The sequence below is a fragment of the Alosa sapidissima genome, chromosome 21 (genome assembly GCF_018492685.1).
Source record: "Alosa sapidissima isolate fAloSap1 chromosome 21, fAloSap1.pri, whole genome shotgun sequence".
Lineage (NCBI taxonomy): Eukaryota > Metazoa > Chordata > Actinopteri > Clupeiformes > Clupeidae > Alosa > Alosa sapidissima.
In genome coordinates this window covers 29,348,201-29,456,664 of record NC_055977.1, presented here as the reverse complement: position 1 = coordinate 29,456,664, position 108,464 = coordinate 29,348,201, and the positions used below count along the sequence as shown (strand labels likewise).

General features: G+C 42.6%; 10 protein-coding genes, 1 long non-coding RNA gene and 1 other non-coding gene across 22 annotated transcripts in view; 7 read left to right on the top strand and 5 right to left on the bottom strand.

The window, feature by feature from the left end:
* The first annotated feature begins 16,325 nt into the window (after positions 1 to 16,325).
* ywhaz (tyrosine 3-monooxygenase/tryptophan 5-monooxygenase activation protein, zeta polypeptide) lies at positions 16,326 to 47,806 on the top strand. 2 transcript variants are annotated; one of them, XR_006026192.1, is made up of 7 exons: positions 16,326 to 16,451; positions 18,323 to 18,625; positions 21,309 to 21,432; positions 25,164 to 25,327; positions 25,509 to 25,604; positions 25,765 to 26,007; positions 47,792 to 47,806. XR_006026192.1 is itself a non-coding variant. In XM_042077067.1 (6 exons), exons 2-6 carry the CDS (start codon positions 18,335 to 18,337, stop codon positions 25,822 to 25,824), a joined length of 735 nt encoding a protein of 244 aa, XP_041933001.1. In that variant the 5' UTR covers positions 16,326 to 16,451; positions 18,323 to 18,334; the 3' UTR covers positions 25,825 to 26,886. The 2 variants fall into 2 exon arrangements, 1 of the variants encoding a protein (XP_041933001.1); XM_042077067.1 differs by lacking the exon at positions 47,792 to 47,806 and having other exon boundaries at positions 25,765 to 26,886.
* pabpc1b (poly A binding protein, cytoplasmic 1 b) lies at positions 28,533 to 34,962 on the top strand. Its single transcript, XM_042077063.1, has 15 exons — positions 28,533 to 29,324; positions 30,221 to 30,414; positions 30,558 to 30,673; positions 30,924 to 31,063; positions 31,682 to 31,776; positions 31,959 to 32,096; positions 32,461 to 32,556; positions 32,672 to 32,944; positions 33,087 to 33,177; positions 33,324 to 33,434; positions 33,556 to 33,698; positions 33,904 to 33,988; positions 34,089 to 34,219; positions 34,355 to 34,453; positions 34,553 to 34,962. The coding sequence occupies exons 1-14, from the start codon at positions 29,132 to 29,134 to the stop codon at positions 34,445 to 34,447; spliced, it is 1,899 nt and encodes a 632-aa protein (XP_041932997.1). The 5' UTR covers positions 28,533 to 29,131; the 3' UTR covers positions 34,448 to 34,453; positions 34,553 to 34,962.
* LOC121696363 lies at positions 32,228 to 32,361 on the top strand. The gene has a single exon (XR_006026306.1). It is a non-coding gene; the product is annotated as a small nucleolar RNA SNORA5 (small nucleolar RNA).
* LOC121695888 lies at positions 40,774 to 43,592 on the bottom strand. Its single transcript, XR_006026193.1, has 3 exons — positions 43,291 to 43,592; positions 41,320 to 41,377; positions 40,774 to 40,957 (listed from the first exon to the last, which is right to left on the bottom strand). It is a non-coding gene; the product is annotated as an uncharacterized LOC121695888 (long non-coding RNA).
* On the top strand, positions 41,559 to 64,883 carry rnf19a (ring finger protein 19A, RBR E3 ubiquitin protein ligase). Of its 7 annotated transcripts, none has more exons than XM_042077062.1 (10): positions 41,559 to 41,731; positions 51,171 to 52,158; positions 55,679 to 55,887; positions 56,424 to 56,565; positions 56,930 to 57,092; positions 58,311 to 58,425; positions 58,625 to 58,786; positions 60,368 to 60,581; positions 61,627 to 61,770; positions 61,965 to 64,883. In XM_042077062.1, exons 1-10 carry the CDS (start codon positions 41,701 to 41,703, stop codon positions 62,800 to 62,802), a joined length of 3,006 nt encoding a protein of 1,001 aa, XP_041932996.1. In that variant the 5' UTR covers positions 41,559 to 41,700; the 3' UTR covers positions 62,803 to 64,883. The 7 variants fall into 7 exon arrangements, with proteins under 7 accessions (XP_041932996.1, XP_041932992.1, XP_041932991.1 ...); XM_042077058.1 differs by having other exon boundaries at positions 61,962 to 64,883; XM_042077057.1 differs by having other exon boundaries at positions 56,421 to 56,565.
* Positions 64,884 to 65,694: 811 nt separating this feature from the next.
* On the bottom strand, positions 65,695 to 71,836 carry spag1a (sperm associated antigen 1a). The gene is made up of 8 exons (XM_042077066.1): positions 71,402 to 71,836; positions 70,323 to 70,422; positions 69,355 to 69,507; positions 68,772 to 68,929; positions 67,703 to 67,844; positions 67,214 to 67,340; positions 66,813 to 66,942; positions 65,695 to 66,609 (listed from the first exon to the last, which is right to left on the bottom strand). Exons 1-8 carry the CDS (start codon positions 71,760 to 71,762, stop codon positions 66,605 to 66,607), a joined length of 1,176 nt encoding a protein of 391 aa, XP_041933000.1. The 5' UTR covers positions 71,763 to 71,836; the 3' UTR covers positions 65,695 to 66,604.
* A 978-nt stretch (positions 71,837 to 72,814) lies between these two features.
* Positions 72,815 to 74,594, bottom strand: polr2k (RNA polymerase II, I and III subunit K). Of its 2 annotated transcripts, none has more exons than XM_042077068.1 (4): positions 74,459 to 74,594; positions 73,947 to 74,031; positions 73,759 to 73,851; positions 72,815 to 73,162 (listed from the first exon to the last, which is right to left on the bottom strand). In XM_042077068.1, the coding sequence occupies exons 2-4, from the start codon at positions 74,005 to 74,007 to the stop codon at positions 73,140 to 73,142; spliced, it is 177 nt and encodes a 58-aa protein (XP_041933002.1). In that variant the 5' UTR covers positions 74,008 to 74,031; positions 74,459 to 74,594; the 3' UTR covers positions 72,815 to 73,139. The 2 variants fall into 2 exon arrangements, with proteins under 2 accessions (XP_041933002.1, XP_041933003.1); XM_042077069.1 differs by lacking the exon at positions 74,459 to 74,594 and adding an exon at positions 74,276 to 74,450.
* Positions 74,595 to 74,666: 72 nt separating this feature from the next.
* On the top strand, positions 74,667 to 80,633 carry stk3 (serine/threonine kinase 3 (STE20 homolog, yeast)). Its single transcript, XM_042077064.1, has 11 exons — positions 74,667 to 74,860; positions 75,269 to 75,349; positions 75,491 to 75,619; positions 75,709 to 75,823; positions 75,954 to 76,118; positions 76,782 to 76,949; positions 77,319 to 77,456; positions 77,673 to 77,798; positions 77,954 to 78,155; positions 78,344 to 78,516; positions 78,735 to 80,633. The coding sequence occupies exons 1-11, from the start codon at positions 74,838 to 74,840 to the stop codon at positions 78,891 to 78,893; spliced, it is 1,479 nt and encodes a 492-aa protein (XP_041932998.1). The 5' UTR covers positions 74,667 to 74,837; the 3' UTR covers positions 78,894 to 80,633.
* A 335-nt stretch (positions 80,634 to 80,968) lies between these two features.
* Positions 80,969 to 84,851, top strand: rida (reactive intermediate imine deaminase A homolog). Of its 2 annotated transcripts, none has more exons than XM_042077632.1 (6): positions 80,969 to 81,125; positions 82,239 to 82,344; positions 82,551 to 82,605; positions 82,688 to 82,756; positions 84,450 to 84,505; positions 84,627 to 84,851. In XM_042077632.1, the coding sequence occupies exons 1-6, from the start codon at positions 81,064 to 81,066 to the stop codon at positions 84,684 to 84,686; spliced, it is 408 nt and encodes a 135-aa protein (XP_041933566.1). In that variant the 5' UTR covers positions 80,969 to 81,063; the 3' UTR covers positions 84,687 to 84,851. The 2 variants fall into 2 exon arrangements, with proteins under 2 accessions (XP_041933566.1, XP_041933565.1); XM_042077631.1 differs by lacking the exon at positions 80,969 to 81,125 and adding an exon at positions 81,373 to 81,551.
* A 2,351-nt stretch (positions 84,852 to 87,202) lies between these two features.
* Positions 87,203 to 91,841, bottom strand: LOC121696005 (skin secretory protein xP2-like). The gene is made up of 4 exons (XM_042077281.1): positions 91,489 to 91,841; positions 89,287 to 89,649; positions 87,993 to 88,055; positions 87,203 to 87,898 (listed from the first exon to the last, which is right to left on the bottom strand). Exons 1-4 carry the CDS (start codon positions 91,763 to 91,765, stop codon positions 87,879 to 87,881), a joined length of 723 nt encoding a protein of 240 aa, XP_041933215.1. The 5' UTR covers positions 91,766 to 91,841; the 3' UTR covers positions 87,203 to 87,878.
* A 1,214-nt stretch (positions 91,842 to 93,055) lies between these two features.
* rpl30 (ribosomal protein L30) lies at positions 93,056 to 96,084 on the top strand. Of its 2 annotated transcripts, none has more exons than XM_042077282.1 (5): positions 93,056 to 93,164; positions 93,281 to 93,329; positions 93,867 to 94,012; positions 94,439 to 94,569; positions 95,981 to 96,084. In XM_042077282.1, exons 2-5 carry the CDS (start codon positions 93,309 to 93,311, stop codon positions 96,034 to 96,036), a joined length of 354 nt encoding a protein of 117 aa, XP_041933216.1. In that variant the 5' UTR covers positions 93,056 to 93,164; positions 93,281 to 93,308; the 3' UTR covers positions 96,037 to 96,084. The 2 variants fall into 2 exon arrangements, with proteins under 2 accessions (XP_041933216.1, XP_041933217.1); XM_042077283.1 differs by having other exon boundaries at positions 93,129 to 93,164; positions 93,281 to 93,333.
* Positions 96,085 to 105,654: 9,570 nt separating this feature from the next.
* The window catches only part of LOC121695749 (lysosomal-associated transmembrane protein 4B-like), a 7,225-nt gene continuing 4,415 nt past the window's right edge, over positions 105,655 to 108,464 (bottom strand). The window contains exon 7 of the mRNA XM_042076854.1: positions 105,655 to 107,314. Within this exon, the coding sequence (XP_041932788.1) occupies positions 107,240 to 107,314 (75 nt within the window). The 3' untranslated portion in view covers positions 105,655 to 107,239. The remainder of the gene's footprint in view (positions 107,315 to 108,464) is intronic.

The following is a 108,464-nucleotide window of genomic DNA, read 5'->3' as shown; positions in this document are numbered from 1 at the left end:
AATTATATTTAAATAAATATAAGATGAAATTACTCTTGTCAAAGGGCATGAAAAACTGTCTTTTCATGTTGATAATACACTACTGGCTTAAAGGAAAATTCTGGTATTTAGCACTTTGAGTCCCTTTTCTGGTTTGTTTGGGATGAACTAGAGTGGTGGACAATGAAATTTTGACGATTGGTCCTGTCTCGACTTTTCTGACTCGTTTTGAATCGCCTTTCAAAACTGTGCAACTCACCGAGTGGTTAGTGGTGTTTGTTGATGTTCCAAAACGAGTAGCTTAGCGAAATACAGTTTCTGACGTGTTTTATTTGGCATTTTGTAAAATCCCATTGATTTCTGTTGGAAGACTCATTGCATGTTGATATTACTACGCCACCGTCTATGCTTCAGGCTCAAATATTGAGCGGAAGTTTATACGCGGTTGTGAGGTGTCTGAAAAAATAGTTCCACAATAGCAAATAAGAAGGCTGGAAATCATACATTGCGCCGATATATTTTATTTTAATAATCAACGAACACCACTAACCACTCGGTGAGTTGCACGGTTTTGAAAATGAACGTTAATGGTTGTTTTAGGACATGTTTGAGCATGCCTGTGGGCAGCCACTAGTCACTAGTCAAAAGCTATTCAAAACGAGTCAGAAAAGTCGAGATGGGACCAATCGTCAAAATTTCAGTGTCCACCACTCTAGTTCATCCAAAACAAACCAGAAAAGGGACTCAAAGTGCTAAATACCGGAATTTTCCTTTAATGATTTAATAATACCAGTTGCTATTTATTCCTAATGTCACAAAGCCATGTACAAAACTAAAAAAATAAATAAAAACAGATTTGGAATCTACAGAGAATATCTACATAAAACTAGCATGCCACATTTCAGAATTCTGGTCATACCAAAGCTCCAAAGATCAGGAAAATATCCATGATTGAAAAATGGTTACTGTAATGGCAGATTCTATGAAAACTAACAAATTTGAAACAAAAGTTATGAGAGTAGGATGCGAATGTTGGGATGCACCATGTCAGAGTGTCTTTCAAGGAAATAAATGGCTAAATCCCACTTCTCCCCTAAGCCAGAGACTTTCTAATGAGGAGACACAGCACTCAAAAAATCCTCCATAGAAATGCATGGGGTTAGTTTGTAACGCCAAAAGGGCAGTTGTCTACACATATCCCACCCCTTCCGCGGCAAAACGTCGACATGTGAATACATTAAGCCAATCATGTGTGTTGAGTTATACTCCAGTAGTCAATGGGGAAATTGTATTGGATTCTTACTTTCAGAATCGGTAGTGGGCTGGACTGTTGAGCTTTATAGGCACTGTTGTTCATCTTTCCATCATTGTATAATGCCCACCCAGATATTTGATTGGTCGGCTGATTCTCATATGGCCATAGAAGCTGGTCAATGGTCAGGCTGGCTTCCAGGCTAATGGCTTGGTGAAATGATTACCAATTTGTTTGAAGACCAAGACCAGATGAAACCAAGACTGAACAATTGGCCACCTTGATTCTACACAGCAAGAGAGGAAACCAGGCACTGCTTATCACCTGCCTAATAACGTTCCAGCAGTTTAGCATGGTGCTGGCAGCATCATGTTTTGGGAGGGGTTTTCAGTGGCAGGGACTGGGCAACTACGGTGAAAGGAAAGCTGAATGGAGAAATCTACAGCAACGACCCTAAGTACACAGCCAAGACCACCCAGCAGTGGATTAGGCACAACTCTGAATGTGGCTTGGCCACATCCTCAACTTGAACCAAATCGGACATCTCTAGAGACCTGAAAATGGTTGTCCTGACTGTCCACTGGTTCTCATTCAGCTTGACAGCACTTGAGAGCATCTGAGTGTAACCCCTTCTTAGTGGGTGTGCACAGGCACTAGTTACAATCAGTATGTAAAACAATGGCGCAAACAGGATCCTGAATTCTCAGCGGTGGAATGGTGAGCTGGCTGACTTTAATTGGAGGTGCACACTGAGCGGAACGTGTTTTGCGTGACGGAGCTCTAGACCGTTCCTTTACTGAGCTCCGGCAAAGTTTTCCTGCTGCCGTGTCCTTTTAAGTAGTTTCTGATTCACCAACCTAAGGTTCTCAGAACTTGTACACTCTCGCTTGGTGTAGCCATCAACCCCACACTTATAGCAAAAGATGCCAGGCAAGGGAGAAAATGCAGCAGACTTTGGCTGGCTCAAGGAAACAGCCGTGAAAGTACTCTGGCTCAAAGCATTCTGCGTGACTGGCGTAGTGCTAGGAGTGACTGGGGAAGCGGTTAAAAGTCGAGTCACTAGAGACGTCAACTCCTTAACCTCTTTCCTCAAGCTATCCACCTCAGATGTCACCGGAGTCAAAGACACTTGGGGGACAGCAACAGCAGCAGTCACAGGGACCCGGGGAACAACAGCAGTGGCAGTCACAGGAACCTTTGCACTCTCTCTCACACCTACCCAGTGCTCCTCCTCTCTCACTGCTCGCATCAGCTGAGAAAAGGAAGGTGGATCTCTCAAACTGTACGTCACTCGCATGCGCAGAGCCACTATGTCATTGGTGAGTGCACCTTTGAATAGCTGCTCAATGCGTGCATGATTCAAGTCCGCAGCATCAATGCCTCCCCTTGAAAGAGCACGATGGAGAAGCTTGTCCAAGCGATACAAGAACGCAGAAAGTTTCTCCCCATCTTTCTGAAAAGTATGGCGAAACGAGGCTATGAGATCTACCCCACTCTCTGTGGACCCATAAGCAGTGTCAAGAGCGGCTAAATACTCAGTAGCTGTGGCAAAAGGATTACTGACCTTCAAGAACCGTATAATGTCTGCAGCAGGCCCACGCAAACTCTCAACAATGCGTTGCCTCTTTGCGGTATCACCGCACTGCCATTCAGTAATCATCTGCGTAGCTTGCTCCATCCAGATATCATACTCTTCCTCGCCAGGGGGTACAGGTCTAAATCCAGCCTCAATTTCCTATAGCCAGGCGCATCAGCAGAGGTATGGTTACAGCGGTCAACTAGCTTGCCTATGGCGTTCACCAAATCAAGACTGACATCAGGTTTAGAAGGCTGAGGGCCCATAAGAACAGCCTTCACATCACCCATTGACTTACCCTCCTGCTGTAACAACGCCAACAGTTTGGCCTCAAAATTATCCCCTTCAGGCACAGGGTTAGCATGCAGTATGCTACTCATCGCATGAACAGCCCACGGCCCTGCCTCACCTAGAATTCCTATCTCAGGCGGTACAGAACGCGAATCTACCTCAGCACAAGTCTCTACTAAAATGTACATGTGCCTACCAGTCTCGTCGCCACGGCGACCACGTATCCGTGTGGGACCCAGGACCTTGACTGTATCAAGCACATGACTCACAAGATCATCGGTGACATCCAATGGCACTCTGCTAAGTAAAATAGCATGAGATAACTCCACATTCTGCTCACAGCTCCACTCAACAGCATGGCTAAGGTCCATATTGAGTGCCTCAGGTAGGATAACAATAGCTAAAACAAATAACGACTAATAATTTACAAACAACCTACTTGTCTTGGTAAACAGAAAAATCCCAGCGGTGCCTCCAAAATGCAACCCCTTCTTAACGGGTGTGTGCATAGGCACTAGTTACAATAAATAACACAATAAAACAGTGGCGCCACAGGATCCTGAGGTCTGAATGGCGAGTTGGCGGAGTATAAAATAAAATTAAAATAAAAGCAAACAAACAAAGACATTTGATTGGTTGAAATGTACAGTATTCCATCCCAACATAACCATGACAAACCCAAAGCATTGTGGTCATTGTAGGTCATTGACAAAAATTAAACAGTGCAGTAATAAACACTAAACAGATTTTACAGGTGCTTACATGAGGAAAATCAAAAAGCATGGAGAAATAAAGAACTGAGTGATCACAAGTTGTACTCAGAGGCCTAGGATCATGCTAGTTTGGACTTGTTCCATTGAGAAGTAACTATGCCCAAACTAGAGCTGTTTAAACCGATCAAATTGTTTGGGCGGGTTTTGTACAACGATGGACAGATGAGCAACAGTGCCTCGTCTATCACATCACCTGAGCTCTGATTGGTTACGTCTATCCAATTGAGTGCAGAGGCATTTTCCGCCCTGTATCAGTTGAAACACGCCCCATAATCATGTCCCAATGGAGCAGTATCAGACTCAAATTCTGACTAGAATTGAGTATGATGACGTCAGGCTAGAAAATTGCTAATAACAGAAGCAATGATGTCTGTGGATGGCAGCAATATATTAATAATAAATTTGTGCTAATAAGTCTATATCCTGGAAAAAAATGTAAAAGGTGTACCATTATTTTAAGAAAACCCAAGTGATCAGGCAAAATATATTATTTTTATTTATAGTATTAGTATATATACTTATTTGATCCCGTGAGGGAAATTTGGTCTCTGCATTTAACCCAATCGGTGAATTAGTGAAACACAAACAGCACACAGTGAACACACAGTGAGGTGAAGCACACACTAATCCCGGCGCAGTGAGCTGCCTGCTTCAACGGCGGCACTCAGGGAGCAGTGAGGGGTTAGGTGCCTTGCTCGAGGGCACTTCAGCCGCGGCCCACTGGTCGGGGCTCGAACCGGCAACCCTCCGGTTACAAGTCCAGAGTGCTAACCAGTGGGCCACGGCTACCCTCAAAGTTAATGGGTGACAGCGGCGGACAAGGCTGCTTGCCGGATTCGAACCGGCGATGCTACTGGCACACTCATTCAAGAAGCCACGTCTTTTCAACAGAGAGCTAATTTATTGTATATATCTATGTAAAAAAATATATAAGTATATATTTTTGACCTTCTAATGACAGGACAGTGAAGAATGACAGGAGGCGAGTTGGAGAGGGATCCGGAAAGGACCATGGGGCGGGAATCGAACCCGGGTCGCCGGCGTATGGTGCAGGTGCCCCAGCCAGTCGTGCCACAGCCGGGGCCTTTTATTTTAATGGAATTAAAAAACAAGACATCACAGAATAAGGCATTCGACAAAACATAGCAATAAAGAAAACTAGATGTACCGCATAGCTGTACAAAATATGACCACCGCTCAGTCCTGTTCTTCCTCTCCCGCTTGTCATGCTTTACAATTTGACTCCATCTCCTACTCCACCCCCTACTCTTCCAACTTTTGCGTATGCTTGTAATCAAGGTGGGGCATTATGTATTTGAATAGGCCTCTAGATTCCTAACGAAAGGCTCTTCAAATACAGTAATGTGTTTAAGAAATAAAAGATTGTATAAAATAGAACCACATTGACCACATTGCCATAAACTACATTGTGAGCAGTTTATACTTGCAGTGCCTGTTCAAACATGGTATTCCTGTAGAAAACCCATAGCTGGAATATGGAAAAGCATCATTCCAGCTAAGCATTCAATAATGAACATTGAATATTATATTATAATACATTAGCCTTAAATAAATGTGCAGTGAGCAGAATTTAGGCATGGCTGCATGTGACATTTTTCACAGATCTGATAAGCCTAACAGCAAGTTTGAGTTAAGGCTATATGTTTATTGATAAGCCTATTGAATAACTAAATGATAGAGAAGACAAACCATTTTGTGGAATGGTGCATCATCATATGAAATTTGCAACGATATGACCTAAAAACAGTCTCTAGTAGGCAGCATAAGTGACATCTCATTCTGCCTGCCAATCGTTGTCTGCAGCTGTGTGGCATTCTGAAACTTCCTTAAATTCAATACCATTAGCATATCGCTTGTTTTAATTTTCGACCTTTCAGTCGGAATTGCCGTTTGTTTACTCAAAGTCTCAAGTCCAAAATAGCCTGAGCTATTCCAGTTGTCAGTTTATTGCACATAATTTTTTTTTTTTTCGTTTTAAATATACACTGCATACACATGTTTGGCGTGTTGTTGCAAAATAATTTTATGCAAGCAAACTGCATACAGGGAGCCTTAATTGTTGATGTTGGACATGATAATCATCCAAACATCTTGCATTTTGAACATGATGATTGATTCAGTGCTGCCAAAACTCCGCTACACCCTCAGTCTCTGGTCCCACCCTGGACTTGCGCTGCTCTGATATATTTAATGATACATGCATTAGGCCTACTAATCCAGACAACATCAAACTTGGCACTGCACATAGTCTAGTGAGTGTTTGGGAATTAAAGCTCAGTTGCTCACATTTATTTCGTGTAGACTTTTTGTGGTCTTAATGCAACATTTTACAAAGCAGCTGACAGCAAGCACCAAGGATGTTCTGTATGGTCAGAAGACAATGGGATGACAAAAAGACAATTACAGTGCTGTTATCAATTTGCTCAGTATAACCGCGCTTATGTTTCACAACTACACCAACAAAGTAGCCTCCATCACTCGACTTATGCAAATGTAACATTATTTTACCTATGGATATAACATCAAGTTGGTGAAAGATTAGTAGCCTATCTGCAGTAAAAACCAAGCATGTCCGATAAACATTCTCAGGTTTATTTCGACGTCAAGAAGAAATAGGAATCACATTCCTACCATGAATACACAGGCCACAATGCTGTGAAACCGTAAGCTATCCATGGTTTTCGGAAGTGAAGTGGAGTGACGAATGTGTCCTACAGCAGCCATAATACGGCTCTGTCTTGCTGCGCCATCTGGTAGACGAACTACATAACGCCAATACTAGAAATCAGAATGTGAGTGTATGTGCATGTGTGAGTGTGTATGCGTGTGTGTGTTTGGGAGAGACAGTGTTTGTAAGACAGTCCTGCACTTGACTTGACTTGATGGTAGCCCCTCCCATTATCCTCCACCAGCAACCCTTCCCTTAACACCACCATCTACAGGCCGATGAGTGTACAGTCACTAAATGTACACATAAATTAATTTATTTTATACCCCCCCATGGATGAAATTCTACGAAACTTGGCATACCCCCAGAGGATGTCAGGTTAATCATACACAGGAAATTTGGCGCAGTTCTGAACATCTCAACTGAGGATAGGGGCGATTAAAGCAGAATACATTTTCATTTTTAACCCGGGGGTGCAAATCACAAATGAGTGGTTATGGGCTAGGTTGATGTGGGCCCTTGAGACCAACATAGGCCTACCATGAAAATGTCTTCATCCTCGGTGCCACGGTTTTTAAATTTCATGTGCCCCGGTGTTTCGACGTCCAGGGTATCGTTGACCAAAAATTCAGGAAGTAGATGATGGGGGGGGGGGGGGGAACTACGCTAGCAGCGGTCATAATAATGAGATGATCCCCATTTAAAAGTTTACATACCCTTAGATTTGAACACTGCATTGCCTCCTTTAGCATCAGAGATGTCCATTCTTGACGAAAAGCCTCCCACTAATTTATTATTTTCTGCTATAGCCACGAAATACCCTGGAAATCCAGAGTTCTCGCGAGAGCTCAATGGAATTGTCTCTGCGAGACACTCTGGCAATGAGCAATGATGCACGTTACTTTTACCCCAACATTCCGGGGAACCAGTTAAACTGATAAAGACAGCGCTGCAACGTTGGAGGACAGTACACATTGGTCGTAGTGTGTGTTGATTGCGTCAAAGTCCAAAATCATTCAGAGTAAACATGGTCTAGTGTTATCCAATTGCATGCAGTGAGATTTTTAAATGCATGCTTGTTGCCGCCCCTCGAGTTGGGCCATTACATTGTTCTTGGCCAGACCCTTAATCTTTCTAGATTATCAGGGTCTGGATTTTCCAGGCTAGCCACGAAAGGGTTGTGCATCAGATCTTTGATAGCCTGGAAATATCCATTACATTTTTGGCAAATTCTTATTTGATCTGCAGGTCTGTATAGCCTAGAGGCCATTGACCCATTTCCAATGTTCCTAAAACCCAATTACAATCGCTAATCTGGCATGTGGCGGGCTTTATGTGATGAGAGATTTTCACTGCTAGTTATGCCCCTGGAAGTCGTTAATCAATTAACCCTTTCCAGACCCAGACACAGAGTTTACTAGTCAAGTCAAGTCAAGTCAAGTCAAGTTTATTTATATAGCACATTTCATACACAGAGGTCATTCAATGTGCTTTACATAAACAAAACAAAACAATAATAACAAATAAAAGCATAGAAGGGCAATATAGTCAAAGAATAGTTAAAAGGTAAAGATCATAATGAAAAGAAAACATAAAACACAAGGTAAAATCATTTAAAAAATAAAGAATAATTAGTAAGCAAAAACAAAGGCAAAAGTAGTAAAAAAAAGTAATAACAGACAAAGTAGAATAATTATCAAGGCAGATTCAGAATTTGTAACTCGGCACAGTTAGCAGAAAGCATCTGAGAACAGTTTGGTCTTAAGTCTAGATTTAAAACTGGCTACAGTTGGGGCCTTTTTAATGTCATCTGAAAGTTGGTTCCACAGCTGAGCCGCATAGCAGCTAAAAGCTGCTTCACCATGTTTAGTTCTAACTGTAGGTTTTACTAGCAGGTTTTTCAACTGGGACCTGAGAGGACGAGAAGGTGTGTACTGCTGAAGCATGTCTGACAAGTATTTAGGTCCTGCTCCATTTACTGATTTATAAACAAGCAATAGTGCTTTAAAGTCAATTCTGTGACTTACTGGAAGCCAGTGCAAGGACTTAAGAATTGGAGTAATGTGGTCAGTTCTTTTAGTTTTTGTTAGAGTCCTAGCTGCTGCATTTTGTATCACCTGAAGCTGTTTAATAGTCTTTTTAGGAAGGCCTGTGAACAGTCCATTGCAGTAATCAACCCTGCTGGAGATAAATGCATGAATGAGTTTTTCTAAGTCATGTTTTGACATCAGCCCTCTGAGTTTGGCAATATTTTTGAGGTGGTAAAAAGCTGATTTAGTTATCGCTTTCATGTGGCTGTTGAAATTTAGATCACTGTCAATTAATACACCAAGATTTTTAACAGTATCCTTTGCCTTCAACCCTTTTGTGTCAAGGAGAGTGGCAACCCTAAGTCTTTCCTCATTTTTACCAAATATAATTACTTCAGTTTTTTCTTTGTTCAGCTGAAGAAAATTTTGAGACATCCAGGTGTTGATTTGTTCTATACACTGACACATAGATTCAAGAGGACCATAGTCATTTGGTGATAGAGCTAAGTAAATTTGTGTGTCATCTGCATAGCTATGATATGAAATCAAATTATTTTGAATGATTTGTCCAAGTGGGAGCATATAGAGGTTAAATAATAGTGGCCCCAAGATCGACCCCTGGGGAACACCACAGGTCAAGGACGTTGGTGTTGAGGTACAGTTTCCGATGGCAACAAAGAAGCTCCTTTCTTGTAGATATGATTTTAGCCAGCTGATAACTATGCCTGTAAATCCAACCCAGTGTTCTAGTCTGTGTAGTAAAATATTGTGATCAACAGTGTCAAATGCTGCACTAAGGTCCAGTAGCACTAGGACTGATGTTTTACCTGAATCTGTGTTGAGGCGTATGTCATTGGAAACTTTAATGAGAGCTGTTTCAGTGCTGTGATTTGCCCGAAAACCAGACTGAAAGTAATCAAAATACCCATTTGATGTTAGGAAGGTGGTTAATTGATTAAAGACTATTTTTTCAATAATTTTGCCAATAAAAGGTAGATTGGATATGGGCCTGTAATTGTTTAGCATGGAGGCATCCAGGTTATTCTTCTTGAGAAGTGGCTTTACAACAGCTGTTTTCAGTGACTTAGGAAAAGTGCCAGACAGCAGTGATACATTTACAATTTGAAGGACATCCGCCGCTATGAGGTGAAAAACAGTTTTGAAGAAATTGGTAGGCAGAGTGTCTAAGACACATGTGGAAGAGCTGAGATTCTGTACCGTTTTTTCAAGTGTTTCGTAGTCTATCAAGCTGAACTCTGACATCAAGTTTAGTTTCCCTCTGTTTGTTGCTGGAAGTTCAGGTTGTTGAATTTATAATTGAGCAGATATGTTGAGTCTGATTTTGTCAATTTTACCTTTAAAAAAAGATGAAAACTCATTGCATTTATTAGTTGAGAGAAGTTCAGGCGCTAATTGTGAGGGGGGATTTGTTAACTTATCAACAGTTGAAAATAGAATACGAGTGTTATTTGAACTTCTATTGATAATGTTAGAAAAGAAAGACTGTCTTGCTTTGCATATTTCAGAGTTATATGTGCGGAGCATCTCTTTATGGATTTCATAGTGGATCTGAAGTTTGTACTTGTAAAAAGAAAGGTGATGGTGGCGAGCAGAGAAACCAACTGCTAAAGTCAGTTATTCAAAACCTTTCTTTCTAGTACTTTCAAGCAAAGTTTCATGTTATGTCGAGCCTTCTTAGTGTTTTAAAAATAGTGATTTTGATGTGATCATAGTATGATCGCATCAAAATAGTAGTGCCCCTAGCACTCCCATTCAAAAGGCCATTTGACCCGAAAACAACAATACAGTCAATCTTAAAAGTGGCACTTCCGTCCTATGCTTTTAAACGAAAGTTTGAGTCGGGTAAATTCACAAAAAGATCCTAGGTTGCATTTTGGCGAAAGATACGCTTTAATCAAGAACTAAAAATAATTTCCCCCATAGTTTTAACATGGGCCATTGTGACAACATAATAGAATAATCAAGCACCTGTAGAGTAATCAAGCACCTGTGTTCTTACCCTAGATTCATAAGCTTGCGTTGCGTTACTGCATGCCAGTGGGTTTTTCCCGACATTTGTAGGTGTGTATATGGTGTATTTTGAAGCACAACCGTAATTTGATTGGCTGGTGCCTTGCGTTGCTGAAAAAGTTGAACATTTCTCAATTTTTTCACGGAGGCGACGGAAGCAAAGCAATGCAACAGAACCACAGTTCACTTGGACAACAGATGACGTAAGCCCACAAACGAGATGTGTCTCCAGCACTGCATTCACCGCAAGCATGTGTAGTCACCGTTACTCACTGTGCAGCAATTTAAAAGGAACTTTTTCCTCTGTGTCTCTCTCTCTCTCTATTCAACAGGATCTCTCACCAACTGGATCCCACTTTTCTCATTCCCACTTTCTCTCACTTCTTTGATTGACATTTCACGTTTTTATGTTTTGCCTTTCTTCGCATACACTGGGAATTCATTGGGATTACTCTCTAGTTATTATTTAAAAAGGGCACGCACAATTTTATGACAATAAATGGCTTCACCTGACTTCACTATCCCTAATTAAAAGAACAGTTTTCTGTATGATCAATCATATTTTCCAACTATTGGAATATTTCACAAATTCTACCAAGGTATGTAAACTTATGAGTACTGTTCTCATGCAACAATATGCATGAGAAGTTCGAATGTCACTACTCCATTCATTGCACTAGATGGCAGCACTTAACATAAGTCAAGTGTGTGAGTTTAAGGAACAACATACTAAACACTAAGCCATGCATATTGTGACATTTTGTTGAAGCATTCAGTCCTACTAAGAAGGCTTTGCTTTAAGGTTTCGATATAAGAAGTATTGATTTGTTTGGCAAAGATGGTGATGAAAGTCTGGCAGAAATGCACATAGTTCCTCTATAGTTTCGGGGGGGGGGGGGGGGGGATTAGGAGGAGTTCAACTTAAATCTTTGGGGAGTGCAACCCTGATTGAAGGATAGCTTTTAAATACAAATGTTCCGGTTGTTTTCTTAACTCGCAGTACATGGTGTGCCTTGCGTTATGGTCAGTGTCTGGCATTTCCCTGTTGTCACTGTCAGACAGCCAGCCTGGTCCTCTAGTTCCTGGTGAGGTGCAGAGTTCTGTCAGTGTTTCCCTGTGGTGGACATTATGTCTGCATGAAATTCCTCTTCTCTCACCTGACACATGTTCTTCCTTCCTCCTCATTTGACTATACTCACAAATGTCATGTCATCAATTGGGGATCACATACAAATGTCAAGTTTGTAACCGCAATGCCTTTTGGGTCCATCATTGTAAATGTGAAATTCTCTCAGAGTCCCAAGATTCCATTGATGCTTAGTAGATCAGCAAGAACACGTTTCAGGCTGAGGTGGGGTCAACACTTTACGGCTCAGTGGGGGAGGTGGCAAACTCACACAAGAGCTTAAGAAGCAGTCAGACAGGTTTGACAAAGACGAGGATCAAGAAAGAGAGTGAGACACCAGACAGGGACATGGGGCAAATGAATGAAAAAGAAAGCTCTGACTCATATCTTGCCCAGGCTCTTTTGACTCAACGGAACTTTACCAAGGGAACCAGGAGCATTTTATGAATTCCTTTAGGTTTTCACAATGTCATGTCAGAGTGACAATTAATCCAAAAATTTAGATATGAAGTCATTATCAAATAGTAATAAACCATATTCTCATCAGTAAATGCTCACAGATGATTGCATTTGTTTCAAATCCATCTCAATGTGTAGTAGTGTGGACAGAGGGAAGTCATATTGTGTGAGTTTATCCAAAGAAATGTTATTTTTCAGTGTTACATATGGGTATCTCACTATTATGCTGCCTGTGGTGTGTCAAATGCATAGTAGGTTTTTCAGATGTTTATTTTCCCTGTTTAGATCTCAAATGAATACTTTAACCCATAAAGGAGTACCGTCACGCCGGAAACGAACGTTCTAAAGAATATCTGGGTTCATTGAATTCAACATAGAATTTTAGAACCTTCAATTGTTGCGGAACTTAGAATGTTCAAAAACCTACACCTTTAAGGGTACATACACATTTATTTGGGGAGTAGAGAGCAGCTGAGGAGCCGCATCACTTATTTGACTATTCATTTGGCTATGTCACAAACTTTGCTTCATTATCTTTGCTGTCTTTAGGGCAGAAAACGACTCTCTTAAGATCCACAACTCGCAGGACAATCCAGTTCAACCTCTTGACAGTTGAGATTCAGCACAGATAAGCTGCTTTCCAAATGACATAATAGAGCCTCTTTCCCACCCATCTCCATTTTTTTTTACAAAATCTTTGGTTCCCACCATAGGTTTCTCATAGTCAAAACCTTTCCAGGTGTGGCAGGGGAGGTGGAGTGGGGGAACCCAGTTTGGCCGGACCGTTTAGCTCAGAGAAGCATTCCATACAGGCCTCTCTCAGTCTTATACTGTATGGATGACTGCTATAAATGCTCCAACTGTGACACATTTCTTTCTGTACGTTATATGCATTGGAATCTAGCCTACTGTATAAATGACATATCTGGAATAAGCTGTGTAAAATGGTTTGCTTTAGCCTCTAACACTGAGGTCCAATGAGAGCACACGTGACCAAGTGTTAAAAAATGGAACACTTTTTCCCCATGGTAACAGGCTGAAAGATAATAGAATAGTGCTTTTATTAGACATCCTCTGTCCTGTGCTCTAGTTTGAGAGCTTTGCCTGAGGAACACTCCACCACTGTTGATAACACTTCCTTGCACTTTTTTACATATATATTAGGAATTTTTTTTTTTATCTCTCGTCTTCAGCATTAATCATCTGACTATTGGTTCACGTAGATGGTACAAAAAAGCTTTCACTATAATTTGCAAGCTCATTGCAGACTTGTGCAAGGACATCTGACTCCATATCATGACTCAGACAGACTATTATTTGATGCATTTTTATTTCACCTCATTCAGTATTCTTCACAATTTGGCATTCCTTTACATATCTGAAGCATAGTCGAGTGTGGACAAGCCTTTAAGTGTCTAGTGTAGTTAAGCCTCTACACTCATGAAAAAATGAAGCTGTCAAAGAAAAGAGCATATCTACTGTGAAACATGGAGGATGCTTGGTTATGTTTTGGGGCTGCTTTGCTGTGTCTAGCACAGGGTGCCTTGAACCTGTACAAGGAAAAATGAAATCTTAAGACCAGAGGGCATCCTGGAGTGAAACATACTGCCTAGTGTCAGAAAGCCCAGTCTCAGTCCTAGGTCATGGGCCCTCAAACAGGATAATAACAGAAAACATACAGCTAAAAGTACCAAAGAATGGCTAAGAAAAAAACATTGAGCCACTGAGGGCAGTGAATGCTGAAAATTGCAGTCTGCAGGAGGCACTCTTCAAAGTTGAGATAGCTAGACACGTTTGTTCAGGAAGAGTGGGCCAAACCTTGATCAATTTAGGCTCAGAATTATAGAATTTGAAAGTATATGCAGATAGATATAAATACTATATTCATCCCGAGGGAAATCTTAGAAATTTCTGCTCAAAATTTAACTGGTATGGTCCAAGCTACACTTCCAGCCATTTTTATGATAATCGAGCCAGTAGTTTTTGCATAATCCTGCTAACATTAAACAAACAGCTAACCAACAAACTGACAGGGGTGAAAACATAATCTCCTTGGCGAATGTAATAAGCAATTATATTGACTGAAATGGGTATTGCAATATCGGTGAATCCCCACCCTCACCCAGTAACCTGGATAAAGTATCTTACTCCATTTACTGATAAGTGTGATTTATTGATAGAGTCTCAGAGTTACAGAGTTAAGGGCCAGTGAGGGGAGAAAATAGATGTTGTTCCTGTGCTCCTCTCACCCGCTGTGCTCCTTGCACCCTCCTTATGGGTAGTTTCTCCCCAAGCAAAACTGTTTGACATTTTTATTGGTTGCAATTTTTTCAAGTGTAATCATGTTGTAATTGTAACCTACATTGACAGGCAGGCCCTATGTTCCCTAGCCCTAACCCACCCACCCACACCTCAGACCCTAACCCTAACCTTAGAAATGTGGGAACATAGGGCTGGTGGAACATAGACCCCCATAGAACATAATGGTTGAGATAGTTGAAGCGATGTGAATCTGATTCTGCAAAAGATTGTCTAGATGTTGCTCTGATAAAATGGACCTGTATCTTTGTTAAGGAATGTGTAAATTGAGTTATGTTGTCGACTGCACGGCCCAGCCCTGTACCTTGCTCAGGCGAACCTGCAAACTAGGAGCATCTCGGATTGAAAGTCCGGTGTGCTAGCAAGGGGGCTAAAACCCATAAGTGCTAGCATCACTAGCATGTCTCTACAGTAGGTGTCAGGAGGAGGTTGACGTACTTAAAGCACAGCTAAAAGCTGGTTACTGGTACAAGTCATGTACTATGTGGAATGACAAGTCTACAGAAGCCCAGAGGACACACCATATGTTTTCTTTATTTCTGTTATTTCGAAATAACAAGCAATCTTTTGCCTCACATGTGGTATGAGAGAGAGAAAGATACTGCTGAGCCTGGCTTAAATGTGTGCCTTACAGCTTAGGACAGGTGTGTAAGCTAGTGACATCAGCCTATCAACCTAGTCAGTCTTATGCTTTTGAGACAACTCATAACATGAAATGTCTCAGTTCCAGCAGGCCTACAGTTTTTGTCAAAATCAGCCAATTTGGTTGTCTTGCTGTAGTATGCTCAGTAGGCTACAGCACTGGTGTAGCCTACACATTCCTGACTCTGTAACTGGGAAGCAAAAAAAGAGGCTTAGACTGATGCACGTTTTAGCAAAACATTTCAGGACCACAGAAGGTACTGGTGTAAACTGATCGACTGTTGATCAACCAAATTGAGCTAGCCAAAATTAGGTGCTGTGGGGAGTTCTAGGCATCAAATTGTCTTGAGCACAGCCACGCGGCACTCTTCCACTGACTTGCATTGACTTGCATTGACTTGCACTCTTCCACTGACTTGCATTGACACAGACCATAGGCATTTTTAAAATGTTTGTCAAAATGGTTGATTCTTCGCATTTTGTTGATATTTCTTGGTCATTTTTAAATGTTTTAAACTAAACAAAAAAAAAACCTACATCCCTGTAAAATCGTACCACTTTTGGTCTGCTGTTGGACCACCATCACCTTTAATTTAACTTGTTGTGAATATTAAGGGAAAACACATAATGTTGTTAAATTGAAGGAAGAAGTAACTAAATACATTTTTTCATACAAGTGTGATACAAAAAAGTGTGTTGGACCACAGTTGGCCAGTTGTCGGCAACCCGCCGGTCGACCTATCAACAAAATGCCAGCGGACCACCAGATATGTCCCCAGAGGGCCAGTAGTGTCCAGCCTCTTGCTATCTAGGTAGAAACCTTACAATCAATCAAAATCCATCGATTTTAAAACATCACATTCATGAACATGGAGAGAATAGGCTACTCATTGTTGGCCATGGAATTATAGTTTTAGCCTACTATGGGGCATTAGAGATCCTAAAAAGACCAAGCCTTTTACCCTAGTTGACCTGATTGACTGCAAATATATAGACAGTTTAATGGCAACAAACTAATCATATTTAATCCAGATTATGCATAAGGTTGTAGCTGACACAGAAAAAAAAACAATGCACGCTGTAGGTCATTTTTTCGAGCAATGAGGGCACGTCACACCTCACGTCGATCAACGGTTGCCTTGGTAGCATTTGACGTCATTGCTCCCAGCCCAGTCCCTGCTCTTGGAGCCTGTGATTGGAGGGAAACCCCGTGGATTTGAGCGAGACAGGCAGCTAGAAAGAATCAGCTGTGTAGCCGGACCAAGAATACCGTCCCAAACTCAGGTCAGTGCGGTCAAAATCATGTAATTTATATAATTCCAAATGCATAATATTTAACTGTACACGGTGATGGGTTTCCCCCCTCTTTTAAAAGCGCGAAATGGTTCCTTTAAATAATAGTTCAATGGATGCTAGATGTAGGGCGTAGTGTGGACAGCCTGTGATGCTTTCAAGCTTTTGTGTAAGGAGCGCTAGGAGTATCGTGGGCACGCAGCAAACAGTTCGATATTAACCCAGTCTGCATCAATAAGGTATATGGCTCACCGACTCGCCTCTCAGAGATTTATGCATAAAACCTACATTTTCTTTGGTTGGGGGCCTAATAGGTTTTATTTTAAATGTAGTCTCCGAATTCAGTTTGCCATTGTGGCACAGACAACGGAAGGATCCATGGTCTCATCACCATCAGACAGAACCGATGTGACCTGACTAGAAGCGGAGCGCATCTCGTTTATTGTAACGCATAGCTTAGCTAAGACGCTTTCAATGGGTTATGCATGTCCATGATTAAGATGCATTGTATGCACAAGGTAAATCTGACTGTTCTCCCGTTTTTCTTCCACGCACTAGCTACTCGAAGTCACTCATGTCATAAAAAATAGGGCGTTCATTTGTAGCCTAGCGACATCCTCGCCCTAATATAGAATTGACTGAGGTGATTCGACCACTGATGCAAACTTTATATCAATATCATATTGCATTTGTTTTCGAAATATCTTTGCCGGGTCGATTATATTTTACGGTGTAAATATGTTTGTGGTGTGTATCGTAATACTGGGCTGCAGTTAGGTTTCTGTTGAATAGAGTGTCTAGCTTCGGCTAGTTAGTGGATGCAAGTCACGAGGATGATTTTAAGAGGAATTCTGTCAGGCTATGTTGCCCGCAAGCAAGCAGTTAAATAAACAAGTCAAGCCTAGCCTACAATTTGTAAGGCCTTTCGAACTTGGAACCTCTACTGGCTAATCCATTGGAACAATTGATTAGTCGTTAAATTGTGGTTTATCTTTGTAATATTTTTCTGCGCTACCTACCAAAATGCAAAAGTATCATTTGGCTACTTTGTATCTTCGACAATAGATGGTTACATTCCACACAAGTTATGTCGACGATCTCACAGGTAGCTGGCGGGTCGAATTGGGTGTGGTACATAAGTTACATCCGCATATTTCACATCACAGCCACAATGTAGGATAGGCTAGTAGGTGGCCTCGACGAACCTTCCATGCTTTGAATCGTGGTCAGGAGGGAGCCTGAAACGGGGTTCTCGCCCCGGTATGTTTATAGTAACATCCCGTGGTGACCGCGGTTCCTTTGAAAAAATAGGTTGGTGTACAGCACGTGCTGTCATTCCATCGATGAGTCCGGTTGAAACATGGAAAATCCCAAATTGATTCCGAGCTGCAATTACGGAATGTCACAGAAGGTGAAAGACCCCGTGGGTGTCTATATATGCAAGTCGGCCAGAGTGTATCGATTTACTCCAGACCGGATGCGATTCTGTTCTTTTTCGGTTGAATAAATAGCTGGCTGTAGCCTAATACTAACTGATGTGAAATGGACCCCTCATCTGCACTACAATTGAATTGATGCGATGCCACTACACACGGATTCTTTTAGCATATTTTAAAGATGACTATAGACTATAAAGATGACTATAAAGAAGATATAGTTTTATATGTGATGTTAAGGGTGGCCTTATGCTGTAGGTTCACTACAAGTAGATTGAGTCACAGTAATGTTCAAGCCATGTCCCAGACGGTGCCTAAACGGGCACAGTACTGCAGTGGACCTGAGCATTTTATAAAAAAAAAAAAGACCTCAAACTTACCCCCTTCTGTCTTGTCTGTCTCCACATTTTACATACTCCCCTGTAGAACTCAGCAGCCATGGACAAGAGCGACCTGGTCCAGAAGGCCAAACTGGCTGAACAAGCAGAGCGCTATGATGACATGGCTGCTTCCATGAAGGCAGTGACGGAGATCGACGAGGAGCTTTCCAATGAGGAGCGCAATCTTCTGTCAGTGGCCTACAAGAATGTTGTGGGTGCACGTCGCTCCTCTTGGAGGGTGGTATCCAGCATCGAGCAAAAGACAGACGGCACCGACAAGAAGCAGATGGCACAAGAGTATCGGGAAAAGATTGAGAAAGAGCTGAAGGAGATCTGCAATGATGTTCTGGTGAGGAGAAGCAGATGTTCTCTGAGTAGATGCTCTCCCTGCTTTTTGACCAGATGGTTTTTTTTGTTTTCTGAGCCATAGCCGGGTCTGGGTGCTGGGTCTGGAGTGTAGTGTTGCAAGTTTATGTTTATGACCTTATTCAGATTCCACTAGTTAAAGGTCCTGTATAGATCCATATAATTTGTAGGTTAGTGAAGTTTACTGAATTTTTAAATTTGTCTCAAGACTTTTTTTTTTAGTGAAGGTCAGAGAAAACCAGCAGATGGTGCCCTACTCTGGAAAGGACATGGTTCTATTTTCTGTAAAGGTGACTGTTACAGCTGGGAACTTCAAAGTTAGTCAAGGATGCTTTAAGAGAAGCCATAGCATGGCTTTGAAAAATCAGTTCACTTTAGGTTTATTGGGTGTTTACAACTATTATTTGTTTGCACCACACATCTTTTCATACATCCTGGTTGGTAGCATAACGGATTACTGTGGAGGTGCCAGGAAGGAGCCCTTACCCTTGAATAGGGCAGTATTAATGTAACTCTTAATGCAGTACCACAATGGATGCCAGGCATTCGTGGGATTCCTTTCTTCTATTTTGACTGTGCCTGTAAAGAGCAGATATAATCCCAGAGGCTGGTACACTCACTACTGTGGAAACAAAGGAGTTATTTAAAAAGAGCACATGCCACAACTGAGGGGATCCCTTATGTTGCCTGCCATTGCCACAACTCTCTGACACTAACTTACTTTTTTCTTTCCAGTTTTAATTTATCCTCTTTAAGCTTTTCCAAAATTGGGTTATAATAATCTGCTCAGCCAAGCTCCACATTGTAGAACCTCCAAACTTGTCCAGTCAGGAGTACTCTTATGGTGATGCATAGATATATTCCTGAAAGCTACATGGCCAGTTCCATGTGTTCTGATTGGATGATCATGATCATTTGCCTACCGATGATTTAAGATCCAGAATTTGTTTTGCCCAATATCAATGTGAACATGCCAGAACAACAGCACTCCGGAGCATTGCCCAGCAATACTGCTCAAAAAGTTGCATATCAGTTGTGTATTACCGTCTTAAAAATATTCTATTGAGAACCTTTAAAAGGCAGGTGTTGTATTAAGTGGTCCAGATATAGCCTTTTTTATTTTGGGTTTTCCTCTGAGGACAAGGGGAACAAGCCTACATGGTGGTACATGTCGCTATATTTTAGGTAAGGTTTAACTAAGGTACATATTCTGAATGTGTATGGTGAAGGAAATGGAGACCGAAATGTTGTGTATTATCCTCTGTGGTGAGTCATTGAGTTATAATCCCATAGCTACAGTGTCGGAGGATCAGCTACTGCTCCACTGTTCCAGTAGCCTGACCTTCAGAGCTCAGGTGGGGGTCATTCTTCATACAGAAGAACTTGTGTGAGCATGCTCAGTGAGCGCAGTCTAAGCCCCCTTCTTTTCTTGACTTCAATACACCCAACTACAAAAAGACATACTTTAACAATCACTCTGTTAACTTCAGATCACTCAAAAATATAAGTAAATGTGAAATATTGTGAATGTTAGGTTATAGCTTGCTCAGACCATAAGTGCCTCACACATAGAACATGTGATAGACATATTAAGCTAATGGGAGTCATGGGATGCTCAGTTTGAAGCATTTTACAAATTGTTTAAGGGCAATTCCTATCTGTTTCTCTACCATATGCACTTTTAGGATTGTGAGTATTTTTGTGGACACCCTTGAGTCCCCCTCTGGCATTTTTTTGTTGCCATGGCAAGTTGTCTAGTGGAGAGGAATGCTTCTGAGCATTCCCCCCGCCCTCCCAGTAAGTCCCTTTTGAGTGAAGCAAAGTGGCCTCGCCTCTGCTGTCCGAATGTCTGCCTTAGTGCTGGCTTATGTAAGTATTCAAATCAGACCCAACTCCAGAGATCAAGATCCTGCTGAATTTACCATGACGGCAACTTTTTGATTGTCATTGATAATGGAACAGTTCCCAACTTAGTTCCCAACTCACAACAAGATGAAAGACCACACGCTTCTTTTCCTCACCCAGTCACCCCTAGTCTCTGTGACTTACCTTTCGTTGTCAGTTAGCGTTTGCCCAGGGTACGAATTCACTGGTTCAGTGTTAAGGTGGGAAGACTGTTTCTCTTCCTGGGTACAACATATCTTGTCTGAATGTGTGCCTTCCATTGTTAGGTCTGTGAAAATGGTCCAGAGTATTGGTGCTTGTATGTTACTTTGTGTCTAACTGTGGTCAGTTGAGTTACATCAACCTGTAGCTAAAGTAGAAAAAAAAAAATGTGGGGAAGTGCAACAGCCTCCCTATAGTGAATTCATGAGTCGATCAGGTCATCATATGAACTATTTTTTTTCCACAGCTCAGCAAAAGCGCCTTTGAGCCTTGTGGGGTTTTTTTTTGTCTTTCAATCCTGCCATGTTTTGTGAGCCTTTGGATTCCTAAACAGTCCCCAGCAGTGTCTGTGAAGAACAAGAGTGATTGTGACAAAGTCCAGAGTCCCCCAGTGTCCATTCCCTCCTCCTCTTCTGTCTCTTTAGTGCTGAATGAAAGAGCAGTTGTGTTTGGCGGGGATTCACTGCGTCTCAAAGACTAGCCTTTCTGTCATTGATATTTGAGAAAGGGGTAACTGTATAAATACAAGTAAACATGCTTTTTTTTTTATTCATTCACAGGATCTGCTGGACAAGTACCTTATACCCAGTGCCACCCCTCCTGAGAGCAAAGTGTTCTACCTGAAAATGAAGGGTGATTACTACCGCTACCTGGCTGAAGTTGCTGTGGGAGATGACAAAGCTGGTGAGTGCCCAAACCTTCACCCAAATACATAAACATACGCACAGCTTAAATCTGACGTCAAAGCTAATCATTTGTCTTAAGCTCTGCACGATTCAATACCATCATCTTAACTCGCCACCTCACCCTGTGTTTGGCAGTTTAATTACGGCCCAGAGTTAGACATAATATCCACATTTTTTGGCCAGTCATGTAGTGTTTGTGAAAAGGGAACATGTTACGCAAGCATATCCAGCTGAAGCTGTCGTCAGTGTGGGGCAGAGGGCATGACCTTGAAGGCTTGAGCATATGGAAGCTGTGTCAGCCATGTGTCATTATTAGCATCCCCCTGATCCATTTACTGCAGCCACCATGCAGGCATACACACCCCAGTCACTAGATTCATGAATCATGACTTTTATGTTTTGTGAGATCACATCTTCAAAGCAAGCAAAACCAGATAATAGATGGATAAATAGTAACAACATCCACAGATACTTATATGAGGATGGCATGTTAGGGCTAGAAACGTGATGCACATTGCACTATGCCTGATGCACAAGCGAGTGGCCTCACATGCTCCATCATGTGCTCTGCTGTCTTATTAAAATAAGTGTGGAAGGTCATGTGCAAGTGTGACACAGACTACAGTTTCTTGTGTTTTCCCCCCTGCCAAATCATTTTTTCCCAGCAGCTTATTGCAGACTAATGCTGATTAGAACTCTTTAGGCCAGAACTGTAGGTGCTGTGCTACAAGTTCTGGCATGTACGTTCCTGCTCCTGGAGTATATGAATGGCCTAGGGCACAAACATTTGCATTTTACCCCAGAACGGGTTGAACAGTCCACGGATTTAATAGAAAATGGTGATTGTTGCATCCCAAAAAAAGAATGTGAGTGTAACCGCCAGGCCAACCAAGCAAGAGTGAGTAAATCCCATTAAGCTGATAGAAAAAGTCCTGCTAGCAATAGACTGAAATAATGTTCCTTTGAAGCACAGATTCATGATTGAACATGCTCACAACTATATTACACAGCTAGTGATGGCAAGAAATATCAGTCCCTTTCACCCTTTGGTGAGTCTGCTGACATTTAAACTATATTGTATTAATTGCCATCTCAGTATAGCAGACTGATTCCTCACCCAGTGGGAAAGATAAATACCCATGCGGGTGTGTGGTAGTGAATCACTTTGCATATGAGGTGTGGCCTTTTACATGTTTTATCAGATATCACTGCTGCGTTTTCCATGTCGAGTCTGAATGGCCATACATTCAGCATCACAGGTCACTAGTGCCCGTCAAGCAAGTAAGTAAGATGAACGTTTTGCCTACTGAAGGGTTTAATTAAAAATGCAATAGCTGAAAGCTTGAGGGATGGGGACATTTCAATGTGTCCTCCGAAAATATTATATTATATAAGGTTCTAATTAAAACACAAAATAATAATTTAATAAATAAGTAAACTACTTATACCAATGATGAAGGTAAGGAGAATTAAACTCAAAAAATCTCAAAACAAGTGGAGTAATTAAAAAGTATATCAGTAAATCAGTTTCCAGCAAATACAAGTAGAAATGCTTCAACAAAGACCAAGAGAATCATATTGTGGAAATCCTACTCCTCAAAATCATGCCGGCGTTTGAACGCATCCGAATGCAATGGACAAAACGTGAAGTGACCCTCTTCCATCCGTGAGGGGGTGATGGTGCTCGGGGCGGTTGTGCCCTAGTTCTGGAGAGGACGACTTGCCGTCTCCAGGCGCCTGGGCTGACATCAGCAGAGTATACTCTCCTCTATGGCCACTATAAATAAATGAAGAATCCTCACAGCTGAACTACTTTTTCTCGAAGCTTCTGTCCCCCTTATTTAACCGGCCTGGAAGCAAAAACAAGTACAGTTGCAGTTCTACTGCTGCTCATTAGTTCTTCCTAATGCAGACCACAAAATAAACATGACATTAGATATTGAATGTAATGGTATGGAATGCTGAGAGATGGTTAGGTAGGGACTATACAGACTTTTGTATGCGCATGGCTTTGTTTTAATTAGTTATCATTGTCGTGAGGGTCACATATATTGGCCGCTATTTATCAGACCCCTTGGAATTTTGTGTTCCTAAAAATCTGTTAAAATAATGTCCTTCACTTAGCCTGACTAACGTCAGACCTCATCTCATTTTCTCGTATTTGAAACGTGGTTTACGAACGCCCAGAGCTGTTTATTGGCTGCTACGAATGTCTTATCAAATGAGTTTGTACTTAGCTCATAACCACTTCGGTGTGTTGTCATTGTCTTGCTGTCCCCCCTCCGTTCTGTGATTGTTTTCACCTCAACAAAGGAACCAAAGTCCATGGAATCCAGGCTGCCTAGCAGCGAGAATAAAATCACGTGCAAGGCAGCATGGGAAAACCCAGGCTGTCCTTCACATGCAAAATAACAGCAATTGTACTATTTATCACCACCAATAAGAGTTCATATGTTTTACCTCGAATTCCAGAGGTGAGGGACCACTGCTTAACCAGAATAACCCCACAGGTCTTCCCATTCGGCAAGTGGGCTGGATTTCAGCAGCATTGCCATTTTGGTGTGCCACACACTCCTGACCTACAACTGTCATCATAGCAGATAGTCTTGAACTCGTTGCCAAGGCAACACCAGCAGCAGCAGGTTTGAACAGTCAAATGGGGGGTGGGGCGGGCGGTTGGGAGGCGCATATATGCCTGTATGTAGTTGCTAGGCACCCATGCTCCTTGTGTGTGTGCGTGTGTGTGTGTTTTCACACACCATGACCACACTCATCCTTAGCTCTTGTGTGATATGAAATTCCAGACATGTGCCTCCCTGTGGGCATGGGGTGTGAGGCGTTCTTGAGTGAGAGTGGCATCATCAGCCTCTCCACCAGCACCCGTCTTCGAGCTTCCTGAGCCCTCTGAAACATTCATGTGTTTCTCTCAGCACTGCGATCAATACAGGCCGGCAGCTGCATGGCTGCTCTCAAGGCCCACGTGGATGAATGCAGACAGAGCTCCTGACAGAAAATAAAGAAAACCTTTGATAAGACAGTGGCACATGGTAGTGTGCTGGCTGTGGCAAACAGAGCGTTCGGCACTAGCCCACTGCTGTTTGGTCTAGAGTACGCTATGGTCCTTGTAGGCAAGTCTCGACACTCGGCAGCCATCTTGGATCTTGGTAATGCCCCAGGCAGTTCAATTGGGCAAACAAGATCAGGCTTGTATCAATTTGGAGAGAAGCATAACTCTTTGTAGGATGGTCTGACTTAAACAGTGTGTGAACATTTCCTCCATTCTCAAATAAGGCAAAAAAAAACCTGACAAGCCCATTCTGATCACACCAAATTTTGCAGTGCAACTATTGCTATCATAATGGTGGAAATAAACAGAATGATCAAGTAAGGCAAGGTAGATATGGTCTTCTCCAAAGACATATTTTTTTGTATGAAATGAATGAAAAGCTGGTGCTACATATTGGTTGAATTGGCAGGAGTGACCGTTGACTTATAAACCCAGCCTGTTAGGACATCACAGGTCAATTACTGAGGAAATTCAAACGCAGGAAGAATTTACACTTACAAAACACTTGACAGTTATTTAATGAGTGAGGTTCACTGTATCTGGCAATGTTGGAGATAATGTATCCACACTACAACCTCAAATGTCTGTATAGGGTTAGATTCTTAGAATTACTAAATGTAATGTTAAGATTACTAAATGTATTTATTTTTCCCCCCGAACAGCCATCATCGCAAAATCTCAAGAGGCCTACCAGTCAGCGTTTGACATCAGCAAGAGCAACATGCAGCCCACACACCCCATCCGTCTGGGCCTGGCCCTCAACTTCTCTGTCTTCTTCTACGAGATCCTGAACTCCCCCGAGCAGGCCTGCAAACTGGCCAAGACCGTAAGGCTGACAAAGCATTTGCATCTAGTTCTTTTTCACTTATTAAATGATGTGTTATGTGTGAAAGCAAGTGTTCAAGCTCCATTCAGCTAACTATTTTGGTTTATGTTGTTTGACTGAAATGAGTGTAGAAGACTGTTTACATTTCTCAGGTATCTGTAAAAACTTTTCCTTTTTTCAGGCTTTTGATGAGGCTATTGCAGAGCTTGATTCACTGAATGAAGATTCGTATAAGGACAGCACACTGATCATGCAGCTGCTGAGAGACAATTTGACAGTGAGTGGTTAATGCTTTTCCTCTGCACAACAAAACATTTAATGCCAGTTGTTTCCACAGAAAAGGGAACTTGGTTGAAAGATTCGGTTATATGGTTGTAATGCGTCATTGGTCTTGTATATCAATTGTAGTATTGATTTTCTCTGTTAATCTCTTGCAGCTGTGGACCTCAGACAATCAAGCTGATGCGGAAGACACGGAGGAAGGCAGAGAAAACTGAGTCTGCTCATCAAACTTTCCTGTCTGCTTACTGAGGCAAAAAAAAAGAAAAAAAATGAAACACTGAGACCATCATGGTTCCAGCTTCTTTCTCTTTAACTTCTCACCAGCCTCTGTCACTTGGATACGTGTATGTGTGCGTGTGTGTGTGTGTGTGTGTGTGTGAGAGAGAGAGAGAGTGTGTGTGTGTGAGCGAGAAAGTGTCTGAGTATGGAAGTGTTGGTGTGTGAGTGTGGATTATGATATGGGATGACAAGCAAGGGTGTTTGGGAGGGGTGGGATGGGTAGTGTCTGACCTTGTAGTTTTTGAGGCACAATAACAATGATTTGGGAGTCAGGGAGTCATACAGGGGCTAATTTTAGCTAGGCGTTATACATGTGCATTATACATATGTGAGACATTGATGCATCCTTTGACATTGTTGTTTAACATGTCTGTGGTTCACCAGGAAACACACATGAAACAGTACAGAGCCTGTAGACAGAACGAGTGTAAACGATTTTAGTTGAGCAGGGAATAGGTTACATTACGTTTTTCCTCTTTCCAGAAGAATAATGATAAATAAAACCAAAAGTAAGTCTGACATCATGGTTTCCATTGAGAGGGCTGGCGAGAGACATTCCATTCTTAGTGCCATCTGCTCAAGATCATTTCCTTACCTGGACTGACATGTCAGGGTTCTTTACCTGCTGTCTGAAATCATGAGACATAGAAAACCTGCAGTTAGTCGCAAGGATTCACCGCAGCTCAGTTCTGTCATTCGGATAATGTCCCTTGAGCAGTTTGGTAATATTTTTCCCATTAGCTTACTTCTATCTCCTGTTAGGGTTTATATTTTGTCTTTTTATTTTATTTTTTCTGTTTTCTTATCTTTTTTGTTCTTTTCCTTTGATATATACCCATTGCATTGTTCTAAGTTTGTAATGGAGGTAGCCATCTGGACGGGGTAGGTTTCATGTCCTTGGAATTTTCATACTGTACACCCAAACATAATTGTTAATGTCAGGGGAGGGGGTTGCAATGTAATTTCATGTATGTGAAATAAAAGAAAATCTTAAGTCACTTATCGCCTCTGCAGTGCTTCATCTTCAGCAAAAAAATGGGTCGTGTGTCCTCTACCTTCCTCTGCTCTGACGGTTTTTGCAATGGCCTTCCAACATCCCTCGTTATCATGCAGAGCAAGAACTGGGTCGTTAAGTCTCAGTGGGAAAATAATGGCTGTCATTTTGTGAGCACGTGTAAAGGCTTGTGGGCCATGCACCAAATTTGGAAGGGAGAGTGCATTCCTGAAGTGATCTACCTGGAGTAACAGTGTGACGTGATATATTTTCAGTTATTTGTTCATTATTTCATGTAAAGTGGACTCACGCCCATTAGTTTTATGTTGTCAGTACACTTGATGAATGCCAAATGCCTTTATAAGCACCATTACCTTTCACTTTCCAAAGAATCACAAATTCTTCAAATGGTGACCACACTTGGTGCATTTTTATAGCAGGCTACTTGACTAAATAAACAGGAGTACAACTTAAAGAATGTCAGAACCCTGATTGCCCACATTTCCATCGAGACAATAACAGGACCACAATCTACAATGCCTTGGGGGCTGGTCAATGTAAGTTTGGGGGGAAGGGTGATCTCTCATTGGGGGGGGAGTGGGTCACATGCCCAGCCAGTAAAATGTGAATTAAAAAAAAGTCTTCATTTGCAGCTGGTTTGAACATTTAATTATTGGTAATGGGTAATGTGCATGGAGTTTCTTGAATTTCCCTTTGGGGATCAATAAAGTATATATCTATGTATCTATCTAGTTTCTTTAGACCTTTTCACAGTAAAAAATACCATATCCAGCACTGCTGTGCTCTGATGATAAGCTCATTTACTGAAGGCTATTGTAGGCTTTTAGTGGCTGAGTCTGATGAAGAAGAACTCTTATGGAAACAGCTGTAATGATCATAAACAGAGTGATTTATGATTATGAAATATGCACACATCCAAGTTTCCCTTAGAAAGTCTACTGCTCCCCCTTCTGGTTAATTTTTGACCTTGAGGAAAAGGTTGGTTTCAGTGATGATGGCATTGCTGTTTATGTCCACATAATCTCTATTATGCAGTCTACACAAGCAGTCAGACACTTCAAATAAGGGATTGTTAACTCTTTGGTGTAGATTTCCAATTCCGCTTTCATTCCCCCTTTCTTTTTTTCTTTCATGCATGTACTCTTTTGATCAGGCAGGTTTATAGGCCTACTCAGAGAAGAGAACCTTCTTTGATCATTTGGGCAGTAGGCCTATTATAATCTGAAGATTTATCTTGATCATTTGGACACAGAGACGAGTCGATCAATGTCGTTGATACTAAAAATGAAATAGGAAAATGTGTCAAATGTATTTATTTGTTCATAAAAAATTCAAGGGGAACTTTAACCTTCAGGCCTAATAGGCTAATCACTTCACCATTCTTATGTAGGCTACTTGACTTTTTCGGTAGCTTGCACTCCTGTTGTGTTTGAAGTGTTTAACTAAACTGAAACATGATTGTGATAATATGATCAGCGGTTTTTAACAAACCAATTAAATGCTTAGCATTTCTATGCTGAGATGAATCGTGGATTTCTCTCTTGCTTTTTTATTTCACCAACAGCTTGCACATGACTGGTCCACTGTGATGACGTACACATGGGTATATAGGCATCGACGGCCACATTTTTTCCCTCCCCAAACCCCGGCTGTTAGTGCTGTGTGAGTGCGTGTGTGCTCCTGAGCTTGCCTCGGCACACATTATATAAAAAATCTAAAAAACAAAAAAAAAACTTAAAAACCTTAAAAACTCCAAAAAATCATTTTTCTTTTTATAATAAAATCGGTGAAGCAGGAGTCGCTTATCGTGGTCTGGACGGTACGATACGGGGAGAAGCAACGTTAACGAAATTTTTAAACCGACGTATGTTGCTAGCTAGCTAGTAAGCTAATCATTGGCTAACGTTACCAGCGAATTCGAAAGGCCTTGCTGCTGGCATTCATTTACGATACGTTTATCCGGTCCTATCAGCAAGCTATTTAAGTACGCCGAACAGGTTGTATCTTGACAGTGATAGTATTTTAATATTGATCTATTTTAGTGTCATTGCATTTTACCTTTTAGCAGTTTTGAAGTTGCTAGCAGCGTTAGCAGAAAGGCGTATTGAGCTGACGCGCTAACGGCAAGAAGATCCCTCAAACCACGAGTGGTATCTTACGCAGAACGAACTGAAGATTTGACGACTTTTCGCTATAACCACTATATTTGACCAAATCAATTAAATAAAATGAATCCCAGCGCTCCAAGTTATCCGATGGCCTCACTGTACGTCGGGGATCTCCACCAGGATGTGACCGAGGCCATGCTGTACGAGAAGTTTAGCCCCGCTGGGGCTATCCTCTCCATCCGTGTCTGCAGGGATATGATAACCCGTCGTTCCCTTGGATATGCCTATGTCAACTTCCAGCAGCCTGCTGATGGTAAGATCCGTTTGTTACGGTTCATTGTTTGGTGTTATTATATAATTAAATGTGTGCGTTAACATTAGCGAACAGCGCTAACGTTAGCCAGAAATGCTAACATGCTTGCTATCATTAACGTTACTCGTGGCACGAACGTGTTGCATACGCACACTGCAGTATGTTAGCATGCTAGCTTGATAGGATTATGTTGGCCTCCACCTAGCTTAACGTGGATGTCTCGAGAGGCCTAAAGAAGTGGTGTCAGGTAGCTTTGCTCTTAGAGTTAGCCTCACTAACGTTACCGTTGGCTGCATTAAAATTGTTTTTTAGTAGAATCACTGGCCTTAAACGGAGACGTTTTCTCATTTCCCTATCTGCAACGCTGTATTTGGATGTAAAACATGCTACGCGATGCAACAAAATTGACGACACGGACATGTGCGAAGACATTTCATGGCATACGCCATCTGTGTAGCCATTCTGACATGACACACAGCATGGCGCAGCCATGCCGTAGTGGAGGTTTTTCGTGAATCGCGATAAAGAAAGTTGGCTACCTCAGCAGACCACGCCTAACCATAATCACACATTTTTGCACATGGTCTATTTAAGTTATTTGAACATTGGTGTTGTGGAACTGAGTTGTCTGAATGCGCAAACTGGGTGGGGTCGTGTATGTGCCAGATAAATGGCACAAGGGTTAACATTTGGCAACCATTCTCAACTGTTATTATATAGGACAATAGATGACAGGACATTAAATATATTGTCATGATATGGACATAAATGGCCTCGGTTTAAATGGTTTAATTCCTGCTAAGAACATCACCCAGAGCCATAGAGATGCCATGAATTGCACCCATATCAGTAAGGTGTATTGATTTGTACATGCGTATTTGGTTTGTCTCTTACAGCTGAGCGTGCGCTGGACACCATGAACTTCGATGTTATTAAAGGTAGACCTGTCCGCATTATGTGGTCCCAGCGTGATCCTTCTCTGAGGAAGAGTGGAGTTGGCAACATCTTCATCAAGAATCTGGACAAGTCCATTGACAACAAAGCTCTCTATGACACATTCTCTGCTTTTGGCAACATCCTATCTTGCAAGGTGAGTTACTGTGGTCTTCACGGATTGTTCTTCACGGGTCTTCACGAATGGGTTGTTCTGTGTTGTCCAAATTCCTTTTACTTGCTTGAGTTAGTAGATTTACAAATGTAAAACGTTTTGTGCTTTCACATCTCCATTTTAAGGTGGTTTGTGATGAGAATGGCTCGAAGGGCTATGGCTTTGTGCACTTTGAGACTCAAGAGGCAGCGGAGAGGGCCATTGAGAAAATGAATGGCATGTTGCTCAATGATCGCAAAGTGTAAGTGTGTTGAATTTGTATTTAGTTGAAATGCATGCGTTAGGTACTACCATCACTTATATCGAGTGTGAATTTGTGCTGCAATTTGTACCATGTTTCGTGTACACTTGAATCATGTACAATGTGCTCCATGTTGGCTAACCTTTATTATTATTATTAATCCCCTAATGCATCGTGTACATGTCTAAGTGTTTTTCCTCATGTTCTGGTCTGCATGACTGATCTTGGCTCTAAACTGATGCTCCCACAGGTTTGTAGGCCGCTTCAAATCTCGCAAAGAGCGCGAGGCTGAGCTTGGTGCCAGAGCCAAGGAGTTCACCAATGTTTACATCAAAAACTTCGGCGAGGACATGGATGATGAGAAACTGAGGGAGATCTTCAGCAAATATGGTGATTTCACATATTCTGTTAGAAAAAAACATTAAAGGAATTATCCGGACTAAAATGCACTTTAGATCAAGTTACGGATGATTGGGAGTACATACGTTGAGTTGACATCAAAATCATGTCATTCAGATGTGTTTTGAGAAAGTTCGATTTTACCGTTTTTAGTCAAAACTCGTTAGCCTGGGAGTGACCTGGGCATGTAATTTCCCCGCTACAAAACGCTATTTTGAGAGAGATGATAGAGTCCAGAATGAATTTCATCAAGCCTGTCTGTCTGTAGGAGTCGATTGCCGAGTGTGGAGTAACACGCTCTGGAAAGTCACAATTTCGTCGCTTTTTTTTTTTTTTTTTAAAACATAGTCCAGTCTTTTTTAAAAGGTCTTGTACTTTCTAAATAGTATAGCTACAGGTCACATCCTGTAAAAATGGATGTGACCTGTAGCTATACTAGAATTAGAGAAGTAAAGAAATAGCCATACTATTAGATGTGCTCACACATCTTGACATGTTTGAGTGCTGGAAGCCAGCAGAATGACTAGATTGTAAGCAGTCCTTGAAGTGAGTTAGGGTGAGCAGTCCCTTCAGTGGTGCTGATCAAGCCTATATTCTTTTAATTCACAGGCAATTCCATGAGCATTCGCGTGATGACTGATGATAGTGGCAAGTCCCGAGGCTTTGGTTTTGTCAGCTTTGAGAGACACGAGGATGCCCAGAGGGTGAGTCATCATCTTTCCCTTGTCCTTTTTTCAGGTTTTTGTGTTGCTGTATGTGAGATATGCATTTGCAAACCATAATGTTATTGAAGTTGCACTGTAACACCTCAACTATGAGTTGAATGGCCGTATTGACCTTCTGTGCTGTTAGTTTCATTGTTAGCATGTTGTCCTCTTCCTGTCAGGCTGTGGATGAGATGAATGGGAAGGAGATGAATGGGAAGCTCATTTACGTGGGCCGCGCCCAGAAGAAAGTGGAGCGCCAGACGGAGCTCAAGCGCAAGTTTGAGCAGATGAAGCAGGACCGTATGACCCGCTATCAGGTACGGTTAGTTACAACCCTCATCCAAGGTTCCCCGAGTTGCTCTTGGGGTCTTTCTGCTCCTCGTGAGGATTGAGAACTTAAAGTACGCACACAATATAACCCAAACCACTTTATTATTTATTATCCACTTGCAGCCTTGTCAAATTCAGTGTCTCCTTCTCAGTGGACTACACTGGCCAAAATGGCTGCCACAGTAATAAGTAACCCATGGGCTCTACGTCCTTTGTAGTGGGACGCTGGAGATAGATGGAGTACTGACAGATTCTCCACCACCTTTACTGAAGGAGGAAGTGAGGGCTTATTTACATGTATTACTGCTGGAGTGAGACTAATCGTTTTCTCTTCCCTCTCTCTTGCATCAGGGAGTCAACCTTTACGTCAAAAATCTTGATGATGGCATTGATGATGAGCGTCTGCGCAAGGAGTTCTCTCCATTTGGTACCATCACCAGTGCCAAGGTATGAGCATTCATATTTTGTTTCTGGGTTAAGTATGTCGAGCATATGTTCTGCCTTTGGGGCAAGATCTAAAGACCCTCCCTCTTAAACAAGCCTCTTTCTCCTTCCACTCAAGGTCATGATGGAGGGTGGCCGCAGCAAAGGCTTTGGTTTTGTGTGTTTCTCCTCTCCTGAGGAGGCCACCAAAGCCGTGACTGAGATGAACGGGCGCATTGTGGCCACCAAGCCGCTTTACGTGGCGCTGGCTCAGCGCAAGGAGGAGCGCCAGGCCCACCTCACCAATCAGTACATGCAGAGGATGGCCAGCGTTCGGGCCGTGCCGAATCCAGTCATCAACCCTTACCAGCCCGCTCCACCATCCGGCTATTTCATGGCTGCCATTCCACAGGTAATGAGTGATGAGTCATGCTGCAGGAATGTAGCGCACATAGTCAGGTGCTTCTGCTGAATGTAGTCAACTTGGTCCTTAGTTTATGCCAGCTGTATGAATAATGTGAATGATGTAACATTATTTTCTATTGCTTCTGTAGGCCCAGAACAGAGCTGCATACTACCCCACCAGCCAGCTGGCCCAGCTGAGGCCCAGCCCCCGCTGGACGACACAGGGCGTCAGACCACAGCGTAAGTTCCTTATTCCATGTGGAAGTGTGCCATTTCTAAACCTCAAACTCGAGTCTCACTCGGAACAGCTTAGTACACATGTGAAACTTTCCTTCACTGAGGGAGGTTCTAGTCTTTAAATGGCAGCTTCTTTTTCGTCTCCGCAGACTTCCAGAACATGCCAGGTGCCATGCGGGCCCAGCCACCACGGCCCCAGACCTTCAGCACCATGAGGCCAGCCTCCCAGGTGCCTCGCATGGTGTCCACTCAGCGCGTTGGTGAGTGTCTTTTGTACTCCACATATACATAGTTGACAAGTTGAATGTATACCGTTTTAAGTTGTTATTTGCTATTGCCTTGAAGTGTTCATCTAACTTTTTCTTTCTTGTCCCTCTTCAGCGTCTATGGGTCCTCGCCCTGCTACTGCAGCAGCCGCAGCAGCCGCAGCCCCAGTGCGTGGCGTGCCCCAGTACAAGTACGCCCCTGGAGTGCGCAACCCCCAGCAGCACATGAACACCCAGCCACAGGTTGCCATGCAACAGGTAAACACCGAAGAAAAGTTGTAGAGATGTCATCAGTGCCATTGTGTGGGATCAGTGGTTTGGTTCATTGACTCTCAACTGGGCAATTTTTGCTCTTGCCTATTTTTGCTTCAAACTGTTTTAAACTTTGACATGATGGTCCTTTAAGTTGTGTTAAACTTATGACCGTGCTAAAGCTAAACATTGCATTGGGTTTCCCCTGTAGCCTGCTGTCCATGTGCAGGGCCAGGAGCCTCTGACCGCCTCCATGTTGGCAGCTGCCCCTCCACAGGAGCAGAAGCAGATGCTGGGTGAGTCGAATGATATGCTTTAATTACACATTATTGTGAGTCATGGTAGATGTGCTATGCATAGAACATCGGGTCCTAAACAGTCTTTCTCTGGCTGCAGGTGAGCGTCTCTTCCCACTGATCCAGAACATGCACCCAACCCTGGCTGGAAAGATCACAGGAATGCTGTTGGAGATTGATAACTCTGAGCTGCTCCACATGTTGGAGTCTCCAGAGTCGCTGCGCTCTAAGGTCTGTGAAGCTTATTTTTATTTATGAATAATCCATAATCCATTACTTTCCAAAATGCCCTGCAAAATGTTGACTTTCTTTTGTCAAACCTTGTTCAATATTTGATTTTGGGCTCAACTGTTAATTTTTCTTTAGGTTGATGAGGCCGTGGCTGTGCTCCAGGCTCACCAAGCCAAAGAGGCTGCTCAGAAGAATGTGCCCAACTCTGCTGGTGTCCCAAGTGTCTAAGCCAAGGTGAGAAGCCCATCTTTTCAGCTTGCACTGTTGATATTACTGATCATGTGGTCAATTCCTACAGAAAAAAACATTTGTTGTTTTCTCTCTGTTTTATAGGAATGGGGAACCTTGAAACTTGCTTCACCGAGGAAAATAAAAAATTAAACATTGAAAAAATGAAAACACACAAAACATTGCAAAAAGATCTTAAAACATTTTAAAAAAAGGAAAGGAAACTAGGTCAGCCAGGTCTGGAGATGAGAACGCTAGGCCTTGTTTATTTTAAAAAATGGAGAAAAAAAAGAGAAAAAATTTTAAAACATAAAAAATGTAAAATCTGCGGTTAAAAATATTCCAGAAAATGGGTTTGTGACCCGAAAGCATTCCTTCCTTGTTTTATTCCTTTTACTTTGTGAAGGCCAAGAGTTTTGGCTCTGAGTGGACAGGAGAGGGCTGAGAACTTGGCATTGTGAAGTTTCTCTTGAATTAAAAATTTGCTTGCTGAAATAAAAACCTATTAAAACATATTGAAGTTTCTTTTATTTGTATAATTCCATATCAACACACATGCAGGTACATTTACATTAGATTACTAGATTGACATTCCTGACTTCTGTGTCTGGATTTCGCTCACATGATGCATGCCTTCTGAGGCTGTGAACATGGAAATGGTGCAGTCTATAAGCCAAGATTGACCTAGATCCCTTAGAGGGCTTGTCATCCAAGCTATTGGCACTGCCTTTTATTGTACATGTAGGTATTTAACTTGTGTGATAGCTTGGCCCTGTCTGACTAGGATCCCCTCATTTTTATTTTGTGATGCTAGTCTAGCTTTTTTCATGGGTCTGTTTCCCTCCGTCACGAGGATGACGGGCCAATCAACAATGAGGGGGATCATGTTAGTTTTCAAAGTGGCTGTGGAAAATGGTAGTAGGTTTTACAAACCTCTAAATTGCAGTTTACGTGGTTTCCTGACATGCTCTTTGTAAAGGTTAGGCGAGTATAAAGAAACGTTTGGAATCCCATATTGATTCATTGGTCAGGCCGGACCACTGATTTCAGTCTTAGCACATTTCCTAATTATGAGTACCCAGACTGGTCACAAAGTGAAACTCGATGAGTGATGAAACCAGGCTACACATGTTCTATAAAGTCTCAATTTACGTAGATGGTTTGACTGGAAAAAATGTTTTCCAACTTGACTGAATAGATATAATAGAGTTCAAACTGAAAGAAAGAGGTGAGCGGTTTATTAGATTTTGCAACTCCACTGATCATTTTAGTGGTCCCCTTGCTACAATATCCCAGTAATCTACTTTACTACTGTAAATATTACAGTATCCCTGTACAATATCCCAGTAATCTACTGTAAATATTACAGTAACCTACTCCATGGCACCCCTGGTAATGCAGAGTAAAAAATAGGTATAAAAAATAAGCTTTTAAGAATTTATCTTATGATGACAATTCAAACACTGAAGGGAAGCAAATTTATTTTGAGAGGGAGGGAAAAAACCAATCAGTTCCAGGCAATACCCATGGCACCATCACCAACATCCATATCTAAGTTGAATAGGAAATGGCTCCATAGTCAAACTAAGTAGTCTGTCAGTGAACTGTGCAAAGGTGGATATGAATTTTAAGACCCATAGTACACTTACACTTGCCTACTATACTATGTTCTCCACCGGCAGGCTGCTTTTAATGGGTGCAAGTGGCGTAAGGCCTTGAATGTCAGCTCCACTAAAGCCATGGTCATAGGAGACATGGGTGATGTGTAATATGGCATAGAACCACTAGGGGGCACAACAGCCACCAGTTGTCTTTCCACCATGGATACGGGTAGGCCTAGTTGTCAAACCCAGTGGAACAAAATGTTGGTTGCGCTTGCATTAGTATTTTCCTCAACATTATGTGAAAGAAATTGGTTTGTAAATTAATCAGTACTCGCACGATAGCTCAAGTGGAAAGTAAGTAATGGTTGAATTATGGTTGTCATTGGCCTCAACAATTGTTTAATGTAAGGAGACAGAGACTGTTCAATGTTGTTGTTGCTGTCAAATCTGTTAATCCTGGACTGTTCAGTGGCTGTGGTGGTTGATGTTAAAATCTACTCTATTCCAACGTCAGCATTTTAATTACATAGTTTTCAAGACACAGTAACACATATGTTTCATGCATTCATGTCTCAGTGTGTGTGTTGTTCTGAAGCACAGCACTTCTAGGATGGGGTTTGATGTCAGCCAGTGACCTGGTCATCATGGAGGGAACAGTAGGCCTTTTGTTTGTACATTAATGATAACGATGGAAAACCTGACTAACCTTGCATCAGACCTTTTCTCAATGCATTGTCTGGAAACATAGAATTGAAGAGAGATATTGTTTTTCCTTCCTGAAAGCAATGACAAGTGATGAAATTATCAGGAAAAGATTCCTGAAAGCAATTTGGTCTAAGTTGAGGCAAATTGTGCAGGATGCCTCGTATAGGGCCTTGTTTAGATAAATCACACCTCATTTTCCTATTATGTTCAGAAAGTAATTTATTGATCCAACCACTTATATTAAAGATATTGAAACTGGATTGACACTATCAACATGCCCAACCCAAACTGATTCCAATGGCATTCCTGTGTCACCACCTGTTTCAGAGATGACAGAAATCAAGTCACAAATCACATGCTTTAAGTGTACAGCTTATATTCGGCCAAAAATCAAAAGACTGATTTTATATTATAAGTATATTTTATGTTCATCAATCTGTGGTATATTGGCAATAGAAAGCAAGAAAACACAGGCTTTATAAACCCTATATAATCACCTTTTTACCACCATCTTTGCAGACATTTGACAAGCCTTTATTTATTTATTTTGTCTTGTTCTTTGATATCTTATCGGTTCAGTGCCATGATCTCTTGCAAGTCAACAAAATGGATCAGATAAACGGGCTGTGTGAAATTTTTATCATGGTGAGTCATGGCAACTACTGGGAATAATTCCCACTGGATCGTGAATTCATGATTAACTTGGGAGCACATCGCTGCTTGTGACTGTGACTGAAGGGTTGGAATCGTATGTGTAGCCCCCACCACTGTTCACATAATGTTAGGTCTGACATAATGGGAGACAGGTGGTCAGACTGCATAAAACACGGGGAGCTGAGAACTCTGACTCATGCTGCCTGCTCTCTCATTTCCACTCCCTCTCATTTAGTCCGTCTCACTTTTCCTTGTGACTGCCTCTTTCTTCCCATCTCCTCCCCTCCCCTGGTGCCACTTGGCGTCTTCAAGATAACCTCCAATAAAGTAAAGTACAGTGCACTTATACTACAATTTTTCGTAGTACAGTGCAGTACAATACTATTTTCATGTCAAAAATTTCATGTCCATTTCTGGAATAAAATACTGTGTGCAATGCAGTTTTTTCATGTCCAAAATATTGCATTTCCTGCATAAGAACTGCAAATAATTCCTCCAAAACACTAAAATTGCAGTAATTGACAGCCTTTTGTGCAATTTTGTGAATGCTTTTTGGAAAACTTTGGAATTTACATCCACACCAAGTAACATTTTATAGCCTAATCTGCTTTTCACAACCCCACATGCTCCTTCAACAGCAATGTTTGTGGTTAAGGTGGTTGCCATAGTTGTAAAACAAGCTGATGCATTCAACCAATTAAATGGGCACTTTTATTCATTTATGGCTTCAATTACACACTGTCAGCTTTTCCTTTCTTTACAAGGAAAAAGGAAGCTGATTGTATGCATCTACATAGATATCACTATGTATTTAGCATATGGCTATTTGGGAATTTACCCATAAAGTCCACACAAATTAATTTTAAGTTGAATCTAAGTATGACACCAAATGTATTCCTTCCTTTTTTTCAATTGTACACACACACCTGTTTGTTGACATAGACTTGACTAGTTAATGACATTTGCCTAAATAAATCAGGAACTTCTCTTAAAAGCATTTTAAATATTTAATTGTTAACCGATTTAAGACATGACTAAGAAAACTCCTCTAAAGCTCACATAAACACACAACCATCTGTCACAATTTCCTGTTCAGAACATGATGTTCGAACACTTGAAGTCCATGAAGTCCAGTCCAGGCCTTATCCGATATGCAACACAATGCTCCAGTGGCTCACTTCCTCCACTCTTCCATTTGCAGTAGCCCAGCTCATTGTGTTTCCCTGCAGGAATAGGAATACAATGTCCCCATTACTGTCTGGCCAGTGACTTCACCTCAGCAGTGCTTTCTGGCTAATGAACAATTGTTCTGCAAAATGTTAATAATTAAAAAATAATCCTCAGTTCACATTGCATATTGACATTAGCAACAACATCTTAAAGGCGTTGTTACAGTGACTTTACAGTAAATGTCAATGTTTTGTGTCTCTTTGAAATTTCTGTGATAGGCCTACAAAGCTATTATGTTTATCCTGTTTCCTATTATTCTGTGTATCCTATGTACACTCAGATTGCATTTGAGAGTGTGAGTGCAGATTTATTCAAACAGGAACAGAGCACTTCAGTTGCTTCAGATAAGCTTAATTTGCTCTGCCTTCCCTGTAATCCACAAATTGTTCCTAAAAATTCTAACCCCAATGGAGTTCATCACCAAAAGTATATTTCAAATGTTTCACGTTTACCACTGTGTTGCTTCATCTCTTTTTTTCCAGTCTGTAATGTTTAGGAACTGAGGAGACCAGTTGCTGGAATTTTGAGAATGAAATGTTGTCTCATTCTTGCCCAGATTTCATCTGCTGAAGTCTGGGGTCTTTGTAATAATCTTTTTCGTTCCATAATGCACCCAATGTGAAAGGGTCTACACTGCTGACAGACCATTTTAGCAACTTGATTGTTCTACTTTGAAGTCATACTGTTGTAATGTGTGCAGAATGTTTGGCACTATTTTCCTGAAATATGTTGTCTGGATGACAGCATATGTTGCTCAAAGCCTGTACATCATTCAGGATTAATTGTACCTTTCCAGATATGCAAGCTATAGGCATAGTACACCTCTATGCCTGCATAGATGCTGACATTTTAATTGTGCAACACGTTGGATGGTCCTTCTCCTTCTAGAGGATGCAGAGCATGATTTCCAAAAAAGAATTCAAGAAGCATTTTGATTGGTCCAACCACAGTTCTCCACTTCTCCAGTCATATAACACACACACTATTGAAGATGTATTGCATTTATCCACACATTACATTTTTATTCTATCACTGTGTTGGGGGTGTGGAGATTCAATACATCTTTCTCTGAAAGACATAAGTTGTTTGGTGTTCTGGCTGGATACCTTTGAATATTGCCACCAGAAATTAAGAAACAGCATTCCTTCACCCTCTCAATCATTATCACATTGATATAGAAACATTATAATATTTTGCCATTTTCTTTATTTCTCACATAGTTCAGGTAAATAATTTGCACATGAGGTTAGGTGCAATCTGAGAGTTGATTGGCCTGTCTGCTGTTCTCTTATTTTTACTTTACCTGGTGCAGGTATATGTTGCACTGCTGAAGACATGTGTTTGCATTGCCACACTAAATGCTCCTGAAGCACCACATGGCTTCTGCTGCACTGATCCTCTGTGATCTCTGTTGCCATGGTGAAGGAAGGAAGGTAGCTCACATGCATGGACATGTGGTTTCAACCCCAGACAGAACTGAGCATGCCCATAATCCACCTGCTAATTACCCTAACTTAGTCTCCCTGTACACTAACTTAATCCTCCTATATTTGCTGTTGAATTGGATGGCAAGTTCTTTCAGTGCTGGAAATATTATCCACTTTATTTATAGATTATTATCATTATCATTAGTTTGGCCTATGTAGACGCTGTTTTTTCTGTGAAATATTTGTGGAAGATAGCAGTCTATTATTGTATATGTTATAAAAATATGGATTCCAAATTGACAATTTATTATCAATCATATAATCCAAAGTAAGTATGAATATTACATTTTTTATGTTGATGTGTGATTTTTTTTTCTTTAATTGTACAGATCATAGAAATTTGTTAAAAGAGCAACATGCTTAGTCAACAGACTGTATCTGAGGTCCACTGTCGATCACTTTACATTATTAGACAGGGCATGATCATAGTCCTTGCCTGTATGCTACTAATCACCCCTTCATCTTCTATTCTTTGGAGGCATGAATGAAACTGGACATAACAACGGAAACAAAAAGATGGAATGCTCCGTTATCATTCAGTGTTCACATGCTCACGTGTGGCTGAAAGAAGTTATCTAACTTGCATTAACAATAATTTGCTTATTTACATCAGTTATGACACATATTATTAGCTTTATTTTGTCACAATTTTAGCACAAGTGAAATAGTAGGCCTACGTGATGGCATACCTCTAAATGCATGAATGACACAAAAATACAGGGTTTAACCAGAGAGCGTTGAAGCAGAGCAGTTAGTAATCAGGTATCTTTGGTTTAACTTTCATGTCTGTAATAGAAGTTGCAATGTCCATAAGCTGATTTTGGCTTAGCCTAAGAAAAAATGGGCACAACATGACCAATTAGCATGAGCCTACATCATTAGAATATTCAGAATTCTATTGACACAACAGTATGATGCTGTTTGACAGAACTAGTTTATTTGCACTTTTGCTGTGTTGATAAAAATGTGTCAAGCTATGAGACTGTCTTCCTGACTAGGCAAGGGGCCTGAACATACTGTATGTGTTGCTGGTCAGACAGGGAAATACATTCTGCCTCATATACCCAATTGGAAAATTAAATTGATTTACACCGTGTGTGTGTGTGTGCGTGTGTGTGTGTGTGTGTGAGAGAGAGAGAGAGAGCTCACACTGTAGGCTTAGGCTAATTCTAATGAAATATGCAATACTAACATGAATATATGGTGTCTGGATGCCATTCATTAAATTGAGTTGCACCACATCAGTAAATCTGAAAAACAAAACAAAAAGAACAAGATTTAAACACTGCCAGAAAATTATGGCTGTAGACGTGCTCTGACCAGGGTTTATTATAACGCGATAATACGAATTTATCACTTTGCCTATCTGTGTTCTCGCGAGAGAATGTGAACTAATTTGTAAAAGGGAATCGGAGAGAGGGTGGTTTCTGTGAGTCAGAAGGGGTAACGTTACGGGACAGGGAGGTGCCGAAACGCTGGAAGTTTTTTTGGGGAAAAATAGTAGTCAAGCTCTAGTAAAACAAGAAGATTTTTATATTTTATTTTGCTGTGCGCGGCATCTTTTGTCCTAGGAATGAAATGCTGTTACACGGATGATTTGAAAGGTATGTTGGTTAACGTTAGCGTCATTGTTTAACGTTATCAAGCTTCTAGTTCTACAGCTTTCGACAGAAAACGGCCAACGTTTACAAGCGGAGACTGGACTTCAGGTGTTCAAAAATTGCTAACGTTAGTTAACTAATGTTCATGTTTTATTATAACGATGACTAGCTAACCCATACCAAATGTAACTTATTGTAGTGTTACTTTAGATACAGACAGGTCTCGGATGCTAACGTTAATGTTAATGGCTTTTCGGGACAACTGAGGTGTTTAACTAGCCTAAACACTAACGTTAGTTAAGTTAACGTTAGAAGCTAGCATATTATTTAGATCACGACAGCTAACGCTAGCTGGCAAGTTGAATCTGGTGAATGGCCTTCAAGCAGACCACAGCTCTGCCGCTGAGGTAACGTTAGTTTACATTGTTGGCTTAGGTGAATGTGCAGGTAGCTGCTAGTTCTAGGAGTCGAGCTTGTGTTTACTATCGATAGCTAACTTAACGTTAACGTCAATAGCTCATGGTGCTTTGTTTATGTTGAAATGGCAAACTAGACATATCTTAGTATCATAAATTCACAAACTATTGAGCAGGGTCCTGGATGTATGAGTAAGTAGCATTAGGTTATCATAATCAAGGTTTATACCACAACTGGATATGATTTGTTAAAGTAACGTAAACATTAGATAGATTTCTGGAAAACTGTGGACGTGTCATCACGCTAACGTTAACGATACAAACATTAACATTAGCTAACCTAATGTTAGATTGTTAACTTGTGCTAGCATTGTTTTTTTTTGTTTTTTTACTTTAATGGCCCGCTAACGTCAACTTGCCTTAATGTTTAATTATTAGATATTAGTAGTGAGGCAGTTGATTTTCACGGACAAACATATATCAAACTTTGTCGTTGTTTGCTAACGTTAGATTGCTAACGTTATAGCCAGTTAATGTTAACCTCCACCAGCTTGCTGTCAGTTTAGCCCGCTAACGCGACTTTATACTTCTGTGTGCTGGATTTTAGGGAAAAAGAAAATGTATTCAGACATTATTACATATAATGCTTTTCCAACTGGGTTTCATATGTGAATCATTTGTGTCTACTTTGCCTTGTTAAGCGTTAGCTAACGTTCTAGCAGTTATCAGGCTAACATTAGATAAACGAACGTTACTGCTAGCAAGCTAGCTTGGCAGCTAACGTTAGATGTAGTAATAACGTTAATGGTTGTTATTAGATTGCTTGTGGGGTTGTTTGTCAACTACGGGTAGTTTGTTTTGATGTCGGATACAACCGGTAAATCTCTTGCGCAAATATTATACAAAGTCAAGCTCGTCAGATGCATAGCAGCTATAGACTCATCGTGGTGATTCTTCACTGTTCAAAAAAATAGCTGACGTAAAGTGCATCTTATGAACGTGCGAGATAATTTAACATTTATTCCAGCCAAACACAGTATGGCTTGCGTCATTTGCTGACAACGACTAACGACAGCACTGTTGTTAAATCACAGCAGTTTCCTCGGCCAAACTGTGCCCGGCGTAACGTTAATGGTCTTTTCTCACCTTCCTTCTTGGCAAAGGCTTGACCAAATGCACGTTTATGTACCGTAGTAGACACACTGTGCACACAAAAAAAAGCCGTAACATTATGCCCGTGGAATGCGTATACAAGCTGTTTGGAACTTGTTCGTTTTGATCGTGCAATACTTTCTGTAACCCGCTCATAAAACGACGAATGCTACCTTGAGTTGCATACGCCCTGATGTAGTCGTGCTCTTTTAGTACGTCATTCTATGCTCGATCTGTTTGCTGACTTTTAATCAGTCCTACATTTGTTGTCCTTCTTGTGGGGTCTGAAAACACTGAACCCTTTATGTTTCCCCATGCATAACCCTTCTGCCAGATGAGCAGACTGATGGCAAGAAAGAACTCCACACAGATTGGCTGTGTGTGAGTGTATGAGCAGGTCAGTTTTATAGGCCTGTTCTTCATGTGTGGAGATCTCTCCACACAGCTGGGCTCTTTGGTGTTTTGTTAGTTATGAGAGTTGATGGTGGGGGATAAACCCCCAACAACCAGCTGGTGAAGACACATGGTGTTAAGCACAGGAGATAATTGTTTACACCCTATTTGTTCCTTGCTGAGAAATATCACACTTTTTCCACCTAAATCTGCAGCATCCAAAATCAAAATGTTTGCTAATGAAGGGGAGATTTAGACTCCTGTAGACTGTACCATTCATCAGATCAGTGTCTGTGACGAGAAACATTATGTTCACAGGGGCTCTCTAAATTAGTCTGTGTCTGCTGGGGTCAGGACCTTATTAGTGCCATCACTGTTTTACACCACATGGTTTGCTAAGCCTCCTGAGCGGAGCATGTTAAAACAGGCCTCTGGCAGTCATCTGGGGAGCAGCCTCTTATCTAATTCGCCATTACTGTTTAACCGGGCCAATCTTGGTCCTGCACAGCTATTTCTGTAAGGCCAGGGTGGACCTGGTGGACACGCCTGTCATTCATTCCTGTTGCAACATAGGCTGCAGCTTGACATACCCATTTGTTAGGCTAGGCCAATCAATAACTTGCGTCCGAAAGCTTCTTTATTGCCCATGAAAGACATAGAATTGTTTCATAGAATTGTTTTCATAGAATTTGTGCATTGTTTTGTTCTGTGGTTGATTTTGAGGCTTTGTTTTTCTTCTATTATGTAAAAGCAGGTTTTTTTTCTTGGCTAAGCCTTGATCTCAAAGGTTTTTGGAAACCAGGGTAGATAGATCTGTAGGTTGAAGATATTGCTTCAAAGATATTCATATTCAGCTGTTTAAAAGTGGCTGTATCCTGCTGCTTGTAGACGGCTCTATTGGCATTAAAATGCATGGCAGGCAAAATTCCAAATGCGATGGCGAAACATGATGCTTTTAATGACTCCTTCCTAGGTTTCTTTCATTTCAAATTCACATATTCTCGCCCATGTGTGTTCATGGGCAGTCCCTGGAATCTTTCTTGGCAATGGACCTTGATCTCGAGGACTCGAGCACACACATACTCGGGAAGAGATCAACATCTAGGTCATCTACCTCTGAAAGAGTTGGGTGTCTGCTGTGACATTATTTGGATTTGTTGCATAATATTGATTTTTTTTATTTTTTTTATTTTTTTATTTATTTTTTTAATCATAGTTTGGAACAACACATCGATACACCTTACACAAACAGCTTAAAAGATAATTGGGGCGGGGGGGCAAACAAAAACAAAAACATGATGCTGTGTGTTGGACGGAGTGGCGAGAGTCGCCAGCGTACCCGTAACTCAGCACAACTATTAAAATGAATAATAATACTAAGTTAATACAAATATCGGCAATTCACAAAACACACCAAAAAAAAATGAATCATGGGCATTGGTGACTCCTGTACTGGCCTACTTAGACTGAATAGCAACATGGTGATCTCGAACAGTCCAGTCGTTGTAACATGGGGGCAGGTGATCTTGAACGTCCAACCAGGCCTTAGATCTCCAGAAGCACGGGTCCGCTGTTCTCCATTTCTCCATCTCCGCGGTTTTCTTGTATCGGTTGCCGTCGGTGGGGGGGTTTGGGTGTTGGTGTCTTGTAAGTTAGTAACAACACCAAACAAACTATACAACAGTATTTGGGCTGGGATAAACGATTATTTTTTAAACGATTAATCTAGCGATTATTTTTTCAATGCATCGATTAATCTAACGATTCATTTTTTCAGTCCGATTCGATTATCTCCCCATTAATTGACTAATAGCAACTTATACATGTTGATTTGCATATCCGAATGAAAAAACATGAATTCCTTAACATTGGAATATATGTTTATTGCTCTTAAGATTCCAAATATACAAGTGCAAAGTAATGCATTCTTAGTCAAAGGTAGCATTCAGTTCAGTTCAGTAGTGTATAGGTCTAATTGAGTGCCTGTCACTTTAAGACGACGTTCGTGAGGGAATCCTTGCAATTAACATTAACACAGTTAAAACGCTGCTGATGTGTGGATGCAATTCATAACGTAGTTAGTTCAAATAACGGTTCGTACTTCTCCTTGGGACAAGCACTTTTGAGTTTTGGAAAACACTTTTCCATTTACATCGGGATTTTGCAAACATTCAGTGTCGGAGTCAATAAAATGAGCCCTGCATGAATAACGAAATTGACGAACAAGCTGTAAGATACAGCTGTAAGAAAGTTGTGAGATACTGCTTGATTGCATAACTTTGCTAAGGTCTCATCACAACAATACATTGAGGAGACCAAACTAAGTAGAGTTAACTTTAATGCAGCAGTTTTGAACAAATTTGCACAGCATGGTCACGATGCTAAGCTGATTTAATAGCAATTTAGCCCGTCGTGTTCTATGCAATGCTTCTATGTGGCAACAACAATCCTTCAACAATCGTGAATATTTTGTTAAATGCACATGCAGAGGAGGTAGGAGCACAGCTCAATGATTTCGTGGCCCCCAGCCACAGATTAGTCAACTTATGGGAAACACTGAAGGTGTAAAAATATTTAGCGGCACACATTATGCTTAACAAATCGACGCACATTTTTTGCGTCGCGGTATTTTTTGCGTCGACGTCATCGATTACGCGTCAGGTCAATTTAGCTCCCCGGTCCCAAAGAACTAAGTGCAACGGCAATATATTTCACTCAGAACATTTATTTTAAAAGACTGCAACACTGATAGTGCAACAACAAACAAGCTTGGCAACGTTAACTAAAGGGATCAGTCGGGATTAATTGCCAAAAGAACGAAAATGACAAATCACGCAGTCAGCTAAATATTTTAAACTTGCGCCAAACGGATGAACCCAGCATCGGTGTGTCGCATGAATTAAAACACAAATTGAAGCAACAACTTGATCATTGGACAACCCTACCACTAAACCTTTCCATAGGCCTGCAACGTTTATGACATGAAATGCGTCCATATTCCACATTTTATCACACCTGACAATTAAACGGAGCTGTGGCTGTTCGCGATTTGACTGATTCTTGAGAACGAGAAGCGAGATATTTGCACCGCTCAGCTCCGCTCACTAGCTCTGATTCGGAGGCATATCACATATGTAAAGATTATAAAATCTGATTATTTGTCGATTCATGACACGTTTCTTCTTATTTTGAATGCGTTCTGCGGAGAAGGGAGATTGGCGTTGGTCACGTTTTGGAATGAAAGGGAGAAAACAGGACAAAGTAACGTGTGTGTTTTTTTTTTTTTTCTTTTTTTTTTTTTTTTGACGACGTAGTTAAGGCGGTAGGCTTGTTTTGCCAAGGCGGCCGCCTTGACTGCAAAGTGCTGCGGGAAACCCTGACATGACAATGACTCATGACCGCATTCAAAGCTCTTCACATTTCAGACCATGAAGTAGCCAGTTGTGTGATGCCTAGACATTGGTTGTGCTTTTTCATTGATTTCAAAGTGATGTAGCCTAAATATTTAGCTTTTTCTGGGCAGTCTTCACCCTGTGGCAGGAATTGGGTTGAGCGCTAACCACTGTCAGTTTGTTTGGTAAACACCAGTTAAATGGCAACCAACAGCCCACAGCTCGCCATCGTCTCACTCTTCCTTGCACAGCAACACAACAGTGGAAAAACCTCAGGGCTTATTTTGGTGCTCAGCTGACTGGGCTCTGGCAGAACACTCCAACCAGAGTGGTGCCGATTTGTTTGTTCTGCCCTTGGATGGGCTCCCTCTGTCAGCATCCACCCAGCACTGCTATGAAGTGAGTCTGGAAGGCCACAGGAAGCAGGAGGGAGTTGGATGTCGTCCGGGGTACTTTCTCCAATGTTTGGAGTCTCGTGGGCAGTCACTGAAATCTGCATGGTCATGGTGAGGAAGAGAGCTCTGAGAGAGTGAGGAATGCTGCAGGAAATGCCATTCTTAAGCACATTACTGAAAACCCCACCACAGCTCGCAGAAGTACATTTGTCTGGGCACTCTGCCTGTTATGATTTCTGTGTGCGTGCATAGACGTTGGCTTGTATTTTCCTGTTATGCGGTGTGGCCAGGTGGCTGCAGCCTTGAGATGTCGAGGTGTGTGTGTGTGTGTGTGAGGGAGAGTCTGTCTGTCTTGGAGTTCCGTTTGTAGCGCTTCTGACAAAGCTTGCACACACTGGAGGTTGGGAGGAGTTTCCCCTACAGCACAATGAGGCATTTATACATTCAACTCCATAACAGCACTGCCCCCACAGGCCTGATTTGAACTCCAGCAACCCCATACAGCACTTTGGTCATGTGCAGAATTGCAGATGCAGTATGCATGCTTTCACACACATCACTTAGTCCTCTAAGAATTCAGACGCTTGAATGGAAAACTGCTCCAACGTGGGAGGAAGTCTTAGATTCTGATATCATTTCCTTCCACCTCCCAGTCAAGAGAGGGAGAGATCAAGGAATCAGGGGATGGATAAAGGAGAAGTAGAGAGGGGTAGAATGCGAAGGGTGAAGGAGGAGGAGAGATGGGGAGAGACAGAAAGACTCATATCTCCACATATGCAGGCCTTAACTGCACAGCCTCCCAGTTCATTGTGTGTTATGGGGTTATGTTTTGGCTCTGCTCAGTGTTCGTTGGAGTGGTTTCCCCTCGTTCCAGTCTCCACAGCCTCTGTGCAGGAGCAGCTTCATGCCTAAGTGTTTCCTGCAGTCTCAGTGGTGCAGAGTCAGGGTCTTTTGACCAGTGTGTGTGTGTGTGTGGGGATGGTACGCTTGGGGGGGAACACTGTGTCTGCCCCCCCCCCCCCCCCCCCCCCCACACACACACACACACACACACACACACACACACACACGTGTGACGCACACATACACACTTACAGCACTTTCACTCAGTGGTTTGGCAGCACCAAACATACACACACACACACACACACACACGTGTGACGCACACATACACACTTACAGCACTTTCACTCAGTGGTTTGGCAGCACCAAACATACACATTCACATACACAAACACGCACTCCTGTGTCTGTGCCAGACCTCGTTGGGCTCCTCAGATGACTGCAGAGCTCGTTCCTCTCCTCTCCTCCTCTCCTCTCCTCTCCTCTCCTCTCCTCTCCTCTTTGTAATTACTCAAGAATTCTGGACTCGGGTCACGTGGCTCTGTGGATTCCGAAAAGGGCTGCACGAACACTGTAAAAGTGTGCCATTGCTCACATCAACTGTTTGTACTCATACACAGGTTTTTACGGCTGGGCTGTAGGCTATCTGCTAAGTGAATTTCCAGGCAAAAGCATTAACTTGTGTGAGGTATTGTGGAGACTGCTTGTTAATTTGACTCTACAAGAAGTCTCTTTGTGGTATATCTGTTCTATGTAGAGACCGTGTTGACTTGGCTTCTATGCTTAGTCACAGGCAGCTGTTTTTCCAAGGGGAAAACCCTTCACACGAGGTCACTCGCTCTCTGGAAAACCTCTCCAGTTTGTTTGAGTGTGCATTTAAAGCACCACTGCAGATTTCTGTAGAATTCTGTAAAATTTTATGGAGTTCAAGTCAGGACAAATTTGTTGTGCAGGCTAGTTCTTATGCAGCACAATTCTGAAATGGACCCAAATGAAGGTCTTGATTTGAAGGCCCTACAGAGAAGTGTAAATAGCTGCAGTGTGTTAATTAGTCTTTGTAATTAGAGTAGCTGAGATCGTCACACACACACACACACAAACCATATGGTGTAGGATCACATGATTTTCCCTTCTATATGGTGTTCAGTGAGCATCCTGTTTTGATGACCACCCCTGGGATGTTTGTGTGTTTGTGTGCTCGATTTGAAAACGGCAGAGTTGTGCAGGGCATTTCCATGGTTGAGGTGTCACTACCTTAACCACAGGGGTAGTCCTCACACTAACCTCATAGCTCGGGTGGGGGGAAAAAGCACATCCAGATGCTCGATCACATGGAGGCATTTGTTGTCTTGTAGGCCTAGTTGATTTGGAATGTCCTGAATACTGATGAACTTTTGACACTTGTCTTTCACACCTCAACATTCTTGCGATAGATACTTTGCTCATCCAACGTTGTGGTGGAGAACTTGCTCATCTCGTTCTTCACTGATTCTGTATTTAGGTGCATTTGCATTGCTCATTCAGTGCGCTGACCTGACTCACTCAAGCTCCTTGTCTTGGGGGCGAGCAGTTGACACAGTCCAGACACCCAGAGGACTGTGAAAGCAAAGACGCACACAACAACAACCCCCACCCCCCACTCATCTTTCATGGCAATGCTTATACAGTAAGGAACAAAAGGAACTGCTGTGGCCTGATGCCATTTGATTGGGAGAACAGTGACCTCTTCACTGACTAATTCTTCTTATCTGGAGTCCTCAAATGAACCCCTTTATCTCTCTCGCATTGCTGTCTCTCTCTGTTTTTCTTCGAATTAGTGCCGTTGTCTTTCCCCGTCATGCTTGTGACATCTCCCTCAGTTTTCTCTGCTGACGGTCCTTTCTCTCTCCTCTGCTTGTGTGGTGCTGATGGGACGCTTAGGGGTCTGCGGATCTCTGATGAGCCCAGTGCACAGGCTCCAGTGTGCAGTGGAGCAGGTACCCGCCCGCACAGCCTGCAGTCGCCCTCCCAGCCCTCTCCTAGTGCTGCCACACGTGCGCACACACAAACAGCACTGTCCACAGAAACGTTGTCCACTAAAACAGCAGTCCTTTAGAGCAATGCAAGAAACGTTTAGTTATGTAGCATCATTTTTATGTAGGACTATTTTAGTCTACGTTCCCTCATTGATGGGGGTCAGTGTGAGTATAAGTGATTGATTTGTTTGTGTGTGTGTGTGTGTGTGTGCGCGCAAACATTGACACCCAGCATAGTTTGTCTTTGCCCATGTGCGTCAGGAGGAAACAGAGTTCATCTGTCCAGTTCAGGGTCCCTCTGCTCCCCGCTTGTGTACATTAATGCTGGCCTTGTGTCGTCCTCCTCTCACACAAGAGATGAGCCAATCAGGGCTACAGGACTGAGCTTGCTGCCCAGCTGTGAGCTTGTTGACGATTGCCTGCATTTCTATCTCCTCTGGTCGCTTTATCAGATTGTTTGTCACTGTGACACAGAATTTGATTTGATTCCCGAATTGTTGCAAAATCTCTGTTTTGATGGTCTGGAGGTTCAAGGTCTGAGCACTGAGCACTTGCTTCACTGGCAGGGTGAATTGTCTGGGAAGAAGACTGGGCTGTTGGTAGGGTAAGAGTTCATCTGATGTGTTTGTATTTATTTCTCTCTCCTCTGTGTCTCCCTCCCCCTCTCTCCCTCTCTCTCTCTCTCTCTCTCTCTCACTCTCTCTCTCCTCTGTCTCTCTCTCTCTCCTCTGTGTCTCCCTCCCCCTCACTCTCTCTCTCCTCTGTCTCTGTCTCTCTCTCTCCTCTGTCTCTCTCTCTCTCTCTCTCCTCTGTGTCTCCCTCTCTGTCTCTCTCAGAGTCTGCTGATTGCCCGTCTCCATCTGAGCCCTCGCTGACTCCGCTGGCTGCGCCCCAGCCGGTGGGTGCCGGTGGGCGTGTGGGCGTGGGGCGGCTGCCGTCATGTCTTAACGCGCTGCGCTCCCCCCTCCGGTCCCTGCCCCTGTTGCCCCTGTCCCACCTGTCCGTCCTGTCCCCTCCCTCGCCCTCCTCCTCCTCTTCCGCCTCCTCCTTGCCGCTCCGCCCCGTCGATGTGCCTGCGGGAGGCCCCTCTGGAGAGATGAGCGTGCCGCAGCACAAGGGCTCGGAGCAGGAGCTGCAGGAGCAGGGCCCGGAGCCGGACGCGTCGGGTTCAGAGCGCGACCTGCGGGTCCAGGCCCAGGCCCAACAGGCGGGCTCAGAGCAGGACCTGCAGAGCCAGACCAAGAAGCAGCACGCGGGCTCGGAGCGTGACCTGCAGTCCGCCTGCTCCTCCGTGAGCCTGCCCTCCATCAGGAAGACGCCCAAAAAGCGCCGCCTGTCCCTGCGCGCGCTCTTCCGCCGGCGCCAGCGAGACCCCAAGCGCAAGTCTCGCGCCAGCGCACCTGGAGGCGCGGCCGATCCCCTGGCCGGCGGCGAGCTGGTGGCCGCGGAGAGCGGCCTTCAGGATGCCGCGCTGGCCGGCGAAGCGTCCGGCGCCTCCTCGTCCTTGTCCTCCTCCTCGGCCGGCGGGCAGGAGCTGCTGGAGTGCCCGCTGTGCCTGCTGCGGCACACGCGCGAGCGCTTCCCCGACATCATGACGTGCCCGCACCGCTCCTGTGCCGACTGCCTGCGCCAGTACCTGCGCATCGAGATCAGCGAGAGCCGCGTCAACATCACCTGCCCCGAGTGCTCGGAGCGCTTCAATCCCCATGACATCCGCACCATCCTGGCCGACCGCGCCCTCATGGACAAGTATGAGGAGTTCATGTTGCGCCGCTGGCTAGCTGCTGACCCAGACTGCCGCTGGTGCCCAGCACCGGACTGTGGGTGAGTAAATATGAACTTGTCAAAGTATTAAACAATATTGCTACCTGTTGTAAAAATGATGTAATCGACACTTTTAACTAATATAAAAGTACACACAGTGCAACATTCAGGTTTTCACCCTTAATTCCGTATGCTTCCATTTTGGTTCGGTTTGGTTCATGAATGCAGTATCTTCTAAAACATCATTAAACTCTGAGGAATAATGAGCTTGTCAGAGGGGCAAGGCTTTTGGAACCCTTGACTACCAGCTCTCTTAACTGCTAGGCTGCAAATGGACTAGAAGGCTGCGAGGAGGGCTTGTGCTCTTGGTGGCACTGATGTGGAGCCGTAACTAATCCGCTCAGTGAGCCAGGTTGAGATCCAACCACTGATGTGTCGTGGGAGCTGAGCTGTGATGGCTGTGTGAACAGTCAGACTGCACCTCTGACTTGTGTGTGGGTGTGAGGAGTGTACCATGAGCTGCTGATACTCTGTGGGTCTGCGTGACCTTGCTAAGTGAAAGTTCACTAAGGCACAGAGATGCTCTTGGGGGACTTCCACCCTATCATCACAATTGGCAGTGGCAGAGCGATGTTTGTTTGTTTTTTATTTGCAAAAATGGCTCAAGTGGTATTTAGAAACTTTGCTTTGAATTTCTCCGAGCAAAAGGCAAAATGTAAAACCTCCCTCTCTCTCTGCTGTGTTTGTGTGGGTAAAACAAAAAAGTGTGTGTAGGCAGTTCAGTGGATATACATGTAAGTGCGTGTGTGTGTGTGTGTGTGTGCTGTGTTAGGAGCTAGTAATGAGCGTATGCATGAGTGTGTGTGTGTAGCTGCTCTTGTTCTATACCAAGGTCTCTGACGTACATCTGGCCAGAATAGAGAGTTCTATCACACAGTGACTCACTCTTATTAGATAGGCGCTTGCAACAATCAAAGGCACTCACATTCATGAATAGATTTGTGCACACATACCCATAGGCTACATTCACTTACACCGATCCATGGTAAAAACTGCTGTACTAACACAAGCATAAACCCTTTTGTGTGTATCTGTGGTGTGCATCTCAAATAAACACAAACACCTACAGCAGATTAAAACATTAAACTGGCTTGCTCATGGGAACATGTCATCAGATATTCATTGACACTTTGCTGACTCACAGAACCACATAAAGCATTGCTTACTTAGAGACCAGACCAGATCAGACACCTGCGATCAACAGGATGAATGGCTATGGTCTGTTGCTATATTCTATTGTGTGCTCATGTAAAGGTCCATTACTTACACACACTCAGACTCTCTGTTTCTATAGTCTGTTTTGGCAACCGGTGTGTCCAGCTTCTGTCATCAGGGCTGTGCTTGTTTTCTGGCTGGCACAGGTTGGGCCTGCTGTTCAGAGTTCCAGGTTCCATGGGGAGAGGGGCTGACATTGAGGCTGTCAACTCCTGTGTGTGTGTGTGCTGTCATCAGCATTTTGTCAGCTTGACACTGGTGATGCTGTCAGCCTGAATAAAGCCTCTTTTCATCAAACTGTGTGGCTTCAGCCTGGCTAGACACAGGCGGTCTCGCTCTCTCTCCCCGCTGTCTCTCTCCTGCCATTGTACTGTCTGTCCTCTGTCTCTCTGCCTCACTCCATCTTCCTGTCGCTCGCTCACTCAAACACAAGGGCTCTGCACTCTGTCCTCCTCTCATTCCCTCTGCTCTGCCCTCACTGGCAATAATATTTCTCTCGCTCTCTCGCTCTCTCGCTCTCGCGCTCGCTCCTTCATTTAGCAGCCATGCTGATCCACTGTTCAGGCCCCATGCAGCCTTGTACACTGTCCCATCTAATGGCCAAATGAAAGGGAGAGGAGAGAGCCAGAAATAAGCCTTATGAGAGCCAGGCAGAGTTGGGAGAATGAGGATGTCAGGGTGCTTTTCTCAGCTACCAAAGCAAGAGAACTGAAGGGAGGTAAATTTAGCCCTTTAGATCATTGTGTTCAGTGATTTGGATGTGATCAAGCCAGAGCTGGAGTTTGGATAGTTGTTTTGATGTTTATCTCAAAGCACACATTGTCTTTGCTACTGGCCCTGCCTCTCTCAGCTATATTTAGTGCAGTGGAGTGTTTGCAAGCACATAGTAATGAACGTCTTAACATGACTGGGCAAGGAGTGGCAAGCACAGCTCACATAGTTGCTCAAACTCGTCAGCGGTGTCAAAATGGCAGAGCTAGTTTGATCCAGGATAAATGGCGATGCTTAGCTAGGCATGATACACTGGTACGTTCACAGACAATTAACACACTGTCTGGTCCAGTTGTCAAGACGAGGTAGTATCTTCTGTTTGTTCCCGCATGCAAGACGACCCTGTTTACTCCTGCAAATGTCTTGTCCCATATCCATGTGATTTGGGTGGTGCACACGCACGCAGCCTGATAGCTTGCCTCTGAGGTGTGCTGACTAAAGTGGAATCACCTGAGCTGTATCTCTGAATGCTACACTGCGGGTTGTCTAAGGACGTTTATTTTAGCTTGACAGGAAAAACAAGCAAATTACTAACCTAATACGCCAGAAGTTTGTGTACATTATACAGTATGTTTGGAAGACTGAGCCAAGTTGCAATACATCCATGCTGTTCTGTGTTTTCTCTAAAGGATGCTGTTTGTAATTGCTGAAGCACCACAACCTACACATGCACACAACAACTTTTATTCAGCGGTACACACACACACACACACACACACACACACACACACACACACACACAGAGTTTCTCGCTCAAATCCCTTGGTTACGTGCCCAGCCTCTAATCTGTGGGAGTTTTAATCACCACTCGGCTACCAACAGCTCATTTGGGTTTGTGTTGTGAGGGGAACAGTAATTGTATTGTGAAACAAAAATTGCTTTCTTCTGCACGTTTCTTGTGCCAGCCATAATAGCCTTGTGCTGTTTAACAGAGCAGCGCTTTGCCTTTTGGGAAGCGTTCACATCCATAGCGTGTGACACTCCTGCTCTAGGTATTCATATTCCAGGCACTGTGGAAAGCCCTGGTCAGGCAGACAGGCCAATGGAGTTACTTGGTGGCAGTGCAGTGCCATCTCCTACATCAGCTGGGTGCCGGGTGGGTTAATATCTCAGTCAGGTCAGGTGTGCCGATATGTGGAGCTGGGTCTGATTGGAGGTGGCAGCGGGCTGTGTAGAGAGAGACGTGCCAGTTATGTCACTGAGAGGTGCCTGTGGGCTCAATACTTAATGCCTATACTCTATTTCTGTTGCTAAGAACTGGCTCATCTTTGGTTCTGTCAGGTTGTCATTCACTAACAGAATTACTGAATATCTTCACTTTATTTTAATTTAATTGTGCTTATAGAGCGCCAAAACATTACACATGTAGCTCTGTAAAGAGCTTTACAGAGTGTTAGACAGTATGATTTCATTCATTTATGATTTCATTTCACCCAGTGTTGGTCCTTTCGTGTGTGTGTGGTGTGTGTCTCTGTGGTTCTAACATGTTGCTATGCGCTGACCCTGCCCCCTCCTCCTCTTTTTCCACCTGCAGCTATGCGGTCATTGCCTTTGGGTGTGCCAGCTGCCCCAAGCTCACATGTGGCCGTGACGGCTGTGGGACAGAGTTCTGCTACCACTGCAAGCAGCTATGGCACCCCAACCAGACGTGTGACGCCGCCCGCCAGCAGAGAGCGCAGAGTCTGCGCCTCCGACCCTTCCGCTCCTCATCTCTCAGTTACAGCCAGGAGAGTGGAGCTGCTGGTAATGGCACGTGTGCGTGCGTGCTCGCGCACACACACACACACACACACACACACAAACGCATACACAAACGCATACACAAACGCATACACAAACGCATACACAAACGCATACACAAACGCATACACAAACGCATACACAAACGCATACACAAACGCATACAAACACACACATACACACACACACACACACAGACCACTGCTGGAGCTCATGGAACATTTAGGCTGTGTCAAACCTTTCAATGAACTAAACTGTCCTCTGTGATATGTTTTCAACAAAAGGCGAGTGGACAAAACTATCATAGGCTTTTGTCTTCATAAGAAATTATACATTACTGTGCACAGAAAGGGCTATTCCAAATGGCAAGTTCCTGCAGTGGGAATATGCAAGTCTCATAAAAAAGTTCCTGGAGTTCCTGCAGTGGGAAGGATGCATAGATATTAGAACTTCTAAGCAGGGAGTTTATGTCTCTGGAGCCTTGTGTCTGTCCTCTCTGTGGATTGTGACCTTTGCTGCCCTGTGCCTCCTCACAGCAGACGACATCAAACCATGTCCTCGCTGTGCTGCCTACATCATTAAGATGAACGATGGGAGCTGTAATCACATGACCTGCGCCGTGTGTGGCTGTGAGTTCTGCTGGCTCTGTATGAAGGAGATCTCAGACCTGCACTACCTGAGGTGAGTCAATAACACACACACACACACACACACACACTAATCTTCTATAGTTAAATGGAGACATTGATAATGATAAAACGTTTGTTTCCCAGTTTTTTGTCCATATACTTATTGTATTAACCTCGGCTCTCAATACAAATTTGTATTAGTATCAAGCCCTTGAGTGCGCCTCTGTTTCTTTCTACTGTAATACTCAACTTTTGGAGTTCACGCACCAGGCAAAACATTACAACTTAAGGCGCAGACGCCGATTCGCCATTATTCCTATAGTTAAAGTAAAACATGTTGTCGCATACAAACTCCCATCTAATCTGTCAGCAAGCGTGTGTGTGGCTATGATGACTGTCTTTGTCTCTTGGATCAGTCCATCAGGGTGCACCTTCTGGGGTAAGAAGCCATGGAGTCGTAAGAAGAAGATCCTGTGGCAGCTGGGCACTCTGGTTGGCGCTCCAGTGGGCATTGCCTTGATCGCTGGCATCGCCATCCCTGCCATGATCATCGGAATACCGGTGTATGTGGGGAGAAAGGTGGGTCCATCATGGCACATTTACAAAAATAAGCCTCACAATCCTAAGTCTCATGCAATGTTGGTCTTTAGATTGTTCACCTCTAAAATCTGCTTTTTATAACTAATGTCCCCCATCATGATTAAGTAGATACGTTACTAGTGTATAGAATTGGTGCACCACATGTGTGGGGTCAATAAAAGCCATTGTATGACTGCCAGCAGTTTATTATTGTAAACAAGTACCATTTTGATTAGTCTGGATTGATGACTCCTAAAACTATTTACTATTCCTAAAACTTCACTATTTTTAGTCAAAATACTAAATTAAAAAACAATTAAAATAAAACCAGACTGATCCACCACCTCATTAGTTTCGGTTGATATGAAAATGTGGCAAGTTGACTTTCTCATTGACCTTCTGAATGCCATGTAAATCCAGAAAGAACGCAAACCAGTCTTTGATTTTGAAAGCGTAAGCATGGTATAATAAATAGAATATAAATGATAATTGCTGCTTGGCAATAGTGCATGCGTCTGTGGAAGTATATGGATGACTTCGGTCAGTTGGAAAGAAATGGACAGATTCGAACGAAGTAGGCTATGGGATGATGACTTCACGTCAAGTTAAAACGGAAGGTGCACAGTCTTGAAGCTCCAATATCCAAACGGGGTGATTGTAATGGGGTTTTCCCTATTTAACAATGTAGTAACGTTTTGTGTAACCTACATTTATTAGAACTAGGCCTCCTGCCAACGTCGAGCAATTTGCTGCTTCACCTTGTAGTGGCGCTCGACCTTAATACAGCCCTCAGAAGTGCTTAGCTGGAAAAGTGCTTAAGTCAGTGGCAGAATGCGTACAAGAGTTGTATACATAAGAAACATCCGATTTTGGAGTAGCTCCCCCCAAAGCGCCTAACTGGCTCCATGGCATGCTAGACAGACTTAAAGGAGAAATCTGCCGAGTTTTCACATAGATCTCCATTTCTTGAGTACTGAAGGTACGGGAAAAACCCGAAAACAACCGGTTTTACCGCTCGAGTTGCTGCAGCCAGCAGCCAATGTAGCCAGGCAGCTACAGCGCTATACTCTGGGGGCATGTACATAGGAGCTCATGTGACATGAATCACATCAATGTCTCATCTGTTTTTCTGTGATCAGTATCATATCAAGGCAATTGTGAAATAGGCCTGCATAGCTAAGGTTAAAGCTATGTATGTTTAATGCGAAATGTTCACAGATTCATAATCGCTATGAGGGAAAGGACATTTCCAAGCACAAGAGGAACCTTGTCATTGCTGGTGGTGTCACTTTGTCTGTCATTGTATCACCAGTTGTGGCGGCGGTCACTGTCGGTGAGTGTATCAGTAAAATTAGTCAAGTTGTATGCAAGTGTACAAACACCTATATATAAGTGTACACACACACACCTGACTTACTGTAAATTCTCAAGATTTTAAGGAAGTTAAGGAAGCCACAAGGCATGTAGAAGATGAATAGAAGCTGTGATTAAATCTCTGCCCCACATATTTGTGTGTGTGTGTGAAACTGCAGGTATCGGCGTGCCTATCATGTTGGCATACGTGTATGGCGTGGTGCCCATATCTTTGTGCCGCAGCGGAGGGTGTGGAGTCTCAGCGGGCAATGGGAAAGGCGTGAGGATCGAGTTTGACGATGAGAACGACATGAATGTGGGCAGCGGGGCCGTGGCTACTGGTGAGGATCCCCCTCTCTTTCTTTCTTTCTTTCTTTCTTTCTTTCTCTCTTTCTTTTTTTCTTTTTCTTTCTTTCTTTCTTTCTTTCTTTCTTTTTCTCTCTCTCTTTCTTTCTTTCTTTCTTTCTTTTTCTCTCTCTCTCTTTCTTTCTTTCTTTCTTTCTTTCTTTCTTTCTTTCTTTCTCTCTCTCTCTCTCTCTCTCTCTCTCTCTCTCTCTCTCTCTCTCTCTCTCTCTCTCTCTCTCTCTCTCTCTCTCTCTCTCTCTCTCTCTCTCCTCCTCAGCTCCTGCCTGGGACGCTCCGCCGCATGTTCTCTGTTCCAGACTAAACCAGGCAGGCACGGTGCTACGCTGGGGCTAGGGGAGGCTATAGCCCCAATAGAGATTGGCATGCCCCCTTGTTGAGGTCTGTGGCAGAGACACATTAATGCATCATCATGAAAATGGGTTATGTTCTTATCACCCTCAGTAGAGAATAAATCCTGGTGCCGTGCCTGATATCAGGACTATAAAACAAAGACAGTTTCCTGGTTTTTGAGGATTCCTCTTTATGATTAACTACTTTTGGTACGATCACATTTATTTTGGTGATTTTATAGTCATGTGAAGGACCGCTGCACACAACTTGCAGTGCAGACTTTGTAGTGTTGTTTGGGGACAGAATAACCTGTGGAAATGTGAGAAAAGCTCTTAAACTGGCCAACCATGTTGTCTACATTTTTAATCGGTGCCAACTGGGCTGTTGGTTGTGCAAGGGGTTTTCATGGCTTTTAAGTAGACTGCTCACTAGTCTCAGACTAAACAAGGGTAAGGCTGCTTTAGGGTCATGATCCTCCAACTGGACTAGAGGGCCTGGAGTGACCTTTAGCTCCCTCTGCTGGTGACTCTGAGCCTCTTGGAGTTCCTGACACTGCAGTCAGCTGACTGGTCACATGACTCGCTCAACGCCCTTCCTCTTTCACTTACCCCATTTGCTTTTTCCCTCAGCCAGTTTCCTGCTTCTTCTGTCTCCTCCCCCCCCCCCCCCCCCCCCTCTCCTCCTACTCCTCGTCCACAGCAGTATTGGGGCAGCCGTGGCCTACTGGTTAGCACTTCGGACCTGTAACCGGAGGGTTGCCGGTTCGAACCCCGACCAGTAGGCACGGCTGAAGTGCCCTTGAGCAAGGCACCTAACCCCTCACTGCTCCCCGAGCGTCGCTGTTGATGCAGGCAGCTCACTGCGCCGGGATTAGTGTGTGCTTCACCTCGCTGTGTGCTGAGTGTGTTTCACTAATTCACGGATTGGGATAAATGCAGAGACCAAATTTCCCTCACGGGATCAAAAGAGTATATATACTAATACTTACTATACTTATTCTACCCGTAATAGCAACTTCCTTAGTCTATATTAAAACAGATGCGACTGCTCTGAGTGCGGCAGAAATGCTGTTCGCCCTATTAAGAATTTAAGTGCCTTCAAAATGATTTTGGAAATGTTATTTTGAGGTTAAAAAAAAGTCTTTAGGGCTGCTTTAATGTTGTGCTGTTCTCTCTCTCTCCCTCTCCCTCTCCCTCTCCCTCTCTCTCTCTCTCACTCTCACTCAGACACCACCTCTGTGGCGGAGACGCGACACAACCCCAGTCTGGGGGAGGGCAGCGTGGGTGGCCTGACGGGCAGCCTGAGTGCCAGCGGCAGCCACATGGAGCGGATCGGTGCCATGCGGGACAACCTGAGCGAGAACGCCAGCACCATGGCACTCGCTGGGGCCAGCATCACGGGCAGCCTGTCGGGAAGCACTGTGGGCAACTGCTTCAACAGGTGAAGAGAAACATAATGTGATATCAGATATCAGTAGGGATGCAACCATCCCACTCTTTCAATCCCAATAACAACCAGTGCAGTGCCCATTCAAACATGCTATTCCTGTAGAAAGCCCGTAGCCCAATTACATGCCTGCAGGTAGGCCTGCCTTAAAAATAGGGTGGTGATGTATTCTAATACAGGGGTGGGCAAACTGCGGCCCGTGGGCCGCATCCGGCCCGCCAAGCACTTTCATCCGGCCCGCCGAGCATTTCATTTGGTTATCAGGCTGCTCGCTATTTTTTTCCTGCGATAGAGACGACGTTGGTTAGCTTTACTGCAAACTGCTTTTCACTCCTTAGAGAACGTTTACAATGTCAATGTCAAAACATCATGTTAAATAGAGATGACATCATGTTAAATTAACTTAACTCTTAGTTATCTCTTTTGCAGCAGATCTAACGTGAACATTGTGGGGGGGTGGTATGTTCTAATACATTAGCCTATAATAAATGTGCAGTAAGCAGAATTTAGGCATGGCTGCATGTGACTTTTTGTACAGATGACTTGACATAAGCCGAACAGCTGTTTTGAGTTAAGGCTGTATGTTTATTGTTAAGCCTATTGAATAACTTCATCTTCACTCTGGTCGCATAAGTCCTGCACTGTGCATTGTGAGAGGGGGGGTGGCTACTGTTCAACATGAAGCAGCCATAGAACTCTGAGCAGTAGAGCTGCTTGCACTGCTATGTTATGCCTCCATGCTCTCAAAATCTCCGCTGAGGCAGGACCTAGTACATGCATATGTTAACAGAATAGCATACAATTTATTTGGAAGAGATTGGCCTCATCACCAATACCTTGAGGCTTAAGCCCCATTCTCACTGATATCCAATCCAGCTATTTCATATCGGCCCAATATCTGTATAGGATCTGTGCATCCCAGTAATAGGATATTAGAAGGAGAGAGGTTATGAGATGGACTCGTAGTGGACAAATGGCGTTCCAAGTACACCCCTACTTCAGCATGGACTAAGCAGGGTGTTGGATGTGTGTGTGTTAGGTTGGAGGTGCAGGCCGATGTCCAGAAGGAGCGCTGTAGTCTGAGTGGAGAGTCGGGCACGGTCAGTCTGGGGACAATCAGTGACAACGCCAGCACCAAAGCCATGGCTGGCTCCATCCTCAACGCATACATGCCTTTGGACAGGTACGTGGGTGGAGTGGCCCCACTCTACTCATTAGCTGTGTCTCCATGTTCATATGCAGCCCACTAGGTCCTTGTACCTTGTGCTTGTGTAACTGCTCAAGGAGTTGGATTTCACTTCAAGATCACAACCTCACTGTGTGTGTCTGTGTCTGTGTGTCTGTGTCTGTGTGTCTGTGTCCGGCCTTGTCCAGTAGGGATGGCAGCAGTCTGGAGGTGCAGGTGGACGTGGAGTCCAAGCTGTGCAAGCTCCGGCACCACAGCGGCAGCAGCAGCCTGGACGACAGCAGCGGTGGCGGGAGCCGCGGGGGTGCCACGGGCGGAGGGGGCTGCTGCTCAGCGGGCTGCCCGCACGCGTCGTCCTCTTCGTCGTCGCGCCTGGCCAAAGAGTCCTCCTCCTCCTCGGGGGGGAAGAAGAGCAAGGGCAAGCTGCGCAAGCGGAGCAGCAGCGGGGGGGTGCGGCGGAGCGCCACGGGGTCCGGGGTGGCGGCCGTGGCCGCGGCGGCATCGCGGGCCGGCGACGACCTGGACGCCCATCTGCTGGAGCAGCGCAGCGTCCACTCCAGCGAGCCGGACTCTCCCTCGCCGCCCTCCCTGAGCGGCAGCCTGCCCTCCGTGGCCGACTCGCACTCCAGCCACTTCTCCGAGTTCAGCGGCGGCTCGGACCTGGACGCCTGCCGGCCCGTCTGCTGCGCGTACCACCAGCACGAGCACGCCGGCTGCCCCAGGCTCCCCCACAGCGCCCCCGCGGTCAGCCCTCCGCCCGAGCTAGAGCACGGCACGCCGGAGACCAGCCTGCTGTCCGGCGGCACGGCCACAGCGGTGCCCCCTTCGCCGCAGGGCGCTGTGTTAGCGCTGCGCTACATCGCGGAAGAAAGCGTGGGCTTGATGCGGGCAGTGGAACTGGACTCGCGGATGGAGGAGGCGGAGGCCGACGGAGAGGGTGTGGATGCCTCGCTGAAAGGGCATAACGACAACCTGCCGCCGTCACCGGCCAGCTCGCCCAGACACCCCTGCATCCAGACGGACATCTAAGCCTCCCAGAGACAGGACATCACGGGTCAGTCGGACCCACCACCACAGAGCTTCTCCAGCTAATCTCACACCCACTTTATTTTACTGAGGATTGCACACTGACTACGAGGTTTCAAAATAAAAAATAAGAGCAGAAAAGAGGAAAAAAGAAGAGTTGTTATTACTGAGGTATTGTGCTAAAGTATTTTCTTTCTTTTTTTATTTGTTTTAGTTTTTGCTCCAGTGTTGGCTGTTTGCTAAACGAATGTCGATAAAGGAATGTCCACTGTCTATGTGAGAGCAGGGCAGTGTATGCTGTATAGAGGGAGTGTGGGTGGAGGTGATGGGATGGGGGTTTGGTCAAACGATATCTAAGCTGGTTTGTCAGGCATGTGGGGTTGAAAAACCAAGTTCCAGAATGGTCCATGTTGGCGATATGACTGCTTCCTGGCTCTGCCAGCCCTTCCTTCATGTAGCTGCTCTCAGGTAGACGCAAGCGCTGATGAGACCCAAGAAAGCTTCTAGGCATGAATGTAGGAGGGACTACTGATTGACAGGTACAAGTTGATTGACAAATGTAGCTGCAAATAACAAGCCTCAGTATGTTTGTTGCTTTGTTCTTTTTTCCCCCCTAAGGGACCGTAGCATTTTTTTTTTTTTTTTTTTTTTTTTTTTTTTTAAAGAGTGGGCCTTACAATTTTTTGGGTGAGGCTGTTCAAGTAACACCCCATGGGCGAATGCACACCCTCATGTGTGTGTGTGCACACATTCAGTCTTTTAGACAAATCAAATGCTGTTCTGTGGGTTGGGTCTTCCACAGCCCAGCCGGAGGACTGTGCACCATCATGCATCATTCAGATGGAAACCTAAGAGGGACCAGGTAATGGTAGTGTTCCTTTTTGTCCTGTCAAGATTCTTTTAAATTATTTTTTACTTTTCTTGTGAAGTTGTGATTCCTTGTTTCTCTTTGTGTTGTTTTTTTTTTTTTCCATTTTGGGAAAGGTTGTAATTGGCTGAAGCCCTGTGTTGGGGGCATCATAGGTGTGTAACATTGGGGAGGAGCACTGAGTGGAGCAGCATCAGGAGCTCTCTCTGGTAGAACATCCAGCCCACTGTAGCCTTCTGCACCAGGTAGAGCTTCACATTCACAGCACAAACCGAGCAAGAGCATAGATGTGGCTTAGGAAGCTAACGTTGAAGTTCATGCGTAAGGAAAGCAGAAAATCTCACAGCTACAGGAAATGGCCGAGCATTCAGGGTCATTTACAGAGGACTCTCCTGCTTAAACAATGAAGATGCACCTCACTATAGTATTTTTTTATGTTAATGACTCATGGTGCCTTTTTGAAATCTGTGTTACCTTGTTTCAGTCTGTCTCAAATAAATAAGAAAAAAAAATGAGTGTGTGTGTGGTGACAAGGCATCAGACATTCACACCACCCCTAGTATCTGTGGTAGACTTTAGACTCCAGACCCACCTACCAAAGACCGCTCTCAGGCTGGGATCCTCCCTGGGCCCTTTGGTGCAGCCTGATCTGCAGACTAAAGAGTGCTGTGCCTTTGTCCCCCCTTTCCCCCTCCTGAAGTGGGTTGTGTGTTGCATGGACTACCTACTGGGGGGGTATGCAGGCAGGCTGGGTTCCTCTCGCCTCCACACACACACACACATTTCCCCACAGCCCCAGTGTCTGTAACCCGGGCTTTTGCACTGTTTCCGTCTCTTGACCCTCCTGTACTCCCAGAGTGCGTGTGTGTTTTGGGGGGGGGGGGGGGGGGGAGTACCCCACTGTTTGATTTGTGTTCATGTTTTTGTGTTCATTTTGCTGCCATTCTGGTGCTGCTCCAATAATCCCTCTGATCTAAACATGCCACAAGCTGCAGTGTCCTCCGCCCTGTTGTGTTCTTCTCTTCTCGTCTCTGTGGATCCGTCTGCTCCGAGACCTCTACCCACTGTTCTGTTGACCTCACACCCTGAGCTCGAGAGTCAGCTCTAATAAAACTGGCTCGCAACATCTTATGATATTTGTATATTTGTTTCCTAATTTGCTTTATAATATGCGTGTAAATGCATATCTAAATAAAGAAAATGAAACAAAGCTCTCCTTTTTTTTTCTTTTGTGATGAATTTAGCCATAGTTTGAAAAGCTTTCTAATGTAATTTTCTGTATGCTTGGTTTTCACATAAAGCTGTTAATAGATTATCAGGAATGAACAGTGGAGTAATCAAGAGTAGTCTGTTGAATCTGATTTTAATACATTGCATGATAAAAACATGCACGATTGGTTTTGTCAAGCAAAGATTATGGAACAAATTCAAGACTGAGCATAGTTTGCGTTGATGTTGACCATGACCATAGTATCATGATTCATCAATTTCCCATGTTTACAATTCAGTGCCTTTGGGAACTAGTCTTGACCTTGTATTAAACTATACAATAGTTACATGAGCTGTAGGTAGGGTTCTGTAATGCAGCTCAACATCTGCAAGCTGGAAATGTATGCATGTAGATGCATTTATTCATCTATTTATATCTAAAGCTGCAATACTAAAAGACCGGATAATTGTAAATAGCTCTAAAAGGGTTCCAACGGGTCATGGAATTTTGATAAAGTCTATTCAAGATATGGAAAGTCAGGGAATTGTATCATATTTCGGAGAAAGTCAGAGAATTTTGCTGTAACAAATTTACTTGCCAAAATACATTTAATACAAATATAATTCCATGTAGAATTGGTGTTTATCTGGTTATTAGCTTCACTGCTTGCTTGAGTGGTTGTGGTTAGCCCAACTTTGTTTATTCAATGCCCATTTTTTCCATCTTCCGCTCTAAAAAAAAAAAAGTCAAAGGTTCTTGAACGCTACAGGGCTGCTCTGAAATCTTTGGTCAGTATATTTGTACCATTCATTATAGATTATAGAAATTTGATTTTTTTTTGTCAGGAAAAAAAGTCATGGAATTTTACATTTGACTTGAAGTGGGAACCCTGCTCTAAATAATGAATTAGCACAATTAATTTAAAGATAAGTTGCCTTATGTAGGTGCACAGAAGTACAAGGCCATCATAAATAGTGAAAATAATAAAATCATGTATGTGTAGCGTTTGTTAAAAAAAAAAACTTTTTTTTTTTGTTCAGAACATTTATGCAAATGCTAGTTGTATAAAATGTCATTAAATCAAGCACATACTGTTGCAGTTCTACTGGCTCGAGGGTATCAAGTTCTCTTAGTGCATGCAAGAGCAACTAAATGGTTAGAAAGTGAAGCACTTGGTTGCTGATTATGAGCTGTGTGTAACTTTAACCATCTGGCACTCGGCTGAAGTGGGTGAAGAGTGTGTCCGGATATGTAGTAGGTCAAGTCCTGGACTGTGAGTAGCGAAGGCACGTCTTCCACACACAGACACGGTTTTGACACAACCAAAGACCCAGTGATCTATCAACAGTAACCTCAACTCCTCAATGTTCTCATCTGCACCAGACTGGACTTTTTATACTGCATAAAGCACGGACACTCTTGTTCCAGGTTGCCAGGAGATCGGATGTGAAATTGAAGACAAATGGTCATGCAGCTCTGACGGTCGGCCCTCGCTGTTCAGCATCACGGGGTCATTGATGTTGAGTCAGGAGCAGCTTTTGGTGGGATTTGTGAATGGGCATCCTTGACACTCAACTCTGACCCTGCTGTGACAGGAGACCAGTCTTGGTGGAGTAAAAGCAAATGTCTGGCCTCGTCCCTTAGCCGTGGGCGGCCGCAGTGTGCCACAGTCCTAATGGGTGGAGCAGCAGCTCTCTTGTCCCTGGAGCTCCAGCCATCGTGCTCCATCAACCTGGGAGTCCAGAGCAGACACAGATTACCCACAATTCAAATGGACATAGTATGGAATAATACCATAGTGCAACACAGTAGTACAATGCTCTTTCTTTACAATGTATTGCTCACATTGGGTACAGGTCAGTATACTGGGTGTATGTTTAAGGTGAAGCTGTTCTCCTCTTATTGAAGGTTCTCACACAGAGTGTGTTGTCTCACCCTGTGCGGCGCTGGACATCAAGCTCTCTCTGAACAGCAGGGTCACCTGCTCCAGCTCCTGCTCGGCCTCCTGGACATTCGGGTCCAGCTGCAGCACCTCCTGCAGGTCAGTGCTGGCAGAGAGGTAGTCCTGAGGGGAGAGAATGCAGTTTAATACATAACAATATGCAAATGTATAAAATCCTTACAATGTATAACTTCCTTCATATGACCACATCAGTATTGGAAGACAAAACGTTTTGTATAGTAGGGAACTAAGATCATACAAGACACTAAACCGAAAACACAGAGCCCATGAGTAGATACGACTAAATTAAATATGTACAGTATAGGTACGTACTGTATTATGAACTTTTGTATAAATAAATGTTCTGTTCAAAACACTGCAATGAAACAAGCACCTTTAATCCTTTGAAGGCAAGTGCTCGTCTGTAAAATGCCTTCTTGTTGGTTGGCTCGATCTCCAAGGCGGAGTCACAGTCTTGCCTGGCCTCTTGGAAGCGATCCACCCTCAGGTAGCAGAGGGCTCTGAGAGGCCGACAGGCCAGCCAGCAGAGAGGCAGCCCAGAGTGGGTGGAGCACAGATCGATACAACACATTAGAAGCACTCAGCACAATCACCTGCCTCAGACAAACTCAGTCATATAAGGAACTGATGACTCAAGTTTCCCAAGCTGAGCCTCCCCCATGCCAAAGCAGAGTGCTGATGAGTGAGAAACGACGAAGGGAAAAGAGCGAGGTGGGGATTTTAGATGTGTGTGTGAGGAGAGGCAGAAGTCGAACAGAAATGAAACAAACAGGATATCTAGCTTTGTTTTCCTCAGATGAAGTGTTTTGGCAGTGACAAAAGCTTTGTAAAGAAGACATGGTGTTGTGGGCACTGCTCGTACCTGTTTGTGAACACGGCGCATTCGTTTGGCTTTATTTGCAGACATTCGCTGTACTTCTCCAGTGCGTCCTGGAAGCGGCCCAGTCTCACCAGCTCATTCCCCTCTTTTTTCAGGGATGAGAAGCGGACCTCAGCCTTTCTGGCTACACCAGCAGAGAGATAGAGACACGTCACTTAGGAGACACAGAGAGAAATACACGAGACGAGCACGGAACAGAAGCAGATAGTGAATAGCAGAGAGTCTTTTCAATTACATCATGAGGATCCTGGATCCATTACCCCTTATTCTAAAGGGCTAATGCTGTCTGTGCACAAGCTATTGGCAATGGCAACAAGCCCAGCAGCAGTGCTCTTTATTACCATGAGCAAATGCAAGTGCTTCATCAGTTTCCCATTCTGTTGGGTCTGTCTGTGTTAACCTGTAGATTGATGTAGATGTTTTAGATCATGTCTCCACAGCTTCCCTTTCCAGCTGGCCTATGTGTGCTGTCATGAGACGCATTGAAGCTTTGAATGTCTGAAACATGATCTACCTGGTTCCATGACCTCAACAGGTTACTTGGTTACACCTGGCATCTTTTATTTACTTGTGGGCTGGCTTTACAATGGTGGGAGGTTATGTTGCAATCCATTTATATCACTTTGGACCCATTTGAGGGTAGAAAGTGCTTTGGATAAAAGTGTCTCTTTACTAAACATAAACATAAAAAACCTGCAGATCAGACAGGTTTTCAAAATGTAGTACTGTTTTTACGTTAGGGGCGATAGTTTAATTTCTGATTCGTTTTAATAATTTCTGCCTGCCTTACTTCCTGTAGACGCTTTGTAGTGCATTTTGAATTATGCAGATATATGAGAGTGAATAAATCTAGGCAATTATCTAGATATTCCCAAAGGTCTTCTCATATGCACTGTATGCAAAATAAGATACTGTATCTTTTAGCCTCTAATAAAATTGGGCATTGTTCATGTCCCGATCATGAAACTTCTGGTGGACTTCTCACTAATGGATTAAGTGTGATACATTGTCCTCTATCTCCTTTAGCCTGACAGGAAGTGATGTGCCTGACCTTCCTCCTCTGCCTTCCGGGCTGCTCGGGCCTGCAGCACCTCTTCACTGGGCGGTTCCTCCCGCCGGTGCTGCTGGGCCGACAGCGGAACCAGAGGAATCTCCGGCAGCTTTTCCCTCCAGTCCGGACCGTTCTGATCAATCAAGAGTTTGGTGATCCTGAAGTGTGTAAATACAGAGCTCATCATCAGTGTAATATTCACACACACACACACACACACACACACACACACAAAAAGCTAAACTCAATTTAACCAAGAAAAGATTAAAGGCAGAGTCTGTGATTCAAGCAAGGGGTTGTTGATACTTTAGTTCAACAGCCAATGAAATAATACTCCTCTCTTCCATGCATCTGAAGCAAATGTTGATAGGCTGGAATAGTTTGAGTCACTTTGTTTCCAACTTACAGCATCTGAACTGTGTACAAACACCAGACGTTTTTGAGCACATACACAGACTGGAAAATAGGGGACTGTGAGCAGTTTGCTGGATTTGACAAAAAGAAATGTCTTGGACGAGAATCACAGACTCCACCTTTACTTGAGTGTCCATTAAATTGTTCCAGACATCTCTGCCAACTCAACCTGTTTATGCTGTCGTGGGCTGCCTGCACACTAACATCGATCTGGAGAACAGTCTTGTAGTCCACATAGGCCTTGCTGTAGCGCTCCAAATACTCGTAGGCCATGGCCCGTCGGAGGAGCGGCTTCAGCGAGAACGGCTGCAGCTCCAGGGACCTGACGAGGGGTGAGGATGAGGATGGTGACGAAGAGGAGACACATTCACCGAGCAAAGAGCAGTTCAACCAATCATACCCTGCAATGGTGTAGCCAGCAAAGCCCAGTTCAACCAATCATCCCCTGCACTGGTGTAGCTAGCAGGCCTGGCGGAGAAGAGGGCTGAGGAGGATGAGGCTGTGTCCTGACCACGCCGTCTGAGCCGGCCAGGCCAGAGGATGACCTCACCTGCTGATCAGCGCTCAAGAGGCTTTCACCCATTCACAAATAGCCGCTAGTACTTAACTGCAAGTCAACTGACTGAACCAGACAAAAGGATTCTGGTGATTATATGCTGAATACCGGTACTAGTTGTAGCACACTGAAAGCAAGGAGCTACCATATTTGATTATCTAGGAGAACATATAGGCTGGTAGTGTAGATATTTATCTTCTCTATCGTAATATCATTTCAAGTATTTACAAGGCTGAATTCAGATACATTACTCAGATACATTACATTAAATTGTACTTGTTTGTATATTTGTTTGCTAATGGTTGCCATGATTTCCCATGGCTTCATACATGTATCAGGGGGGGCTCTACAAGACTGAGGTATACCACAACTTTCCAAAGGCGTCATCCCTAGAGACAGTTGGACTCTGTCAGTAAATCTCCTTAGCGCTAACTATAAAATCTCATGAGTGTTAATCTCCTGAAGAGACAATTGCATACACACAGACAGGAGTTACTGGCATGCTCTCAGTTCCCAGTAAGAAAGGTCATCAGACTGGTTTATTCAGTGATGATCCAAACTTCATCGTTGTGTTTACTGACCTAGTGCAATCTGCGATGCAGTCCGTGCTATTCCCATCCTTAAGGTAACATGCTGCTCTGTTCGAGTGGAGAATACACAAATCCTCTGGGCTATCAATACCTGTAGACAAGGAACAAATGCCCCAAAATAAGCCCCACCGAAACACAAGCAGTTCGTAATGTTTCTTGTTAGGTGTTAGTAGTTGAGACATTATCACTTAACTAATACAGACCCCAGTCTACTAAACAAGTTCTTTACCTCAGTTGAAATGTTAAATTGTTACAAGTATAGCTTATTATTTGGCCACTATACCACACTAACCGTTTAACTTTGTAAATTAAACTGGAAAACAGTTTTCAGGTTTATAATCTCATCCCATTTCTTATACAGTACATAACAATAAACATTAAAGTAACACATTTAAAGTTGTGACCAATACTGGCAGATGTCATTGGCTATGGACGGTAACCTGACCTACAACATCTTCACTGTGGTTAGCTGAAGAGCTGCTAAGGATGAAATGACAGATGTCACATGACTTGAAAGTGGTTTGTGAGTCAGCAATTGATTTCCCTTTTGAGTTTACACACTATGGCTGAGATATCGGGGCCTCGTAAGTGCATCTGGTAGTTGGCTCTTCTCCGTAAGGAGATGCACTTGGCCTGGGACCTGACAGAGACCACCCGACAGCCCTTTTCAGTGTGGTGCAAATAAACACACACTCAAAGTGAACCTGTATCTGATACCCCTTTTCTTCTGAGACTTAATACCAGGGAACCCGATATCCTGTTCTCCTCCTTTTCTCCAAGTTCTGCCATGTACTCACTCCTTCAAGTGAAAAGAACTATGTAAAACAATATTCATTTCCAGCCAATTATTAAAATACTTCGGGCTTATAAAACATTTGATAGAAGTGACACAACACAGTGGAGTGTGACATAGTAAGTATGGCAGGATCCGCGCCACTTAACTTAGACAATAGACAAGAAGCATAAACCCAACGGTAACAGTGTTCTACATAGACCCTTATTCCATAAGGTATATCCCTCATTATGTACATGTTTTCTATCTCTTAAGATAAAGCCAGGTGTTACTTTACCTGCCTCCTCACAGCCAGCGATGGCCTGGGAGTACTTCTCCACTGCGTCTCCAAACTGGCCATTCTTGAACAGCATATTGCCCTCATTCTTCAGCCTGGCAAGCGGAGGAGGCAGAGCCCCAGCTGGGGCGTCCAGGTAGCTCTGGTCCACCCCCGTCTGACCTGGGCCACTGGCGCTATTCTCATCAGCGGCATGGGTCCTGTTATCCCTCTGAGTGCCATTCATTATGGGAGCTTTCCCAGGGGCCGGCTGCTTCGTGCTCTCCCCACGGCCCCTGCCTGGTCCTGGGTTGCAGGGCTGGGCCCGCTGGCCTCCTCCTCCATCCCCCCTGCCAGGAGGCCTTTGCTGCGCATTGCCCATGGCTGCACGTTCTGCGGGAGCAGCGGCGTCAGCACTCTATTTCCCTCCTCTCCTCTCGATGCTCTCACTTCCTCCTCCAGCAGCACAGGATCAGATCAGCCGAGGACACGCCCCCTACGGCACAGGCGGTTGTGATGTCACAAAGAGGTGGGGGAGGGGGAGCGCTGATGCAGTGCTATGCTGCAGAGAGCCACAAAGGGGATTCCACTGTGATTCCCCTTCATCAAGAGCCTGTCTGAAGAGACTTCTCACACACACACCAGCTGAATCCATACAGTGTAGCAGCACCATATTATTTCTATTAGGGCCACTATCATCATCCTCATTGGCTTAAATTTTAAACAATTTTTCCATTATGTCAGATTTAATCATTCTATTTTATGGTAAAACAACAATATAAATATTATGTGTCTTTTTCATTTAGCATGGTTACAAATCACACCAATGCAAAAATTTAAATGACACTTATTATTTTTAGTCTATATCAACAAAAACAAGAATTCATTAAAGAAACAGTATGCAGGAATTTACCAATATTTAAGGGATGGTCAACTAGTCTTGGGATCATCTTCAGATTCACTTTGATGGTGTGGCTGTGTGAAGGACACATAAACCTTTCATTCCCACTCAGGCTATGCACTATATAGTTCTATTATTTATGAAAATACAACAATTCACAGAACAACTTTGCCAACTACTGACTCTACACACTAGCATGCTGGCAGGCTTTTATCCATCTGTGCTGCTTTGGTATGTGCAAGATATTTGCATACGGTACCTTTAAACAGTCAGTCTGCAGTTGTTTGACTCTGAGCTTGCTATGCTTGCTTCCCATCTCCAGAGCCAGGGCTGTGAACACACACGTGTGCTTTTCCTGATCTCACACACTGAATGGACAGCTAGAGGACTGAATTAAAAAAAAAGTGGACTGCACCTTTAAGGTAACTGGCACACTAGTTTTAGGCCAAATTTCAGATTATTGGATTTAGGGATAACACCAGATTACAGAACAAATACAATTTTAAGGTGAACAAACTCATTTGACTCATAACTGAGTGAAAAATAATATTTTATTGGTTTTGCAAGTTATAACATAGTTACAGCAACATATGAAAAAAGAAAAATCCAGATGATTTTTTATTTCAATTTATTGGCCAAAAAAGCAGTGTTTATATGCTGCTTAATTGAGGTGTAAAGTATGTGTTTTATATAATCCTATTCATCATTGTGTAATGTGTGTGTGTGTGTGTTTGTGTGTGTGTTTATTTTGTCAACACAGTCTTTATAGACACTTGGTAAACTTCAGCTACAAAAGCTGTACATTTTAGAGAACTAAAATACAAAATCAGATACGTGGGGATGGGGTGGGGAGGCTGTTCATCGTGCATCAAACACCACCACTGAAGAGACAGAGTTAAGGATTACACTGGGCAACAGTAACATTTACAAACATTAAGTAATTTCAAATAATAAATAACACAATCTTGGCCCTCTATCAATTAAATGTTCCAGGTGAAGGCCAGCATACATGGTATGGGCTCAGCTCCATCTTTACCTTGTCAAGACATTCTGGAGGGACCAGGGGTAATATTGTTTATCCTAGGGGGGATTTTGCAGCGCAAATGCATGCATAAGCAGTGATACATGTGTCAGAAGACTCAACAGCATTGCATTGCATACCTTGGTCCTATAATTACACACATTTCCATGGCTGCATTAATTACCACAAATGTTAGGTCCATGGATCTAACCTTTATTGCTCCTTACATATACCTCCCCACAAGATGTGGACATGATAAGTAGTGCCATGGCCTTCTATAAAGATTATTTTAAAGAGTAGGCTATTTAACTAGCACATTGGTTTTGCCGTTGTTTGTCTGACGAAACAAATGCTACTAAATTCAACAGTTCCTTGTGGATCCATGCAGAATTAGGCTTAATAAAAAATAAATACTTATCTGAACCCAAAGCCCACAATCAATTCCTGAAAGGATACATCTCTTTGTTCTCTTCTTGTACATTATTCTGTAGCCGCACTCTCTGCATCTGATAGGGTCTCTGGCCTTGATCTCGTTTTCAGTGTGACATTCTGATTTGAGAGAACACATTTCAGCAACCAAAAACAAGATACAGATGGAGCACACCAGAAGCGCCCTGATTGCACTTAATGACAAAAATGATTACCTCCACAGATGTAGATCATGGGCTGTTGTTTCGGTGGCTGTACATCTTTCTGAGGATCCATTATTGACGTTTGTTCTACAAATATCTGAATGATGTGGAAATAAAAAAATATATGTACCATATAAACATTATCCAACATTAATAAGAGTTCGAGAAGTTAACGTAAAGCAAGACGCAAAATAACGTTTGAAGAAATAACAAACAGCCTAAGACAACAATCGACTATGCTAACACTGTCAGTGTACTGTAGACTCAAGTATTCTTTAATTCCTGTAGCTTTACATAAAACTACGATCTACAAAAGAGAGTGAGTGAATCTATTATCATACCTTGCCCCTTGTTTGTGGTAGCGTAGGCTATTCAAAGTGGTCTTACTAAGGTTAGCAAACAAAATGTTGCTGTTGACTTCGAGCTAGCCTACTTAGTGATGTTATGTATGTGAGATGGAGGATTCATAATCATAAATCACTAAAACTAACTAAGTGTATGTCTCCATTAAAAGCATTACTTACCACTTATAACGATATAAAAGTTATTTTAATATGATCAGTCGGATCATTACAGCAAAAACGCATGCAACCCGTTGAACTACCTTCCAACAACGTGCTTACTGATTGGCTGCGGGCGTGGGCATGTTAGGTGGAGTCACGTAGACTCCCAGACAGAAGATGGGAGTATACGCACACCTCTCTGGAAAACACGGAAAATGCCTCCACGTAGCCTGGTGTTTTGAGAGAAGAAGACACTTCGTTAATGCGTTTAGAAGCAAAACTCGGACATCAAAACAGCTATCTTTTCTGAACACTCGGACAACTTAAGATGAGTTTTAATTAAGTGATTTTTGCATTAGATTTACATATTTGAGTTGTCGAACTACTGTATATTTTAGCCATGGAGCAACCTGCGCCCAAAAGGTAAAGAAAGTGGATTAATGATTATTAGGGAGCTCGATAGCTAACGTTAGCTCTATCGTTTGTCAACTTGGTCAGGCCAGTTAACGTTGGCCAGTAGGTGTCTGTGTATGCTGCTGTGAACACGATTAGCTAGTTAGCTACACAAGTTATATTTAAAGATAGGTTAGACTGAAGAAAATAGTTAAATATCGCTCACAAGCAATGAGCACAATTTCCCCCACCCCCGTTTACGTTAATGGCATCACGAACGGGCTTATGTTACGTTCCTTGGGCCGTTCACAAAGTCTGAAAGTCATATTGTAGAATGGTTTAGCTAATGTCCACTTCACATTTCATGTGAACTATGTGTCATAGGGATGACAAAGTGTTGAAACGCCGAATTAACCAATTACAAATTTCCCTCGGTAGCAAATTGAAGAAGTTGAGCGAGGACAGTTTAACCAAGCAGCCAGAAGAAGTCTTTGATGTTCTGGAAAAGCTCGGCGAGGGGTAAGATGAAATTACGTTGACACTTCATCTATTTTTGTCTATTATCATCTATATTTTATCATCTATATTTCATCTATTATATTTATTTAAAAAGGGGGGAACTTGCTCAGACAACTTATTCGATTTGTATGTGCTGCTTAGGTCATATGGCAGTGTATTTAAAGCCATCCATAAGGAATCAGGCCAGGTTGTGGCCATTAAACAGGTGCCTGTAGAGTCGGATCTGCAGGAGATCATCAAAGAAATTTCTATTATGCAACAATGTGACAGGTAGGTGCTACATTGACTACTCTTGCTTAGTGCCCTAAATGTAAACATGCTCTTGTATGACTGACTTCCTGTTTACTTTTGTGTTGCAGCCCCTATGTAGTGAAATACTATGGCAGCTATTTTAAAAACACAGACTTGTGGATTGTCATGGAATACTGTGGAGCGGGGTCGGTTTCAGACATCATCAGATTGCGCAACAAAACGGTATATATATTGAAGATCTTTGTAAATAGTGAGTTAGTGCCTTTAAATCAGTGCTGGTGTTTAAACGGTGCATTTAAATGGTCAATGAAAGCTATGCTGATAATCCTACCTTACATGGTGTCTTCAACAGCTCACTGAAGATGAGATTGCCACCATCCTAAAATCCACCCTAAAGGGTCTTGAATACCTACATTTTATGAGGAAGATCCACAGAGACATAAAAGCTGGCAACATTCTTCTTAACACAGAAGGGCATGCCAAACTGGCAGATTTTGGAGTGGCCGGACAACTCACAGTGAGTGGCAGGGTTTTTTTTGGGGTGGGGCGGGGGGGCAGTCAGTTTTGGGGAATTAACCAGGTACATTCTCACTGATATTACGGACATGACTTGATTTTTTTGTGTAAACTGTTTCTGGAGGAAAAAAGCATGAATATCAACTGGCATATTCATATTCAACTTTACCTTTGTGGTCTGTCATGTTGCAAAGTGCATTGGGTAAAGGACCTTCTCTTTTTGTTTATTCAGATTGATCAGTTCACACCGTGTTGACAGCCTGGCAAGGAATATAGAAGTTAGAAACTTTGAGGTCGAATATGTAACACAGAATCCATATTCTCTGTGGTGTACCATACTTAAAGGTGCTCTAAGCGATGCCACGCGTTTTTTAGGCTAAAACATCTTATGTCACTTACTGCAAACGTCACCTAACCAACTGCTAGCTGTCTGTGTCCTGAATACACTGTAAAAAAATGCGATCTCTGTGGACAGCTCAGGCTCCAAAAACGGCAACAAAAACAACCTGGGCAAACCTAGCCCATAAAAACATAACAAACTGTTCCAGCAAAGGAAGAAGCGAGCTAGCTCTCTGTTTTGTTTGAAAGTCAACAGAAGTGACGTTACCCAGCATCACTTAGAGCCCCTTTAATGTGGCTGACCTCTGTGCCCTTTGTGCTACAGGACACTATGGCCAAAAGGAACACCGTGATTGGCACCCCATTCTGGATGGCACCAGAGGTGATTCAAGAGATTGGCTACAACTGTGTGGCAGATATCTGGTCGCTGGGCATTACCTCCATAGAGATGGCTGAAGGGAAGCCACCATATGCAGATATCCACCCCATGAGAGTAAGTCTAGGCAGTACACTATGGACAGGCTGAATGGAAGTTGTTGCTTTTTACTTGTTAAAGATCTGCGGTTTCCATGCTGCAGAGAAAGGGATCGAAACTCTTTTGTTGTTCTGTGATCATAACTAGGCATAATAGTTTGCAGTCCAATAGAATCACTCATTTTGTAGAAAACTGGTTGCCGTTATCAGATACATTTTGGATTTAGTGGATACTAAATTGGTCTGGACTTTCTGGGTAAAATTAGCAAACCAAAACCTAGTTATAACAATGTATAATCTAATGTGCTTTTTCCGTTCAAGTCATTGTTGTCTTTCATTTCATAAACGGAAAGGTGTTTTTTTTTTTTTTTGTGTGTGCCAATTACAGGCTATTTTCATGATTCCTACAAATCCACCACCAACTTTCCGTAAGCCAGAGCTGTGGACGGATGATTTCACAGACTTTGTGAAGAAGTGCCTGGTGAAGAACCCGGAGCACAGAGCCACGGCCACACAGCTCCTGCAGGTGAGTCTGGCCATCCAGATGGCTCAAGGTGACCCTCAAAGCTGCACATCTGCATATCAGAGATGAAATAGAGAGGTTTTAGCTGAAAGCTCAAGCGTCTGTTCAGGCCAGACACAGGTCAGCGGCTTAATTCCACAACGCTCGTCATTTGTCGTCTGTGCCAGCTGTTTCATCCTTTTCTCTCTCTTTTTTTCCCCTCAACATTTTTGTGTCCAGCATCCATTCATCACCAACGCAAAGCCGGTGAGCATCCTGCGGGATCTCATCACCGAGGCGATGGACATGAAGGCCAAGAGGCAGCAAGAGCAGCAGAGAGAGCTGGAGGAGGAGGAGGACAACTCGGTACGAACGCGCCATCTGTTTGTGTCTCTCTGTGTCTCAGAGAGCTGCTGTCGAGGGCCTGCCTGTTCTTTTCTACTTGAGTGTGTCCTGTCTTTACCATGGTTGGTCATTGACTGTACAGTGTGCAACTTTGTGCCCCTTTGTGGCCACTGTAGGAAGAGGAGGTGGAGGTGGACTCCCACACCATGGTGAAGTCGGGCTCGGAGGGGGCAGGCACCATGAGAGCCACGGGGACCATGAGCGACGGAGCACAGACCATGATCGAACACGGCAGCACCATGCTGGAGTCTGACCTGGGCACCATGGTCATCAACAGCGATGACGAAGAGGAAGAAGAGGACGTTGGCTCCATGAGGAGTAAGTTTCCTCATCCTCTCTAAATACCATCCTGGAGTGGTAGGTAGTGAATGTCCTCCAACAGAACACATTCTGCCGTATAGAATATAAATAGTGAGCATGAAGGACAGTGGGTGACCGTGACGAGCTTTGCACTGAAAAAGCACTTTAAGGCTGGAAGGTTCCATCTTGTTATTCCTCTCCTTTAGGAAATGCTACCAACCAGCAAGCACAGCGGCCGTCCTTCATGGACTACTTTGACAAGCAGGACTCCAACAAGGCTCAGGAGAACTACAACCATAACCAACAAGACCCGTACCTGATCCCCAAGACCTCCTTCCCTGAAAGCTGGAAAGTGCCTCAAGATGGGGACTTTGATTTTGTAAGTACATCTGCTGTCATGGTTTTGCTCCATTTGCATGTTGTTACCAAAAGCACTACGAAGCTCTTACATTCTTACTAGTCATTTCTCTTCTTTATCTCTGTGTTTGTGTGCTTTTGGTTGGTCTGTTACACCATATCTGCATATTGTTATCTGTGTGCCTGCAATGCCCACCTCTTTATTTCTCTGTGTGTGTGTGTGTGTGTGTGTGCGCGCAGTTGAAAAACCTGGACTATGAGGAGCTGCAGATGCGTTTGAGTGCGCTCGACCCGATGATGGAGCGGGAGATTGAGGAGCTGCGCCAGCGCTACACAGCCAAGCGGCAGCCCATCCTCGATGCCATGGACGCCAAGAAACGCCGCCAGCAAAACTTCTAAGGCCCAGGCTGAGGGAGAGGAGCAGATGCTTCAATAAGAGTAATCACCATCACCTCATCCGAGTGGTGACCTTGAGGCTTCTGCTAGGTGGAGCCTGCCTTCCCATTATTATCATTTTCTTTTTGGGGATGGGGGAGTGGTGTGTTTCTGAGACTGACTACTTCAGGTCATATTTTGCAAAATGACTTCTGAAAAATAATTGTATTGTATGATAAATTGGTTTTGATATACTTTATCATGTTATTTCCCCTCCAAGATTCTATATCGGACATGACCTGCTATAGCAATACCCTTTGGGCCGTTCATAGATACCGTATGACAAAAGAAGGAAAGGCTTTTATGATTTGACATACCAACAATAAGTATATTACTGCACAGGGGAAAGGGAATATCTGAAAAGAAAGTTAATGTGATGATATTGTAAAGTTCCAGTATCTTTTTACCACTGATGAAATATTTTGAGAAATTACTTCTCAACCAAAGACAATCACATGAAGAGAATGCCTTAGACTGTTTTTTGACGCTGTTGCGCTGCTGCGTTTGCATAGTAGATGTATTCCTAATAATATAAACCACTTTAGTGGCATCATGTACTAATCTTAGACTCAGAAGTGAACAGTTTAACTCATGATTTGGCTGCAAGGTCAAACTGAAAAAAAACTGACTAATGAAAATGTCCTTCAAGGCCTCATTTCCAAGTCTGACCATTTCTGTTTACATGGTCTACATCTTAGTGAATGTGAATAGATTGTTTTTATTGATTTCTTGGTTCCATGTTTTGCAGTGAGGATCATGTTGTTGAATGTTTTCAATCAGACCTTTCTGCTTTCATTTGCAGTGTGTAACTCCTGAAGTAGACTCTGTACCTTTTTCTTTTGCTCAGAGTCGTGTTCTCCTGTACCTCTGGATTCCATGAGCTCTCTCAGGGGACCTTAGAATACGAATGCCACGTCTGTTAAGTTGGTATGACCTAACCTGGCTCACACTCAGTACTGTAATTGGAGATGGAGTAAAGGGGTTGGAACAAGTCCCACTCTTTATTTTGCTGACTTAATTAAGTTAAAACAAAACAAAAGCCTCTACAGACTTCCATGTTCCGTTCATAGAAGGCACGGTTTTGTAGTAGTCACCAAATATTCAATTTCCTGATTAAATGTAGGCTTTGATGATTGTTAGGTCTAGGGACCAGAGTGCTTGTTTAGTCTTTTCAGCTTTATCGTAGGATAATGGCTCAAGAACAAGGACACACTCGTACAGAAATCTGTATGCTGAGCTTTGACCAGACCATGCAGTAAGAGTATTTTGAAGCATGCCTATCCTAGTTCCTTCCGTCTGTTCTCTGTGCTTTCTGGCTGTCACAGATAGCCACTATGAAGGATGATTGTTATTTTACTTTGTTGGACAGCATTAAATGTAAGATGTCAGATTTCAGCATCGCCTGTCTGTCTCTAAACCACAGGCCCACTAAGAGCAGTTTCAGTCATACCACTTTCCTTTTACTTCCTGCTTTGGTGTTGCTAAAAGTTAGCATGCACAGCACACCTACATGAAAGTGCATAGATGCCTTATTTAGTAGTTTGCATTTGTGTTCGCAAGTGTAAATGTTTTGTCCCTTTCTCTGACATGTACAACTTTTTTTTCTTAAAGAAAACTAATTTATTGTTTATATGTAATATTATACCAAGTTTTGTAACACCTCCCTAGTATGGGTTTCATGAATAAAGGTCAATACTAAATAACATAAGCAAGACAGCATTTTTGGGCTTTTGATCTTGATGGGCTTATGAAAGGAACCTAGAAAAAGTCCCTATCTGCAGAGTTCATTAAGAGACAGTCCATAAATCAATCCAAACACCTGTTGTTACCGTAATGAATAGATAAAAAGACATCCATAAAAACTAGGGTGTTCGATTTAGATTACTGATTTAAAATGAGTGGCGATGAGCATAGTTAAGTTGAATTATATAACTATTTTGCAAGTTTTAAAGTGTTATGGAGTGTATGGGGTAGGCTATATTATTTTCATATGCGCCAATATATCAGTTATTGTGGTAGTTGAAAATTTAAGCAACAGCTGAATCTTAAGTAACTGTAGTCTACTCTGTGCCATTTCTGTCCCATTCCTGTCCAAGCCGTTACTCTCAAAATCATAGCCAGTAGTTGGAACAGCATGGCGACAGTTAGAAAGATCATCCATACAGATACCGCTCCAGCAGCAATTGGGCCGTACAGGTAGGTTGCATCTATAATGATTGAGTTGATTCATTTTGTCAGCACATTTTGCATAATTTGTCATGCTAGATCATTTGTTTAGAGCTTTAGCCTCAGTGGACCAAACACGTGATGGTCCTGAAAAATATTGCCAGTGTAGGCCTACTTTTAACACGTTCTTATTTATGCAGTCTGGTTCCTCGTGCGTGAAATAAGGAGTAGGCACAATGCCAAGAAATCAAACATTTACTAGCCTATTTCATGGGCGGGTCAAAGGGTATCCCAAGCTTATTGCAGTAGCCTAGTTTCTGAAGTCGACGTTGGTGTGAGAGTTGCTGAGGTGGAGACAGTTAATTTTCTAACCACAGTTACAATGACTACAATGGATGCTATTCGGAGGAAAATACCATACACACCTAAAGCACCCATACGACAGGGAATCTACAGATAGGTTGCGGCCGTTTGAAAGTTTTTCTCAGTTACCTTTAATAACCCCTTTAATTCATGTGTGTGTATAAAAAAAAAACAATGGGTATTATTTATAAGTGAATGTGGAAGTTGGGTAAGCTCAAGCAATTAGGCTACTTGGACAACATAATGGTGCCTAGCCATCGTGCACTTGATGCGAGGGGAGTTGCCAAGTCAGCCAATGGTTGTCGCTGCAATAGAGATCATTATCTATTTGATCAAAGTACAGAACTGTCAAAGTCTTTGTCAAAGTTCTCTTTTAGGGTGCTAGGGATTTGCATATCAAAATGTTTTACTACCTCAAGTATTTGGCAGGTGTTGAGATAAATCTGACTGCATTGCATGCAGTGCTGGGTGAAATTGCCTGCAATGTGACATATTGTGCAGCAGGGGGCAGGTTCCCTTACAACTTTGCCTGCCCTGCATTGTGTAGTGCAGAAATTATTTCTTCATTTGGCTTCTGATGTTCTACTGAAAGTTGGCAATACCACTACCTCTGTTGTTTTCTTTGACCAGACCGATACGATACACTTTTGGACCCCCATTTGCCAGAGTGGAATTGAGTTGATTTTGAAACGTATCACTGTGGCCCCTAGTGTGATGCAGCCTTGACTGAGGTGTTAAAATATCAATGAATTCATTGATTAATGTATGTTGTTTTTGCAGTCAGGCTGTGGTGGTTGACCGGACCATGTACATATCTGGACAGCTGGGTCTGGACACGGCATCTGGGCAGCTGGTCCCTGGAGGAGTACAAGCTCAGGCCAAACAGGTGAGACACGTCTGCAGAACAGAGTGCTGTGAAAAAGGGATCCTTTTCTTATGGATAGGACAACATACTACCTAAAGCCTTTAAGTGTTCTCCACGATTATACTCTCTCCTAAAGTTTGCAAGGTATTAGCGGTAGCATCCTCTCTGATTTCTTAGAAATATTCAGTATTTATAACACTGTAAAGAGGTATCATTCCCTCTCTTAGGCACTCACCAACATGGGTGAGATTCTGAAGGCTGCTGGATGTGGCTATGAAAATGGTAAAATATTAAACGTATTTATACCTTTTGTTCCCTATTAAAATAAGAGTCCCTCTCACACCAGTTAATTCTTTTTTTGCAGTTGTCAAGACAACTGTCCTTTTGGCTGACATGAACGATTTCAACAATGTCAACGAAGTTTACAAGCAGTGTAAGTAAATGAGCCAACTGTAAACTGGAGAACACCAGTAGGCCTCCAAGTAGGCTAGACACTGATGCCAATGTCAGGCGGTTAACATTTAGACAGAGCTGCATGTGAACATTGTCCAGTAAATCTCATTGGAAGAAATATTTAAAACCTCTATATTATGTTCCAGAAAAAACATGAAAATAAGCATAGCTGTATACATTGAACATATAAATTTATATATTTTTTTTATGCTAAGAATTTCCTGTTAATAAAATATGTAATGGGTCAATTTTGACGCTTGTACACAGATTATCCGTCAATGTTCCTGACACTTACAGTGCATCTGTCAGTTCATTCCTCCAAATTGATTGATGAATCCTCTAACCCACCTTGTAGTGTAGTTTTTTGCACGTGGCACTATACATAATTCTGATGGATTAAAGACATACTACGAAGTACTACTATATGTACTAGAAGTAGTAGTAGTATCGCTTATATAGCTTTAGACAAAAGCGTCTGCCAAATCCCATAACCATAACCAAGTACAAACACCTGGTAGTGAGCAATTGCAATTTTAATGTTGCATTGATTTTCTTTGTTTTCTTGGGATTTAGGTACATCAAGGTAGCATTGAGCCATTTACAGTGGCATGCTGGGTATTCTTTATTGACACAGTTCACAAGTGTAACAGTAGCCATGGGTCTGTGTGTAAGCGGAGCCAGGGAAGTGCTATGAAATCTAAGCCTTATCCTCCAGAACCGAGGACTACCTGTCTATGTGTGCAGACTCCCACCTCAGGGAACTTTCCATGACCCAAGCCTTGACCCAAGACTGGGAATGAGGCAGAGTATAACCCCCCAGGCATATGTCATTTTTTTAATGGCTTTTCCGGTCTTTTGAGATATTAACAATTAAGAGCTTCCTCAAGGGTTCTTATGCTTTCGCTAACTGAGCACTTGGTTAAAGGAGAATTCCGGTGTGATATTGACCTAAAGTGTATTGAAACATGATACCGAGTGTGAACGTATGTCTCATAGCCCATCTCGGCTTGTCCCCTGCACTCCAAAATCTGGCGCTAGTTAGCCGATGCTACCAACAGCTTTTTCAATGGTGGTGCTTCGGCATCGGGCTAGCCATGCAAATAAATCACTGTTTTACACAATTTACGAGGCTCAATGTATCTCCACACTTCATTGGTAGACTTCCGAGGGCCCTGACATTTAAAACATGCATGGCTAGCCCAATGCCGAAGCACCACCATTGAAAAAGCTGTTGGTAGCATCGGCTAACTAGCGCCAGATTTTGGAGTGCAGGGGACAAGCCGAATGGGCTACGAGACATACGTTCACACTCAGTTTCATGTTTCAATACACTTTAGGTCAATATCACACCGGAATTCTCCTTTAAGCGAAAACTACTGCTGATGTTCATGATACTTCACATAGACAAGGTGGTGTTGTCCTATTCATTTCCTAAGAAAACAGAATTACGACATACATGCGATTGACAGTATGCCAATAGGTCTACATCAGTCAAACTGATATATCTGATGTGCTTGAAAAAGTATGTGTTAAAACTTCCCTTAAATAGAGCCATTTTACTTGGCTTATAGCTATACATTATAGCTATACAGATCACTCATATTCATCACAAGGCTTAGTGTTTAAAAGCCCCAAAATTCAGAACTAAAATTCACACCTTTTATCTTTTACAGTTTTCAGCAGCAACTATCCAGCCAGGGCTGCTTATCAGGTTGCTGCATTACCGAGGGTGAGTATGTTTACTCTGTGGAGGGATATAGAACTCCACATACTCTGACCCCTTTTTGTATTCCTTTCATCGATATTTACCATATCAATCAGTGACCCCATCTCTGTCCCCATCTCTGCAGGGTGGTCTTGTAGAGATTGAAGCAGTGGCTGTTGTGGGGCCCATCACTAATGCTTCCTGACTAGCCGGCCCAAACAAGCATAAATTGTGAATAAACTGAAGATAGAACCAATATCATATAATTGAAGAACATCAGTTTCTACCTCAGTGGGCCAAAATAGATTTTAATCTGCCAGCACTGTTTTTCTTTTTTTTTTACATAAAGACAAAACATTGTGGACAGTGATCTTGCATCATGTCATTGTTTTATCTAACAACTATTTTCATGTAAATTGTGTGTATTATCTGAAACTACTGGTACTTGTTAATTATTGCGCTAAAGTCTGTAAAGTTGTAGATACATGGGGCAACTTTTTTAGAAATGTTGCTGGGTAATCACAAAATCACAAATAACAATTTCAATTTATTCTGATTGGATGATCATGACTTTGCTTACTGATAATTTAAGTTCTCCAGAAAAAATATTGCCTAATATCTATGGGAATGTGCCAGAAAGAACCCCAATATTTAGGACCACTTGCCAGCAACATGTATCATCAGCTTAACATTACAATATCTACTTTAAATGTGTAACTACTTGCAAGTAACTTGTATAGAAACACCACTGATAACCAACACAACAGGGTCTTCATTGAAATGTGCTTGATCCATTGCTTTACCACACCAGCAATTGTGCAGTGACTGAACAAACCGTCTGCTTGGGAAAAGCCACAGGCTTCAACGGTATCTTCCACAGTCCAGTTAGGCAGTCAAGCTGACATACGACACTAGTGCTGACAGATATGCATCAAACATTAAGCAGGCAACATGAAGATTCTTCTTGGAGATGGAAGAATAATACCGGATTTTAAATCCTAACGTTTACAACGGTTTCAGAGATGCAAATGAGTTGATACTGTCTTGCCCTCTATACCCATGCCAGTATGACTGGCAGCAACTTACTTTCAGGTTCAACAGGCACATTTTCAGTTGACCCTTTATTTCAGGTTCAGAAAAGGACAGTGGATAAAGGACATTTAAATCTTTGCAAATTATTTGGCTTTCAATTGTTTAAATTGTATTGGATCATTTGTAAGGAAGTAACAATGCAATATAGCCTTAATATTTGTTAAATAAAATGAATTGTACAACCCCAAAACAGAAAAAGTTGGGACGTTGTGTAAAATGTAAATAAAAACAGAATGTGATAATATACAAGTCTCGTAAACCCATATTTAGCAGCAAAAAGGACAACATATCAAATGTTGAAAATGAAAATTTGGACTATTTCATGGAAAATATATGTTAATTTTGAATTTGGTGCCAGAAACATGTTTCAAAAAAAGTTGGGACGGGAGCATGTTTACCACTGTGCTGCTTCACCTCTTCGTTTAACAAAATTCTGTAAATGTTTATGAACTGAGGAGCCCATTTGCTAGAGTGTTGAGAATGAAATGTTGTCCCATTACTTCCCGATATAGGATTTCAGTTGCTCAACGGTATTCTTAGTCATGTTTTTCATTCCATTATGCACCTAATTTGACAAATCTGGACCGCAGACAGTCCATCTTAGCACCTGGACTCTTCCTCTATGGAGAAATACTATTTAAATATGTGCAGAGTTCATTTTGGCATTGTTTTCCTGAAATATTCAAGGTAGCCCCTGGAAAAGACATTGCCTGGATGGCAGTATATGTTGCTCAAAACCTGTATACATCATTCAGAATTGATTGTGCTTTGCCAAATGTGCAAGATGCCCATGCTGTAGGCACTAATGCTCCTCCACACCGTCATAGATGTTGGGTTTGAAACTGAGCACTAAAACAAGTTGGAAAGGTTGGATACTTGGATAGGCCCTCTCCTCTTTAGCCCAGATGAGTCCATGATTTCCAAAAAGAATGGCAAACTTTGATTGGTCTAACCACAGGACCTTTTTCCACGTTACCTCAGTCCATTTTAAACAAGCCCAGGCCCAGATAAGAGGGTGGTATTTTCCGTATCATGTCTCAATACAATTTTAGCTGTAACAATTTTGGCTGCAGTTTTTGAATTGAGTATCAAACTGTGCACATAGAAAATGGTTATCCTGAGCCCATACAATGACAGGTCTGGTGTTGATGCAGTGCCATCTGAGGTCCAAAAGGCCACGACCATCCAATGTGTTTTTTAGCTCTATCCCTTGTTTGCAAAGATTTCTCTGGATTCTCTGAATGTTTTAATAATATATGTCCTGTAGATTATTAACTCCCCAAATACGTCACAATTTCACGTTAAGAAGCATTAAAATGACATTTACACAGAGTGATGAATACCCCTACAGCTTTACTTCTAAGAGACCCTGCCTCTCTGGGATGCTCTTTTTCATACCCAATCGTGTTACCCTAATTAGTTTTAAAACATTCTTCCTTTTGTTTTCTTTATCATTACACAACTTTTCCAGCATTTTGTTACCCCATCCCAACTTTTTTTGAAACATGTTGCTGGTATCAAAGTCAAAATTAACATATTTTCCATGAAATAGTCAAATTTGTCATTTTCAACATTTGATATGTTGTCTGTGTCCTTCTTGCAATTAAATATGAGTTTAAGAGATTTGCAGATTATTACATTCTGTTTTTATTCACATTTTACAGAATGTCCCAACTTTTTCTGTTTTGGGGTTGTAGAAAGATGAAGTCCGTCTTTTCTCATTCACAAAATATTGACTTTTGCATAGAAAAAGTCAAACTTTCACAGCAAAGCTTGTGTTTTAAAGAAGTTTAGAAGCGATATAACGATGTAATTGATACACTATCTGATGTTATTGTGCTGGTGAAATATGGTATGTACAAAAGTAGAAATCCTTTCCACACACCAACAGAAGAAAACAAAGGCACAGTCAATCTATTAGACTCCAGTCCAGGAGACTGGTTTGTCTAGCTTGGCAACAGGCAATTGTAATAGATGACCCTCACCTAAGGGACAATGCTGAAAACACAATTGGTTCCTGATAAGTTTAACCTCACTTGGTCAACTAAATCCACTATATAAATGGGGTCTAAATATCCATTCCTGTAATCAGGCTTCATTTATATCTTTTACATCTATATCATTTTTGACAAAATATAAATACATTTATCTGCTATCATTACATTGATAAAGCAAAACTATAGAGTTGAATAGCTGCTTGACTGCCTCTGCAGGTTCCCTGTGGATCAACAGTCTCACTTTTGCACGTTGAGAGATTTGGTGAGCATCATGGGATTGTGTGAGTACATCCATCTGTAGTGCTGTCTTATGATCCCTCTGTGGGAGCTGGAAAAGAAGACAGGAAATGAGGTGAATGTGCTGGAGTGTAGAGGAGCAGAGAGCCAGGATGCTCATTTCACACTCGAGGCTTTGCTCTCACCTGGGGCTTCTCCTGTGGACTCAGCTGGGGCTTCTGGTGACGCAGCGTTGTCTTTTGCCCCCTCTAATGAAGATGACAGCAGAGAATGATCATCATTACTAACATCCTCTCATTTATTGTGGAAGTTTGGCTTTTGGAAGTTTAGTATAGGCCCTAATCATTAAACTGAAACTGTAAACCAGATAACAGTAACAGAAACATAAACCTTAAATGTTGAAAGGAAAATCGGACAAAAAATGTACCAATTATAATATGGGTTGTCTAATCATAATTCCATCAGCATTTTAAGACAAAAAGAGATGAAACGGCTGTATGGTAGCCGTCTGGCACCATTTGCTGTCCTCTTAGGAAGTTTCACATTGCCAACTGCAGGTTTTGTTGTCACAGCCAGCTCAGGCTGATGTCAATGACAGCTCTACCTGCCAACATTTCACCTTCCTTTCCTCTGGTGTCAAGCACCGTGTCTCACCACACAAGCTCCTGTGACTCTTAGTTAACCTCAAATCACCCTTAAACTACTATTATAAAGTCATTCAAAATGTACTAAGCAAATAATTACAGCCTAGAAACTGCAAAGCTTTGTTACTTATCTACAGATGGTCAATGTAATATCTTGGCAATTTTGCATTATATAAACGGGAACAGTCTCTTATATTCAGCTAAATTTGCATGAGCAGCCATTAGCATTTACATGTATATCTCCTGACCAGGGAGGCAGCTCTTGCCATCTATATAAGCTGTGTTCGAATACAAAGAGTGGGATGTACAAAAATGTCACTAGCATTCCATGTAACTGTTCCCCTTGGGTTTCTGTTAAAGACAGCTCCTAATAAGTCATTAGATATTAAGCTGTGACAGACGACACATATTTGAAATTGAGTGTATGTGTACACTCTGTCCTACTGCCACATTTGAAAGGTGTTTTCAGGTTAATAACTACCCTTGTGAGTTAATTAAAATACAAGGGCCGGCTTGTGTACTGGAAACCCATAGTAACACTGCCTGTAACATGGAAGAATAGTCCTGGGGGGGGGGGGGGGGAGGGGAGAAGTGAAGGTACAAGTAACTCTCGAAATGCTTTAGTCTCTAGAAACTCTAGAAATGCTTCTGTCTTTCTATATCAAAGCATTCATGTCGCTGAGTATTTTTACATTAATCAAGAAATGCTTCTTCTTTCTTGTCTCAGCCATACCTCTTCTTCTGAATATTAAACAAGTTACAAGTTGTAATGGCATGCACTATATCCCTGCACGTGTGCACGTTTTAAGCCTGGTAATGGATTTGAGATCCTCACCTGCTGGCTGGGCGGGAGACTCAGAGTTGTCTGAGGCCTTAGCAGCGGTGTCAGAAGCAGGTGCGGTCTCATTCGAGGTGTCCCCCACTGGGGCATCTCCCTCCGATGCTGCTGGTTGGCCTGTGGAGTCACTGGAGGCCGGGGCAGAGGCCGGGGGAGAGGCAGGGGGAGAGGCAGGGGGAGAGGCAGGGGCAGAGGCCGGGGGAGCAGCCTCAGGGCCCTCTTTCTTTGGGCTCTCTGTGGGTTCTGCTGCAGCCGGGGCTGTGGAGCCTGCACTGGGTGGTTTTGCAGAGGTCTCTGGTGCAGTTTGGTCTGGGATTGTCACTCTGTCTTCTGGAATGCCACCATTTTCATTTGTTGTGCCTGTTAGTGCAACAGAGCGGAATTTATTACAGGGATTTTTTACAATTCTGAAGGTCCTATCAGACAACCAGTTAAAGATACACTATGCAAGATTTTCACCTTTACAAAGCCAATTTGATGGTAAACAAACTTGTAATAGGCGAATCGTTCACCTAGCATAGCTATACAACATAAACGTAGCAAGTGCCTACTGAGAAAACCAGCCATGGAACTTCCAAGAGCGGCGCCAGCCAAATCTCGAGAGAATCGTGAAAAATTACCTTGTCAGCATATAGCACTTTGGAGATAGTTTTTACCTGTTGTTAATCAATCACCTCCACAACAAAAGCATCTGCATTGCATATAGGGGGGATAAGTCGCGAGAAGTTTGCTATTTACAATAGCAGAGTAACATATAAATACATCGCGAGTCTATAGGGAGCTCTACAGTTGCCAAAAACCTGCATAGTGTACCTTTAAACTACAATCAAAGCAAATTTTCTAAAAGGAGTATTGTAATTTACAGGTGACAAGTTGATGTTTCAACATTCCAACACTGTAATGCTTACACAGGTAACCAAATCTATCCTGACCCATGATTAAAGACAAGCACAAACAAATGAACAGATAATGGGTCAACAAGAGGTCAGACAGGATCAGGCATTGATGGCTTAGATTTATCACTTGTCCCTTTGTAGTTTTATAAGTCATTATACATTCCAAAACATCCCACTCTATGACAGGAACTTCTAACTATGTCTCCAAAGAACATAAAATATGACTGTGACTGTTAAGCAAGTTGTTTTGAACACGCCGAAATACAGTAATCTATACAGACTTTGTGAATTCAGATTAGGTCCACAAATGATATCCCTAAATAATGTGCGCAATTGTAGGCCCTACAAGGATAGTTCAATGGTCAATCTTATAATTATGACAAGAATAGACTGAAACAAAAAGCTCAAAGAATCATCTATGACTGACATAAGATGTGTGTGGTGTGGTGTAGATTGAAGTGATGAAGGAAGGGCATGAGGTGTGTTATGTAAATTATCACTGAGATGACCTCAGGATTTACATTAGATCATTAAGTAACACAGCTGACTTCTGTTAAATAGAAGAGAGTTCATGGAAGTTATGCTCTCTCACTTTCAGTGATATTCCACCTCAACACTTCTACAACCCCACTTGAAACCACATATAAAAGAAAAAATCAGCACAACTTAAGTGGCATCCTTGAAAACATATGTAACAACATTTACCACATTGTGTTGATTGTGACAGCCTCACTCAGCTGAATCAGTATCATACAGGTGATGCTCAACTGATCCAGGAAAGTAAGCAACTACCCAGGGTGTTGAATTTCTGGCTGAAACTAAAGATGTTACACTATCTCTGCCCATGTAACAGTTTCTAAGGGAGAGAGGCATTAAGCAGGTCGAGTCTATTAGAAGTCCCCACTTTAATTAGAGGATTTGTTTGTCAATATTAGCAAACATACTAGGCAAGCAGGAAGTCCCACTCCTGAGTCCCCTCTCCCTTCATCATGCAGACAGCATAGCCTACTGTAGACTAACTTGGACACACAGTAAAGTCTTGCGACTTTGAGAACAGCTTAAGCACCCTTATTTCAAATGTAAGAAAACTTAATTTCGTGCTAAGCCCAAGCAGCTACGTTCTTTCCTTTCCTTAGACAATCAGTTAAATGTGTTCCAGTAACCTTAAAGAAATCAAGGTAGTTTCAAATGTGGCATAGCCTAACACAAACCATGCGCAACACTTCAGTGACTTGACACTAATGTAGGCTACTTAAAGTTTTCTTATGACATCTCTGGAATTCAAGGAAAATCGCATGCCCACCTGTTGTGCTTGTTCCATTACTTTCCTCTTGTTTTGGGCTTGGTTTGTTTGCCTCTTGTCCTGTGGTCTGCGTACTAGAACTACACCCCATTCTATAAAAACATATATTACGACAACGACAGAAAAGCCAGAGGTCCCTTAGTAATGTCCGAGTCCTTGATAACGTGCATAGATGTTGACTGTCACTCTGCGCTGATGCAAGTCTACGCTGTCCTCTGCCCCGTTCAAATAAAATTATTGGAATACTGCTCCACTCAACCGCGCAGTTCTTGCGCATGACAAGTTAAAACTAACCGGCAGAGGATTTGTTGTGTTCGGTTACCATACGCGTCCAGCATAAAAACCCACCTGGCAGGTCACTATGAGATTTCGTTTCCACTGTAGAAGGTCTATAGATATTATAAAAGTAGTAGGCTAGCCCTATTGAATCAGAAGTAATTCTATTCAATCAATTCCACAATTCCATTATTGAACAAATGAAACAAATTATGACCTACTAGAATTATAGGGGTCCAAACCACAGTTTTTTTGGACTTATAGCTACCACACACCAGCCTCCTAACTTAATACACCAAATGTCTCTCCACACTATGGCTCTAGGCCTACACACTCTTCATCTAATTTGCTTTAAATGAAGTTGAGGTTTATTATTTTCTAAATTTATTTCTACAGATGACGACCCTTTTCACCAATGACACAAGCAAATTACCATGTCTATTTGCTCCCACCCACATTAACAACTTGAATCACTTCACTCAGGTCAAAGGGGGGCGACAAAGTAGGCTACTCTTAAAATATGATCTATTTGATGATCAAGCCAGACCACATTTGTTTATCCATTAATAGGCTACAATTCCTTGTTACTTGTGTGCCCTTTTCACATTACACATTTTTCTAAGCACCACATGCAAAGGTAGGACATCCCTATCAGAGGGTAAGCCTAGGCTATGTTGTACAGTCACTGACAAAAGTATTGGCACCCCTTTAGAAATTTTGTTTTTAAGCAAAATACACACACTTTTGAGCTTTTTTGAGAAAACAAACAAACCAGGACCATTTCAATAGCTCAACACAACTGAAACAACAATTGGTTTCCCCAAATTCAACACAAAATATCACCAAAATGCTGCGGGAAGTGAAGTGTGGCACCCTTCACAAAAAGAGTCTTTTGCACTGATAAAAGCACACTTTTCTTGTTATCCAGTGCTAATGGTATAGTCAGCTGTGGTAGCATTCCTGGGAAATATCAAGTTTATATCAAGTTTATATCAAGACTCAAGTTTACTCACTTTACATTTCTATTGGTTTCTATGGTATCCTTGTTTTCTCCAAGGATTTCCAAATATTTGAATGACTATCCCTTTATGCAGCTGATTATCAGTGCCAGGAGAGGGTAATAGGAGTATCACCTAGTTATTGTCATTTAGTCAGTTTAGACATACTGCTGTTCATGAACAAAACAGAAAACTGAACCAAAACCATATAACTAACTACAAAACCTATTGTCACTCATTTATATGGTTTTGGTTCAGTATATTCTGTTTGTTCATGTCTAATTCATAGACATTCTCTGTTACCTCAGCGCCTTCCTCTCGCGATGACAGCCACAGATCGTCCAACCGCAGTGCACACTGGGAAATTCTTTCTCTCCGAGGCCATATTGGGAGTATCAGGCTGTGGGTTTCTCTCTGTATTTATATTAAAAAATAACCCCTATTTAACTTATATACAGTCTTCTTAGTGGAGATATGAAGGAAATGAAAACATGTGCTTTTTCTCTGTGTGTGTGTAGGTTGGCCCGAGTGGACTAAACGGCAACGATGGTGGCCACAAAGAAAACAGTGAGTAGACCCGGGTGCTGTCCATGCTTTAGCACACTTAGCTGGCTGGCTATGCCACTTCACGTGGATTCGTAGCTGGCTAGATAGCTAGCTAGTGGTAGATGTGTTAGTGTAGTTTTCAAACTTGATTAGCTGTCCAGCCCGCCTAATAAATTAAGTTGTCCTACGTTCACTACATAGACACCACGTTGAAATGGATGTCACATGTCTGTGTTTGTATGTTCGACTATTTAAAACGGCTATGATCACGGTAACCTGTTTTTGACGGCATCGTTAGCGTTAGCTGGTTGATTAAGATGGTCATCGTGTAACGCCATCGTGTATACATCATAGACTTACGTTAGTTAAATAAGGCGTTATCACGCATCTGCTTTAGTGTTACTTTTTGCGTGTGTCGAAGTTGTCATTCAGAATGTCTTCAGGTGTACACTGTCTCTTGAAAGATCTGTATTGAAAACAGGAGCAGTATCGATAACAGTAGTTGGTAACAGTGGGGTGCAGATGTTAACTACTAATGATTATTTTTTTGTTTGTTAGAAAAAGTCCCTGGAGTCCATCAACTCCCGACTCCAGTTGGTGATGAAGAGCGGTAAATATGTGCTGGGATACAGACAGTCCCAGAAAATGATCCGTCAGGGCAAAGCCAAGCTGGTTATCCTGGCCAATAACTGCCCAGCTCTGAGGTAGGTTGTGTGTGCATGCAGCACGTCCTTATCACCTTTGTGGGACTGAGACATATTGTAGCACTGTCTGCTTTATGAATAGAGCTAGTGAGATGCCTACAGAAACATGCAAATGCTGGAAATATATCTCCAGGTGGAGTGTGACTGTGTTGAAGGTAGTGGTGCTCAGCTGATAGAATACATTGTCATGCCCTATAAAAGTGTTACAGATGTGCACTGTAGCGCCTTATGGGCGATTGCATTCTGAAAGTGGTCGTTTTAGCATTGTGTTTGTGAACCGAATGTTTATGTGCAGATGCTAGTTTTCCCTCCGTGGTGGTCTTGTTCATCACTCTGTGTGTGATGGTCAGTGTTTGGAAGCCTGTTGCTGATAGTTTTGACCTACTGTATTAGCAGACCGCAAATTGACCTTTTGTTTCTCCTCAGAAAATCAGAGATTGAGTACTATGCCATGTTGGCCAAAACCGGTGTCCACCACTACAGCGGCAACAACATTGAGCTGGGAACAGCCTGTGGAAGATACTACAGAGTGTGCACACTGGCCATCATTGATCCCGGTAAGTTGCTGTACTGTACTCCACTTGCAATACATCCGTCCCAAGCTGGGAGTTGTATGAAAAGTAAATGGCAGCCACTACATGGCATTTATGTTGGTAGTGCCTCACTTTCTTGGTGAAATGTAAGCATATGTTTTGAAACCCAGCTTTTTGATATACTGGAATTTTACAAAACAGGAAAGCTTGGCCTTTTCTCACTGTGCATTCCTTGGGTCTTGTTTTGTCTTGCACTGTTTGATCCAGCTGGGCTCATGATATGGTTAGCCTGGCTCGGCATGGTGATGATACTTTGACTAGGATTGTGATATCACAATACAGTGATTCTGTGATACTCAATTTAAAGGTAGACAACTAGCCTGGGTTTTCACATGCTGCCTTACGTGCGCGATTTTATTCACGCTGCTAGGCAGCCTGGATTCCATGGAGCAAATTTTCGCCTCAGTTAAGGGACCAATCACAGAACGGAGGGAGGGCAGCAAGACAATGACACACCGAAGCCGTTATGAGCTACGTACAGACACATTTGATAGACATTCGTAGCGCCCAATAAACGGCTCTGGGCATTCGTAAACCACGTTTCAAATACGAGACAACAGCAATTCATCACAATATCTTTGTAACTGAATAAGAAAAAATACCCTTAAATCAGAACTTTTCTCCTTCACTATGAGGTTAACCTCATTCATTTCATATGAATCACCACAAGAAGTCAATTTAATATACGAGATAACACTGGAGGTATTCATTTAGCAGTGGTAAACAGTAGGTTTAAAACTAGATTAATAAATTGGCCAATTAGAGGGTCAGGTAATGCATGGCAGGTCCAACACCTACACTAAATTCATGTTCATGTTTATTTTTCTATGATTGTGGTGGGTCTCTGTGTGGGTCAAGGTCTCACTTCTGGTGTTGAAAATGAAAAGGATGTCCAGAGAGTATGTGCTGCACTTGAAATTGAGTTCCAGTTCAGAAAAGGCCACTGTTGTTGAATATTAAATTGTAAGGTTAGCAGTCTGCTCAATTTCACCTGTCAGTATTAGGTTTATTGTCCTTGACCTGCACCTTACCAGGTTCAGATCCAGTCAGGAACACAATATATATATATATATATTTTTTTTTTTTTTTTTTAATGCTGCCAATCAAAATCACTAATAGCAGGTGGCCTCATTTAAGCTTAAGGTAATCTTTTCACAGAAAGGTGCATTCAGGGAGACTGCATATCTGTTTGTACAAGGCTAGACAGACGGGTAGTCTGTAAAAACTGTCACAGGTCTTTGCAGACTGCTCCAGATACTTTGTGTCTGGTCTTGCATAGGGTGCATGCTGTTTCAAGAACAAATGCAGATGAAATGGCTGCAGACACGAGTGGATGCTATGTCCTAATGGGTCTGTCTCTGCTCTGTCTCCACAGGTGACTCTGACATCATCAGAAGCATGCCAGAGCAGCAGCAACCAGGCGAGAAGTAGACGCTCTTCCCACACTGCTGTTTTAAATAAAGTTGGTTAAATTGTCAATGTCACTGCTGCTCTGCCTTTCATTATAAATGGATGCTGAGGTAGTCAGACTTGGCTTTGCATCATATTTCATGAGGCAAACATATCACCTTTTGAATATCTATCTAGGCCACCTAGAGATTCATGCAGATCTGAGAAGAAATAATATTATTGTATGAAGACTACTTCACCCCAGGAAGACCCAACTCTACTCTGCCTCTGTTTGGGTCGGACCCTAGCATTACCCTAACCATCTCACTCCTGACCAACTAACCATCAAAGGCAACAAGCCAATCAGATGTAGAGTTCTCCACCATTCTGAGGTGGTAGGTGGCTGAAGAAGCAGCTGAGACTAGCGGAATTTTAAAAATTATAATAAGGATGCTGTAAATGTACTTGTAATAAATTTATCATGTGAAGATAATATATTTATCTTATCTAAAGTTGACCCCTACACAGCATGAATTTGACCCAGTTGACACCCCTATACCTCTTTGCATCCCTGATATTTATTTGCCACCCAGTGCTTGCAGATTGTGTAGTGTGTTTGTTGTTTGATTTCAGGCATTCTGAGCATGGTACTTTTGTTGTAGTTCAGAAAAGATTAAAGAAAAAAGACTAAAACTTGGGGTGAAAATAATTTCCTTCACTGAAAAAGGGCAGTTTATTAAAGTGAAAACTGACAACAAAAACTTTAAAATGAGCAATGCAATACTAAACACAAACTAAAAGAATGCTCTTTGGTTGCTTTCACACCGCCATGGTTTGTTTGGATTGATTAAGACACTGGCCTAATAAAATGGACCTAGGATGAATTAAATAAATAATTTAATGCAATGCTTTCATCTTACCTAAAACTACTGTCCCTGGCAACACGCATGAAATCACCCTCTTAGAAAATGTTCATTCAGCTGTTTTGCTTTATAGAATCACAGATGTGCCTCAACTATTTTTTATTCTGTAACTCAACAAAAATGTAGACATTTTAGGCACTTTATTTTTCAGATCATGTAGAGGGAAAAATGGTATCACTCAATCCTGAGGAAAACAATTATGGAATCTCAAACCTAAAACATCATAATTAGTACACCTCTGGCTTAGAGTTCACTAGTAGCCTGGCGAGCCAGACCCACATTAAAATGTAGGGTCTGGGCACTCACCGTTTGCAGTAAATAAAATAACGTTAAATTAAAAAAAATTACATTTTATTTGGTTCTGCCTTTTAATTCATAAACACAATAGCCTCTTTATTATTGCATACAAGGGTATAAAAAGATGCACAAGTTTATCACCAATTTTAAGCATGTCTGAGGATAAATATTTATAAATAAACATTCTTTTAGTTATGGTTTACGAGATATACCACTCATTCAATGGGATTAAGATCCAGACTGTTTGTTGGCCATTGACTTTTTCCTGAAAAAAGTTTTAACGTTCTTTGCTCTATAGCAAGATGCATCATCATCCTGGAAAATGACTTCCGCAATTTTCAATGTACACTTGTGCATTTACTGTAGAGGTAATGACTGCCATCTCCCCTGGTCCTTTTCCTGACATGCAACCTCATATAATCAGTAACTGTGGAATCTTATTTTCTTCAGGCAGTCGTCTAGATTTTTTATTTACAGTTAAGAACACATTCTTTCATACCCCTGGTAAATGGTTAAATAATTTAATAGGGGATTATAGCAGTGACGACTTTTATTTTGAAACAGTTGTGGGGAGAGGAAACAGTTGACTGGAGTCAAAGTTGATGACAACTGACTGTTGCTAGAGTAGTTATGGTGGTTGCTATGCTGGTTGCTAGGTTAATGATGTTGGTTGCTAGGTTTTAATGGAATGTGGTTGCTAGGCTGTTGCTAGGGTACTTGAAGTCGTTGCTAGGGTGTCCATGGTGGCTACTATCAGAAATAAAGTTAGTACAGAGTTACTACAGTGGTTTGCTAGTATAATGGTTGCTAAATTGGTTGCTAGGTAGGTGGTGGTTTAATATAGTAGGCTAGAGGCATAGTTGATGATAACTGACAGTTGGAATAGTTGAACAGTTAAATAGTTGGATAGTTTAAATGGTTAAATTATTTAATAGGGAATTATTGTAGTGGAGACTTTTATTTTGAAACAGTTGTGGGCAGTGGAAACAGTTGAACAGGATGTGTAGTCTTAATAGAGCCAGTTTGTATGCTTAAAGCCTGAGACTGGCAGTTGATTCAGGTGGCCTGAACACCTGTCATAGGATTCTAATTGCTTAACGGCTCTATTGTGATGTCACAGCCCAATGTTAAGTCTATGGGGAAATTTTGAGTAGTTTTTAATTAATAGTTTAAAAAGTATAAAAGTTACAAAGTTGAAAAATACAAAGCCCACATGTCCTAAGTAAGACCTACGTAACATAGTTTGAATGAAGTTTCTACGTTAAACGGTTGAATCTGCATTAACTGCGTTAGAAGAAGAAGCAGCCTTGGAAGAACAGTACAGTGCATTTTCATGCACTGTAATAAGAAGAAATCAGATAACAGTAGATTGCATTTTCATGCACTCTAAAAAAATGTGACTGATCTGAGCTGCTTAATCAATTTGACTGATTTGATACATGATACAACAGTAAACAATGTTTTCTTAAAGAAAAACAAAATTAGATTGAGCATGCTGATGGAAAAAGAATTTAGTGAAACGAACTGTAATGGCAACTAGAAAATGTAATTTCGAGGAAATTACCAGTGCATGAAAATATAAACATACTGTATATTAACATAAAATGCCAAACAAACTTTTATTTGGTAGGAGTCATAGTTGATAACAACTGACAGTTGAAATGGCTGAACAGTTAAATAGTTGAGTCGTTTAAATAGTTAAATTATTTAATAGTGAATTATTGTAGTGAGGACATTTATTTTGAAACAGTTGTGGGCAGAGGAAATAGTAGTCTTAAGCAGGGCTTGAAAACGAAATTATTTTTCAAACGTTCCGTTCCGAACGGTTCAGGTAGACCTATGTTTAACGTTTTCGTTCTTGTATGCGTTCCGCCACCAACATATCGGTCCTGAACCGGTTCGGAACGCAAAATATCGTTCGGTCTTAAAGTTCCCGGCAGTGTTTGGCGGGCCTATCAAGTCTATTTTTGTGGACTTTACCTTAGAATAGACATACTCATTATTATGACCGCCACGCAGCGAAGCGGCGGTCATATAGGTTTAGTCAGATTTTTATTTTTATTTATTTATTTATTTATTTATTTATTTATTTATTTATTTATTTTCTTTTTCGCATGTCCAAATTTCCGTCAAGGATTCCCGGGACACTGAAAGACCGGGGTAGACGAAACTTGGTGGGCATGTAACCCCATATGGATAGCATGGAACCATCGTTTTTCGTTTTGATCTGTAGCCTCCCCGCTGGACTGCACCCCCCGAAAGGAGGGTAGGGCAGACACAGTTTTCTGTGAATATCTCGAGAACCGTAAGGTTTAAGAGGTCCACCTTTTTTTTGTATGTTGGTCTTAAGGGGGCATGTCAACCCATCCCATTACCACTTATTTCATGTATAGCGCCACCTAGTTAAAAATTAAAAAGTAAAAAATTAGGTGTTTTCACCACAATATCTCTGGCTGACATGGTCAAAACTGCACAAAATTGAAAGTGTAGGATCATTATGACGTCCTCCAAATGCATGACAAGTTTTGTGAACTTTCGTTCATGGGGGGCCTTACAATAAAATAATTTATGTGTACATTTAGTGACCGTACACCAACAAGGATTCCCGGGACACTGAAAGACCGGGGTACACGAAACTTGGTGGGCATGTAACCCCACATGGATAGCATGGAACCATCGGTTTTCGTTTTGATCTGTAGCCCCCCCGCTTTACTGGACCCCCCGAAAGGAGGGTAGGGCAGACACAGTTTTCTGTGAATATCTTGAGAACCGTAGGGCCTAGGATGACCAATTTTTTCCGTATGTTTGTCTCCAGGGGTCATGTTAACCCATTCCATGTGCACACATGTGCATAAAACAGATACACACGCACACACATACATTCACAGTAATCATACGTATGACACATACTCACACAGTAGACATATGTTCGCATGCATGCACATGCACAAACACACAAGCACACACACACACACACCCACACACATAAACGTGTACACGCACACATGCACACAATTCAAGAATTTCTCAGAATTATGAACAGGCAAGATGGGGGTGGGGTTGTATAAAATGAATTTTACATGTGAAATCTATGAACTAATCATGTTTTGGTACTTGTTGTCTAGCAGATACCAGTGAGAATTAAGTGTGGATAATGCAATTTAGTGAGACAGTTAGAATCATATAGGCCTTTCAGCGTGATTTATTTTTGTGGAAAAAATGTGCTGGACTGGGCGGTGGTCATATTTTGTACCGCTCTGCGGTACATCTAGTTTCCCCTTGATTTAGCCTATACCGTAGCTATGCCCAAAAATAATAAATCACAGGCGGCATCCAAAAACATTCAGATGGGCTATCCATCCCATAGCCTACAGACTTACTGTAGGCCTAACCTATGCCTATAAATAATTTCTTATCAAAAATATTTCTGGATACGTGCTAAACTCCTTACCTGGTTGTAGCCTAAGTTTTATCCATATGGAGGCTTGCGCTATAATTCCAACCCTGTTTATAAACGAACCTGTCTGTTGCTGACAAGGCCTATCTAAAATTTCCCGTTTAACTCTTCTACATAGAATAGGCTATAATTGCGCAAACATTTCAAATCCCGACTTTAAAACGACAAGGCGTGGACAGGCAAAATAGGCTATTACGCATAGGCTACAAACAATTTCCAAATCAGTTTCAGTAGCCTTCGCTACGAGCTGGCCTAAGATCCGAAGTGGCAGACGGATAGGTTACATTACAACAGCAAGACAAAATATACACATTTGGACCAAAGGTCCATTTATTCGTTTTTTTTTTCAGACTGCAGAAATGAAACTAGAATTGCGGTTCCGAGGAACTGCAAGAGTGGGTTTGATCAGTGGCATGGAACTCGGCCTCATCCAAGGATTCCAACGGTACCTCATTTATGAAAATCGGCCACACGGATCAAAAGTTATCTGCATTAACGCAACATCCAATAAGCTAAAACGCATAAATATTGTGGTTGCTATGCTGGTTGCTAGGGCAATCATGCTGGTTGCTATGGTGGTCACTAGGTTAGAAGGCCAGCGCCTCCTGAGAGGCCTGAAGGGTCGGTTCTGAGGTTGTTGGCTGCTGGAACCGAAAAATGGACTGCATTTTCTTAAAAGACAATGTGACTGAATGTGACTGAAGTGCGGGCAAAGTTTGCACAGAAATGTACGATTTTTCCCACCCTCATCGACCTTGTCATAAAACTTGTTTAAATGATCACACGACGCCTCCTTGCTGCTTTGTCGTCTACATTAGCCTTTCTCAAACTGACCTGAGGCCCAGTCAAGGCATACTTTGGGGTCATAGGGCCCACCTACATGAACCCCCCCCCCCCATCAAATTGTAATGATATCACAATTATTATTCTTTTTTTACTATATTGCTATACATGCACTTCAAAACAGTCAATGTTTAAAGTGCTAAGATTGTTCACAAAAGTTTGTGAAAGCATGCACATCAGAGTACTACTTTACTAATGTAAAATATAATTAGGCCTACACTAGTTTCATTGTTTTTGCATTGTTGCATGATGCTTGCATGAGAAATACTTCTCAAAACAACAGCAATTATATGGGTGCCGTTGTTTTGGGATGTTTCCCTCATGCAAGCATCATACACTGATAGAGTATATATATGCTATTTAATTACATTTCATTTGAATGCCTGAATGTAAGAATTCAGGAAACACAATACCAGCTTTTAACATTTCTGTTGTTTACTAGTTTATGTAAATCGCATAACACATGAACTGTTTACATACTACTGATAGCCCATTACTGTACACAATAATACTGTGCCCATTCATTAACATATAACAAGCTTAAACAATTAGAGCTGTGATGTCACAATCGGAATTAGAATCCTTGAACATTCCGCCATTCATTTCAATGGGGCCCAAAAACGCCGAAAAACGGGAATACCGCGAAAACGACAAGGGCCAGCGACACGAAAGTAACAAGCAAGTTACACCGGTTTGGGCCTGAATTTTTGGAGTTCGAACTGCGTCGATAGCTCAAACGGTCTTGGAGCAGTAGTAGCAAAAAAAAAAAACGTTATTAACCGGTTTTGTGGATTTCAGAATAACATTTCTGTTCCGGAACAGTTGAAGACCATTTTGTTTTCGTTTCCGTTTCCGCTCCCGCTCCTCGTAAAATTCTGTAAAATTCCGTTCGTTTTTCGTTTTCGTTCCTTGAACCGGTTCGGAGCCCTTGTCTTAAGAGAGCCAGATTGTATGCTTAAAGCCTGAGACAGAGTATATAGTTTAAAAGTTGAATGTAGATAGTGTAATGGATGTTGATAGGCAGATTGTTTAATGGATGTTGGTGGATAGTTTAATGGGTGGATGAGTGAATGGTTTGAAGAGGATGAATAGATAGAAAGTTGGATGGAATGTGCCTTATATCCTTGTAGAATGGAGAGACACAGAGAGAGTTGGCCTAGTTAAGCAGAAAGCAGTTGATACAGGTGCAGTCAGTTTAACTGGCCCTTTGATGGGTCCTAGTTGAGCAGCTGGAAGTTGATACAGGTGCAAATCAAGTTAGTTAGTCCATTGTGATGTCATAGTGCTAATGCAAAGTCTATGGGGAAAAATAAGCTTATTTTTTGTTAATATCTCAAAAAGTATAAAGTTTACAAAAGTGAAAAATACATTCCTCAAGTGTCCTTTTCAAGACCTACGTTACAAAGTTTGAACGAAGTTTCTATGTTAAACGGTTGAAGCTGAATTAGACGCAGAAATTTGGTGGGAAGAAGAAGAAGAAGACTTCGGATAACAGAACAGTGCATTTTCATGCACTGTAATAATGGGGAAAAACGGCTTAAATCATTGGTTGCAGTGTCATGGGTCCTGTTCTGCTCCAAGTGACCAGCAGGTGGCAGAGTGTATGGTTTTGATAAATGTTTTTGTTATAGATATTAAGTGTAAACTTTAAAAGTAAAGTAGGACTTTGTCGCAGTTTAGCTTTACTTGTGTACAATCGTTCATAAAAGAGTGATATTCACTTCAAGATGTTCAGCACATCACATCTACTTGTCCTACAGATTGCTGAATTCAACCACCATTGTGACACTCATTTTTTTGTAGTTGTATGATTTCAGGAAACACTAATTTCCCTGTGATGGCTTCTTGGAAGCTGATATACCTATTGGGGCAACTAATGATGAGCTGTTCCCTTGCATACATACACATTCCAGGTTCATATTCACGTTGGTCAGTCTCTTGTGCAGGAGTGCAGTCTGCTCAGCGCCTCCAGGGTCAATACTCACTTCTGATTCATTAAAATTACGTAACCCCAGAGTGGGAATATTCATTTCATAACCCGATTTTATTTTCTGTGTCTTGGCGCCTTTGGCTTGGGATGGGGCGAGTTCCCTTCTCTCGCCAACGTCAATGACTTTAGTGCTTGTGACTGAAATGCAGTAAGGACATACTCTGTGAATCTAACACGGGTATTAAGAGATTTACAGGTTTAAGGTTAGTCCTGTGCTTGCAGTTACATATTGACATCTGAAATGCACTTAGAGCATCATAGAGAGCAGTAATGGTCTCTAATGCCCACATATGCATGTGGTGTAATAAAATCAGGCTCTAGGCACATGTTGTACTTGAACCACACTTAAGTGTACATCGTTATAAGCTCTAGGTACATTTGGTAACTGGGGTTGGGTAATATAGCAACTGGGGCTGAGACAAAGTGTAGGCCTACCTCAGACCTTTCTGGGCTGTTTTGGCTCAGTACTGGGGATTTGGCCTCTGTTTCTGGAAATCATTTGTGTGATACTACTCTACACCAAACAAATATGAACTCAGGATAATGACAGGATAATGAAATTGAGACAGACTAATTGCAGGACAGGTTTCTGGGCCATGGGTGGATATTGTTTGTGCCAGTTCTATACTCTTAGTAGATTTTTGGTGGCCTGCATACTCTCGTCAGCAAATAAAAATTTCATAACGGCTTCCACGAGGGAAGGAGAGATGGTGACTTTAATCTCAGCTACAGTGTAATGAGAGCATGTGATGTGAACAAGACCTTATAATACATCCATCCATCTCTCTGCATCCCATCTGAGAGCAGCATAATGGCTATGAGCACAACAGGGAGCAAAGGCAGGTAAATGAAGGGTAATCCTCTAGTGCACTATTGCAGCACAGCATCAGCTCACGAGCCAGACACTGCAGCACAGCACTGCCCCCATGCATCAGCACGGACAAGTGGATCACACGATCATCCAGGGGCAAAAATCGAAGAGGTTAACGGGCCATGACTCTCATCGCATGGATTGGTTAACTGTCTTTGTTTTGAAGTGTGCTCTATAAATAAACTGACATTGATCGATCCAACTCCCCCAGTTATTGATGCAATGCCTAAACTGAGGAAACAGGATGATGTGACCGTGTTCATGTCCATGTTTCAAAAACTATTTCTCTGCAGTATGAGTTCTCTGAATGGATGTGTTCACTTTTAAAATCCTCATGGTCTGTGGTAAGGGCTTTGGATGAGGTTTAAGCTTCAATGACAAGGATGTTGTCCCACCAACTTGATTAGGATTTAATATACATTTTCTGCCAAAGGGATAATCACTCAAATCCTGACAGACAGACCTATATAAAACAACTTTAAAACTAAAAACAGCCCTCAGCTCTTAAGTGATTTGGCCTACTTTCTTCTGCATGTGTGCACGTTCACTGAGCCCTAATACTCCCATCACCACATAAATCAAATAATCTCAATCAAGCAGGCACGTGCCGAGGGCTCTCTGAGGAATGAGGACAATGGCCTGGCTGAATCCCACACTGTAGGCATGCATGCATGAAAATGATGACGTGGCCAGCGGGGCCTCTCCATTTTAATGAACTCAATAAAGCCTTCAAGGACATGGTCACATTCCAGTGCTTTGCCAAATGTAACTCTCATGTTGAGGATCTGTCTGTAATTGGTGCTGCTGAATAGCAAGGGCTTAATAGCACGCTATGGCACTGAGACATTAATATTGAAAGATGTCTGACAGAAGAGCAGAAGCAAACTCTGGGGTTGACCCACTTGTGCGTGGTCCGTCCATCCGGTGGTACAGAAAGTAGGTGACCACGTCTCCTCCGATCAGACTACATCAGCCATGATGGCAGGCAGTTTTCCAACAACTTCATCAGTGCCGTAAATCCATTCTGATCCTCCTCGGATGGACCGCGCACAAGAGATTGTGACCGGAGCGGCTGCCAAACACGTGAAACGGCACAGTATGGTGCATGGGCTAGCCGTCTAACCCAGTCAGGGCTGACACGGCCACTGTGACTTTAATTCACCTGCACTGATGACCGTGACAACACGCACAGCCACAGTTCAGCAGCCTACAGCACGCGCCCAGGCATCGGAAAATCCCCAGATGAAACCATGCAAACATAGAGCAACAGCCATTCTGCTGAGGTGCTGAAGGAGGAATTTTATTATCAAGAAATGTGCAGAGCCAAAAGACAACATGTGTGACAGGACAGTACAGCCCTAAAACTGAATCTTAATCCACAGCTTCTAAACTGTGTCAGCTGCTGTATTTAGTAAAAGGTGACTCTTTGTAAGCAGCCTTTATAAGATAGACCTACACACGCTGGATCCAAACACTGGAGGATATTAGACATCAGTGACAGTTATCACATATCATCTGTCTATTTAAAATGCTGACCGTCTTTGGACACCACATTTTCACATCTGTGATTAGATAAGACGAAAGTTTAAGTTGCAAAAGCTGCAATAACAGTAAAGGATAAAAGAGAAGCTGAATGGTGTTCTAACTATTCTAATTGTTTACTAACTGCAGTGCTTACCATGGTATCAACATGATCAACATCAAACTGAGTATTTTCCAAAGATGACATTATAGAAATACAGGACAAGACATTTCAAAGCTTTATAAAAAATGGGAGAAAAGGATTACAAGCTAACTACAGTAAGCTACTGAAGACTGAGAGGAAAGCATGTGGTCTTTTCCCTGTCATGGTCAGGAACAAGAAATAAGTTTTGGACCAGAAACTGACCATATCATTACTTCCATGTCATTAATTACTCATTCACACCCATTTCAAACAGCATCTACAACAGACAAGATCAAATCAAGATTGATATTATATGTGCAAAACCTTATAGGTCAGCTGCCAGCATAGGAACACAGAAATTGTTTTTTTCTGTTAATTTTACCATTTCAATCTTCTCTATTATTATGCCATCCAATTTCTCCATCTATCTGCAAATATTGCATGTACAGTACATATTTCGTCAACATGTCCAGCCAACTCACCTCACAAAGTGAGTACCGAACCCAAAATTCAATTGAACATTATTCATAGCAAATGGGTTATATTATGACAACACACTGTCACTGTCAATGTGTTATATAGGAAGACATTTGTTTTTTTTAAGGGTAATATTAATAAGCGCTACTGAATGTTAACAAAGTTCTGTTAGACTTGGGAAACTTTGCCATCACAACATTTTCTTAAAGTTTGTACATAGAAACATAGTATGAAAAAAAATCCCCTAGTTCTTACATTCGGGGCAGGTCACCACAGAAATGGTCATTTGAAAAGTGCTTTTGCGTAACCCCCAAACATGTCACTCTCATTGCTTTACAAAAAATGAGCTATCTCAGCAGATGACAATTCTGGAGAAATTCACAGTATTAGAAAAGAGAGGTTCGGGATAGGCGAGGATGGAGGGAGTGGAGTTTTGGAGGCGCACTGAGGGGTACACGCAGAATCACGGAAAGTGCAAATGGAATTGGAGCTGACACATAGCTACTCGTTGCCTGGACAGCTGGGAAGCCCCGCGCGGGGAAGGACATGGCAAAGTCATGCTCACAGCTCCTGAGAGAGAGAGAGGGGTGGGGGCAGGGCTGCGGGTGAGGCCGGGGAAGGTCCTTTCTTTGGAGCGGGCAGGGAGAGGACTGGGGGAGGGCTGATTGAGAAGAGTGTCTCTCGTGTGTGCTGCCTCTCAATGGCTCTCTCTTTTTCACGCTCACGCCGAAACATATTGAGGAGGTGGCTCCTTGGGTGGAATAGCGATGGCCTCTTCATATGGGGGCAGCAGCACCTGCGACGACACACAAACAGAAAAGCACCATTAGACATGAAGCTTTGCAACATTTTAAAACAATGCATCACAGCAATGGCATTAGCAAGAGGCATTACAGCCTGTACCCTATGTGCTTCTCTCATCCAAATATATATATATATATATATATATACAAATAGCATCAGCCATGGCTGCAGGGGGACCTGTCAAAAGCTCTCAGTAGCATGACAAGGCCAGAGTCTAGCTGTGTGTCCAATCCAGGCACGGCTAATTAAAAGGGGGAGAGTGAAGGAGTGTGAGTAGAATATGCTCCGAGGGGATAGCACTCCAACACTGTCAGGAGGTCCTGTGTGCATCACTGAGAGAGTCCAAATGAACTGGACACACACAGACACTTATGTAACTCTCTGTGAAAGCGAGCGCGTGCGCGCTATGTATTCTAATGGCCTTTCCTCTCAAAGCAGCCAGGCACTTGGCGATGCCCCGACACCAGAGAACCAGCTGACCAACACCAGCAACCCTATAATCTCACATAAAGACACTGAACCACTCCATTACTGGGATATTTAGGACATATGCCACTATCTAGCACTAACATGTGTGACACAACAGCAGCTGAATAATCAAAAGATGAACCAAAGAGCCAAGAAGAACACAGCGTATTTTAAGCGAGAGCACCTAGCACAAGCACAGAGCCCATCGCTGTGAGGCGTGAGGAGGGCTTGTCTGGACTGGATCAGCGAAGCACGGGGATGTTGCAGAGGGCACAAGGAAAGAGGCTGGAGATTAGTTATGGCTGTGGATTATCAGCATGGCAGACTAAGGAAAATGTCCTCCATAACACCCTCCCCTGTAATATGACTCAACAATAAGAAGGACATGAGGAGACAGAGCTGATCCATCAGTCTCATGCAAGCCCAGCTGAATAACAAGTTGTACAATATATTCATGAGTCCTCTTGAAGACTAATGTCTACCCAGGCCACCAATTATCAAACATGTTTAAGGGTCTATTCCCACAATTTAAAACTGCAATAAGACCAAACCCCCAAAAGGCTCAGAAGACTTTACATATTCCTATTGCCTGACTGTGGCTATCTCATGACCAGTGCAGTGAGCACTGTTTTGACCACAACTTGTGCTCTTATCTTGCCACTGGCTGCCCAACA

Excerpts from the sequence above, each read along its gene's own strand:
- LOC121696005 (XM_042077281.1), bottom strand. The coding sequence starts at position 91,765 with ATGCGCAAGAACTGCGCGGTTGAGTGGAGCAGTATTCCAATAATTTTA. Across the intron at positions 88,056-89,286 it reads GTCTCCCGCCCAGCCAGCAG|AGGGGGCAAAAGACAACGCT; the intron begins GTGAGGATCTCA and ends CATCTTCATTAG. Across the intron at positions 87,899-87,992 it reads GTCCACAGGAGAAGCCCCAG|CTCCCACAGAGGGATCATAA; the intron begins GTGAGAGCAAAG and ends CTTCTTTTCCAG.
- stk3 (XM_042077064.1), top strand. The coding sequence starts at position 74,838 with ATGGAGCAACCTGCGCCCAAAAG. Across the intron at positions 76,950-77,318 it reads CAGATATCCACCCCATGAGA|GCTATTTTCATGATTCCTAC; the intron begins GTAAGTCTAGGC and ends TGCCAATTACAG. Across the intron at positions 78,517-78,734 it reads AAGATGGGGACTTTGATTTT|TTGAAAAACCTGGACTATGA; the intron begins GTAAGTACATCT and ends GTGTGCGCGCAG.
- rpl30 (XM_042077282.1), top strand. The coding sequence starts at position 93,309 with ATGGTGGCCACAAAGAAAACA. Across the intron at positions 93,330-93,866 it reads TGGTGGCCACAAAGAAAACA|AAAAAGTCCCTGGAGTCCAT; the intron begins GTGAGTAGACCC and ends TTTGTTTGTTAG. Across the intron at positions 94,570-95,980 it reads ACTGGCCATCATTGATCCCG|GTGACTCTGACATCATCAGA; the intron begins GTAAGTTGCTGT and ends CTGTCTCCACAG.
- pabpc1b (XM_042077063.1), top strand. The coding sequence starts at position 29,132 with ATGAATCCCAGCGCTCCAAGTTATCCGATGGCCTCACTGTACGTCGGG. Across the intron at positions 33,435-33,555 it reads GGTGTCCACTCAGCGCGTTG|CGTCTATGGGTCCTCGCCCT; the intron begins GTGAGTGTCTTT and ends GTCCCTCTTCAG. Across the intron at positions 33,699-33,903 it reads CACAGGTTGCCATGCAACAG|CCTGCTGTCCATGTGCAGGG; the intron begins GTAAACACCGAA and ends TTTCCCCTGTAG.
- rnf19a (XM_042077056.1), top strand. The coding sequence starts at position 41,701 with ATGAAATGCTGTTACACGGATGATTTGAAAG. Across the intron at positions 57,093-58,310 it reads CGGTGTATGTGGGGAGAAAG|ATTCATAATCGCTATGAGGG; the intron begins GTGGGTCCATCA and ends AAATGTTCACAG. Across the intron at positions 61,771-61,961 it reads GCATACATGCCTTTGGACAG|TAGGGATGGCAGCAGTCTGG; the intron begins GTACGTGGGTGG and ends GGCCTTGTCCAG.
- rida (XM_042077631.1), top strand. The coding sequence starts at position 81,478 with ATGACTACAATGGATGCTATTCGGAGGAAAATACCATACACACCTAAA. Across the intron at positions 81,552-82,238 it reads ATACGACAGGGAATCTACAG|TCAGGCTGTGGTGGTTGACC; the intron begins ATAGGTTGCGGC and ends TTGTTTTTGCAG. Across the intron at positions 82,606-82,687 it reads TGGATGTGGCTATGAAAATG|TTGTCAAGACAACTGTCCTT; the intron begins GTAAAATATTAA and ends CTTTTTTTGCAG.
- polr2k (XM_042077068.1), bottom strand. The coding sequence starts at position 74,007 with ATGGATCCTCAGAAAGATGTACAGCCACCGAAACAACAGCCCATGATC. Across the intron at positions 73,852-73,946 it reads CATGATCTACATCTGTGGAG|AATGTCACACTGAAAACGAG; the intron begins GTAATCATTTTT and ends CTCTCAAATCAG. Across the intron at positions 73,163-73,758 it reads CAAGAAGAGAACAAAGAGAT|TGGTGGTGTTTGATGCACGA; the intron begins GTATCCTTTCAG and ends CTGTCTCTTCAG.
- spag1a (XM_042077066.1), bottom strand. The coding sequence starts at position 71,762 with ATGGGCAATGCGCAGCAAAGGCCTCCTGGCAGGGGGGATGGAGGAGGA. Across the intron at positions 70,423-71,401 it reads CGCTGGCTGTGAGGAGGCAG|GTATTGATAGCCCAGAGGAT; the intron begins GTAAAGTAACAC and ends CCTTGTCTACAG. Across the intron at positions 69,508-70,322 it reads TGCATCGCAGATTGCACTAG|GTCCCTGGAGCTGCAGCCGT; the intron begins GTCAGTAAACAC and ends ACCCCTCGTCAG.
- ywhaz (XM_042077067.1), top strand. The coding sequence starts at position 18,335 with ATGGACAAGAGCGACCTGGTCCAGAAGGCCAAACTGGCTGAACAAGCA. Across the intron at positions 25,328-25,508 it reads CCTGCAAACTGGCCAAGACC|GCTTTTGATGAGGCTATTGC; the intron begins GTAAGGCTGACA and ends TCCTTTTTTCAG. Across the intron at positions 25,605-25,764 it reads TGCTGAGAGACAATTTGACA|CTGTGGACCTCAGACAATCA; the intron begins GTGAGTGGTTAA and ends AATCTCTTGCAG.